This window comes from Siphateles boraxobius, unplaced genomic scaffold, assembly GCF_051911475.1.
Source record: "Siphateles boraxobius isolate OS27281-9 unplaced genomic scaffold, OSU_SipBor_1 130, whole genome shotgun sequence".
NCBI classification, from domain to species: Eukaryota; Metazoa; Chordata; class Actinopteri; order Cypriniformes; family Leuciscidae; genus Siphateles; species Siphateles boraxobius.
In genome coordinates, this window is record NW_027508734.1 from 23,375,527 (window position 1) to 23,519,705 (window position 144,179).

General features: G+C 39.4%; 3 protein-coding genes and 1 long non-coding RNA gene across 8 annotated transcripts; 2 read left to right on the top strand and 2 right to left on the bottom strand.

The window, feature by feature from the left end:
* Positions 1-9,387: 9,387 nt before the first annotated feature.
* Positions 9,388-10,278, bottom strand: LOC143736605 (uncharacterized). Its single transcript, XR_013203500.1, has 3 exons — positions 10,093-10,278; positions 9,732-9,831; positions 9,388-9,636 (listed from the first exon to the last, which is right to left on the bottom strand). It is a non-coding gene; the product is annotated as an uncharacterized LOC143736605 (long non-coding RNA).
* A 795-nt stretch (positions 10,279-11,073) lies between these two features.
* On the top strand, positions 11,074-97,908 carry glceb (glucuronic acid epimerase b). 3 transcript variants are annotated; one of them, XM_077228738.1, is made up of 6 exons: positions 11,078-11,231; positions 60,521-60,635; positions 72,441-72,594; positions 83,038-83,543; positions 91,210-91,449; positions 93,923-97,908. In XM_077228738.1, exons 4-6 carry the CDS (start codon positions 83,048-83,050, stop codon positions 94,945-94,947), a joined length of 1,761 nt encoding a protein of 586 aa, XP_077084853.1. In that variant the 5' UTR covers positions 11,078-11,231; positions 60,521-60,635; positions 72,441-72,594; positions 83,038-83,047; the 3' UTR covers positions 94,948-97,908. The 3 variants fall into 3 exon arrangements, with proteins under 3 accessions (XP_077084852.1, XP_077084853.1, XP_077084854.1); XM_077228739.1 differs by lacking the exon at positions 72,441-72,594 and adding an exon at positions 91,549-91,576 and having other exon boundaries at positions 93,923-94,000; XM_077228737.1 differs by lacking the exon at positions 72,441-72,594 and having other exon boundaries at positions 11,074-11,231.
* On the bottom strand, positions 28,378-29,859 carry LOC143736698 (zinc finger BED domain-containing protein 4). Its single transcript, XM_077227339.1, has one exon. The coding sequence runs from the start codon at positions 29,857-29,859 to the stop codon at positions 28,378-28,380; it is 1,482 nt and encodes a 493-aa protein (XP_077083454.1).
* A 12,795-nt stretch (positions 97,909-110,703) lies between the features above and the next one.
* On the top strand, positions 110,704-117,774 carry paqr5b (progestin and adipoQ receptor family member Vb). Of its 3 annotated transcripts, XM_077228707.1 has the most exons (8): positions 110,704-110,746; positions 110,830-110,900; positions 111,164-111,291; positions 112,947-113,152; positions 113,994-114,120; positions 115,448-115,544; positions 115,775-115,919; positions 116,775-117,774. In XM_077228707.1, exons 2-8 carry the CDS (start codon positions 110,847-110,849, stop codon positions 117,032-117,034), a joined length of 1,017 nt encoding a protein of 338 aa, XP_077084822.1. In that variant the 5' UTR covers positions 110,704-110,746; positions 110,830-110,846; the 3' UTR covers positions 117,035-117,774. The 3 variants fall into 3 exon arrangements, with proteins under 3 accessions (XP_077084822.1, XP_077084821.1, XP_077084824.1); XM_077228706.1 differs by lacking the exon at positions 110,704-110,746 and having other exon boundaries at positions 110,766-110,900; XM_077228709.1 differs by lacking the exon at positions 110,704-110,746 and having other exon boundaries at positions 110,828-110,904.
* The last annotated feature ends 26,405 nt before the right edge of the window (positions 117,775-144,179 follow it).

A 144,179-nucleotide genomic window follows, 5' to 3' on the forward strand; every position in this document is an offset into this window, starting at 1 on the left:
TTGTGGTCAGACTTTATAGTCTGCTGAATGCACTGTTTCCTTGGCCAGCCTGTTGTCAACTTCTTTGTCGCCATGACACACCTTACCAGCTGTAAAAACAGCTTTTTATATATACTCGCGCTGCGTGGCTGAGCAGCTGATACAAATGATTTCTCTTGAAGTAGATTGGCCTCTCTAGTGAGATTCCTATTCATCGGTCACGAGGTACGCCGAGAGTGACTGACTGATAGGGAACCCAATTAATTATATAATATGAATTAATTGATTGTGTTTTTATCTATAGCTTAGCTATTTTAAATATTCATGTGAAATAAGTATTGTATTGTTGTGGATTGTTTCATTAAGCTCTCCTATGTTTTCACCGCCAAGTTTTCTTTTAGAAATTGAAAACAGGCACTATAAGGCAGATTACTGGGCTATTAACATTCTATTAATAATTCACAGCTAATATTGTAAATAAACGTATTTTGTTTTTCTATCCGCAAAATAGTAAATTAACATTCTGAGGTTTCAGAGACATACACAGCTGTTTGTTCTGCCCACTTTAGAGGTTCTGTGACACTTTAGAAACAAACTAGAGTGCATTTGCATGTTGTGTATATGTGAGCAGAGAATTTGTTGCTCATCGTACCCTGCACTAGGAGTCAGTCTTTGAGACGTAGAAAGAAGAAAGAAGCAGAGATCTGGCAGACTCAGAAATATAATAGATGGATTTGTGCAAAGGCTTGGGAGAAGAGCTCATGATGAAAGTAAGAAAGTAGAATAGAAAGACAGCCTGGCTGTCAGACATATAGACACTGAGAAGAGGATTTAATGAGTATGTGCATGGAGGAGGAGAAATGAGAGAAAGATGGAGATTTGAGCGTTTCTGTTGCCTCCGTCTTCTCAAGCTCCCTTATCCCCAAACCTCTCTTTTTCTCTTTCTCTCGCAATCCTTCTGTGTGTCACCCAGGAGAGGAATGCACATCTGCTTAACATGCAACAGATATAAACAACCACATACACAGTGACTGGTGAGGATGCAGTTTGCTCCAGTGTGGCATATTGCAGACTGCCTGTTTTATAGAAAGGGGTCTGCATTGGTAAACTGTTTACATTCACTTTTAAAATTATCCTGTGAAATGTAGGCTATAGACAAAAATCTGAATTAATGAGAAAAAGGATTTTAATGATGAAATAGAATAGACTATTTTGTCAAGAAAATTGCCAAGGGCATAAGCTTTCTATCATTAGGCTCCTATAGCAACATTTTAGTTAAGGGCAGTCTGCTTCAGAAAGTCACATTTTGATAGGCACATTTGACACACGAACTCCCTGCACCACGAAGAATGCAGCTCTACTTTTTTCATGTTTAGAGGGCTAGATAATTTGTCGTCATTAGTTGATTATTTTACTGTATTGTGATTGTTTGTCATCAGTTGCGGTTCAGGCTGTTCTCACTTACCATCAAATTATGCATCTGTTAAACGGGTCGCAATGAGTGTACTTTAGTCAAGAGGTGTTTTATAAAGTAAAGCAGACAGTTAATTGCTTTTGGTGGTGGTGGTACCATGGCAATCATGGCAAAACTACTCAAATTGTGTATCTAAGAAGTATTTATATCTGGTGATCTAAAATGGATATTGATGGGTCAATTTTTGAATATGTCGGCCTATAGGCAATTTTCCTTTTTGTTTTATGAGGCCTAATATTATTTAATGCCCTGAAATATGTATTTTTTAATAAATATATGTAGCTTTCTTTTTCATAGTTGTAGTAGTGACAGGTTTGTTTACGGTCTGACAAATATCTGAATGGGCCACATATTTTTTTCTAGCTGGGGATACTTTGTGTCACGTCATCACCCCCTTTCATAACTTTAGATATCCACTCTTCAGTGCTCAGCTGGCCAGTGGGATGCCATTTATAAGGGATGCATGTATATTTTACAACTCATAAACTTATATTTCATTACATTTGGTGATATTATGTTATTATTATACCTATCTACTTGGACTTCCAAAACCTGCATCCTTTTAATTACACTTTTAAATAGCTTGGGAATCTAGGATACAAATTTTTGCACCGTTTGCACTGATGCACCCCCATACCATGACAGATGTTTGCTTTTGTATCTGTCGCTGATGAAAGTCTGGATGGTACTTTCGTCTTGAGGACTGAGAATTCGATGTCCGTTTTTCCCCAAAACAAGCTGAAACGTGGACTCATCTGACCACAGCACACATCTCCACTGTCTTTTAAACCATAAGATGAGTTTGAAGCCAGACAACTCGGTGGCATCTCTGTATAGAACTGATGTATAGCTTTCTCCTTGCGTACAGAGATTCAAGTTGCATTTCTTAATACAGCGTCAATCTGTGTTAAATGACATTGGTTTTCCAAAGTACTCCCACAGACTGAGATTTCTCTGGATTCTTTTCACAATAAAATGTATGGTAGATGGCAAAAGACCCTTTTCTGCAATCTTGCATTGAGAAATGTGTTTTTGAAAGGATTGACAATTCCTCGCCTATCACCAGTTCACCTACTTATTGTGGACTGTTTCAAAAGAGATTAACTTGTATATAATCTTTTCATTTTTATTTTGCCTCAGTCCCTTTTGAAGTGTGTTGCAGCCATCAAAATGTGTTTATATTTACAAAATAAAATTACGTTTTTCAGTGAAAACATTGGAATTTGTTTTGTACTCTTGTCAGTTAAATAAAGTTTAAAGAGTATTAACAAATCATTCTTGATTTTATTACATTTTACAAAATGTCCCAAATTTTCCTGGTTTAGGGTTGTACAATATCACTTTGCATTAATTAAAATGAATACATTTAATTGTTTATTGGTGGAAAATATATGAACTGTATTGTGCATTATTCTATAAGTTTGAATATCTGTCAACATCCACTAAATGGCATGCTTCAGTAACAGTAGTGCAATTGATGACAAAAAGCACATTGCCATGAGTGTTTGGTCTGTTATTGCTGGTGTCATGGTGATGTCAGTCTTTTTTAAGCAGATGTGACAGGTAGGTTGTCTATATAGAGTTCAGCAAGCATGTCTCATGCAGTCACCCGCAGCTGTCTACTCACTTTCCTTTAGGAGTTTTGTATACAGTGTGTGTTATTGCTTATTTATTTCTCATTGACAAATAAGCATGCTGGGTGTATGATCAAATCTCTAACCTTCTTATTATGAGAAATATCCAACAATTCCTAAAAATAAGCAGACATTCTTTCCATTCTGTCATTATTACATCCTTTCAGATTGCCAAGTTTTCAGCCAGTGTCACTTTGGCCTCTTCGTGGCAGCGTGATCTCAGAAAGAGTGTGACAGCAATAAGCAAGTACACACAGAGAAGAGGAAAGCAGAAGGAAGAAGAGGCCAGGCGTAGAAATATTTATGAAGGGGTGGCTGATGCTTTCTGGCTTGGTGGTGCGGTGCATTGAAGTACATTAACAAACACAGTAAGCATTCTGCATGAATCTTTTATGCTTTGGAGGTCAACGACAATACAAGACAGCAAAGGATTGCAGCAAGCACACACAGCAACCCTGAAATCAATCAGCTGTCAGCCCCCTTCACTCTCTGCAGACCAACAGGGATGTACCATCTGAAAAGATCTTATGTGAAAGAAAACAAAATAATGTGTAAGAGCTGGATTTGGCTAATTGTGTGGATTATTCTAGTAGTAAAATATATGTGCTAAAAATAAATTGAATGTGTTTACTTGACAAAAAATGTATCATTTTAATTGTGATAAAATCAAAACAGAATTTTTGTCATTTATTCTATGTGTTTTGAGGCATATCATAAGATAAAACTGACTAAATTTGATTTAGTTTTAGAACATATTTACAATTTTAATAAAAAGTATTTAAATCAGTCTTTCTCTTAGAAACAAATACATCAAAAAATATTTTTAAATCAGCCCTTTGCTATGTTTTGCCCAAATCTCCTGATTCAATAGGTGATTTGTCAACAGGAAATAAAGCTGTACTAAATATTGTATGTATTTTAAATCTGAGGGAAAAACACAAGGGATTTATCTTACCAAAAAAAAAAAAAAGCCAAACCATAGCTACAGGCTCACAGAACAAAGCACACATTAACTACAACATAATCAGTTATTAATATTTTGTTGGTTCTCTTTTGTTTGGATGCATTCATAATTTCAATGACAGCCTGGCCAAAGATTAGCTATGTCTGACTGCAAATATTATATATATATTTAGATGTGAATTTTTAGGTGTTAGGCTACATGCATCCAGATCCAAATGCAGCTGTGAATGTAATCCATAATCATAAGGTCAAAACCACAGAATAAACCATCCATAACAAAAGTCCAAGGCAAATACAAACGGGGAAATCCAGGGAGACAGGCAAAAGATCAAAACCATGCCACGGAAACCAGAAGCCAGCTGTCATGGCCACCACGCCAGAGCCTCTAAACATGACCGCCACGTCAGAGTCTTCAGCTGTCATTGCCGGCACGTCAGAGTCGATGCTCATTCCAAACGCTCCTGAGACAGTCAGATAAATTCAGCAGAATCAGAAGGTCTGGACTCCATCACAGCTTTCCTTGGCCATAATGGCCAAGGATCGCCCAAGAGGATGTTTGACTGACATGTAACGCAACCAACCACAGTTTGTTTTGTTCTGCGTCATGTTCAGGGTCGTGTAAAATGTAAAGTCTATGTCTCTACGTTAACAGACTGGCATGCATCAAATAAATTATTCATTCAAGAACGTTTTGCAAGTTTACTGCAACAATGGAGCCTGATAAGCACTCATTGTCACAGTTGTAAACACAACGGCTTTCTTCTTCCACAATAGTAGGGAGGTTAAGCCCAAAAAATAGGCCTTTGACTTCAAGTCATGATGCAAAGGTCTCCTTTGGTATGGAAGTACCTTAGGGTCATACAAATCAATTTATCCTAAGACACAAGTGAGATCACACTTGGAATCAGAAATAAACATGTTTTTTCAAAAATGGCCGCCAATGCGCCGAAAATACTCTAGAGCCCATATCTTTGCTTCTGTTATCGCTATAATGACAAATTTGGTGTCAAAGTGTAAATTTTTGGGGTCAAGGAATCCAATAAAATTGGTTTCAAGTTTAAAAAAATAATAATTTTCCCCATACCATGACAATTGGGGGTAAATATGCACATTTCACATAAAAATTGTCATCAGAGTGACTTTACTTATCTTTTCATTCAAAAACTTTCATTTTGTATTTAAGCAGTGCAGCTACTTCTGTACATTACATTTGTCCTAAGTAGCATGAGATTTCGACCAGTCAGGAGTAGCCTATAGCATATCAGTTCCTGCAACAACACATCCCATCTGCACCAGGAGCTGTGACAGCTGTTGAAGGTCAGAGGTAACAGGTTAACACTTTGAGGTTCGTATGACTTTCTCATTAAACAGAAAAATGTTTTTAATGTTAGATAACTAATAAATAGCTAGCTAGTTGACTATGGAAAAAAAAATTAGAGGGAAAACCTCTTTTCTCGAGAATACTGAAGCCAAATTTGTCCTTATAATTTTTATTAATTTAAAACACACTTGCTGCAGCTGCGACGCATTTCTGATTGACCCTGAGGCGAAACAGATCGGAGGCCCAAGCTCGAGACGGCACTCGTGCTTTCAGCCACCACTGCAGTGGGCGCATGCGAAGCAGACCCAGCTGGAGTACTGATGATGATGAGGCCATGAGGCCCAGCATTTTCTGAAATCTCTTGAGCGGGACTATAGTGCCGCAATGTTCAGTATGCGCTCTGGCGATAGTCGCGCTGTCATTGACAGCGAGTTCAGCACTGTGCCCAGAAAGGATATTTCCTGGCTGGGGGACAGCAAGCTCTTCGCCCAATCGACTGTGAGACCAAGATTCTCGAGGTGTTCGAGTAATATGGTCCTGTGTTCTATGAGCTCTGAATGAGATCGAGCATACTTATGGTCCACAGACTGTAGAGGTTCGAAAGGGCACCCTTCATGGCCTCCAGGACCAAGGAATGGTCCGAGGGGGGGCGAGGAGGGTTCATCCTTCTAGCTCCCCTGAGGAAGCGGACTACAAGGTCGTTCCTACCCATTGACTGGCCATGCGAATGTTTGACAAACGCAGCAATAGCCACCACATATACCTTGAGCATGGATGGGGATCTACCCTTATCCAAGAGCTCCTGTAGGAAGGAGAGAACCTCTGACACCCCACAATCTTGTGGATCCAGGTTGCGAGCTGAGCACCAACCTGAGAACACTGACCACTTGGAAGCACAACGCCGTCTAGTAGAGGGCGCTCTAGCTTGCGTAATCGTGTTTAACACTCCGTCTGGGAGACTGACGGGTACCCGTTGCTGGCCCACACATGCAGAGCCCAAAGCTCGGTCGTGGTTGCCAAATCGTACCCCCGGCCTATGAGAGGACATCTCTCCTCAACGGGACAGGCCATGGAGGCAAGCTCTGAAGCTGCATCAGCTCCGGAAACCAAACTTGGTTCGGCCAGAACGAAGCTACTAGAAGTACACAGGAACCGTTCTCCCTGATACGCTTGATTACCTTTGGTAACAGCATGATCGGAGCGAAAGCATAGAGAGGGCGGCTGGGCCAGTGATGGGCCAGCGCGTCCTTGTTCTTTGTGAAGCATATTGGACACTGAGCATTGTCTTGAGACGCAAAGAGGTCGACTTCTGCTGTGCCAAAGGTGTCCCACAACAGCTGAACTGTCTGAGGGTGGAGGGACCATTCCCCTGGGGGAACGTTGTCCCTGGACAGCCTGTCTGGATGCATATTAAGATGGCCTGGCACATGCGCCCGCTCTCAGCGAGAGTAAGTTGCGCTGAACCCATACAAGGAGGCGTTCTGCCAGTGCATGAAGGTTCCGTGATCTCAGACTGCCCTGGCGATTTATGTAGGAAACCACCGACATATTGTCCATGCGGACAAGGACATGGTGGCCCTTTAGAAGGGGAAGGAAGAACCGCAAGGCATTCTCGACCGCCTTCATCTCTAGACAGTTTATGTGCAAGCTCTTTTCTTGGCTTGACCACAGGCCAAAAGTCGGTCTGCCCTCATAGAGGGCGCCCCAGCCATAATTTGAGGCGTCTATCGAAACCACTATCAGTTTAGAGATTACTCCCAGGTTTACACCTGTCTGATACCAGTCGACCGCCTTCCAGGGCTCCAGAGCTGTGAGACAGTTCTGAGTTACCTTGAGACGTAAACGACCGGATGCCCATGCTCGACGCAGGACCCGCGTCTTCAGCCAGTGCTGTAAAGGGCACATGCGAAGCAGACCTAAACGAAGAAATTATTAAGTTGTGAATGGACTTTGTGTTTGGCATGCGTTTTTTAATAAAAAATTGCATACTTCACCTCCAATTGTCATGTTAAGGACAACATTATTGTTTTTTAGTCTCGGAACCTATTTTATTGGACTCCTTGACCACAAAAATGTACCCGTTGATACCAAATTTGTCATTATAGCTATAACAGAAGCAAAGATATGGGCCTCTCAAGTATGGTCGGCGGCCATTTTTAAAAAATGTGCGTATATAAGATACAAAATGTGATCTCACTTGTGTCTTAGGATAAATTTATGTCTATGGCCTTAAGGTACTTCCATACCAAAGGGGACCTTTGCATCATGACTTGAAGTCAAAAGTCACTTAACCTCCCTACTACAAGGGGGTTTGGCGTTACAATGGCTTTGTTTCCAAGCGGACCGTTAAAGAACACAACAAACCCGTCTCCCGGACGTCCTGTAGAATTTGTCCAATCAGAAGACTTTGAAAATGATGAAGGGTTACCAGTTAAAGTGTTCCATATCCAACGTTCAACCAACGGTTTGTGGTCGTATCTCGGCAGACAGGAAGATATAGACGGACAATCCATAATTGTAATCCGTAATTGTTATCCATAAAACAGGCATAAGGTCAAAACCACAGAGCAAACCATCCATATTTTAATAAAAGTCCAAGGCGCAGGCAAACAGGGAAATCCTGGTAGACAGGCAAGAGATCATGACCATGACACAAAAACCAGATGTAGCACTCAGAAATGCAGTTTAACACCAACAAGATTTTGCAATGAGCCAATGAACACACAGGGTTTAAATTGGCAAACATAAGCGAGATACTGACAAACAGGTGGCAGTCAGCGGTAAAAGAGATGGAAGGAGTGCCCTCTGGTGGTTATCATGGGCACTACAGCTTGCAAGTGTAACACTAGGCCGGACATCACTTTTGACCACTACTGTAATTATTATATTTAAAGGGATAGTTCACCCACAAATCAATCTCATAGTGCTCAAAACCTATATGACTTTATTTCTTCTGTGGAACATAAAAGAAGATTATTTGAGAAATGTCTTCATGTTTCTTGTCCATACAATGAAAGTCAATGTTAATTGTTTTTTTTCATGAGGGTGAGTAAATGATGACAAAATTTCATATTGGGTGGACTATCCCATTGAGAGAATTACAGATTCAAATATACAATATTCTGGAAATGTCTCGTATTCTCTGATGTGTTTGAGTGTTATTGGATTTATCGCCTTCAATCATTATTATCCACAACCCTCTCTTTTTCTAAGTTGAATGTTTTTCTTTTCCATTAGGGTGATAATCAAAAAAGGGCATCAAAAGAGAGCCTCACCATTCTCTGAGAGGAAATGAGAAGCTGAAGTGGACTATAAATATCCAGGTTCTACCTTATCTCTGTCATTCAGTCTTCTTTGTTGAATTACTGAAACTACAAATACCTCGAGAACAATGCACTATTTTCCTACACACACACGCGCACACACACACAGTAAGATAACATCAGCCATCTTTGTGTTGAGCATTTCCAAACAGCTTTTTTCCTCTCACTTGTAATTCTTCTGCAGCTGTGGAGGAGCAAAGAAACTGCAGTCCCCGAGGACTAAACTGACTGTGGTGACTCAAGAAGACTCTGAATGGACCATTTTCCAGACCCAAGACTGCCCTGTCTTCAAGATTGTTTTTGGCATTCAACAAATTGATAGAGGGAAACAGATTTCATATAATTATATTAAATCTCATACGGATTTTAATTTGCAGCTGCATGAGAGTCTAACAGGTAAAGAAGCCATATACCATAGTTCATAAAAAGTAAAAAAAATAAATATAAATAATGTTTTATAATTATAAAAGTTAATATTTTATTTCATAATAATAACATAATAACATGTAAAAACAAAACAAACAAAAAAACAAAAAAAACTAGTACAATAGCTCAGGCCATATATTTGTAGTAGCTAGGATGACGTGTCATGTCTAACTAATACAGCTGAACACAGATTCACATTAAAAAGACTAAAATGACTCCCACACTTCCCTGAGAGAGCTGTCAAGATAGAAGATTAGGCTTTTAAAGTTGTTCTAAAGGCGTTTATTTCTTAACTATAACATATTTTAAAAGGAGGTAGTTAATTCAACATCACAGAACTCTGTGCTGGAACATGTGTGTGGGTGCATAAACACAACATTTTGTGACTGATGGCGCAGCTTGACATCCTTTTGGTGGGGAACTCATAAGGGTCATGGGGCTGGTCACTAGGATTGCTTCCAGAAGGATCGTGGGTAGTGATGCAGTACAGTGATAGTGTGCCCTTCACTATGAAAACTAACACAATGAGTCAGTTTTCAGAGTCGCATATGGATAGATCATTTTTAAGATGCTTCTCAAACAGGACAAAATAAAGTTCTTCACATTCTTACCTTTCATTGTGACCACAGCAACTGTCTTTCCTGGACTGACCCCCAATGACTGGTGAACAACCACAGATTTTGTCAGGCATCTCCACAGGTACAAGCAGCACTGAAAAAGATCATACAGTACATGTGAATTATGATAATTTGTACTGACTGAGTGATATAAGATTGAAATGAATCCATGGTAATGATGCACATTGCTGAAAAAGTAAACAAGATATGCTCAAAAAGCTGACTGACAGAGTATTCACATAAATTCAAGATCAAACAATAAGAGGCAAAAGGGCATCATTTAAATAGTAAAGCTTATGAGCTTAACTATTCTGAGAATGAGATATATGTTGTACACACACAAAGAATAACTTACCACAATGGGAAAGAGCGTTATCCACCATGAAAGTTGTTGGAGGCAATGGCTGGAAGAATCCAGCAGTCATGGCATCTCTGTTGTGGATGCTGATGTCACATTCAGCACAGAAGAAGGGACGTGGTCGACAGTCACAACACCGGACAGCAGCTGGATTTCTCTGTTGGCAGATGTGTGTTGCCACATTTTCTCTCTGCCCTCCACATCTCTGAAAAGAGACTTTGTCGTGTGCTCCAGTTCGAGGAAGCCAGAAGAGGATCTTATGGGGTTCCAAGAGGTGATACCTCATCACCTGAGGATTCGCTCTGTGAGTGCTGGAGATCTTGTAGAAAACTCTGTAAAAATAGTGTGGAATATATGAAAAACAATAATTTCCTTCGTTGTATATTTTTAGAATATTAAAGTGTACCCCATTGAGGGACTTTGGCTCTGTGAAAGGTTCAGTATTCTAGCAAATTTTAAAATAGAAACATTTATTTACATCCTAACCCACTGGATACAGATACAAGCGCTAACGGAAACACAACGAAGTACACACAAACAGTCTCTGGAGCAAAGTCCACATCACAGGTAGTGTCAGGAGCATTGAAGGGAGGATTAGTGTTCGAATGTGATCAGCTGTAGAGGATAATAAGAGTTGGGCTTTTACAACAACACACTCTGCCCTGTCATACTACATGGTTGTAAAGTCTGCAAATTTGCTCATTTGTCGGCATTCCTGTGTTTGGTTTGACAAAACTCTTTGACATAGGCAATTACACACACACTGCAGTTCCTACTCAATCCTGTAAACAAATTAGAACAGAAAATTGAGCCATAAATTACTCTCGATGTCGAGGATGTCAATCATATTGAACTGACCAATAACGCCGAACATGTTTCGCCCTCCGCTTTCTTATAGGACGACGTTTCTTGAGTATGATTGGTCAGTTCAGCGCCGTCAGTAGTGTTGTGATATCGCGATATTTCGGGCATATGTTCTCTCGCTGCAGCGCTGTAGCTGGCTGAGTGTGGGTGCTTGACTGTCAGTGGAGCCACCGTCTCTCTCTCAAGCGAACTGCAACCTGAGACATTGGCTGTTTACATTGCCTTTCAACTTTTGAAGGGCCCGAAGAACAGTGTGCTTGAATTTTTCAAAGGTAAGTGAATACAGCTTCTCGGCGAATAGGAGTGTTCTTGCTCATTTAGTTGCAGTGCTAACATGTCGACAGTGCGGTGCCTTTCAGTTGAGCACCAGGACTGCTAGCAGCTAGTCTCAGTCTTTCTAGTTAGTTAAACTCTTAATTGCTGAAAATCAATAAACGACCAACTCTAGTTCCCATAGCAACATCACTGTACTCGTCCCTTTGACAGCATGTCCTTGCGACTCTCGGGGTATGTAAAGAAGTCACTGTACCCTTGCTAATCAGTGCTAGTGTGGAATAAACCGAGTTAAAGCTCACATTTGTGTGATGACAGCTTCGTAACAAGAGATTCTTACTTCGCCACAACAGGAATTAGCTCTTCTATCTCTACACGGTCTGTCAGTGTTTGTCTTGCGTGTACGTGGCTTGTGCTCTACTATCAGTGATCGGACAGTGCTCTCTCACTGATAATGAATCTTTGCCGGATTTCCTCGTTTTGGCATATGGTTTTGTTTTCAAGATAGTATAGATACCTTGATAAGCACGTTTTGTTTGACTGTCTGCTTTTCACCGAGATGACTAGTTATTTGTACTTTTATTAGCTGAAGTGGTCCTTGGCATAGTGCAGAGATTACATGTTGAATGAGCACATACCTGAAAATGAAATTACTATTAGTATTTGATTACTATATTGTATTATAAAGGTGTACAGGTACTGTTTTTATAATTTAAAAAAAGTTTAGTCAATGAATCTAATTAAACTCGCGTGTACATATAAGATAAAGACTTTAGACCTAGTCTCTAGATCAGTCTTTTAAAAAAACAAAAACAAAACACCTGTTTTATTCTACATGTCAACATGCATTCGCCATGAGGGGACATCACATGACCAGCTCCAGTCGCTCAGTCTATTAGACCACTCATCCAGGTAACTGAACCTGCTCAAGTGTTAAATTATTTTAGTATTATATATATATTTATGTTCTATGTTGCTATTTTAAACTAGCCTTTATTTGATAATTTTACTTTTAATTTTATATTTAATCTATTAGTAGCTATTTTTATGTCCTCATTTCTATTATTTTTTTTATATTTCTATTATTTACTATTTAACTATAAAAATAGATATTTTAGTACTTCAACTTGCACTTATTTCAGTTAGTTTCCTACATTTTCCTCCATCCTACAGGCAACATTTCAAATGTTCTTTAATTGTTTCCCATCTATATAATATTTATATTTTATTTTAATGAATTTTCACAAAAAATATATATTTTATAAACGTAACACGATACTTTGTGTTATATTACCATGGCATTAAATTACAAAAACACTCAACACTGCTGCCGTGAGGTTTGTAAAACAGCTGCTGAAGGAATGAGTGTAAATTTGGCATTCTCCTCTATTTTCACGGGTACAACCTATCTCCCTCTATATTATTTCCTTGCAAAGTAATGCGATGGCAACTTTTTTTTTTACTAGGCTATTTGCTATAGTCACCATTGTAAATCTATAGAATTTTAGACTTCTGTAGTTCTATACTTAAGCCTTTCAACCTGAAAATGTGAAAATGGTCCATAAAGTGCAAAACCATACTGGTGAAAGAAATCAGGTGTTGTAGCGAAGGACTTTTATAACAAGAATGTTATGAATAGTTCTGAGTATTGTTTCAGATTGCCACTATAATAGCAGCTAGCACCCAATTTGTGAGTATGCATGCTGGGCTAACACTATCATTTGTGCATGGCAGACACCTGGAGCTGTATCAAATTGGCTGCGGTATGGGCTTTACATTAGCTATCTGAAGTGCTATCTGAAATGGCTACATGAGTCGGTTATAGTTTTAGGGATCAGGTGTTCAAACTGGACAGAACCGAGTCATAATTTCTGAGCTGTGTGTAATTGGCAAATTGTCCATCTGATAGCCTCACTTGTAGAAACGAGTCCACTAAGGTAAGATTTGTGGAACTATTTTTTTAGTTCCAGGTTGCGCCAGCTCTGCTGTCTCCAGAAAGAAACAAATAGATATTTCTGTGTTGCTCTTCTTCAAGTAGAGAGTCTGGAGTCACCACTCGGGTGTCAATGGGGCAGTAAAAAGTAGGTTAAGTCTGTGATGTAAATGTTGGGGTGGTTAATTTCTGATGTTGTGTTTTTCAACGAACTTTGAAATGTTGCTCTAGAATAATTGCTGCATTTGTGTATTAGTAGTGTGTTAAAAACAAAATAAACGATTTAGTGATAAAAAATTATGAGGGAAGAAAAGCTCCAGGTTTGATGTGCTTGTTTGTAGGGCTGCACAATTTGGCCAAAGATGGTTGGCGCAAGTTGCGTTCCCAATGTTCCCAGTTGCGTTAATGCTCTTTAATCAACCCAAACTCAGAGCTGATGCAAAGATGGAGTTGCTCTGAGATGTTAAAAATACAGTACATATATTTATTTATTAATTCACAGCTTTTGTTATTTGATAATCACACTAAGCCATATCACGATTTGTTTTTTATTTCAATTAATTGTGCAACACTAATAGAGAGGGAGAGTGTCCCTGACTTTAATAATGTGTCTGTACTGTAACCTGTAACTGAGGCATACAATTCTCAATGGCTCTGTCACGTTCCACTGTCTCTGATCAGCTTCATCACATGCAGCACATTAGCACAATCTAAATCCATTTTCTCACATAAGCATAACAATTCGGTCTCCTCTGATAACAAAACAATGTTCCTGATCTCTTGCCTTACTTGTCTTTTTTTATCAACCTTTTATCACAACTTAACGAGATTACTTCAAACCCCCTATAGTTCAGTTTGATTAAGAGGCATATGATATTTTGTCATACTAATTATAGCGGAAGGTACATGGGAGAATTCTAGTTGATTTTGGCCAAGGGGGAAATTTGGAGCACAAAAGAGTGTAGTAAGAAAAGAGGACAAGCAAATTGGCAAGAGCTCGAACTCATTATGGCCTGGTTTTCGAAAGGCCGCTGAGAGTATGTTGGTGTTCAGCTTCTGTGGCCTCATTGTTATGTGGGTGGAGGAACAAGACCTTCAGCTGTTCTTAACAATAAAGCACTGTCATAGTCATCATGTGGGGAAGTGTCTACATAAAGTCACTGCAGAGAATACTTTCAGTCTACTAATCACTACTATTAGTAGTATTCAGGCTTCAACATGAAAAGGCACTATTCACCTGTTATAAAAAAGTAGTATGTTCTTTTGGAAGGTATTGTGCGTGCCATACTCAAGCTGACAGAGTCCGTTAATGTATGGTTCTCTGTGATACTGTTGTATTGCACATCAAGCACATGGCCAGGGCCTCCTGTGGGGACTAATAACAGTCAAATGTGGGAAGGTGGTCCCACTTGGCCCTTGGCTGGACACTTCCTGAGCCCTTGGACACAGGGGGCACTCGTAATTTGGATCACTTGGATGCCCTTGATGACTGGAAAGCTGGCCAAGGAGTAGTTCTGGTGCAGGCCCTCTGCCAGCATCGCTAATCCACCGCTGCCGCTACCCCCCGACACAGGAAGGTTTAAAGGAAACTCGAGCGAAAGCTTGCTCTACCGAGCTGGGACAGAAAACACGGAGTATGTAAAGGGCGCTAATGGATTTCAGGCATCCGAGATCAATAACACCAGGAGACTGAAAAGGTTTATGGCTTTCTTGTAACCAATATGCTAACTGTGTTGCTTGCTTTGAAATTGACATTTATCTCAATTGAGGAATAGAAGGTTGTACTTCAGCAGTGTGTATGTTCTTCTGTTTGTTTCCTATGAAAGATAATATCCATTATTTTTACAGGGTGTGTGTATTTTGAAGTAGGGGCCGCATTTAAAGGATGATTTCACTTTCTTAATAGCTGTTTCATTTGCTGTATGGAGTGTGTGTTTTGTGTAGTGAGATACTCAATTCTTTTCATTATTTTGTATCTCTTGCACCAATAAGTGCACTGTGTTCACAGATTCAAATGATATAAGGCTGGAATACAAGATTTATCCAGATTTTTGCTTCAGTCCAGACAAGCTGACACTAGTTATTTCTGAAAGTCAGAGCCAGTGCAGATTTAGAGCAGGACGATATCAAACATATAATAAATAAAGATATTAAATATTTCAATATGGTTTTAGAACACATTGTTTTCTTTTGCACGTCTCCTAGCAATGAGGCATATGTATCTTGAACGTTTTTACATCTTGAAAGTCTGGTAGTGTGTGATTCCCAGTCGTTTAGTGAATTATGACTATTTTTTTCTTCGTAACAATTTACAAAGTCTGCAAAGTGTATTATGCTTAGGCCCAGATTTACAAAACAGGGCAAACTAGTGTGAGAGCGCAATCCCATAAAAGCACAGTTGGGAGTGCAAAATTCTGCAAATGATCAACTGACGACGCGCAAATTAAACAACACAGACGCAGCCGAATAATTTCCATAATGACCAATGCAATCTACCAAGAGCAGCGCAAATTAGCCTCTGGTTTAAGACATGCTTTTTTTTGGGCGTTAAATAATGGAGCACATACCAGTAAATTGACTAGCGTGATTCATTTAAATACTCTTCTCCCATAAATTTTGCATCTGAAAGGGAATGTATTAAAAGTGCATACTGTCACTGGGGTAACTGCGTTTCATTTCTTCTCTTACTCTGGTCAGCAAGAACAATAAACTTTGTCTTGACTAGCCCTCACTTTCATATCCCCTTTTCAAATATGCATTGACAAGCCTTGATCTTAGTATTTCTCTTGGGCCGTCTTTCTTCCTTTTAGATCTATAGCCAGTGTTAGCAGTCAATGCTGGATAATTTCTCTCTGTTTGGTAAATTAAATTCATCTCATACCTTAAGGTCTGTTTTTAAAAGTCTTTTAAAAGTCTTTTAAGCTCTGTATGTCGGAGGCCTTTAATAAAGCCGTTTTAGTGCAATAATGCATTTTGTTTTCTTTCAGATCTGGTTTGCTTCTCTTTGAAATGCTGTCTTCTGTAGACCACAAATTGGTTGTTAGATTCCTGACTAAATTGCTGCTCAAGTGTAGAAAAAGTCCTTTTTTCTTTGTTTATTTTAAAATAAACATGCTCTGCAAGATTTTCTTTTGGTTTTCTGCTTTGTAGCCTAAATAAATAATAACAAAAACTTTGTGTTGTGAGCTAAACTCTCAGAGGGACTGTAGACATCTCATCTTTTGTGCTACATTACATACAGTATGTAAGTGTCATTCATGGTCCGTGGATCATCAGAGGGGGGTTTGTTTATCCTGGCAGTTGAGCCCCTTGCTGTGTCACCCGGGGCACCTTGCTCCGGCCCAGTTCGCATCACAAACGCACCCATTTAAATCCCACCAGCCATGCAACAGAATTTGGGCCCTGTCTACTCATCAAGAAAAACTGTATTTTAATAACAATACAGCTGGTGTTGTTCTTTCTCTTATCTATTGTTTTAGCTGCTGAACGAACAAAGCAAACGGAGGGGGTGTCGGGGGGTCCAGTCTAGCAATTTTTATTTGGCAAAGCAGCCGCCCGCCAGACTTTATAAGTGCGTGCCAGCTTTGTGACGTTGTCAGAGTTATGGAAGTGATCAGACTGCACACACTGGGTTTTGATTGAGGAGTTCTCATTGGGCTGATATGTTTCCTGCTGTCCAATAAGCTGTCAAGCTATTGACATGACTGTTGGACATGTCACACCCCACCTGCTCTGCTCCCCCACCCTGCTGAGATCAGATGCAAGGGCTTGGACCCTTCCCAAGCTTCTAGTTTTTCACTCTCTTTAGTGCTCCATATGGCTGGGCGATATGTAAAAAAAAAATGAGGACTGTCACGATTCCTTGAGTAAATTCTAATACTGCATTTTTAAAAATCCTCGATTGCAATCAGTTGACTAATCGCATGTTTATATTAATTTAATGACTTAAATATTGGAATATAGGCCTATGTCTTGCGCTCAAGCGCAATCATAAAGCTTGCCCTAAAGCACTGGCAAAAATGATTATGATTGTGTCTGGAAAAAAATAGCAAGGAGACATTAAAATAGTTTATTAATCTAGTGTTTTCTGAGTCAGCATTGGCTGCAAAGATGACGTTGACGATGCTGACTCGCCATCTCCGCAGTAGCCTGTGGACGTGCCTTTAGAGAGAAATTGAACTTTTATATAGTATACACAGCATTACATAATCATAACTGATGATTTTTATCATATCCGGGAGCCGCCATCATTGCGGAACATTAAGTACGACGAATCGACGCATTCCGTGTAAATCTACGCCATCGATTACGTTGACGCAATCTTTCTAGCCCTAAATTAATCTATATAATTTAGGCTATACAGACTAAGCAGTGCTATTTTACATTTGATTATTCATTTTCTCTACCTGAAAATTATTGTTAGACCTGAAAAACTGAAAATCAGTGTTTATTTTATTTGTATGTTTGTTCTATTGTATTTGTGCTATTGCTCATTTTTTTATGATTTGTTTTTATTTTATTACTGACAGTTTATTTTTCTTTAAAAATATTTGAGATTTTTATAAGTTAGGCTAGTTTTTGGTGTCACAACCTTATTAATTAAAGTTATAAGTCAAAAACAAATGAAGACAATTACTAGGCCTATTTTGCTTATTTATTACTTAATTTTATTTTGTGAGGAGAACTGTAGAAGAAAATTGAACCGAACCCAATGTTAAAGGGGTGGTAAAACACGATTTCACTTTACTAACTTTAGCTATTGTGTAATGTTGCTGTTTAAGCGTAAACAGCATCTGCACAGTTACAACGCTCAAAGTTCAAAGCAAACGGAGATATTTGCTTTTAAAGAAATCGATTTCTAAGGACTACTGCAAACGGCCGGTAGGGACTACACAACATTCCTCCAGGGTTGCTGACATCACTAACCCCTAAACCCCTCCTCCGAGAATACTAAAATAAGGGGTGCGAGGTCATTTTATATTGCTTTGGAGAAGAGTTGTTGTGGTATAGGCTGGAGTGTTGCCGCAATGCCCTCGAAACGCTGTTATTTTCATCCGGATTGCAGGTCCACTTTGTTCAGGCTTCCTAGGGTCAGGGGAGTTAGGGATCAATGGTTAAAATTTATTTTTAACTTGGTCCCTCATAATTATTACCCAAATCTCGCTCTCTGTGCTGCACATTTTACATAGGAAAGCTTCCACAATCTTCGCGAGTTTAATGCAGGATTCGCACATCGGCTTGTGCTGAAAGATGGAGCAGTTCCAACTTTAAGAACAGAAGCTGTTGTTTATGGGCCACAACCAGTAAGTATGATTTATTTTTCGTCAATGTGTTTTCCTGTAATAGTTCATATTGTTAATTGTACTTTGTAGCAAGGAAGTAAACAAATGACAAAGCTGTTTGGCTCTGCTGGTTTGTTAAACTTTTTTTATTTTTTTTATTTCAACAGCGAACTTGGAATTAGTGTAAATTATTTTTTGATTAGAGCTTTTATGTTTATCTACATGCTTGTTTATCTACAGGCATGCTAAACATTGTTCTGTGTTTGATTTGGCTACTGCAGTAAAGCCAATGTTTAGTGTTCGTTTTGCGTTAATAGTTCTGTCGACAGATATTTGGCTACAATCGTTCTAAAAATACAAAAGTAACCGTGCCATACAGTCAGTAACGATCACTATAGATCCGCAGTCTTTGCTCAAAAAAATCCCTTTGAGGACTGTAGTATAATTTGTTAGAACGATTATATGAAATTCTTATTTATGAAGCTTATTTTTTGTAATACTATAATAATTAGTACAATTAAATAACAGCGTATCTACAAAGTAATGAGAGAACAACAAAAAACAAACCTTTCTGAAACGTCGTTTAACAGCCGTTCTTGAACAGGTTTTGCTCGATCATCTTCACTAACATTCTCTGGGTCCGATTGGTTTTATTGACGCCATTGTTTATAATACACCAAAGCACAAACTACCGGTAAAGGCAAGGGCCGTTCAAGCACAAGAAGACTAAGTATTTGCACACTTTATGAGAGGCGGCTCTCTCTGTGCAATAAAGTGTACAGCATAGAAAACAGAGCGCGAGTACAGTGAGTTTTTTTCACATCTAATTGTGCTTAAAGGAAGTTACATTGAAATTTATACAGGAATCGAAAAGCAGAATCAAAATTTGTATTTAATAAGTATGCGATTCTTGACCTTACATATCCAGTACCAAATTTAGAATCGATTTTCGATTCCCATCTAGGGCTGGGTATAAAGTTTGATACTTTTTAGGCCCTGACCGAATTGCCTCAATACCACTGAGTATCAAAAAATCTTTTGTGGTTTACATTTAGCAGACACTTTTATCCAAAGCGACTTAGAAATGAGAACAATAGAAGCAGTTAAACTAGGACTACAGTTCAGTTGGTTCAGTACCAATTTTCAACACCTAAGAGGTTAATTTCGTCAGTGAGCCAGTAAGAATGCAGCATGATTGGCTGTGGCGAGGCATCAAGGAAAACACTAGTTTACGCCGGTTACGCCCAGAGACGTTGCTCACATGTGAGGCTGTAGTGTGTAAGCGTCCCAATCCCCCATAGATGTAGGCTAAAAGTTGTGAAAATATCAAAAGTGTGGCTACATTTCACCAGGCTTGATGCCAACAGCGCACAATGCAATATTTGCAACAAGATAATTGCTGCCAAGACTGGTGTTGTGCCGAATTCTGACTCCCCGCCAAATTATTACCCCCCTAGTATTGGTAGGTTTAGGATTAGTTGAGGGGGAGGGGTTAGGATTAGGGGTGGTGTTAAGATTAGGCAATCAGGTCCTGACGAGGGTGGTAATAATTTGGCAGGGAGTCGAAGTTCGGCACAACATCGGCAACACGACAAATCTGACGAAGTACTCGACAGTGCACGGAATAAACTTAAGAGCAGAAAGTTGCTCCGTCTTCGACTGCAGGAACAACTGGAGCACGTCACAAATTAACTGAAACTCTGCGTATAGGCGTCTTGCCTAACAGTCATGAGAAATAGGCATATAATAAGCTTGAAACGTCTACTTTTAAACAAACCAATTCGAATCGAAAACAAATTCTCTTTGATAATGTAATCCAAACGAAAAGTGCAGATATCTCTGTAGGCGCATGCGTGCGTTCATGCGTGCGGAGATGATGAGTCAGCAACGTCAACTTCATCTTTGCAGCCAAAACTGTCTCATAAAAAACTAGTTTATTAATAAACAATTAAAATTTCTCCGTGCTGTTTTTTCCAGACGCATTCATAATTATTAGGTTTCTTTTGCCAGTGCTTTGCGGCAAGCTTTTGCGTGGGCTTGAGCGCGAGGCATATATTCCGCCCCTCAGTGGCCTATATGAGTTTTTTTTTTGGGTAATATTTAATGTAATCTTGATAAAATGGATTTCATAAAATTGGTATAAAAATATATAAAATATAGTATCGTTCAGGAACCGGTATCAAAGTAAAGGTATCGGTATTGATATCGAAAATATTTGAACGTTACCTATCCCCAACCATACTAATACCATAAGATATTTATATTCATGCTCTTGCATGTGAATAGATGGTAACAATGGGGCTATGTAAAATATATTTTGCAACTTCCTAGTTTAATTTTTCATTTTATTCCGATATTGTCGATAATCGTCTGGTAAACTGTCTGTTATAATCAACATTGTGATACTATTGCCGTATTGCCCAGCCCTAGAGCTCCAGTCAGTTTTCAATAGCGTACGCCTGATCGAGCTTTTCGAGGCATCACTGACAGTTGAGTTGATCTATGAGTTGATGTCACACTCCTGCACAGCCGTTGCTGTTACAAAATTTGCTGTTTTGAAACCGAAATATATCACTCACAAGAGTCCTGAAGATTTGAAGAGGTTTTTTTCTTTAGAAAACATTATACTTTTTCATGTCATTTTCCAATTTTCAGCCAAGATATGTTGTCCTAGTAGACCTCCTACAAGGATCTACTATCATGCCTACTATCTACTATCATCATCTACTATCATGCTCGATTTGAGGGAACTAACATCCCCCTCGCGGAGAGAGTTCTCGCGGCTGAAGCTACAGAGGTTAGTACACTCTCCGTCTCTGTAGCGGATGTAACCCGATCTTTCCGTCGGGTGAACATCCGTAAAGCCGCGGGTCCAGACGGTATTCCGGGCCGCGTCATCAGAAAGTGCGCGAACCAACTAGCTGGTGTTTTTACGGACATTTTCAATTGGTCCCTCTCCTTGTCTGTAGTCCCCACATGCTTCAAAACGTCCATCATCGTACCTGTACCGAAGCAAACCAACATCACCTGCTTAAATGACTGGCGCCCTGTTGCTCTGACCCCCATCATCAGTAAATGCTTTGAGAGACTAGTCAGAGATTACATCTGCTCTGTTCTACCTTCCTCACTGGACCCACTGCAGTTTGCATACCGCAATAACCGCTCCACTGATGATGCTATTGCATCTACAATACACACTGCTCTCTCCCACCTGGAAAAGAGGAACACATATGTGAGAATGCTGTTTGTAGACTACAGCTCAGCATTCAATACCATAGTGCCCTCCTTGCTTGATGTGAAACTCCGGGCTCTGGGCTTAAACAGCTTGCTGTGCAGCTGGATCCTGGACTTCCTGTCAAACAGACGCCAGGTGGTTAGAATAGGCAGCAACATCTCCTCATCACTGACCCTCAACACTGGAGCCCCACAGGGCTGTGTTCTCAGCCCACTCTTGTACTCCTTGTACACATATGACTGCGTGGCAACTCACAGCTCTAATTCCATCATCAAGTTTGCTGATGATACTACGGTCGTAGGTCTGATCACCGACAACGATGAAACGGCCTACAGAGAGGAGGTGCTCACTCTGACGCACTGGTGTCAGAGGAACAACCTCTCCCTCAACATCAGCAAAACCAAGGAGCTAGTGGTCGACTTCAGGAAGAACGACAGAGAACACAGCCCCATCACCATCAATGGAGCACCGGTGGAGAGAGTCAGCAGCTTCAAGTTCCTCGGTGTCCACATCACAGAGGAACTCACATGGTCCGTCCACACTGAGGCCGTCGTGAAGAAGGCTCATCAGCGCCTCTTCTTCCTGAGACGGCTGAGGAAGTTTGGAATGAACCGCCACATCCTCACACAGTTCTACACCAGCACCGTCGAGAGCATCCTGACTGGCTGCATCACTGCCTGGTTTGGCAATACTACCAGCCGTAACCGCAAAGCCTTGCGAAGGGTGGTGCGCACTGCCAGCCGTATCATCGGAGGTGAGCTTCCCTCCCTCCAGGATATATATGCCAGGCGGTGTGTGAAGAAAGCTCGGAGGATCATCAGAGACTCTAGCCACCCGAGCCATGGGCTGCTCTCACTGCTACCCTCAGGCCGGCGGTACCGCAGCATCAGGACACACCCAGCCGACTCCATGACAGCTTCTTCCCACAAGCAATTAGATTTCTAAACTCTTGATCCCTCATGATCAATAACCATAAACATTCTAACTGTCAACACAGCACAACATAACCTACTGCATTTACATAATATATATATATATATATATATATATATTTGCACCTTACGAGTATCTATTCTATGTATAATTACCTCTTTTTGTATTTTTGTATACTGTTGTATATTGTAAATTGTTGTATATTGTATATTGTTGTATATTGTAAACTGTTGTATATTGTACATTGTATATTATTTATTGTTCTGTTAGTGTATATGGTACTGTGAGTAATTGTGCGCACATTAGATGTGTAATCTATGTAAATCTGATGTTTGCTGTAATTGTTTTCGTCACATCGTGTCATACTGCTATGTTGCTCGGAACTGCACCTAAGAATTTCACCCACTGTTGCACTTGTGTATATGGTTGTGTGACAATAAAAGGATTTGATTTGATTTGATTTGGTTTGATGCCATGTCGCCTCTAAATAGTTTGCAGGTATGAAGATAATAAGAATGTGAATGTCTATGAAAGACAAGGTGCAACTGTAGAGCTTTGCCTTAATCTTCAGCAAATATTGTGCTGGTGATTATCTTTAAGCTTCTTAAAATCCATCAAAGGCTTGTCACATGAGAGCTTCGGTGTCTATGACAAGCATGAATCCTTTGATTTCAGATAATACAAAGAAAGTTTCGCAAATCTGTAATGCAATTTTTTATGTGCTAGATTTGATGTTGGCCTGTTTTGACTGAAAAGACTGCATTTTTGAAAAGGACAGTTCTGTCCAGACACTGCTGGGCATTGTCAATTCAATTTTGTTATTGCACCTTTCACAATGCATGTTTTCTGAAAGCAAATATAGAAAGATCAATGCTTTAAACCCCCAGTGACAGTAGCAAGAAAACTCCATTCCTTCCTATATTATCTATCCTCTGGATGATACTTGTTTGTCCTATATAGTTCTAGACATATAATTAACAGACTACGGCAATAATTACTGTACTGTAATGAGTACTGGAGGAAAGCTTTGAAGTCTTCTAGTGTTATTGAAGGGATGCAGAAAGTAGATAAAGTAGCTCCACACACTGTTTAGGTCTCACAAACACCTCTTGAACCAGTTCATTTAGAGAGCCAGTTAAAGAGTTTAGTTTCTATAATAAAAAATAAAAAATCCTTTCCATTGTCCATTTTTAACAGGTAAACTATTCAACCACAACTATATTAAGCAATTCTGTTCATGGCAACTTAAAAAAAGGGACCTAAATGTTTTAAAGTCTACAAGAACTGATGACATAATCCTGACATTATCCAAGATATTAGTGCATTGAATAGACATAAGATCACATTTAGCAGATTTATATAAAGATATTGATCTCAAAAAACCTATCACATCAGTGTCTGCAATCAGACTCTCTTATGATAATTGATAATGCTTTCATATGGATTCAGGTGTCCTTGTTTCTAAACTTCTATTTATAAAGTTTGGCAGTTAAACACTTTTTCCACAGGGAGAAGTAATGCTTTTTTACAGTGCTTCACAGGGGCTTTTGGAAAAATCCCTTTATAGTGCACAGCTCAATCGTCTGCACTTATTTGCCCATCTCTCTGCATGCATAATAGCTCTTTTTTAAGTGTCCTTTGTGCTGCTTTGTCTTCTTTGGCTGATGGAGTGCTTTGAGGTCAAGAAAACCACTATTTATCAGGCAGCCTTTAGTGAAACCTATAGGAGACTTCTTGAAAAGCACATTTAGCCAGCATTTTGAAGCTATGCTTAAATGGATCCCAGAGCCTGCTGCCTGCCTAAAAGAAAGTCCTGTTTCATGAGGTCCATGTATTGGCCTGCTTGCAAGCCTTCGGTCTGTTGCAGAGAAGAGGAACAGTTAGCTGTAGGGGTCTAAAGGGCGTTGGGCAATGACCCAACGCCCTTTAGATATAAGTAATCATCATCACAGTTCACAAAAAAATATGAAAGGAAAATTAACTGAGTCCCTGTCACAGCAAGTGAACAAAAATGACATTTGAGGCAAGGTGTGGAACAGTGTAAGTGTAATAAACAACTTTTTCATTCTGTTCACTTTTTGGTTCATTTAAAGGACCTGAACTGAGTTTGATTATTTTAAGACTTTGTGGGACAACATCCTATATCACCTCTTTCTAAAAAAAACTACTTTCAATCAAGTTTGCAAAGTTACCAGCTGTGATAATGATCGGAAACGGAATTGTCTCTATTTGATGATTGCTTTCAAAATAAGCCTGTTGTCTTTTTCTTTGGCAAGAAACAGAGTTGTTGAGAAAACTGAGAGTTTTCACCAGGAAGTATTTTCCAAGCAGACAGCCTTGAAATAAACCCTGCTGTGCATCCTGTCTTCAGATATTTTGCAGAGAAACACTCATATACACGGGCATGGAAATCGTAAACCTTGCAAATACGTTTTTGTGCTCGCTTTGAAGAGCTGCTAATGTGGTGAGTGCCCTGAAAGCCCTCTGACTGAAACATGTCATTTCCATAGGAAGTTTAGATTCAGTTCCAGCAGTGTACATCAAAGAACGCTCTGAAATCTGAAAAAGCACTCTGTGGTCGCAGGATGATATGACTCAAATTGGTGGATGATAAGTGCCCTTAAAATACAGCTGAGATTTTTCAGGATTAGATTTCATCATATCAGAATTGGTTTAATAATCAATAGAGCGTTTTATTGGCCCTGTCTTTCTCATTTTCAGTTAGGTGCAGACAAGAGTGTGTTTTGCATTTTGTACCGTGCCAGTGTATTCCAGGTTCAGAGGGGTTAAAGCACTTTTTCACCTTAAAATGACCCACGGTATTTTAGTCATGCACTAAAATTCTTCACTTTGCTCCTCATATTGCTGTACTGCAGGCACACACACGCTCTCAGAAACACATTGCACCTAGTTAGTTGTCTCTCTCCCTGCAGGCCTGTGGAATATTTCAGACTGTTTGGAGAGTGGGGGCTGGGGAGCCCATGTGGGCTCTCTCACTAGGGAACAGAGTTGTTTACATGCTCAGTAAGAGGATTTTTCTCCCTGTTGACTGTCATGATACCAGGTTGGGAGCTTAGCAATGGGCGGTGGGGTGGTGTGGGGGACCTTTATCAGAAGGTTTAGAAGACGAGTATGGTTGAGAAGTCAATCTGCTTCCTTAGATCAAACATCTCATTGCCAGAGTCAAACAGAAAGAAGAAATGTGCATTCTGTTTTATGAATATTCATGAATGTTTTGTAGCATCTCCTTGTTAATATCAAAACTAGTAATATCAACTTTCATACCAGGGGCCAGTTTCAAAAACTACCAAGAATAGTCTTAAAAGTTAGTCATCAAATTTATTTTCTGTTAGACTGTTCATAAACTTTTTAACTAGTCATATAAAAATGTAGATTAGTCTAAATTGATACTTATATGACTGCTTGCCCCTTGTCTAATTTCTAGTTGATCAGACTAGTTCTTAGGACACCGTTTATGCAACTTCTCCCAGTTGACGGAGCTGTAGCTCAACTCACTGTACTTGCGTTCTTGTGTTACTGTGATTTTGTTAATCATTTACTGTGGTTTGTATTCCTTGATAACCAAGACACAAATCGTTTTGTTGTAAAACGTTAATTTATCTTCTAGACTGTCTTAGTTTTTGTTTTTGAGTATAAGAATGAGTTGTAGTCATGCAAGTATCAGAAATTTTCCATCATTGTAAATAAATAAATAAATAGGCAATTTTTGGCAGCACATTACGTAGTTTTCCATTTAAAGTATAGTTCATACATTTATAGCTGGCATGGAGTTTCATTTGAGTGTGAAATAGTTTGTTGTTATTGCAAATTACAAATAAATTATTGCATATATAAAATAGGCTATGTTTTAATAAATAATTTATATTTCACTTTTCTTTTATTTTTTAGGCCATTTGAAAAATGTTGGCATGGCAAGTATAAAAATCTGAAACACTAATCAAGCTTGCAGAAAGAAAACCTGAATAAAGTGAATATTTCATGTAGGGAGTGTTTTTGGGAGAGTTTGATGAGATGGAACTAAGTATAATGCAGATTAAGCCTCCATGCGTTGATGTTTTTGCATTTGTGCTCATGGTTTCTGTCACAGTCACTCATGTTCGTCCTGTGAGAACTTGCCATATGCTGCTGTCTGAACGCATACCAAAGACTTTATATAGACTCTGATGTGTCAGCACTGTTTAATTCTGTTTTGTTTGCTAGTTTGTCGTCTCTAATTAATGCCTCTGAGTGGTTCTGACCAGTCATAATGGTTGTTTGAGTAAGCTCTGAATAAACACTGGGAAAAGCTCTGAAACGTCTAGGCTATAGTGTTGCAAGTCCCTGCTTTGGGATTAAAGTTAATTCCTAAATGTGACCCTCTGTCACGCGCTTCATCTTATCCATCAGAAAGGACTTTCTTTGTTCAGTTGTTTTTCTTTTTGTCACTGTTAGATAAGCTTGGCTAATAAAGTCGTGGCGGTCCTGTGAACGTCTGTGTCTGAACTCTTTCCTGATTCTACATCGGTTAAAAAAAACTGAGTTGCCATTTAATTTTCCTCTGGTTTCTACTGGCTTTATGATGACAATTGGGGATGATTTTAGTGACACATTCATCTCACCTCTGGGATTAATTTAAGATGATTTAAATGTCCATAGAAGGAAGGAGAAAATTAATAAAACACAGTGAACCTATTATAAAATATTATACTTGACATTGTGCCTTTTTGTCTCTGAATGTGTGAATTCTTGCATACCTAACCTCATATTAATATGCAGTTGTAACCGCCTCCTGTTACAGGTCTCCTTTCCACCTTCTTTCATTGCCTTTTATTTGTGTTCTATATAGGAATTTACCAGTATATCCCTATAAATGTGACTTATTTTTTTATTGTTATCACTGTTGGTCTAATATGTAAAATAAGCCGCCTATATGTAATCAAATTTATTTACGCACATGATTGTAGGACCCTACATTTATTTCTATATGACCATCCTCTTTTTTGTTCTTTTATTTTACAGATATGTTATATTATTCTTTGTAGACTTAACAGAGACATATAATATAAACAAAGGCACTTACTAAAACCTAGGGATGCACCGATTGGGAAATTCTGGGCCGATACCGATGTTTAACATAACAACTTGGCCGATGGCCGATGCTGATGTTTTTTCTTTTTGTTATTTATTCCTTCTTTTGTGCCACGGAAACATACAAGTCTTTCGGCTCATGATCACACTATCCTAAAATCAGCACAAATTCAATCAGACCAATTTATGAAACAAAAACAACCTTTACTGTCACTTTCTGGTTGACATCAGTTATAACCTTATTTATGACAAGTTCTTTTCTGAAAAAAATAACATTCAAAAACCTTTGACTGCTAAGTAATCAATGAAAAGATTGTTTCAGTAAATTGGCCAACAAAATTATTTGAGTGGTTTTAGCCTGATAAACAAAAACTTACTCAATGAGATTATTTTCATGGCCCAATAAAAAATATTTTTCTGATAAATAAAAAAAATACATCAAGTGTAAATGCAAAAACAAGTGAAATAAATAATGTTATTAAAATAAATGAATCATGTTATTCATAAATACAAACATAAATAGGGCTATCTTTCACCTTGTGGATTTCTCATACAGAATAAAACATTACAGTGTTTCAGAACTCACAGGCTGGAACATGGGGCATCTTATAAAACAAAAACAGTACCTCCACTTCTGATCATTAATGACATAAGTCACCTGCTGTATCTCTGGCCTACTTCTTAATAAGATGCATGTTTTTCTTTACAAAGATAAGCATCTCTGCCTTGTCACAGCAAAGCCTATTTCTCTTTTCATCCAAGACATGAGACACAGAGCTGAATAACCGCTCACTCTCGGTGCTGGTGCATGGCGCACTAAGGTATTTGCGTGCCATTTGTGCGAGTTCTGGAAAACGCAGGTGGTTATTTCTCCAGTAGCAGAGTGCGCTCTCACCTCTGGGAAAAGTGGTCTCTGCCAGGAAAATACCCAGTTGTTGGGATACAGAGGTACTTGTCCTCTCTGGTCCATTTTCTTCCAGAATCTCCTCAAACCGTTGCCTCTTGCGCTCTGTATAATGTGCGCGCTCTACATCGCGCATCCCATCATCTGTACCGGCAGCAGGCAACAGGTGTGCCTCAAGTATTTCTCGAGCGCGTTGTTTAACATCCTCATCAAAGTAACGATCCTTGTATCTGGGATCCAAATAGGTGGCAATGCAGAACATGGGATCGTACTGGATTTGATCGAAGCGTCTATTTACAGCCTCTCTAAATGAGGTCTTTGTTGGTTTAACGCCGTGGTCTGTGTCAGCCTGCTTACTCAGAAGACGTCTCAGGGCTGTCACAGAGGGGATGACATCTGCAGCTGATGCTTCTGATGAGCTAACTTCTCTCGTCAATTGTTCAAATAGGGAGAGGAGTGTTATAAAGTTTTCAACTAAATGCCACTGGTGCGCACTGAGAGTGGCCGGGAGGTCGTAGTCTGCGGCATATGTAGCAAGTGCGCGCTTTTGTTCCAGCAAGCTCTCCATCATATAAAATGTACTATTCGAGCGAATGGAAACATCTTGCTTTAGCCTTTTTGGTTTCATTCCCAATTGGATCTGCACAGCCTGGAGACGTGAATAGGCGAGGGGTGAGTGTTTAAAGTGGCCGACGATTTTTGGGCAAATAGCCACAACATCCGTGAGGCTGCGCTGGCTAAAAACACCGTCATGAATTGCCAGTTGCAGTGTGTGCGCCATGCAGCCAAAACTAGCCAGACCACTGTCCATCATAGCTTTCGTCATATTCCTAGCATTATCTCTCACGACAGCATGCACTCTGGTTTTGTCGATTTTCCACGTCTGGAATTTTTTTTCAAATGCCTCCGAGATGGCAGATGCTGAATGGGTACCTGCGAACTCCCGGGAGTGCAACACTGCCTTCACCAGGTTGAAGTCCTTATCAATCCACTGTGCCGTGAGGCTAAGCATGCTCACAGGGCTTACATCTGAACAGCATATATCTGTGGTGAAACTGATTGCAGCGATGTCGGAAGCCAGTAGCTCATGAATGTGCATGGCCACAATGTTATGGATTTCGGGGAGACAGACCTCGGCAAAGTGACGCCGGCTCGGCAGCGTGTAGCGTGGCTCCATAAACTTCATCAGACTCCGAAAACCCACGTCCTCCACTACAGAGGAAGGTTGGTCATCTAAAGCGATGAACTCCATCACCTTGTTTGTTATGTTTCGCTTTCGCGCTGTCTGGAAGCAGCTGTTTGGCTTTCTCTAACGCCGTGGCAATTGAATACTGAGTCTTACCGGGGGTTTGCGCTTTTTTGGCGGCTTCATTTTTCCGTTTTTGGTCAGCTGGCAGATAATCGCCGTACACCGCCTCGTGCCTGCTTCTTAAATGTCCAATGAGATTTGTTGTGTTAAATGACTTTCAAACAGCCCCCCCTCTTGAAATTTCAATGGAACACGTATTGCAAACTGCAAAACGCTGATCTTTCTCTGAAACTGTAAAATATTGCCACACGACCGCCATCTTCTTTGTTTAATCTAAGTTACTGAGGAGAGTGCGCGGACGGCCTCTTCCGTCTCGGTATCTCTCCCCGCCCAAATAAAAAGAGGGAAAAAAGTTTCTCATGAGCACAGTGTTCATGACACATATAATCATCGGAGAATGTCATTTTTATTTCCCGATGGCAAATAACGAGGCAAATTTTAAATTGATCATAGTACTGGTACTAGTGATGTTGGTAGATTGTAAATAGTGGATTGTAGAGGTGTAATGGTATATTTGTCCCGAACTGTCACAGGATGGACTAGGGTGTAACGGTTCGCTGTTCTGCACTCACGTTTCGCATTTGCACCGCGGTTCATCTCAGATCTGATATTATAATATGGTTTGTTGAAAATAACAAAGCGTAAAACAGACTGTTCTGCTAATGCATGTTTCTTTCAAATTATGCACATGCTGGCTCCCCAATAATACATTACAACAGCAATAATCAAAAAAATGTGAGCAAAGCGGTCACTCTTTGTAAACTTTGCTCAATGAGAGTGCCGTATGCTCGAAGATGACCCCATCATTTACATCATCATCACCCCGGTGTTCATAGTGTGCGAACGCCGTTGAGACCTGAACAGCACACGTTTATATTTGTGTTTAAAGCCCGTGTTGCAGGGTTAATTTTTCAACGAATTTGTGCAATTTGCTTGTTGGTAATAAACATTTAAACTGTTATCCATTGTATTCTATGTTGTTGGGTATCACAAAAAGGAATATAATACGAAAAATTTGGCACTATCTTACAACCGTTTGCAACGATTCTCCTGTCCCCCACAATAAATTGCATTACGTCACCTTGGGGAGAGAATTTACCAAAGCCCGCCTTGAGAGCATTGAGAGTGACTAGAGAGACGAGTAGTAGACGAGAGTATATAGATAGCGCAGTTTATAGATATATCGATAGATAGACTAGATATATCGATAGATAGACTAGATATATCGATAAAGATAGATAGGCTAGTATATGCGGCAACTGCACATCCAATGGCGCGGGCGCCTCTGACGTGCGACCAACTCTACGTTGTTAATCTACCTACTATATATTTCTATCTATTTATCTATCTAGCTGCTAGCTATCTATGCTAACGTTATGCTATCTGGCTGTCTGCCTATCTCTCTCTATACCGCCCACACAAGCACCTGCCAAACACAGCGACAAACACGCGGCGGCTACGTTTGCAACAACATTTTCACCAGAGGAAGAGATAAACGCTTAGAAACGCCCATATAGCTAGCATGATGCCTTCTATTTCTAGATGACAGAGACAAAGTTTACCAGTACTATGACAATGTGACAAAGGTTACCGGTACTTATGTGAACTAACGTAATGATCACTGCCACTAGATATAAAGAAAACGTTGATTTTTCACTCGGTGCTATTCATTGACAGTAAAAAAAAAAAGTGGCGTTATTGTGCACTGCTGCTCGCAGACTAGCTCCAGTGCTCATTGCTGCGTTGCTAAATGATAGCAACTCACCAGGACACTTCACCAACTCTCCACTCATTCTCCTCGGACCATGCATTTAATTGCCTTTGACGGCCATCAGTTCTTGGTAATTCCTCATATCGCCTCTCAGTCTGCCAGGTTCGAAATTATACGGCTGCGGGCTATCATACATGTTGGCTCTTGCCACCTCTTCCTAATCCCAGTCAGTCGCCATAGTTCTAATACTAGGCTGAGGCTACCTTTCCTCCACTTCTCCCCAATGTGATGTCATCACCGAATTGCTTAAAAAAAAAAAACGTTAATACCAAAAACGTAAAAAACTGGTCTTTAAGACCATTTTTGAGACATTTTAAAAATGATATACATATCTTGAGTGATTTATGTACCCATTAATCGACAGTGGTGGTTAACCTGCAACATGGGCTTTAAACTAAACTCCTTTAAGCCCTGCCAATTTAAACATTCGAGCGCAAGACTTTAAGGAGAACTCGCGCGCACTGTGTTTGTGTGTGTGTGTGCGCGCACTCATCCGAAGCGTGCACACATTTCAGACAGTGCGCAAATATGTAGTCCTCTTTCAAGTCTTGTGCTAGAACAGACATATTCACAAAAAAATTATGTCAACATGCCCATCTCGATTATCCCAGCAGACATAGTCTGTTATGCCATAAGTGAATTTATACAGTTGAGAAAGACAACGCATATGTAATAGTATCAGTATTGTAGATGTGCTACGTTTAAAGGGACAGCAGCCTAAAATTCTGGCTGTCTGTATTTTTAATGGTAATCAAACAAAATACAAGGAAATCACTCACTGCTCTTGATTGAATAGCTTTTGTAACTTTAATAAGGATTAATCTTTAATTTATAGTCAAATATGTAACGTGATTTTACATTTGATTACTTTATTCAATTTATGTAGCCTACCTGAAAACTAATGTTAGACAAACCTGAAATGCACTGTTTCTTTTATTAGTATCTTTGCTCTATTTTATTTGTTTGTGCTGTTGCTTGTGGTTAGATTATTTGTTCTTATTTTCTTTATTTTTATTTGACAGTAGTCCTTTTTCCCATGATAGCACATACCGAACCGTTAGAGTTCTCAACGGGCCGGGTCGGCCCGACAAATCCGACGGGACCCGCGGGTTCGGGTCAAAAATATAAGCAAATGACTCGGGTCGGGTCGGACCTCAGGCTTAATATTTTCCGCTCAGTGAAAAAAAAAACATTTATTAATCATTGCTGCTGTTCACCGTAAAGAAAGTCTGGCTGCTGCGTGCAACGTGCATCTTGGGGGCAGACCTGGAGAAGAAGATGGAGGTCAGAGGTCAGGAATGTGTTTGGAGTGGTGCTGGATTCTGATGGAAATTCTACAGGTTAAGGTGCTGATGAAATATGACAGCAAAAAAAAAACAGGGTCGTCCAGAAGATTTTTATTTGAGGCATATTTAGTAGCCTATATAGCCTATTTATATATTTAAAGTTTGTTTCAGTTGTTTGTTTTGTTTGTAGGCTATTGTTAAAAGACGTGAACATTAAAGGTTGATTTGAATTCCCGTCTGCTGGTCATGATAATACGTGTATGAGAAAAAAAGAAGAAAAAATAGAAAATCGGCGTTGGGCTGCGGGCCGGGTTCGGGTAGATAATTCATGTTGATGTGTCGGGTTACATCGGGTCCGGGCTTTAAAATCCACGGGGCGGGTCGGTCGGGTTGTAATTTTCAGGCACGTTGAGAACTCTACGAACCGTACCGAAACCGTGAACCTAAACTCTGCAACATTTCTCATTCGAGCATGTGGATATTTTTGGTTTTTTTCATCATGAACGTGAATCTATATAAACACGATAATGCTGACACGAGTGCATGTACGTTCTGTTCGATAACTGCTCAGTCTGCTTTATTAGCTTTTTTTTTTCGTTCGCGCTGCTTGAGCTTAAATGCTTTTGTTCTTTCGATTTTTTTTGTTTATACATAGCCTATTGTTAAGTGTTTTCAACTAAAAGAAAACCTTAAGATATATTCATGGGTTTCAGTCACGTGACTTTTTTTGTTGTGGCCGCCATCTTTAGGACCTTTGCGTTAAATTGCGTAACCTCTCCTTGGTGATTGGAAAGATGTCGCAAACTAAAATAGCACATCTTACTACAGACGAAAAGCAACGGTATTTAAATAAAATAAATACTTTATGTATAGATCCGTATTTACTGTTAAACGAACTGCTGACTCCACTAAAGTCTAGTAAAAACTTGCCAAATTTTTAGTTTGCTGACATTTACATCTACCTCGTCCACAATCCCTCTCCATACACCTGCGAAGCTCTCAAGGCAGGGGCGTAATTTATCGGTAGTGCCTGTCCCCATCATTTTTTGCTAGGGTCGATATTGTCCCCACCACTTTTGAAACATATCGCGGCACGGGTGTACCAATACAAATAAATAAAACATCTCCAGTTAACTTGCAGAGCATTGATTTCGTTCGTTTCTTAAATAAGAGGTGATCTAGCAGGCTGTAATATGTTGTTTTTGAAATCAAGTGATCAAAGTGCTCGTTGATTCTGCGATCAGTGGTGCAGATACAGTGTTCTCTTGTGGCTCGCGCACAGTCGTTTTGTACTATTTAAATCGATTGCTGGACATCGTAATGTTATCTTACATAGACACATCTGATTTATGATTTAGCATTGTATTAAATGCCCCCATGAAGAAAATGTTCTTGATAACAGGAAGGGTAAGTGGCACTCTGTTAATCAAGCGATAATGTTACACCAGTAATTGCTGCATTGCTGAACATAAAATCCTCGCTGAACTGAATTGCTAATAATGTCGGTAAAGCACATATCTTGTATTATCAGAGACGTTTGGACACCTTTATTTTCAATTCTCATTTGTATAGCGCTTTTCACAATATCGTTTCAAAGCAGCTTCACAGAAAATGCATGTGTCTACATTACAATTTAGAGTGTCCAAGTTATGCATTTCAGAAATGTATACAAATCATGCAGTTAGCTAATAATCTATTAATTTAAACAATGCATTAATTTAAGGCAGAAACAGTGAGCAGTAGTTTAGCATACTGAAGCAGGAAACAATAACATAATTCACCCAAACATATAAATAAGGTTACTAATGTAGATAGCTGTCTGGAATGACATTATACGTGTTCCAATTGTAAACTACATGTTTTAATTTAGCTAGCTAACCTGTAATTTGCTGATTTTACTTTTATTTAAATTTCCAGGTCAACGTTAATTTCTCAACATTTCTTTGTGATTTGCTGTTATCACAGTTTACAGCACAGCAGATAGACAGCATGTTGCAATACGGTCCTACAAATGGCGGCCGCACCACTGTGTGACATCACATGAAATATAAGAATAGTAAGCTTGTTGCCTATATTGCCTAATGTAAGCTTGTTCAGAAATGGTGACAAAAACTTAAAAAAAAAACCCTTAAACTTAAAAAATAATGTCTCTCTCGTTGAACGACATTTAAATAAATGAATATTCGATTTTTGTGATCCTGAATGTTCGAATACAATATTTTTTAAAAATGTCCATCCCTAGTATGGACGTCACAATTTGGTGCACAGTCAGACAGAGTGCGAAATACCCCACCATAATTGGGGGGTACTGCCCCTTCACTTCTTATATGACCATCACGGTCCACTACCATATCAATCCCCACCGTGATCGCCAAGTGCAACATGTGTTGTGCAACACACATACAAGGTCTAAACATGCGACAAACTGATAATCAGTAGGCTACAGAATATCTCATTGTTATTATATATCCAGAAAATAACTGTTTTGATCAACTCCCATAAGTTAGAAGTTAAGTGCACTGAAATACCATTCTAATTACTAGTAAAAGTAATACCTTTTCAAGAAGCCTATTGCCTATTTCATGAAATATTGATTTGGTTTATTTTTAGATTTCATAAGACCTGGAGGTAAGACCCAAACCTCTTATATACTGTATAAACAGAAACCAATTTTCCATTGTAGTCTATGGTAGTCAGTGTCAAATCAACACAATCTTTAATGTGATTAAGGAGCATACTATGAAAAACCATACTACCACCTGGGGTGGCAAAGGGGATGGCATGAGGTTTCAGGAAGGGGGCCATGGACATTATTCATAATTTAAAATGCTACGGTTTTCATTGAATGTGTTTTGTTCTCTACACTACATTACACGGAGTGGGAGTCAAATCAGAGATGTAGCTGGGTTTTTGGATGGTGAGGGTCTTAATTGGTGAATTGTGGACCCTTCCTCTGTGTAATCACTATCAACAGTCTATGTAGTCTATAATTAAATTGTACTTTGTGAAAAAGCAATTCTTGGGGGTTTGCACCCCAGGACATTTAAAAAAAAAGACCCCTCAAATGATGTCTTCTAGTGAGTTTTGAGGAAATATGAACAGATTTAGTCATAGGACAAACACACACACAGTTCGATCGCGCCCGCGCCTCTCTCTCTCTCTCTCTCTCTCTCTCTCTCACACACACACACACACACACACACAGTTCGATCGCGCCCGCGCCTCTCTTTCTCTCTCTCTCTCTCTCTCTCTCTCTCTCTCTCGCTCACTCACTCACTCACTCACTCACTCACTCACTCACTCACTCACTCACTCACTCACTCACTCACTCACTCACTCACTCACTCACTCACTCACTCACTCACACACACACACACACACACACACACACACACACACACACACACACACACACACACACACACACACACACACACACACACACACACACACACACACACACACACACAGTTCGATCGCGCCCAAGCCTCTAATACACTAACAATGTTGTTTGTAGATCCGCCCCTGATTTTACCTCACCACAATGTAAAGCTTGATTTAAATTGAGAATTATCTTGCTACCTAACCTTGGTAACTAAGGCCCACTTAAATAGCCTCAATGGGTAAGTAGCAGGTAAGTAGCCGGTAATTCAATGTATGAAGACGTGACATGAGCAATGAAAGAACAAAGCACGTTAATAAATGAAGGTTATAAAATCAACAAGCTAGACGTCAGCTAGCAACTTACATTTATCCATGCACGTCAGCAGCAAACCGTTCTCTATCTCCGTTGCTTCTAGCCACGGTGGTTAAAAATGGTACGGTCCACAATAGGGGTGTCTGAAATCGCTTTACATTAAAATGTTCCTACAGTGAAAATAGGAGTTGACTTGTAGCCTATTGTAACTCGAATTATATTTTTTCACAATATCAGAAAAATTATCTGACCCCCCAAAACTGATATTTCTGTCCCTTTGGGAGGTACTTGGTCCTCATTGGGGGGTATAGTACCCCCCAGTACCCCCTGTAATTCGAACTATGCAGTCAGACAATGTATATCAGTCACAGGTGAAGGGGGTCCGCACGGTAATGGAGCGCTCTTTGCTAACTGCCACAACAGGAAAAAGAGCAGAAGAAGAAGAGAGAGTCAATGCACCAAACCAAAACAAGAGTTCAGATGGGAGGCAAGAGCTTGCTAGTAGCCTATACACTAGGGCTGGGTAAAAATATCGATTCATCAATGCATTGCAATTATTTGTTTCTCATTTCAATATCGATTCATCAAATTCTATGAATCGATTCAGCCCACCGTAGCGCGCACACGACAGAGGAAGAGTCCGTGCGTGTGTGTGTGCGAATGTGCGCGCGTGTGCCTCACAAAGCCCATTTCTTTTATAACTTGAATGTATAGGAAGAAAGAAATATACTTTATATTACAGTTACATGCACTTTAGAGGTGTTAATAAAGCACCTGTTTGTTACAGTTGTGGTTTGTATTCAACACATGTACAATATTATACAGTTTGTTCTGCTAAATAAACCATGACAGGAAACATGCTGGGGTCTATTTGTTCTTAAACATTGGTAATACTGCACACATTATTTAAAAATATACTCAGGTACTTAATTACTTGTGTATTTACTAATTATTGAATCGATATCGAAGCTAATAAATCAATATCGAATCGAAATCGAATCGAAGCCTCAAGAATCGAAATCGAATCGAATTGTGAAATTCCTAACAATACCAAGCCCTACTATACACTGAGTTAAGATTACTTTTTGCGATGCGCTCCACTAACTTTAAATAAAGGAATCCCGGTGACAGAAAACGGCATCCTGTTTGTTTTCTTTATTGCACAAAGACTCAAAGACCCTTTACCTTATCTGGATGACCATAAGGACAGAGCATTATAAATTGTTTCAGCTGTTGTAATGAAACAAAATTATTTGGCATTGTGCCATCAGGAATCAGAAATGTACCGAACTCGTATCTCACTGTGACCCCAAAACCGAGGTACGTACCAAACCATGACTTCTGTGTGTGCTGCCTTTTGCCTAGAAATAGCATTAAGAAACTGACAAACAGTACAGACATGCTAGAAGACTTCCAGCTGTCGTTTGCAACCTCGTCAATGTCAAGAATAGGAATTTCTTCGACAGTTCTTCTGTGCGTTTGGGGTTTTGTTTAAAGCATTTGATTTGTGCTGTGTCAGCCCCAGCCTTGGTAACATCCATTTGCTGCACTGAAAAGACCTCAGGAGAGACTGATGGGAAGACTTGATTCCAGATGCTCGCTGAAGATCATCATCTAGATCTATGAAACTGCTTCTTCCATCCCCTAGTCTCTCTCTCTCTCTCTCTCTCTCTCTCTCTCTCTCTCTCTCTCTCTCTCTCTCTCTCTCTCTCTCTCTCTCTCTCTCTCTCTCTCTCTCTCTCTCTCTCCCCCTTCTCTCTCTCTCTCTCTCTCTCTCTCTCTCTCTCCCCCTTCTCTCTCTCTCTCTCTCCCCCTTCTCTCTCTCTCTCTCTCCCCCTTCTCTCTCTCTCTCTCTCTCTCTCTCTCTCCCCCTTCTCTCTCGCTCTCTCTCTCTCTCTCTCTCTCTCTCTCTCTCTCTCTCTCTCTCTCTCTCTCTCTCTCTCTCTCTCTCTCTCTCTCTCTCTCGCCCTTCTCTCTCTGTGTGATTCCAACCCCCCACTGTGACAGTCTCTTCTCATGGAGTATGAATTATAAATCTTGATATGAATACCAAGCCTTTGATTAGTAAATAATGCCTGGCGCTTATGCAAAGTTCAGATATGGATGAATAATCCTCTCCCTCTTCCTGTCTACTCCTCAGAAGCTCTTTTTTGCTGCAGTGCATTTTGTCCTTGCCCTCATATCACCCTTACAGAGATGCTGTGATATGGCCCTGGCTTTTTGAAGCACTCTTCGGTCAAAGGCTTTTGATTTCACGCATCAGCTGATAAATATTCCATGAAAGTTCCTTTTCATAAGCAAACAAGGTGCAGAGAATGCGGCGCTTATCTCTTTGTTGACAGCAGGAAGACGTAGCCTACTTCCGCTCTCAGGACTGACACAAGGGTCGGAGGTCACGAGATACTCCTGTGCCTTTGTGTGTTTTCGGGTTTCGTATCTCTGTAATCGGCAGAAGGCTGCCATGAGTAACACTCTGCTCGGGCTGGTGGGTTGCGAGTGGGCCTGTTCGGTGCTGTCACTGAAGCATTAGCCCATCTGAACTCGTCATCAGTGAATAATCGCACACATATCCCGGCAGCCAGGCACAAGCCCACGGCCGTCTGACCGAACGTCTGTTTGTTTTATTTGTGCGATCCCACGTCTTTGGTTTATGAGGATGAAACAGCCTCCCTTTAAACCAGAACTTTGAAATCTCAGCCTCGGTGCAATTGTTTAAGGGATCGAGTCTGGACTTAAAAAGGTACTTATTTCTTTTTTAATTTGGCGGGCTTGGGGGCTGTGGTGACTCTGATATGAAAATTGCCGTATTTTATTTCAAATGTTTAATGAATCTGAATGAATTATTTAAAAAAAAAATTGGTTTGAATGATTCAATGTCTCACTCATAAATACTTCATTGTTCTCATTCAGCCGGTTCACTCAGTACAACACATGACTATCGGATATCACGCTCACTCGTGGGCCGATCTTTGACCACGCGACACTCTTACTAAATAGCACTGGGAGATCCAGTGAGAAAGCATTTGAATTCACTGCAGAATTAATGATATTGCTGTGAAATCTAGTGATAAGAATTCAAATTCAGTGCAGAATTTATGATATTGCTGTGAAATCTAGTGATAAGCATTCAAATTCAGTAGAGAAATTTATTTTATAAACCATATCAGATCAAGCAGCACTGACGTGGAAACCTGGATAAATGTTTTGCCATGAATGAACAAGTTATAGAATACTTTCCAGCCCACAAACAGAGAGAGACATGCTCAATACAACTATATACGGAAAACCCGTAACGCCAAAGATGGCGGTTGTATGCACATGTCCCGCCCCTCCCGCTGGAAAGCCTACCGTCTGCTTTTAACAGTCAAGCCGGGAAACATTTAAGCCTATCGTCTGGTTCCACTGACGCATGTGCACAGTTGAGATTTGCGACAGCGGAAAATACGTTACTATTTGAAAAGGTGGCAGATTTGATATGCAGTGTATGTGTGAGTTGTGTAAATATCAGACATCCTAAGTCTCCCGGAAGTTCCGGGAGTCTCCCCCATATTGATAGCGGCTCCCTGATGCCCGCAAATTAGTTCAAATCTCCTGGAATCTAGAGCGCGCGCACGACAGCGAAGGAGAGAACCCTTGCCCTATACTCTATAAAAGTATAACCTGTGGGGAAAAAGGCGTTTTCAACCTTATTTTGGGGCAAAGTCATCAAACTTTTTCAACGTTTTTTTTAATCATATTTTACTGCGGTTTCTATACATGCAGTTTTTATGTCCCGGTGAGCAGTGAAAGTGCAGTTCTGACTCTCTGCCCATTCATTTAGATAGGAGCCTGGTCTTGTTAGTCCGAAATAGCTGCCCGGAGGCGTTGCCAAGATGGCGGCCGAGTGGCATGACTTGCCTTAAAGGACTTTGCCACAAATCATCAACATTCATCATGGATTTAACGTAGTAAAATCTAACTGTAACCGTTGGTAATTACATTCAATTCAGGTTTTTTACAACCTTTTGAGAGTGAAATTCAAGCACTTTTCAAGTACTTTCAAATGCTACACACAACTTTTTCCAGCCCTTTAAAGCTCTAAATGTGAATAATTTTGTTGCAGGTTGATTTAAGGTGTGCCCCTACATTTTCAGTAAGGGGCTATAGTGCTCCTAGTGAAAAAAAAAAAAGTTAGCCTGGAGCCCTGGCACTCTGTGTAGCCCTGTGTAGATAGTGTTACTAATGAGTTGTCATTTATCAGCAATCTACGCTTGCTTTTGGTGTGAGTAGCATTTAAGCTTCCTTTTGAGACATGTCTGCACTTGAACACTCCAAGAGAGTTTCCTTCAATGGTTTTATTTTTCATGGCAAGAGTTTTCAGGAGAAGGCCTTGGGTCTTCAGTTCACAGTGGTGCTGCGCAAAAGGTCTCTTGTAATATGGAATTACTCTGCTTTGAATTGATATGTACTTCAGCTGAACTTGATTGTGACAGTGGGAGATGTCAAGAAACAAAAAGGAAAATGCATTTCCATTGCCTTATATGCCACACTTCTCACTTGAAGCTGCCTAATTTACCATGCCTAACTCTCGCAGAGCTCTGAGATTTGATGATGAATGGAAAGAGGGATCACAGTTATGAGAAACTAAGTTAAAACATCTACCACAATATCTGCAGAAGGCGAGAATGATGGATGAATGAGAGGGGGAGGTTGTGAGAGAGAGTTGCTGAAAATCATGATATATCTTTGAGACACTCGGCAAGGAAGCACTTATGTAGCAGCTGCTAATGTGTCGTAGGTCTTCGATCCAGAGTGAGGATCTCCCTTCTCCATTTATGGAGAGATGGCAAGAGAGTAAGACCAGAGTCCAAAATTAACACTCGCAAGCTCCAAATGCAAGTTTCAAGTTTAATTTATTTATAAAGCACATTTAAAACAACCTTGGTTGACCAAAGTGCTGTACAAATTTGCCTAGGTCTAACACCAAAATTAAAATAAACATTCACGAGACGTTAAAAGCACAAGTACAAATGGGTTATCAAAAGACTTTTAAACTCAGACACTGTGGTCGCTGTTCTGATAGAAAGTGTCAATTTGTTCCATAACTTGGGGCCAGCTACTGCAAAGGCTCTGTCATCCCTGCATTGTAGTCTGGATCTGGGTACCTGTAGCAGATGACTGGTCGCTGTGCAGTCTGACTGGATAGTGTTCAGTAAACAACTCTGAAAGGGACTGAGGAGCGAGATTGTTTAACGCTTTGTATACTAACAACAACATTTTGAATTCAACTCGATAATGAATAGGTAGCCAGTGCAATGAACGTAAAATAGGCGTAATATGGTCCCGTTTGGGACTGCCCGTGAGCAAACTCGCAGCAGCGTTTTGGACCAGTTGAAGTCTATGAATAGATGAGACAGGCAGCCCATGGTACAGCGAATTACAGTAATCAAGCCGTGATGAAATAAAAGCATGAATTACAATCTCAAAACTCTTAGGAAGGGTTTAACTTTCGCTAATCTTCTAAGGTGGTAAAAGCTGGAACTGACGAACGGCATTGATTTGTTTGTTCAGCTTTAGGCCACTGTCCAGAATAAAACCCAGATCATTTGCTACAAAAGAACGATATGGAGTGAGAGAACCCAAGTCAACAGTAGGGGTGCGAACCTACACTGGTCTCACGGTTCGGTTCGGTTCGATTACGATTATCATGTTGTCATCGATTCAGTTCAAGTCGATATCTCGATGCATTACGATGCAATGCATCCTCAATTTTCAATTTGAAAAAGTGATGTGTGCGTACGAGTGTGTGCGTGTTCGGGAAGTCGTAGTGACAGAAACAGTGACATTCCAGTTTAAGTTCCAGGGGTGTAAAGTCTGTTTATGCCATTAAGAAAATGAAATTGTCAAATAAATTTTGTTTTAAAGAAATGTTCATTTAAAAGCAGCGCTCATTTATCGGTGTATAATGTTACCCTAGAGATGCGTTCATCAACCGTCGCCGAGTCCGCTGTTGAAGGTGACGATCATCCATTTATAATCACGCGCAACAACACAGAATAATTTTAATTTGACCATCAGGTGCGTCTGCTTAAATCAGAGAAAAGTATTGGGGCGTGGATAGGGGTGGGGGAAAAAATCGATTCTTAGATGCATCGCGATGCGGACGTGGACGATTCTGAATCGATTCACAAATGTCAAAAATCGATTTTCAAAAAAAAAAATTTTTTTTTTTTAGATATGTAGCCTATTTATAATGACGGAACGCAAAAGACGGAACTCTGAAGCGCGGAAGTGCAGTACCCGGACCGTCTGTCTGTGGCGTGCGCACATAACAGAGACGCGATGGCTGAGCGCGAAATCCAAACACCCTCCTCGTTAAAAGCTGACGTGTGGAAATATTTTGGCTTCTATGAAGTTGAAGGGGGAAAGGAGCTGGACAAGAGCCACACTAGTTGTAAGCTTTGTAGAATAAAACTAAAATATTTCGGCAACACGACAAATATGAGAAGCCATATGACACGTTTCCACCCAGAGGAGGAAAAACACTCGGCTGTACCAGAGCCGTTTCTCTCTATGGCTCTGGGCTGTACCGGTGTTCAGACGATTTCTGCTGCCTTGTCGAAAAATGCTACCCAAACGCGAATCAATCATAGATAATGTTGATTCATTCTCTATTGTTTCCATAAAGGTGTAAATCTCACAATATTATAACATCGTTATTTCATTTTAATCAGGGTAAGTGTATGGGGAGCATATTTGGATATTTTAAATGAACTAGCAATTATCACATTTGATATAACAAGTAAAAATGATATTATTATATGAAATAAAATTATAATAAAATTCGAAGTTAAGAGTACAGTATAATGTACTGTTTTTATTTTTAAAACGGTGTGAAAAGTAAAAATTATCATCAAATATTCATCTTTGACCTGTCAAAGTTTCCTACAAGTATCCACAGCAAGGATGCATAGATTTATGGGCGTGGTAAGCAGAAGAAAAATGAGTCTGCAGAGTCTGCACATGCACCAGTAAGTAGCACATCTCGATGGGTAGCATGAATCGTCAGAACACCTGTTGTTGTTATATTATTAATTTACTACAAGTATGCTGCTAGTTCAGGCACACATTTATTTTCCTGTTGGTTCTTTGCAATGTTAATAAAATATATTGTACGTTAATTCTTTATGGGTCATTACTTTGTACTTTTAAAGCAAAGTATTTATATTCACACACACACACACACACACACAAAAGATTCAGATAATCGATAATCGCTTTTGAATCGAATCGCAGGCCTCTGAATCGTAATCGAATCGAATCGTGAGGTGCCTAGAGATTCCCACCCCTAGGCGTGGATGATTTGTTTTTGCGTATGCGGGTGTTGTTGGAGCTCATCCACGCATCTCTAAAGCAGTCAGACTCTGCCAGGCGTTAACAGCTCGGGGTGAAAACGGCTAACGTGGTTTATCAAGTTAGTCGTATTACTTACTGCATATTTTATTTGTGCGTGACATGAGCGCACACAGCGCGTCTCTTCTCCAGGTCGTGCTTACCAGGGTGTTCATAAAAGTCGAAATGTGCCCAGATGTAGGCTTTTAAAATAGTTGGAGCATTTTTAATTATTCGCACTCGCGTCTCGCCTCCCTCTGCCATTGTATGCTACCGCAACAAAACACATATGCGATAAATGACGTAAGAAAAGCGTCAGTACATTATAATCTGTTATGGTCTATTACTGAACCGATACCGAATCTTCCTCGTCTGCATCGTGATGCATCGTAGAAACGATAAATTTCGACACCCCTAGTCAACAGTGTATGAATTGACTTGAATTGTATTTCCTTATATCGTCCAGCCCAAAACTTGTATAGTTTTTGTCAGCGTTTATTTAAAAAACATCCAATTATGCAGAATAAAAACATATAACAATACAATCTATAGGGTTTCATTTTACCCCAATATTTAAGATATTGACACAAAATGATAACTGCAAATCCATGTTTCGCTGCCTGGAGTCCAGTTGTTTCTGCGAATTTCAACGATCTATGTACTCTCCCTAGCTTTCGGCAGTCTGTAAAAATATAGGCCTACCTCAGATTTCTTGTCAAATCAATTTGTAAAGTCAACCTCAAAGCTCTTTCCCATTTTAGATGTGTTTTGTGTGTTTTTCATGCCATTCACACTGAAAACCAATGCTGCCACTCAGTCATTTTGCCAATCAGTGGACGTAACCGCTGTCACTCCGTCACATGCATACCCTCTATAAGTGACTAATCAAACCGTCTAATTACAGGTCGCAACAATAACAATTGCCTATACTAGAAATAAGATCATTTCAGGCATGTTAACAAAACAGTCACTGTTTCAAGTCACTTGCTCTTTGCTGCACTGCCACTGAAAATTTGACATTCATTTGATATTGTACATCCCCTTTTATACATTTCAAACTTCAATATGTTTTTCTATGTTATTCTACATTATTATATGAATTACTCATTGATTTTTCAGTTTTTTTGTATACTACCAAAATTATAGAGTCAGTAATATTTTTCTTTATATTTTTGAAAGTCTCGTATGCTCACAAAAGCTGCATTTATTTGATCAAACATACAGCAATATTGTGAAATATTTTTTTAGATATAATAAATGTTTTTCTATTTAATTATATTTTAAAATCTAATTTATTCCTGTGATGGTAAAGCTATTTTCAGCATGACAGTGTCACATGACATGATCCTTCAGAGATCGTTCTAATATGCTGATTTAATGTTCGAGAAACATTTCCTATTATTACCCCAGTTGAAAATGATTGTGATGCTTATTATTTTTGTGGAAAAATCCTGCTTTTCAGGATTCTTTAAATAAAAAGTTCAAAAGAACAGTATTTATTTGAAATATAAATATTTTGTAACATTATACATTTCTTTACTGTCATTTTTGATCAATGTGATGCATCCTTGCTGAATAAATATTTTAATGTCTTTAAAAAATCTTATTGACACTGTTTTTTAAAGACATTCATTCTTGACCCCACACGTTTGAACAGTAGTGTGTAATGTTAATTAAATCAATGTAAACTACATTTTCATAGCTGATAAGATACCCGCTGTTAGCACGTGTGGCAAAAAGTTAATTTTGGACCCTGAGAAAGACGATGAGATGAGACTAAGAATCCCAGGAGGCAGTGCAGAGATAACGGGAGAATGTATGCAAAGCCTCTTCAAGAGCCATTGGAATTTTACAGATGAGTACCATATCCCTGAGAGACTATGACAGGCCCCACACATCTCCCCTACTGTGACACTCAAACTCCCAACTTCTCTTTGTTCCCATAATCCACTGTGACGGTGAGGGTCGCATTTCCACTGTGAGAGGGCCTGACTGGAGGAGGGGCTGTCGGATCACACAGGCCATTTATAGGGCCACAAAAAAGTGCTGGGGCTCTGGTATGTGTCCACAGGGTCAAACAAAGAGGTCTTTCTCTTTTTGAGACACTTGATGTTGCTTTTGTTGCTGTTTTGGCTCTCTTAATGTTTTTAATGTTGTCCGTGGTATACATGGGGCAAGACGAAGTAAAGGGATGCTGGGCAATCTTCAAGGAGGGTTTGAAAAACAAATGTTTTCAAAATGTTTTTGAAAGTGTTTATTCTCTTTTTTTCTATGTGAACAAAAGGCTGACCACTTCTAGGCTCCTACGAATCAGATATTAAGATGTTCTTGTCGAAACCATTCTGACAGGATCTGAATCTGCCAGCCTGCGGTACGTTAAGAATGGGGTGCTTTCATGTGCACATGTGATAACTGGCCATATTTAATCCTCCACTCCTCTTTCAGCTTCTTTCTACCGCACTCCCACCTTCCCCGCTTATATTCTTTCTATCATCTGAAGCTGAAACCTCCATTACTCTCGAACACAGTCTACGCAGACAGAGCTGGGGAGATGAAGTGTGAGATGATTTCCTCCGAATGTGGCCATGTGCTGACTCTCGTTACTCTCGCTCTTAATGAATTCCACACTTCTGCACATTGTGAACGTACTTGACAAGGACTCCTGGATATGTCCTTGTTCTCAAGAACATCATAGTTGCTTTTAGAGAATAGATGTGTGTAGGTGTTTTTTGTTTTCATTTTCAATGCATATCTACCTCTCTATGAGAGCCATTGATTGAGTCTCTATTGCTATATTTGGGAAATTTAGCATATTGCAGCTGGAAGTAGGGGTTATGGCTTTGCGATAGACCGGTAGACACGATTAACCGGTAGAAATTTGTCAACCGGTAAAGATTTTGGACTATTGTCTCTATCGTGGTTACGCTAACATGACCTTGCTGTGCTAAGCTGTCATGAAAGCTCATCTTTGCATCTTTGCTCATAAAGCGCGCGGAAACAGTTGAGAAATAAAGCGCACAAGTATCGGATCCGTGCAGTCGTTCTTAAAGTGGCAGCATCCAATTTACCTACTGTCATTATTAATGTTCATCAAACAACAAAGAAAATCTCTCTCTGCTCTTTTTACCGAATCACTTTTGTAACTTTAAAAATAATTGTATAATTTACACAGTGAATACTATGCAGTATTTTTTTTTCATTTAATTACATTATACAATTTATGTAGTGTTTCTTAAATTCTAGTGCTTGAGGTTTTTCAGGTAGGTCTATTTCATTTGTATTCTATTGTAGTTCTATTGTTTTATATGCTTGTAATTAGGCTCTTTGCTCTTTCTTTATCACTGTTTACTCGTTTTCAGTAAGATTAAGTTTTTTTTTTAACTTAGACTAGTATTAGTTTTTTGTGATATTGAAAGTGGTGACGCGGATTATGAAATTTCAATGGTATCAAAACCTTATTTAAAGCAAAAGTAGGCTAACTGTATCGTGATCTATATTGTGAAATACAATTTCTCATATCGTAATGTAAGATTTTGGTCATATCGCCCACCCCTAATGTCGATGATAGTTTTTCCTGTCTCTACAAAAGGAGAATTGAAGAAGCTTGTTGTGTATTCTTCAGAATAAACTCTTCACCCTCAAACACTTGTTTTCACCAGCCCCCAACATCTCAACTCTTCAAAATCTCCTCCTCTTTTATACTCCACTCTCTTCTATTGAGATTTCTTTCAGACTAATTTCAGTTAGCTTTTTAATTTCCTTTTGTTCATAAAAGTGTGTATCTGTGCGTGCAGACATGTGATGGTGGCTGGATTTAGAAGAACCTCAATTCATACACTCATTCTAGGGATAGATGTGACCTGAGGGAGCTGCCACGTAAATGAGTGCATCTTTTTCTCTCTCTCTCTTTTTTTCAAGCATATGGCATGTGCTCTGAACAGTTACTAACCCTCTAGGGCTTTTAACTAAAGTACGTCCTTATTTGGTGTATGAAAAACATTAAACGCACCACATGGACAGGGTTGACAACCTGTATTTAAATGCATCATTCATTCACTTTGGATATGTTTTTTTTTTCCTCTTCATATCTTGACAAACATTAATGAATAACAAGTTTGTGTGTGTAGATGAAACTGAAGAAATTTGACCTGTTAAAATGAATAGTTACCCCCCAAAAAATGTCTATACTGTGTGTACTGCGAACCTAAGTTTTGGTTGCTTGGACTTTCAGAGGAGGGACAAAAATTATGAGATTTTAAAAATAACTTAATTTGTGTTGCAAAGATGAACGACAGTCTTGCAGTTTTGAACAACTTGAGTGTGAATAATAACAGAATTTTCATCTTTAGGTGAACTAACCCTTTAAGGTCAGCATGAAATCGAAATTGACAATCTTCTTTTTATTGGAATATTGCAATTTATGACTTGTAGATTGGCGAGATGGCTGGTCATAACAGTTGTCCAATAGCTCGACAAATTTCAATCCCTCCCTTTTAACAACCTGTCTCTCACATGAAACGATCATAAAAATGAAAATATGACAATTCAATTGATTCCTGATGGACAAAATCCTACCCTACTTTGCTGACTTGAAAGGGTAGTTGAATCCTAGTATTGAGCTAATCAAATATGAGCTAAATAATTTTGTAATTTACCCACCCTTGTTTCATTCCAAACTCATATCATATCTGTTTTCCAAATCTTCTGAATTCATCTGATAGTTTTGTATGAGAAACAGGATGAAATTGAAGTTGTTATTCACTGAAGACTTATGATATTTGTACTAGCCTTTCCTTGGCATGTCTTTAAGTGATGTTTCATTCGTGAACTGATTTTTCAGACTGAATTTGTTAATGGGATAAACTGATTAATCATGCTCAAAAGAACGATCATTTCACATATTAGACAATGCATCATATTTCAGTAGCTAGAAGTGACCTGGCACATTGAGCTTAGCTCAAGGTTCTCATTGATACGTGATGTCACGCTTCTATTGTTTGTAGCCCTCCTCCTTCTAGTCCATCAGAGTATGACCTGAAGGAATTTCTAAATTGCTGGGATTTCATCTTGCAACTTCTGTGATTTTAGGTGAGAAAGCAAGCATGAAAGACAAGCCTTTTAATAGTAACCGTCGACAATGCCCAGCAGACAGCCGCACGTAAATGAGGTGTTAACTAGCACTGATACGCTGACATTTTTCTGCTGTGACTCCAAGACCGACCAACTGAAGATCAGCATCTGTGATGTGCAATGAGAAGCATTAAATACATTTTACCATGAAAATGTGTGTTGCTTGCTTATGTAGCCTTTTAAAACCCTACTTGGCTGAATCGTCATAAATTATCTACATCATGTATAATCATTCCTGGTATATCTATTTTTTTATATTCCATAACATTGTTACATTGTGACGGATGGAAGCCCTGACCATGCCTTGTATCCAACAGAATGTTATAAACTAGAAAATATCTGATTTAAGTGCTTTGTCAATATTCCCATTTTATTAAAAAAATGATCAATACCTTCTTTACGGTGTGATTTACTGCAGTTTTTTATTTAACAAGCCTCTACTCGGGTGCCGGAAAACTGTTATGGCGGAGATTAATTGTGGGGTGAAGAGTTACAGTCACTCTCCTCTCACTGTGGTTGATGGATCGTCACTACATTAATGACCAGGCTGTCGACAAGCCTGTAAATTCATCATGAATGCAATTACTAATATGTATTTGTTTCGTCTCCATCATTTATGGTCTATTTAAAGACTGTAACTCAGTGTTCCTTGACGTGAAAGTGTACTTAATGCCTAGGCCAAATGTGCTGTGCCAGTTTCATTTTCACTCACAACAGATTTAATTTATGGATAACTGGCCAATTAGCTTGGTGTTGGCCTCTTAACATTCTACAACAACATTAGCTTAGCCAATTTTTTTTTTTTTTATATATATATACACAGAACAGTCAACTGAAACAACCGCCAACACCATCAGATGATATTTGATAGTACATTTAATCTGTGGGTAGAATAACTTGTCCTGGAAGCAGTTAAAGCTGTTTGCAATCAGATGTTTATCCCAGGAAGTGGATATGCCAGCGAAAATAAATGGACAGGCTTAGCTGGTGTTAATAGATGATATCTGAAATTGGCCACCACCTCAGAAGAGATAAGCACACAGTGATAATTTAGACTTCAGGCTGCAGAAAATGTTTTAGTGAGCTCCTTCGTTAAGTTAGGTTAGGGTACTTTATTTGTACCCGCAGGTAAATTTGTTTTGCTATAAAATTATATGATCATAGCATCCATTCTTGACACAAATTTTCAACAACGCATACAAATCATAATAACAATTAAAGCTGCAAGCTGCGATGAAAAGGGCCCTCGCACCCGTGCCACCGCCACCCGGCGGCTTTAGGAAAGCAGAGCACTATTCGGTAAATATAGGAGGACTATGCTAAAGTAATTTGTATTTGCCACACTTCCTGCTACAAGCAGGTGGCGCTATTACTATAACCGAATATGAGCATGGGCATGTGTTCAGGACAGGACTCTTATCAAACATGTGAAGTTTGGGGCAGATCGGACATTGTATGCCTGAGTTACTGCAGGCTGTTTGTGGTTGCCTAGCAACATCGGAACTGCAAGAAAAATTGACAGAATTTCTCTGATGATGCATATTCCACCCAGAGTCTGAAATTGGGTTTGCACATCTACATTTGTCAGGCCGCCGAGGGGACATCCTTCGACGAAAACTCAAGATCTTCGCAATTTAACATTGCAAAGGTCTTAAGATTACACTCACCAAATTTAAAGAGGATCAGATCAAAACTGTAGGGGGAGTTTGTTAAAGTACAACGTCTGGAAATGGCAAAAACTGCACAAAAAGTTCAAAATAGCTATCTTCCAGTTGTGTTTAGTGCTACGCTCCAAGAGACTTTTTTGTAGGTATTGGGTCATTACATGTATGTACAGTAGGGGTGTAACGATATTCGAACCGAACCGAAAAACCGTGATACAGAACACATGATTCAAATCGCGATACTCTCATTGCGTACTGAATACGCCCCTCCCCGCCCCCTGCTACCCCGGCCCCGCCCAGCCCGGCTCAATGGACCTCATGTCTTATGTGTACAGTACACAACAAATTCAGTTTTGTAGCCTAACCACCATTAACACCAAATAACAAGCTCCGTGTTTTGTTACTTTCGATAATAAGTAGGGTGTAATCTTTCACAATCTTTCATTTGATCACGAAATTCAAACAATAAATGGCGTTTTGGCGCTCTTTGCTGTGGCGTGACAGATCGCTGTAGGCCTACTAAGCTCCTCATTTCAAGCGGCAGAGCTGGTAAACGCGACCATCTCTTCCTCAGTTACAGAATGGACACCTGAAGGTATGTTGACAGATGCAGTATACTTACTGAAAGGCATCATAACCTGTGTAATCGCTCAATCAGTGTTTCAGCAGCGGAAAGACGTCAACAAAACAGCATAGCTTGTCACTAGCATTATATTTACCTCAACAGGCAAGTGATTCAGTGTCCACAACTTTGGTTCCTATAAATGAACTCTTGCACTAAATAAATGCACCATGTTAGCCTATATATTATATTTTACTTAACCTGTTAATGATATCTTGATTATTTAATGTATGTTTAAAATATCTTTCATGAAAATGACAACTGTGTAAAGTATTATATTTCAATAACAAATTAGAGTAAAAACACAAGTTAATGCAAAAACTGCCTTATGTTCAGTTTACATGTTTCATACTGTAACGCAGTGGGGAGTTTGGGTAATGGTATGAGATGGCAGGCTTTGGAGAATCGGTCAACGATGGTGAGTATGGTAGTGTGTCCTTGCGATTTAGGTAGGTCTGTGATGAAGTCAATTGCAATATGGGACCAGGGGCGGCGTGGTGTGGGAAGTGGTGTCAACAGTCCAGCAGGTAATTGTCTGGGTGATTTGGACGTATTACAGCTGACACAGTTCCCTACATGTAGTGGTGTCGATCCGTAGCGTCGGCCACCAGAAGCGATTCTGCAAGAGGTGAATGGTAGCTGTGATTCCTGGATGCCCTGAACTGGGATTGGAGTGCACATGATCAAGGAGCCGGGGGCGGAGAGGTTCTGGAACAAACAATAAGTTATCTGGACATTCAGAAGGGGGTCTCACCTGACTGTTAGCCTGTTGAATTTCCGTGACCATATCCCACTGTACTGGAGCTACCAGTAGGTTTGTCTGAATTATGCTCTCGGGAGTGTGATTCTGAATTGTGCTTTCTGTTTGACGTGATAGAGCATCTGCTTTGATATTCTTGGTTCCTGGTCTATAGGTGACGGTGAATTGAAATCTAGTAAAGAATAATGCCCATCTGGCCTGTTGTGGATTTAGACGTTTAGCTGACCGTAGATATTCCATGTTCTTATGATCGATGAGGACGACAAAAGGTTGGCTTGCTCTTTCCAGCTAGTGTCGCCATTCTTCCAGTGCTAATTTCATCGCGAGCAGTTCTCTGTTTCCCACGTCGTAATTTTGTTCCATCCTCTCTTGAAGCGGGATGCGAGTCACAGGAGTCAGGCAGCGGTTCTGGCATAAAGAATCCCAATGTATGATTTGACCCTCCTTCCAGGAAATATGTGGATTACGAGTATATAATCAGGGATGCCCCAATATAATGGGATGATGGGGTGATTGAATGACATAAAAACTGATGATCTCTGTGTGCAATGGGCCAACGTGAAGTTTAATCTCTTCGGTGGTGTCCTGCATACTTCCCTCTCGGAGGGGTCGGCCGTCTAACGCCTCCACTGCCAAGGAGGAAAGACAAGGTGTTAGCTTGAGTCTGCATTGTTCAGCAAATGTACGGGATATAAAGTTCCCAGCAGCTCCGGAGTCAATGAGAGCTGTGGTTCTAAACTTCTTTCCTCTTATAGTGATAATTACTGACAATTTGAAACTAGATGGATTTATGGGAATTTTAATACGTGGACTCACCGAACGGGGACTGGCAGATGGACGGGTTGGGCATGCAAATTTCATGTGTCCTGCTTGACCACAATACATGCACAATCGGTGTCGTCTACGGCGCTCTCTTTCCTCTGGTGTGATGTGAGAAAAACCAATCTGCATGGGTTCATGTTCAGTGGGTGTATCGTGATGATATAGCTGCAGGGGGGGGGACTGATCGTCGTGAACGGATTAGATTATCCACCTGAATGGCTAGATCGATGTATTCCGTCATAGTTCTCCCTTCATCATGGCAGGCTAATTCAGACTGGAGTTCCATAGTGAGACCTTTGTGAAAGAGAGTTTTCAAAGTGCTTTCGACCCAGTCAGTTTGTGCTGCGAGCGTGCGGAAAGTTAGAGCATATTTGGCTGCAGTTTTACTCCCTTGAGTGAGAGATAATAGTTGTTCCCCGGCGTCTCCTCTCTCAGTAGAATGATCAAAAACATGACGGAATTGTTGCATAAATTCATTAAATGAAGCGAAGGAAGACCCATCAGTTCTCCAGACAGCCGTAGCCCATTCTAGCGCTCGCCCCGTGAGCAGTGGACATACGAACGCAATCCGGCTTGCGTTGGTGGTGTATAATGACGGTTGCTGTTCCACAAAGAGAGTACATTGAAGCAGAAATCCTTTGCATTTCGTGGGGTTTCCATCAAATTTCTCTGGGAAAGCCAGCCGTGGGTTTACTGAGGAAGTGGCGGCCGATGGAGGACTTCCTGAGGGAGGACTTGCAGGTGCAATGGGAGGATTAGTGCTTGCAGTTTGTAGGTCTTGCAGACCTTGAACCAGTTTCGAGGTGAGTGAAGTCAAATGACTAAGTTGTTGGTGATGTAGATCCAGACGAGATGCTTGAGAGGTGAGTTCGGTGGATATCTGCCGAACAGCTGCTGGATCCGTTGTCGACGAAGTATTCTGTAACGAGTCTGGAGACTGAGAAGAATCCATTTGCAACTTTATTGAAGAAACGTCAAACAGGCAGGGGTCAGGGAACAGCAAAACAGGGAATTCAGAGAGCAAGCACAGAGAGTAGTCAGGTAAGAGGCAGAAGATCAGGGCAGGCAGCAATAAACAATAATCCAGGGCAATCCAAGTCAAGACAGGCAGCAAACAGGCAGTAGTGAGAAAACGATCCGAGGTCAGCAAATAGATCAGCAAGATAGGGAAAAACGCTCAGTGATTATAGGCCGGGGCAATGCAATACTTCGCACTGAACTTCTGTTTGTGTGTGGCTTATATGGAGAGTCTGAATTAGGTGCAGGTGTGTGCGTAATTAGTCCCAGGTATGAAGCATTATGGGGATTTGAGTTCCAGAGTAAACTAGTATTCAGGTGAAGGCTCCCTCTGTTGGTGAAGAGGAGGCGGTGCGGAAGCCCACTCTGTAACGCATACAATGTGTTGTGTGTTGATTATTATATCTAAAAAATAAATTGCATCTGAATTTAGGTTAAAAGTCTAGGCTGCAACCTTTAATGTTATAGTAATGTGCGGCTCCCTATATAGTTTACAGATTTAGCAGATATTTTTTTAATCCTTGTGAAACGTTTAATTGTAATTGAATTAATTTAAAGACAAAGACAATTTTTTCATTAAACCACTGTTTAAAAGAAGAAAAAAAAGAAGCAATTTTAGCTTTCTAAACCGAACCGAATCGAACCGAACCGAGACGTCAAAACCGTGGGAAAACCGAACCGTCAATTTTGTGTATCGTTACACCCCTAATGTACAGAATTTCATACCTGTATGTGAAACCTAGAGCCGGGGCAATAATTTAGGGGGGGGCAATTAAGCCATATGAACTATGACATATTCATGCACAAATCACCAAAAGAATGAAATTGGGTGTACATTTGTCAGGCCGCCAAGGGCACACCCTTCGACGAAAACTCAAGATCTTTGCAATTTAAGTGTTGTGTTTAGGGTTATGCTCCAAGAGACTTTTTTGTAGGTATTGTGTCATTACATCAAACGTAGAGCCGGGGCAATAATGTAGGGAGCGCTATTGAGTCATTTTGCCCCACACATTTGTCTGGCCGCCGAGAGCACATCCTTCGTCGAAAACTCAAGATCTTCGCAATTTAACCTCGCAAAGGCCTTAAGATTACACTCACCAAATTTGAATAGGATCAGATCAAAACTGTAGGAGGAGTTCGTTAAACTACAACATCAGGAAATTACAAAAAATGCACAAAATCTAGGAAGTTCAAAATAGCTGACTTCCTGTTGTTTTTAGGGCTATGCTCCAAGAGACTTTTTTGTAGGTATTGGGTCATTACATGTATGTACGAAATTTCATACCTGTAGGTGAAACGTAGAGCCGGGGCAATAATTTACAGAATTTGCCCCACCCAATTTTGAAAACCATATCACACGTAAATTTTCACCACTTCTGAAGCGTGTGCAACGTTTCATGAGTGTTTAGGCCCTCTAAAAAGCGATTATTTTAAGAGAAGAAGAATGATAATAAACAGAGCAAAAACAATAGGGTCCTCTCACCATCGGTGCTCAGGCCCTAATAATAATAATAAACGGAGCAAAAACAATAGGTTCCTCTCACCATTGGTGCTCGGGCTATATAACATGATACATGTGCTCCACCACTCAAGACTCCACCACTCAAGACTTATCAATAAATATAGTTACGCTATATTCATGCCCATATGCATGTATACATATACAATGCACATATATACAGCATTTTAAAACGAGTTCCCACTGCTTATAGCTACGCAATACGAAGTGAACGTTCTCGAAAGGGAATGTACACTGTTACTAACATAACCTCGGTTCCCTGAGAGTAGGGAACGAGTATTGCGTAGCCTGTCGTGCTATTACGCTTGGCTCAGGTGCTGTCGCTTCAGTCGATTTAACCTGATTCTATGGCGAAATTGTCTGCTTATATAGGCATAACCTACCCCCATTCTGGCGGGTTCTGACGCCCTGGGTGCGAAGCTACCCGATTGGTTCGCGCCATAGGTTTGTGCTGTGTAGCTGCACTGCGTTTTAAAATAATGGCTTCAATGTTCTCGAGAAAAGGGAGTTTTCCCACTGCGTATAGTTACGCAATACTCGTTCCCTACTCTCAGCCTTTTGAACATGATTTAAGTCAGCGGCCACAGATATTATCAGGACCTGGGGCCTCATTTATAAATGTTGCGTACGCACAAAAGAAGGCGTACACCGCTCTCTACGCAATAATTGGTATTTATAAAAAGCAAACTTGAGCGGGAAAATGTGCGGTCCTTCACGCAAGCTCTGACCCAGGCGTACGCACAAAAACGGGTGAAATGAGAAATGGCGACACCGTCGGCAGATGGAAGAAACACGTGAAAGTGTGTGAAACTGTAGACCGTTGTGTAAAATAAATGGCAATACTGCCTCTCATAAATAACACGAAGACTTCACAAAGCAAGTCTTACAATCAACAGCCTACACGAATACCCGTTTGATTGATCTGAAACAGAAATGCAAATTAATATTTCCAAAAAGAAAAGTCAAATATGTTCTGCAATAATATTGGCATGTTATACAATTCATCCTCATAAATAAGATGGTAAACAGAACGAAATAATGTACAAAACTGATATTCTCGCCAATGTGTCCGTCTGGCGGAGCAGATATAGATGCAATTAGATAGTCAGTCAGATAGATATATAATTAGGGAGATATATAGCATAGATAGATTTATAGACCGATAGATAAATAGTTGTATTATTTGTCCTCTGGGGAAAGTTGTTTTCATACTAAAAATGTCTTCATCAGCTACGGAATCATGGTATTCATGCATATGCCTTTAGTTTGTTTTATTTTTGATAAAATAACGTATGACGTAGACTATGTCTCAACCATTCAGAAAGCTGCAAGAAATTACATTTGCGCTGAACTAATTCCCATTTCCAAGTAGATTATAACCAACATCTGTAGCTTGTCAGATGCAATTAAATGGATGGAAATAAAATGCCCCATCACAATGCGTAATGACGCACAATGGCTGATCTTGCGCTCTTAGAAGATGTGGCAAATGGAAGGATTCGGAGTGAACGCATCTTCAGACAGCAAGAAGATTTGCTGGCAAATGAGGACGAGTGGCTCATGAGCCGGTTCCGGCTTCCTCGAGCTGTCCTGTTGGACCTCTGCGGTCTTTTGGCCCCCGCGTTACAGAGGAGCACTCGGAGGAACCATGCCGTGCCAGTCCCACTTCAAGTCCTAACAACACTAGGATTCCTGGCGACTGGCACTTTTCAGAGGGAATTGGCTGACAGGTCAGGCATATCTCAGCCGACCCTTAGCCGGATAATGCCAGACGTTTTAAAAGGCATAATAGCTTTGTCCCATGAGTGCATAAAGTTTCCATACACGGCGGGTGAACAGGCAAACAAGAAAGCTCAATTTGCAGCTATGTACGGTTTCCCAAACGTTATCGGTGCTATTGACTGCACTCATGTTGCCATAAGGGCACCGAATGTGAATGAAAATGCTTTCATTAATCGAAAGCATTTCCATTCGATCAATGTCCAAATTATTTGTGATGCAGACATGTTGCTCACTAACGTAGTAGCTCGGTGGCCTGGGTCAACCCATGACTCGTTCATTTTAAGACACAGCAGTGTTGGGCGCAGACTCGAGGCTGGTGCTGTGCGTGATGGCTGGCTTCTAGGTAGGCTACGTTTGATTACTAGACATTTTACTGTACTTCAAAGTCTTAACCCTTTCACTATCCTTGCAGGGGACAGTGGATATCCCCTCAAACAGTGGCTGCTTACACCTTTCCTCAATCCACATAATGCAGAGGAAAGGCACTACAACATGTGCCACAGCCGAGCTCGCGCTATAGTGGAGCGCACCATCGGCCTGTTTAAGGGCAGATGGCGCTGCCTCGACTGCACTGGAGGGAGGTTATTGTACACTCCTGAAAAGGTGTCCAAAATCGTGCTGGCATGTGCTGTGCTACACAATGTGGCACAGCTTAAAAACGTGCCTCTACCCCCTGACGCCGATTGCTGTGTTGCCCCCGACCCTGACCCCCATCCCCAGGCATTTGAGCCAAATGCTGCTGCTGTGCGCCAGCGTTTGGAAGTGATGCGTCGCTTGTAAAGAACAACAAAAGGTGTGGAAAAAATATATTATTTATTCAAGAATTCCCTCATTGTGCTGTTTATTTCAGTTAGGACAGTCTTGATTTCACCCAACTCCTTTGCCACCTCTCTGACTGAGTTAATGACTTCCCTCTGCATTTCAAGGACTGCATCGGTGAGGACACGCCCGCTGCTGGAGGGTTGAGAGCCGCGTGCCGTGGAGACGCTGGGCACAGACGGCTGCTCAGCTGCAGCCTCTGAACTAGACGCTTTTTTGCCTCGACTTTGATGTCTGACCATTTCTTTTTTATTTCGGCCACAGTCCGAGGTTGTGAGGCTACAGCATTTACAGCGTCTGCAACCTTTTGCCACTCAAGTGCCTTTTTGGCATTAGTAATGCCCACACTGCCCTCCAAACAACATTTTTCTTCTCTTTTCCACCTCGCCAACGATAACTTCTACTTCACATTGAGTGAAGTTACGTTTTTTTGATTTCCTCTCTATGTTTGCCATAATTTCACAATCTATGAATATTAACTTGTGGGCGTTTCACGGACTATTTATGGGCAACTATGGGCGTGACATGAAGCAAAAGCTGCGCTACATTTAGAATTGATTGGGATTTATTAAGGAAAAAATGCGTAGGATGTGCGTGCGCACGGTTTTATAAATCCGAATATTTCTGTGTGTACGCACGTCCTATGTTTCATCCGTACGCCACTTCTGACGCAAAACCTACGCAAAGTTTTATAAATGAGGCCCCAGGGCTTTTCTTCACATTTACTGAATTAAAAGCATTGAGCCTGAAGATCAATGCTGAAATGCTGATTATCCATAAGTTAAGACTCAATTCCTGGATTTCTTTGCTAAAATCCCAAATTATCAAAATAACAATAAAAAAATTTGAGAGCATTTGCAAATGCAATATCAGAGTTAAAACCATCTAACATAACAGTGAACAGTGCTGCTGTTTAAATTGTGAAGGCCTGCTATCATTTTCGTACTCGCCCAAGCTGAACCAGAATTTTCTTTTTCTCCAATTCTACTTTGTAGTTTTTTTATATTTTTTAATCTTCAACTCTCTTGTAATTCGTTACATTTCATATAGCGCTTTTCTAGGTACTCAAAGTGCTTTACATAAGGAAGTTGAATCTCCATCTGCCAATGGACAAATTTAGCTAGGATGCCGTGGTTAAACCCCTACTCTTTTTCCGAAGGACATCCTGGGATTTTTAATGACCACAGAGAGTCAGGATCCCGGTTTAACCACTCATCCAAAGTACGGTGCACTTTGACAGTTTTAGGGGCTTTTGCACCTGATAGTTCTAGGAACTAGTCCCAGAGAACAGTCGACTCGGTACCAATGTGTTATTACACCCCAGGTTCATTTTAAGCCGGAGTTCTCCTTTAAGAGGCCCATCTATCACTGTTTTCCATGTTCGTTGAGTTAGTTTGTGGTGTAAATATATAGGTTATAATCTGTGTGTTTACACAGCCTTTTTAAAAATGGCGAGTTCTGGTGTTTCGCGTGTGTTCGGGCTATCAGCGTACACTAACGTCACGGATAGTTCCTATAGTGCTGGTTTAGACCTTACTCTGAAGCAGGAGCTAAATTAGTTCCTTTAAATGAGTTCCTATAACTAAAATAGTTCCCAATCCCTGCTGTGCGAATGCGCCAAAATCCGGGTACTTTTGCCAATAGTTCTAGGAACTATGAAAAGGCTCCTCCGGTGCGAAAGCCCCTATAATATCCACATCACTTTACTTGGGTGTTAGGACCCACACAGACCACAGGGTGAGCGTCCCCTGCTGGCCTCACTAACACCTCTTCCAGCTGCAACCTGGTTTTCCCAGGTGGTCTCCCATATAGATACTGACCAGGCTCAATCCTGTTTAGCTTCAGTGGGCAACCAGTCTTGGGCTACAGGGTGACATGGCTGCTGGCAACTATTTTGTTGCCATTTGCAATCAGAGGTTGCTCCCCGTTTAGAGTTTTTTTTATAAGCAAGATTTAAAAGATTTAGTAACCCATGGTTTATTATTAGAATGTTAATTTATTATTATTTATTTTCATGTCCCTGCAAAAAGCAACATATGAGCATGTTACATCCACCAGTGAATCCAAATCATCACCACAGGACTGTGTAAAAATGTCCCAATCAGTATACAGCTGTAACATTCCTGCAAGCAGGACACAGTTTCTTCTGACCATACTCTTATGTCCTTGATCTTTGATCCTTGATCAACAGTATGATTAGAAGAAACTGTGTCCTTCTTGCAGGAATGTTCGTGGATTAGGCAATGAGTTTCTTGAGTAAAAGGTCAAATTATTCTGTAAGGATTTTCTTATTTTTTGATTTCCACAGCTCAAATTATTTCTGTTTCTATTTCATCTGTTTCAGGTATGACAAACTGTTCTGTGAAGCAGATCCCTAAATGAACCGGAGCAGAGTATCCTAGCTGTGGCATAGAGCACAATGACGGCACAGTCAGATGTTCACTGATGATTGGAGCTGGGTAAGAAACAGTATTGCCATTTACAAACCTGAAGTTAGCAACTGGCTAAATAACTATTGTGTTATCCACTCACTTTTGTTAGACACTGCTTATGATCAGTTATTAACTCTAGTGTTGTGCCATATGAAATGGTTGAAATCACTAAATAGTTTCAGTACACTATTGTATTGTACACTATTGTACAGTAAATGTAAAGCATTTTTCTGTTTTGTTTCAAGCAAAGCTCAGCAAGGCTCCATTTATTTGATCAAATGTATGTGATTCCTTTGATAAACTGTGATACTTTTTTTTTCATTCTAACATTATACATTTATTTAATGCATTTAAAAAAAATTGTACTGACTCCAGACTTTAGAATAGTAGTGTACTTGTAATGTACACTACTTTGTTGTAAATATTGACAAAGCCCACATTTAATTTACATATTATAGATCTAAGCTACATAACAATGGTACTTTGCACAAATGAAGCAGAAGTGGATTTAGCAAGGAGTCAGTGTAGAAAAGGACTTTTATACCTCCTCAGTCAGTCAGTACAACACACAATTAAGTGTGTGTAAATGTGGGGTGGTCTGATGTAAATTTAAGCCTCTCTACCCATAAAGTCTGGTTTACACCAACAGTAATTTAAATCACTGGAGTTTGCAGTCTCTGTACTAATAGATGTAAGCAGTCTATATCTGCCTGTGTCCAGTCTGCAATCTTGGTAGTCGTTTATTGTGAGATGCTGCAAAAGACACAAGATGTGAGTACAACGGTTAATGACGCCCGTCTAACGCTTTTACATTGAAAAAAAATGGAAAAGTAGTGCAGTGGAATGGAAAAACACATTCTGTGTGAACAGCCCCTAAAAGTGACTGCAGTCTGTTTGCTAGTGATGTTTGTGTATGGGGTCAGAATGACTCTGTCAGATGGTTTGCTTCTCCTGTCTTCATTTTATGAGAAGTGTTTAATCCCTCCGTTGGCCGTAAGATCGTAAGCTTTTTGGTAATATAATGGATCTAATCCCCTGACTGCTGATGAATTTGATCAGGGGCATTGCCTTCAAAGCAATTTCTCTGCTCTCCCACTAGGCTTGGGTATCGAGTATCGATTTGAACCGGGACTAGCTTTGCGATTTTCCCGGTATCGTTCAAAAGTTTAAATTTCGATTGCTCTCTCCTCGCCAGATGACGAAGGTTTTACAAGTTGTTTCTTATTGTTTATTTGCTATTCTGCACTAGGTTAGCCCATCAGTGGGAGCACGGTAACATGTTTAAGTACCTGCAGCATCATACACTCATGTGTAAATGTGTTTTCATGAGGTTTTCAAAAATAAAGCCCTCTTGAGGAAAGTGTACCCCTGTGAAAATATATTCATCATTTATAATATTTATATTCAAGTTCATAGATTTGATATTTATATTGTAGTTGAAAACAACCCTGTGAGAAATTCATAGTAAAGTTCATAAAAAGTAAAAAGTTAATATCCTAAACTTTTTTGACCCTGCCTCTTAAAAGAATTGGAATCGAGAATCGTTAGGAACCGGAATCGAAACAAGAAATCGAAATCGGAATTGGAATCGTTCAAATTCAAACTATACCCAACCCTATCACCCACTGCAAGAAGAGGTATGCCTTGAAACACTGGTTTATCACACAGACTAGTTTAAAGACCTTTGACTAGTGCATTTGATTTGCTGAGGGTATGCGTTTAATTTTAAAAAAATGTAAAAAAATTTTTTTAAAGATACCAAATAATGTGCTGTCATAATATACAAAAATGCTGTCATCCTGGAAATGTCCTTTATAACCCAGTTTTTTTTTGTTACCTCAAACAAGAAAAGATGGATTTTGGGATGTACAGAACTTTCTTCCCATAAAGTGATGTATAGACCAACACTATTGTCAAATACTTAGGCCCTGTTCACACCTTGCATTACGATGCGTTTTGGACGATCGGATCACAAGTGGATGACCTACTCTCCGCCTACTGATCTAATGTGTAAACATTATGAGAAGCGCACTAGCCAGACAGGATTTAAACTTTGTCGGCTGAAGACGCAAGTTTGATTTGAAGATAAAAAAATGTAACAAACACTTTATCTTACCATTCCTGATTTCTAACGCACTGAAGGCCCTGATATACTTCAAGCAAAACCGTAGAATGAACTGCTGTGATGTAATATAGAGAGTTCGAAACCACGAAAAATAATTTGGCCGTGACTACATCAGGGTGTTCACCGTGTTCGGTGTGGTCTTGCAGCTATCAGAGCAGAAACGAAAACTGCTTGTAACCGAGTTTAGTTGTCCAGGGGAAGAAGGATGAGGGAAACGGCGAACATTTAAAGACTTAAATTATAAAATAAACAAACACAAAACGAAAGTAAAAGCGGCAGCCCCTTACGGACGACTGCCGCACACACATAAACAAAACATAACATAAAATAGTTTTACTTTCTCGTCCTTTACTGTCGTCACTCCTCCTTTTATGCTTTCAAAGCTCCTCCGTGAGAGATACGAGACCGGTGTAGCGCGCAGGTGGCACTTATCATCAATCAGGATACCAGCCTACCAGCCTCGCACCACTCTCTCACCCTGCTTGCCACACTGCTGCTCTGAGTGTCTTTCTGTCAGATCAGGTCATGTTCATATGTAAATTGGTTGAGCTTATTTCTACCATTAGAAAGATCTGAAAAAACCCATACATTTACCCGCCCATAGACCCCTACCCTCAAAGAAATCACGACAGAATTGGTTGAAAGTGGACAAAAGAGAACGATTAAAACACAGGTGTAAACGAGGATGTGTCTCCCTCGTCTACATATGATCCGATGAACACATCTTAATACCAGGTGTAAACAGGGCCTTACTTAAACCCCCATATATAGTAAGACATACCCTCCAGTTTTTCTGCAATAATTATGACAAAGCTGCTTGTTTTAAATCGTTTTTTTTAAATGGCAACTGGAAATTAAATGGAAATAATAGTTATTTTGGGGAAAAGCCTGGTCATTAATTGAGATTCATTAGCACACACTAGCAAAAAATACCAGTGGTTTTAAGGTGCTCAGAGACACTGCAACAAGCAGTTTTCCTCCAGGGATGATATAGTCCTTGAAGTGTTCTTTTTCACAACAATCGCCTACATTTCACAGTATGTGGAGCACAAGAGAAGCTGCATATTTTAAGTTTGAATATTAAGCTCAATAACCACAAAAAGCTCACAGATCTTTTTTTTTTTACATTTTTTTTTATTTTTTTAAATTCGGCATACTTAAGATGTGATTCATAAAAATTGTCCATGACCCCATCTGCATTTCTGGTGAAAAAAACCCACTAAACAAGGAGAATAATAGTTTGAGTCATCTCTCTTGTCAGTCAGGTATCTTCATGAATTGCACACCTCAGCTCTTTCAAGCTGTCTTTAGTGTTGCTCTTAATTGCATTCATGTAGAAACCAGTGTTAATCGACTACATGTACTAGTCAAAGTTGTTTTTCTCAGGGCCTTCATGGTGCTTATGAACAGGTGTGTTGATTAGATCATGAATCACAGCCAGAAGGAGATCTTTGCAACATCTGCTCTTTGATCCTCTTGCATTTCCAGCTATTAACTCTGGATTTGCACCATAGCAGGAGAGTAAATTGCACTGTACCTTTGTCTAATATCAGATCAAACCTGCCTTGAGGTTCAGTCCTAGTGCATCTGATTGGCTGCGCTTCAGCCTTACTCTCCTGATATTACACCAATATGAAGGTGTAATTTTAAGACTTGACCCCAGATGCCGTGTGTGTGTACGTTTATGTGTGCATATTCTCTATAACTGCCGGGAGTTCTTCTATGCTTCCTTTCTAATGAGAATTAGACTAAATTACATCCAGTGCATTATTATTAGCTTGTCAACTGTGCTTATTATGGGCTGCATCTGTTACACAGGGGGGAATCCCTGTGATGTCCCTCTGGCAGTATTTTTTTCTCTAATGAGCCTAATAATGTAGCTGCTTCGCACCGGAACAAAGGGGATCGGTGTGTTTTTCGTTTCATTGGTTTACTTTTTTCATTTATTTTCACCCATCCTTTAGCTGGCAGGTCTGGTATCAGTAATAAGCTCCTTTTGAAGCTGCTAATTGCCCTTGGTTCGTCCCCAGGCTGATCAGCCGTTCAGAGTAGTTGAAATGTCCAGAGTTTAGTTAGATCTGACACACCTGAGCTCAAACACATGACTCACTTCTCAGTGCTGGCCAGAGGGCAACACATTTCCTTGGCATTGGACTTGTACTATTTCTGCTGTTGTTGGAAGATCAGACTATGTCCTCGACTATGAGCACGCCGACACTTGACCCTGACCATTGTGCCATGAAGTAAGTATTGCAAGAATTATTCAAGAACATTGCAGAATATTCTTATTTTACGCTAAGAAAATTTTGCTACGCTTTTTCAAATTTCCTTAAAGACAAAATGAACATTGATCTTATTGACTTTAACCATTATTGTGTACAATTCCTCATTGCGTATTATTCTGAAATGTTTTTATAATTTTTTCATCAAAATGTGTTAACGTCGTTAACCACCTCTAAATCGACACGTGGATGGGGAAAAAACTAATCAACAAAAATATTAAATCAAATCCTGATGGATAAAATATGTCTGTTTTACCAAAATGAATTACTCAAAAGCATTAAATCTTTTTAGTGCTAAATGCATTAAATAAATATGTAGATTTATGTTGTCTTAAAGGGAATAATGATGGTTTGTGTATACTGAAAAAAAACATCAGCTAACATTTTTCTAGTTCTCAGTTGTAAAGATTGAAGAAAGAAAGTCGGTCATTAAGCGGTCACCGCTAGTTTGGTTGCCATGATCCAGGGCTGGATTCTGACTGCCAATTTAGCCAGGGATTTCTGTTATGCTAACAATTTTGTGCAGCTGTTTGCAGACAGTTGGCAAATTGTAGTCTACAGCTCCAACCAACCAATGAGTGACAAAAGACTTCAACATGGGTGTAACAGCCCCTCTGAGTCTTGCTCTTCTTTTCCAGAAGCCATATTGTGTATGATCAAAATCTTACCTCAGGGGAGTTGAGGTAATTTCTTTCCTGTGTTTGGTTTGAGATGTACGAGCTAGCGCAATGGCTCATATTTGAGGTATTCTGTGATTAATATGTTGTGTAATAGAGCAGGAAATCCTATTCCCTGTGGCATTTCAAAATGCGGTTGGATACCGTTTAACCCTTATTACTTTTCCTTAAATAGGTCTTAGATTCGCTATTTGTTTCTTTCACTGCCAAACCCTTGTCACAAAACCTTTCAGGTTTGAAAGAAGTTTCATAGTGGATTAAACATGCATATTAGTAAATACCCTGTGGTTAGATTTGTCACTGTTTCCCTTTCTAAGATTTTCTAATTCTAAAGCCAACATTTAAAGTTTTCATTCTCTTTAGTACAATCGATTGTGATAAACATAACTTACTCATTGTAACATGTAGTATAAAAAAATAAAAAAATAAAAAATAAATAAAATTTCATCAGTGGGGCTCCAGCTCCTCTCTGCATTGTCTGGTATTGCATGAAGAGCCTGTGGCAGGCCGGAGTAAGGAGGACAGGCGTGCAGTCTCAGGAGCAGGTCTGTGTGGGTTGTGGTGACAAATGAGCTGAAAGCTTGGTATTCATTGCACCCAGCTCTCCTGTGCCAGCCCTGTCCCCCCTTCACTGACGGCCTTTCATGTGTCAACAATACCTCCCACTGTTCCCTGAGCTCAAGGTGCCAGCAGAGGACAGCACCCTGGGATGGTGCGACCTAAGACTGGGCGGTAAGACTGTATATACCGTGCGATCATAGACATGTCAACCAGTAGAGATTCACTGTCTTTCACACCGTGGTAGATATATTATTAGTGGGCTAGACTGCTACATAGACTGCTTTCTTTCCTGTGGCGATTCCTTGCGGTGGCGACTTGGGGAACAGCAGTAGCCACGTGTGTGCGAATTTGTTTGTGTTTTTGTATCTCGTCTATGATGTTTGAACTAGCTGCGGGAATTTAGGAGTATCCGAATATCTAGGAATTAACATGGATTTGTTCAACACGTTGCTTATGAGCATGCTTACTCTTGGGACTGTTGTGAACCATCGTCAAACCAACTCGTCTCATTGACTGCAATACAGTCGGGACTTCCTCATCCAATGCAATAGTTCAGCACTGTGGACCTTTTGCGATGAAATTCCACCAGAGATTCGCAGGTGCGGGGCAGGTGCAGTGGACGAGGCCGTTGTGACAGCAACGGGTCGGGTGAGAAAGCGTGGCTGGAGGGAGGAGTGCGATGGAGGCTACACAATTTGGATTGAGCCGCCTGCCACTTCCCTCGCTCATCCTTGAAAACGTGCCATCATTAAGGAACAAAGTGGACGAACTGCAGGCAAATGTTAAATGCATACCGAGAACATGACTTGGGCCAGGATCTTGAAATTGATGGCTTTGGCCAGCCTATTCGGTTACACAGAGATTCACAGTTGACTGGCAAAATACAAGGAGGGGCAATATACAACTCCTGCTGGTGCAAAACTATCGTAGTTCGGGAATCTATCTGTAGCCCACATATCAAACTTTAATCTATCTCACTGCGTCAGTTTTATTTGCCAAAAGAAATTCCCCACCTTTTCATTACACTGGTCTATATCCACCCAAGAGCCAATCCGGCAGATGCTGTAGCTGAAATCACCAAACTTGTTCACCGTTTACAAAATATTTCCCCCAATGCTCCGCATTTTATACTTGGTGATTTTAATACGTGTAGTCTTAAGAAACACCTCAGGCACTTTCATCAATATGTAAGCTGTCCTACTAGACATGGACAAATTCTAGATCTGTGCTACGGTAAAGTTAGAGATGCCTATAAATCTCATGCAATGTCACCCCTGGGGTCTTCTGACCATAGCTGTCTTTCTGGCCCCGATCTATCAATCAGCCCTTAAGAGAGGCAAAGTTGAGCGTAAAGAGGTCTCTGTATGGACAGATGGCGCTATTAAAGAATTGTATGGCTGCTTTCATAGTACCAATTGAGATGTCTTTAAGGACTCGTTCACTGATCTAGAGGAACTAACTTTCACTGTATCAAGTTACCTCAGATTTTGTGAGCAAATGATTATTCCCACAAAGATCTTTACATTATACCCCAATAATAAACCCTGGGTGAGTAGATCACTTAAGCACATTCCTAATAAGAAAAAAAAAAGCTTTTCAACAGAATGACATGCATAAAAAAGAGACTCAAAGGTTGGTGAAGAATGAAATAAAATTGGCCAAAATCCAGTTTAAGGACAAGGTGGAAGATCAGCTGAAGAATGGCAATGCTTACTGTGCTTTGAGAGGGATTAAGGCTATGGTGGGAATGAGTGATAAGAAAAAAGGGGTAGCTACATCTGACAAACCTGACTCTGATTTGGTGGAGGAGTTGAATCAGTTTTATCTAAGATTTGACTCCCATGAATTTAATGATGATCTTGCTGAATTGAGTCGAGGAAAGTCTGATTTTGATTGATGAGACAGATGTCTGGAAGACTTTCGAGCTGATGAGACAGATGTCTGGAAGACTCTTGAGCAGACGGGCATAAGGAAGAGCCAGGGGCCTGACCGCATTAGCGGCCGATTGCTTAAAATGTGTGCTCTGTTCCTGGGCAGTATTTTTAAATTTATTTTGCAACCCTTGCTATCACAAAGTAGAATCCCAGGGATATGGAAAGAATCAGTAGTGGTTCTAGTGGCAAAAGTTCCCTCTCCAAAGGTGATGAATGATTATCGTCCCGTGGCTCTGACCTCTCCGGTGATGAAGGGTTTTGAGCGTATTGTAACGAGGAGTTTACTTTGCATGACTCAGGGCATGATTGATCCACTACAATTTGCATATCTACCAAGTAAGGGGGCTGAGGATGCAACAGCAACACTGCTGGATTTTGTTACTGGACATTTAGAGGGCAAGAAGTAGTGGTCGACCGATATGGGTTTTTTGATGGCCGATGCCGCTATCTTAGAGAGCAGGGTATAAATATAAATATACGATATAAAGCCGATTTATATATATATATATACATACACACACACATACACACACACATACACACACACACACACACACACACACACACACACACACACACACACACACACACACATACATACATACTATATATACAGTATATATATATATATATATATATATATATATATATATATATATATATACACATACATAATACACCCTTCACCATACCTAGAGATTGGCATGGGGTACTTTCCATAAGATCATCTTTCAATGCAAATCAAACCAGCTATTAGGGTAACTGAAATAAAACCATGCCAATCTCTAGGTATGGTGAATGGTGTGTGATGAGGTTGGTCTATTTTAATTCCAAAGGCTAAGGGAACTTTATCAGGATGCATATTATCCTGGATCCATGAAATAACTGGCCTTTAAAAATAAAAATCTGCCTGTCTCTATGGGAGTTTAACATAGGGGTGTCCTGACTTATGCACCCTGTATTTTAAGGAAGAACATTTATTTATTTATGATACATTATTCAATCACAAAGAAAATTGGTGTCCTTAAAGGTTGGATTTTTCCTCATTTTTTAAATTAAGGCATTAAGATCAATTTCCAAAAGATGATTTTTTTATTCCTCTTTTTAGGCAACTTTAGCATGGGTGTCCTAACTTATTCACATCACTGTATAAATACACACACACTTTATATTTATATAAATCAATATTTAAAATTATTTAAAATAAACATGCTTAGGCCCTATACTTTAGATGGCAACTTCTTGAATCTGCAATCCTATTACAGAATTTTTCACAAATAAAGTAATTGTTTAAAAATATATGGATATGTGAATAAAAAGGAAGTAAACACTGTAACAGGGCACTCAGTATTCTGGTAATCTGGTAATTAATCAGTAATCACTGATAATCATATTTTTTCAAATAAAGACTTTTTTTTTTTACTTTGACTTTTGACAAGGTAACGCTAATTTTACATACAGCACACAGTGAAAACGACATGAATATGACACAGTGGGCCACTGGATATAGCACAGCATATTTTAAAATGAAGGATTTAAAGTTTTTCAATCGACTCTCCTGTGAAGTTGATCTTCTTTTCGCATTCACTCACTTCACACGACCGTCATTCGCAGTAACACGTTTATGCAGGCTACAAATGCATACTTCACAAGATATCACAGCTGGATTCGATTAAATCTGCAAGGTTTGTGAGATTAAATGTTTATTGGATATTCAGAGATTTGTTTAAATTATGTAGATGCGCATTTGCTGAATGTTGATGGTAAATGAGAAAGTATTTTAGCCTGATTGTTTGCCTTTTCGGTTACAAATAATATAAAAGCAAACGTATTACTTTTTCGCAAACCATCTACTTTCTTTGACCACTTCTGTAGCCACCGGTTCTGTCCTAACAAAGTATTAGATCTGATTGACAGAGATCGTAAACTAATGAAGACTGAGAATGTGAGTGAGCGCTGTGTGATCAGGCGCTGCCATTCTCTTCTCAGGTGCTTGTGTTCTCAGCGCCGCCCGTCAAAATAAAAGGGTGCAACGCTGTCAAAATAAAAGTCCCGCTTCCAACACATCGGCCTATCAGAAAAACTTATCGGCCAATGCCGATATTTTATAAAAGCCAAATATCGGCCGATATATCGGCCGTGGCGATATATCGGTCGACCACTAGCAAGAAGACACACCCACGCTTGTGTTTTGTTGACTTTTCATCAATGTTCAACTGTATGCAGTCCCATATTTTTGCTCACAGACTATTGCAATTTCCTGATATTGACTTTGGTACAATATGCTGGCTGGTTGATTTCCTAACTATGAGGTCACAGAGGACCCGGGTAAATAAAACTTTATCTAAGGCGGCGGCCCTCATGTGTTCAACGGTCACCTCAAAGGTGTGTTTTCTCACCACTTTTATTTGTGCTCTACTCCAATGTCTGTCAGAGTATTTTTGAATCAAGGCATATTATCAAGTATGCTGATGATTCTGTGATAATTAATCTTCTGCAGGATCACTAGGTGGGCCATGGACCAGTTTTGGACAATTTTATCAATTCTAGGAAACATGTTATTTTCCTGGCCAAGAAAGAATAACCTTTTCCAGCTAAAGTAAATCAAGTACTAGCAGGGTAATAGCATAGGTAGCTAGATCAAGATGTTTAAGTGACTTTGATATTTTTGTGAGTGGCAAACACATAGACAATAAAGTGTGAATATAATGGTTTAATAAACGAAACTAAGGTAGGCTACACAAACAACTAAACTTAGCAAAGATTGTTTACATAATCAAGAAAGTAAAGAAAAGTGAAGAAAGAGAGAAAGAAGAAAAGAGAATGGCAAGATTACAATCAGTTAACCACAACCTATGAGAAACATCAAAGAATCAGGATCACCTTAAAGGGGCACAATAACTTAGTTAGAACGCATCTAAAGGCTGCAAATGGGTACTTGCATTGACTTTGGTTGCTGAACAAATCCAGATGCAGGAGATTCTTGATGATTTTGTCAGGAGTGCGTTGAAGCGTTCGTTTGGGTTCTTGGGGTGGTCCACGTTGAGTCCAAAGAAATTAACTTGGACCACGTTGAATCCAAAGAAGTTAACTTGAAGATGAAGTTAACGGAAGAAGACAGGAGGATGGTGTCTCAAAGAGATTGAGCCAAGATCTGAACTAATCAGACACTACAAAGGTCCTCTCAGTTCACTTCTATTTGGTGAGATGACCAATCAAAGATGACTGGGAGAAAGTCTTTGTTCCATCTTATCTCCATTTGCATGTTAATGCTGGCATGGAGAATTTGTGCAGTCTTTACACAAAACTATGGTAAAAATATATATATATATATCATGATGCAATTTATCTTTAAAGGATCATGACATGGTTTTGTTTTTTGTTTTATGTTCCCTTAGGTACAATTATAGTATTACTATAGTTTTTTGGACAAAAAACTTTTAAAATTTAAGGATTTATGACCTTTTCCCACCCTGTTTCCCATCCTCTGATTCAAACAGTCTGTTTTGGGGGTGTTTCCCCTTTAAGAGTTCAGTGTTAACGCCCAGTGTTATGATTGGCTAACGTTAGTGCTTACACATAAATTATTAATGCCCCCTAAAAAGAACATGTGCGGATTCTGCCGAACTGTTTACATTAGTAGTGGGTGCTGCCGATTGATGCTTGCAAGGCGATGGCTCTTGCAATGATACAACCCTATATGTTTGATCCAGAATCCGATGAGGAATCAGAAGAAAATTAAGCATCACCACAACAACTAAGAATGGATCAGCCCGTGTCCACATGGAAAGTGTGAAACTATTTTAAATTAATATGTCATTTGTAACCCGAGACACTTGAAAACGGGTTATTGTTGTGTTATCATCCTATAATTTGCTAACAGTTGAACATTATTTGTCTAAGTGGGTCGGTCAGTTTGACATCCTACATCTTTGAATACGGGGCCTGCCCTGAACATGACAGACTCTGAAAACAATATGCAAGTAAACTAAGTAAAAACACTGTGATTATTCATAATGAATGAAACTGCAATTAACGTTTTAAAAAGTAGTTTTAAGATGAAATGCATTACTTACAGTTTGCAACGTCGTTGTTTGCCCCAGAATAGTCGGTATGGTCTGATCTTTAAGCAAAAGTTTTCTGGCAAAGCCAGCATCATAGGCCTACTGCGATTTTGTTCTCAAAACAGTCTTCCTTGAAAGGTAGAGAAGACAGCTTAAATTAATGTATTCAAACATTTTGTTTGTCCACAGCCAGGAACAGCACATCTGCGTGGCGTCGCGATTTTCTTGTAAACAGACCCACTCGCTGCACTTCGACTGAACACCTGTGGGCGCGACAACGATGCATTGACGTGAAATGAGGCGTAGTCGTCTTGCTCTTGAGGCAGTCATATGCAAACGACTGGTAAGTCACTTTGTACCGTGATGTCACTTCGTACCATGGATCCCCAACGAGCTGTATTTAGAGCTTGATTAAATAAATTGTTCGTTTATAATGGGGAGGACGTCTTAAGCCAGTGGTCTCAAACTCACGGCCCGCCGGCCATTTGAGGGGTGAAATTTTGTGGCCCCCATACTTGACATTAAAGTTTAATGTTAGTGCGGCCCGTCATTCCGTGTGCCACGTGTTTTTTTTATTTTATTTTATTTTATTTATTTATTTATTTTTTTTATCCCTTATGGGCTACCATAGATAGTCTCGTGACAGCTTACGTTGGGTTTGTTGTCAATAGTTGTCATAGACAACCGCAAAGTACAAACATACTGCGCCTGGAAAAACTGACCGCGCTTGCCGCACGCCTACATTTAAATAAGGAACTTGAGCACGCAAAATATGTGAGCGCGATATGTGTACCACCAATCAGGCCACAAGCTACTGGTAGCTCGCGAGCGACGTGTTGGAGACCCCTGCTCTAAAACAATGTGAGAATAATCATTTTGAGCTTGTAATATGTGTCCAACAGGTTGATAAGAAGGTTTCCTTTGATTTGTGCAAAGTCAGTAATTTGCCTGAGACACTATACATGCTTAGAAAGAATTCAATAAGACAGGCAGACATGACTGCAAATATTTGTATTTCAAAAGCAATAATTGTTTTTCTAAGTATAATAAAAGGAAATGTGCCTTCCAAAAAAACATTCAATATCATTAATGTGTTGTATAAAGAAAATAAAAAAGGACATGAGCAAATATAAGTATCACAAAGATGTGTTAAAAAAAACATTCTAAGTATCTAAGTATACTAAGTATCACATACTAAGTATCACAAAGATGTGTTATAAGGAAAAAACAAAGAAAGTTTGTAAAATGAACTTCAACTGTCAGAAGGACAGCTCATGGAGAACCAATCATGAACAGAAAGGAATGTTCAAATTCAGAGGAACAGTTCAGAAGAAACTTTATTAATAAAGATTGAGAATATTGGATCAGTTGTGCTCCTTTTTTTGGAATACTTGAATACTATTTTTGTGGAGTACTTGATGCGGCCCAGCCTGACCCAGACTCTACCTCCAGCGGCCCCCTGTTAATTTGAGTTTGAGACCCCTGTCTTAAGCTATGAAACTTGCAGGAAGTTTTAATAGTACAAAGACCTCTTATATACAAAAAGATCAAGGCAAATTTGGTTTCTCATGTAATGACCCCTTTAACATATTGTACACCATTGATTATAAAATCAAAAGAGGATTATTATGATACCAAGAAATAGGGGATTCGAAGACATTAAAGCAGTGATACATACAACATCTTTGGGTATCAACATTGGAAGCTACTCTAACATAACTAAAGAATCATAACTAGTTATAACTAATAAAACATAGGAGCATGCCTAAGACACAGGAGAAATACTATAAACATTTGGGAAAGTTTGTGTGTATGAATGGAGTAAGTGTCCTTGTGTATTGGAAGTTTATCTCTATAGTCTTTGACCAAATGGTTAGTGTTGTCTGGTCTCCTGTGCTGTCTTTGAGGGTTGCAGACACAGTCTCTTGGTGAGATCGTTCAGTGGAGCCGAGGTGATGACGGCCTTTGAAGAGAACTGATTTTAGGGCTGATGACAACAGGGGAGAGGGGGAAGGTTTTCTGATTACTAGGGCATTTGATCAAGGCCATTCGTTACATATGATCAAGAAACAAAGTAATGTAGAAACAGATCAAGACGAGGAAGACTTTGTTATTAAAGGTCCTTGCACAGGTCTGTTATTTTCTTATGCTTTTTTTCTTATTCTTGATCCTAAAAATGTCTCGCACAGAATCCTTGCACACTGAGCCAAATGCATATTAATTAATCTGTTGCAGAAAAAAATCGCGAAACAGTGCAAAATGGAGTCTTCAAGCATTGAGGATGATTTTATTGTCCTCTCTCTTCTTGAAATGAGAATACCATGAAATTAATACAATTATATTGATTAATTAGAAGATTACAGTTATACTTCTGTTTTTGGATTGACCAGGGCAGCTGTATGTGTCAAGGTCCTGATCCAGGTAGCAGGAAACAACTAAAGATGCGGAGAATCGATAGCAGCCTGCATTAGATGAAAGAGCAGCTCATGAATCAACATGATGAAGATTCAGAGGGGGCGTGACCAGCGTCAGGGCGTCGCTGTGACTGAGACAGCGCTAAGCGCATTCTAATGGGGACCGCTCTGCTGAGATGCTGTTTTTGAAAGCACTGCGTTTAATAAGTCAGCTCAGCTCTGTTTTCCTCAAAGGAGCCAATCGGCCACAGCTGTGGCTATGGGGACGGCACAATGTTAAACCCCATTCCTCCCTGACTCCTATTACCAGCTGTAAGCCCCTCTTAAAAAAAACATTTTCTTAAATCTAGCATGGTATGATGCTCTCTAGGACCTGGTGTACTCTTCCTTTAAGTCCGCTATGCCACTTGTTCAGAGAAGGGATTACAACCATGTTCCTCCTGTTTTTAGTTTGATCTCTGGATTATACAGAGCTCAGCCATATCTCCTGCATATTAGTGGATTTGAATGCAAATTATCCTTGTACACAGATGCACCCTGCACTGCGTTGGGCCCCCTGATCCAGATGCTCCATGCAGGCTTGATCAGATGCTTTGCAGTAGGATTCAGACAGCACTTTCTGAGTATGTCCCTGAATCTCAGAGAAACGGCATGTGAACTCTGCCTGTGAAAGCCAAAAAGATCAAATTATTTATAGCCTCAGCAAACAAGATGAGCTTCTTATCTTTCACGATGCAGTCAGACGCTGCTCTGCATGCTCTGAACAGAGGGTGCGGAGTCGACGTGGGGAAGACGAAGTAAAGGGGAAAGAGATTAGAAAGAGATGGAGCGCAGGTCTGTGAAACAAGTGCAAACTCTGCAAAGAGGATTAAACGGGAAGATTGGAAGAAAGAATGATTCAGTTGCTCTGATCTTCCATAGCAATGAATATTTCAGAAACTATATGAAATCAGGTTTCCACATAATACACATGTAGGCCAGGATGAAGGCGTGCATGTATGGCTACCATTCATCATGTCTGGGTCCTTTTGCTCAGTTCGTTAAATATGGAGTGTGTAGCAACATTTGGCACTTTGTTTGGGTTGATGGACTGACGTTTTCGTTCTCTGTTGACCTTAGTCTTCGCTGTAGTTTGGCAGTGGTGTGGACTGCTAATGATGGCATTGGCGTGTTGTCCATGCTAAACCCAGCACAGTAATTAGCTGTAGTGAGAGGCAGCGCTGTTCTGTGTATTGATTTTTATTCTTTGCAAAGATAAAATGCCAAAGAGAGAAGAGATGATATGAGTGAGAGGCTGCTGATTTGCGTTATGAGCTACGTTTACAAAGTAATGTGATTTCTTTCCCTAGTACAGAAACCACAGAAGCACAATATGGTTTGTGAAAGAGGAAAGATGTGTAGAGAATATTGAATTCTTTCTTTCCTGTTATACTTGTCACTATTGCAAGAACAGTAGTCACAATAAACTACCTTTTGGCTTTGCATCCTTATATTTTTATGCAGATTTTTAGATATTACATAACAAATGATGGATGTAAAAACCAAAATGTGAAAACTATCTAAAAAGAAAAAAACTTCTATGCTTTCTTGAGATGGATATCTTTTTTTATTTTGTAAGAAGACCACATAAAACTAAAGTGGAAACACAATGACCATATAAGTTACTAGATTTGCAGTTTTTAAAAAGGCATGTGACTTTTCCTCAACAGGTTATACGAATGAATAATTTATTCTTAAATGAAAATATTATCAGACCAGTATTATTATACATCATCTCATAAGCTTTCTTCAGATTATTTTTGTGATATTATGATTTTCTTGAAAGGGAATGTTATTGTTAAACCTTCGGAGTCTTGGGCTATTTTGGCCGTTTTTGAGTACTTTTTTCATTTTTTTATTTTTTTTATTTTGCGACATAAACAAATGTTTACCATACCAATGTTTGGTATCATTTTTTTTCAGCACAACATCACCTATATGACCAGACAATTAGTTTCTCACTTTGATGTACTGTATTAACATACTGGACCCAAAATCACAGCAAAAACACAAAATCCGAATAGAAAAATTATAGCTTTTCTACTACAAAAAACACAAACATGCTCAATGAAGCATTTTAAAAGGTTTAAAATGTAAACACAAGTTGTAAATGTCAAAATATACAGGTACAATTCAGATATACTCAAGCTATATACAAAAAAATATGATTTACAAAAAAAGCGGGTGTAGCCATAGGCTTTTCTTTTTCTTTTTAGCTTTACAAGTTTTTTTTAAAATTGTGCGCACAATTATTACTGGGCGATATGGCTGAAAACTGTATCACGATATAAGTGTTTCATATCGGTCGAAATCGATAATTATTGATATTTTTTATGACCTATTTAAAGGACCAGGAAATAAATATATTAGACTACATTTAAACATTTTTTTATTTTAAACTTAACCTTCCTCTGATTATAATATATTAGCAGAAATGTCAACACAACCATGGAAAACATCAAATAATTAAAATGTAAACATAAGTCTAAAATCACAATGAACAGTTAATTATCTCTTAAAATTAAGGTGCAAAATTAAAGAATACATAAGAAATGCTTAAAAAAAAGAGTAATAAAATAGTGCAAAGTGTTAAATAAACATAGAGAAACCGACGACGGTCTTGCATTATATGGAGACGACATTGGTCAGACTTATAAAATCCAAAAAACTGCCATACTGGCGAGCTGACTTTTCCCTTTTAATCAACAATTGCTGCGGCACTCATTTTCCACATCACTCCACGCCGGCTCTGTTACTGAAGAATCCAACACGAGACAACGATATGGCGCAACCATACTGTAAAGGCCTCCTTATGCTTCTGCGTCAACTCCACGGCGTAGCTACGCCATCACTCCTACGGCGTCGTGGCCGTTTTATGGTTCTGCGTCAGGTTGAGTTGCATCGCGGTGCATCTGACCAATCACAGCCCTTGTGGTCTGCGTCGCCTCGACGCGTAGTTACAATTTTTTGGAGGTGCAAAAAGAGGGGTCTGCGGGGGTATGTCGTCGATTCGACGCAGAAGCATAAAACAGGTTTTAAGGGGTTCGCACACCGGACGAGAAGTGCCGCGTCGCGTCAAGAACAACTAGAGGTATCGCACACCGGCCGCACACTTTCTCAGTTTATGGCCAGCAATATTGTTAGGCTATGTTTAAGGACATTATGAAATTAAGATAAGGTCTGTACTATGTTATGATTGTACTGTACAATTAAATACAATCGTTGCTACACTTTACCTAAGAGCGTCCGTTAACTGCATGAATTGAGAATCTCACCTATAAATCCGATAATTTTCATTCAGTCAGCTCATTTTTAAGAATGAGTGTGTGTACACTCATAGAGAATAATGTGTTCGAATTTTAAAGACATGGCGCTATAAACTGAGAAAGTGGGTCCGCGTCCGGTGTGCGATACCTGTCCTAGACGCGATGCGGCGCGCTGCTGCGCTTCTTGTCCGGTGTATAACGTGTGCAAGTGCAACCCCCTTTACATGACCGGTTACCAGAGGCTAGGTTACCAGAGAGTAAGTACATTTGTTCATGCAACCAAACTTGCAACAAAACTTTCTTCCGACGAAAAATTAAATAAAAAATTATCGAACGTTTTATCGAACGCATTTTTTATTGATATTGATTACTTGTCTATTGCGATACATATCGTTATCGTTTTATCGCCCAGCTCTAACAATTATACAGAGAGCTATATTTAAGGATTTGCATTCCCAGAGTATGAGGGTTCCCAAATAGTGCAAATATAACATAAAAAAGGTAAAATTGAGATTAAATCAAACAAAAAGCAGGTGTGGCAATAGGCGTTTCTTTTCTTTTTTGCTTAGAAACTCTACAAAACACTTCATGTACAATTACACAGATAGCTACATTACAGGGCTTTCATTCCTTGAGTAACGGGGGTTCCTCAATAGTGCAAATATACCACACAAAAGGTAAAATGAACACAGAATCAAACTATATAACTATTTACAACAAATATCAGGTGTTTTCTTTTTTTTGTTTTTTTATCTGTGCCACTCCTCAAAACAGTTCGTCTAAATCTAGTCCTAAACTACTCCTAAACTATCTACACTACTCCTAAACTACTCTCAAAATCTACTCAAACTTTTAATAACTCAATAATATCCAATAATATCTCTATCTACAGTATATATAACGTATATATTTCTCTCTTTGTCTACTCCGTAAATCTCTTGCCTTTCAATTTCGCTTCTTTGCTCAGTTGGCTCCTCCTTCATTCCTTAAAATGTGCAGCGTGAAGAGCAGAGTCAGCAGATTCACACATTTTTCTGTTTTGTTTTATGACAAAAACCGACAAAGTTATTAGAATAAATGCAGCGCTTGTCGCATCCCATCTTGCGTTCATTTTACGAACGCGTCAATATTTTTTTATATAAAATTTAAATGATCATATCTCCATTTTTACTTGGTCTATCAACACACACACACAAAAAAAGTACAATAGAATTTCAAGCCAGCACTTTCGACAGAAGTGGACGGCAGCACTCAACGTGACTTTGTTTTTATGCTTCGACATCTTAAACTGGTCATGTGACTTGATCACCCCGGCGTGATCGGTGACCCCGAAGAGTTAACCAAACTTAAAATAATTTGTTCATTTAAATGAAGGCTAAAATAAAATATAAATATTACGTTAACGTTTTAAATAACGTTGAATATAACGTTAACTTACAATACTTATATTTTTTTTGCCTAGGTAACTAACTGAAATTTAAATGTTTTTTTTAATTTACTAAAAAAAACTAAAACTGAAATAAAATAGAAACCTAAATAGAAAAAAAACGAATCAAAAACAGAATTAATACCTAAACTAAAATTAAAACAGAATAAAAAGATAAAAGCTAATGCAAATTATTGATAAATATTATAATAGTATATAAATAGTTCTTAAAATAACACTGCTGCCAACATTGTCAACAGAAGAGAATTTGCCTCTGACACACAATAAATCCAGAAACAGTCTCCATTGTGCATGTTTTTTTGATGAAGGCTACACATTATACCCATAACGATAAACAAACATAGAACAAAAAACAAATCCTTTTCCCCTGCTGCTATGAATTCTAAAAGCAATATGCCAAACCGTGTACACAGTTATCCAGACAGATATTGAATTTCTCTAATGCTGCATTTGATTATTCATGCAGAGGGAAAATATTGATTGGACCTTTTAAACTCTGATTAATTCCATGTAGGTATGCATAAAATTTCCTGTGACTGGATTACTGATTACTTGATAGCTTAAATCTAAAATGTCACGTGTGTGTGTGTGGTGTGTGGTGTGTGTGGGGGGGTGGGGGGGATGGGGTGTGATGGTGTGTATGCCGTGGTCGAATACCACTGTCATCGGTCTCATCCAAAACGGTGACGAGTCTGCTTACAGACTGGAGGTTGAACAGCTGGCTGTCTGGTGCAGTTATAACAACCTTGAGCTGAACACGCTCAAAACAGTGGAGATGATCGTGGACTTCAGGAGGAACAGCCCAGCACTCCCCCCACTCACCATCATGAACAGCACTGTGGAAGCAGTGGAGTCATTCAGGTTCCTGAGCACTACCATCTCTGAGGACCTGAAGTGGGATAATCACATTGACTCCACTGTGAAAAAGGCCCAGCAGAGACTTTATTTCCTTTGCCAGCTGAGGAAGTTCAACCTGCCACAGGAGCTGCTGATTCAGTTCTACTCAGCCGTCAGTGAGTCTGTCTTACGCACATCCATCACTGTCTGGTTTGGTTCAGCTACTAAATCAGACATCAGGAGACTACAACAGAGACTCCGGAGAGGATCATTGGTGCCCCCCTGCCATCCCTCCAGGACCTGTACTCTTCCAGAGTGAGAAAGAGAGCAGGTTAAATCATCACAGTCTCTACTCACCCTGGACACCTCCTGTTTGAACTGTTACCGTCAAGACGGCGACTCAGATCACTGGCCACAAGAACATCTCAGCACAGGAAAAGTTTCTTCCCACAGGCCATTTCCCTTCTGAACAGTTAACACACCTCCCAAGGCATATGCCTTTAAGTGCAATACTCCCACTGTTTAGTGCAATATCCTACAACTCAGGTGATACTTGTATGTAGATTTATTTATTTATAATATTCAAAACACTGTAAATATGTTCATAATCTGTAAATCTGTAAATGTCTATTCTGACTAAACCCAACTGTGATACTTTTATTCTCATATATTTTTATTTTTATTTTTTATTCTTATAATTTGTAGTATTATGTTTCTTGTTGTATTTGTATTTGTATATGTCCACTGGAAGCCTCAGTACCAAAACAAATTCCTTGTGTGTGCAAGCACACTTGGCAATAAAGCTCTTTCTGATTCTGATTCTGATTCTGATTCTGATTCTGATTCTGAAGTGTCATTTCAGATACTTAGAGAGAGTTGGTGTTCTTATCAAAGAATTGTTAAAGCTGAAAAGACCAGGCATGTTTCTAAAATTATTTCTTCTAATGGTCACAATCCTCGTTCTTTTTAATACCCTCAAAACTGTTCTTAATGTCCCACAACTCCAGTTCTTGGAGAACCCATCAAAAATGTGTGAGGAGTTCCTTCACTTTTTTATCCATAAGGTGGAGAGCATTAGGGCCCTCATTGGTCCACCTTTGAATGACTCTGGCATTTCTGTAACCTGTTCTGCTGTTTTGAACCAGTTTGAGCCTGTTAGCTTGCCTTTTTTAGAAAAAAATATTGGTCAAATGAAGATCACTGGCTCCCCCAATGATGTGTTTCCCCCTCGTCTTTTTAAAGAGGTTTTTCCTACACTGGCGCCCTACATACTTGATATTGTTAATGTCAGTTTAATTACTGGAGTCGTACCTACGAGTTTTAAACATGCAGTTGTTCAACTCTTGTTAAAGAAACCTGGTCTGGACCGACTTGAGCTCTCTAACTATCGGCCTATCTCTAAGCTCCCTTTGCTTTCCAAAATTATGGAGAAAATTGTTTATTTGCAGCTGAACACATTTTTGAATGACAATGGTATAACTGAAATTTTCCAGTCTGGGTTTAAGTCAGCCCACAGCACTGAGAGAGCTCTGCTGAGGGTGTTCAATGATATTCTTTTGGCTTCAGACTCTGGTGATACTGTTGCTCTGCTGCTATTGGATCTTACGGCTGCGTTCAATACAGTCGACCACCAAATTTTACTGTCACGGTTGGAGAACAGTGTGGGCATAAAGGGGTTGGCCCTAACCTGGATTAAGACCTACTTGGACTTAGTTTTTCAGTTCAAGTCAGTGATGCTGTGTCCTCTTCCGCTCCTCTGTTGTGCGGGGTTGCTCAAGGGTCTGTGCTTGGACCGCTACTTTTTTCAATTTACCTGCTTCCTCTTGGGTTAATCCTTAGACGTTACAATGTTTCGTTCCATTTTTATGCTGACAACTGCCAAATATATGTGCCGCTAAGTCAGTCAAAAACCCTTTTAGAGTGTTTGAATGAAGTGAAAGCATGGATGGCCATACATTTTTTGTATCTAAAGCCCCTTGCACACAGCGCGTTGATCCCAGGAAATTGCCAGGAAATTGCCAGAACACCTTCTGTGTGAACGCAAACACGACCTGGGATTGATGCCGGGATCGATGCCGGGTTGGGGACCTAGTAACATTGCCGGGATCAGTTCCGGAACGTGCGCTGTGTGAACAAAAGCCGTAATCAATGCCGTATCGTAATGATGACGCTGAAGTGAAGTGAGGTGATATCTCACCCATCCTCCAATTACTCCACTGGCTGCCTGTGCATTTAAAATTATTTTATTTGTTTTTAAATGTCTGCATGGCCTGGCACCCAAGTATCTGTCTGATCTGCTCGTGCCCTACACCCCCTTTCGTTCGCTCCGGTCGGCTGATCAGGCACTGCTGGTCGTCCCAAAGACCAAACGTAAATTTAGAGCTGACCGTGCATTTGCTGTGGCAGCTCCAAGACTCTGGAATGATCTGCCTTTGCACATCAGATTGATTGAGTCTCTTTTTGTTTTTAAATCCCGTCTTAAAACTCATTTATTTTCTTTGGCTTTTAACTCAGTTTGAGGGTTGACTTTTCAGTTTTGTATTATTGTTGTATGTATTTTTTATTGTTTTATTATTTCTTTTGTTGTGCTTCTTTTGTATGTTATTGTTTATTTCTTGACTGTGTTCAGCACTTTGGTCAACAGTGTTGTTTTTAAAGTGCTTTATAAATAAAGGTGGATTGGATTGGATAAGTATATTATTGCATGTTTGCCTGTCATTGCAGTTCAGGCAATAGGTGTTTCATAGAATGTGTGTTAATGTACGTTTGTGTTTACATTGTAGGTAAGCAGTGATGATGCGTTGTCTGGCAGCCCGTGTTCACTACAAGACCCTGATAGTGATCTGCGCTCTCCTCTCTCTGCTCACGGTTGTTCTGTGGAACAAGTGTACGAGTGAGAAAGCGCTGCGCTTTCTACCCCGGCATCCCCAGCCCCCTCCCAGCCCGAAAGTAGACAGCCATCCGCAGCAGGCCCAGCCCCCCGAACCTCCACCTGTGGTCGGCGGAGTACGCTATGAAGAGATTGACTGCCTGATCAACGACGATGTCACCATCAAGGGCCGTCGAGAAGGTAGTGAGGTATACCTGCCCTTCAACTGGATGGAGAAGTACTTTGAGGTTTACGGGAAAGTGGTGCAGTACGATGGCTACGATCGATTCGAGTTTTCGCACAGTTACTCCAAAGTATACACCCAGAGAGAGCAGTACCACCCCAACGGAGTCTTCATGTCCTTTGAGGGGTATAACGTGGAGGTGCGTGACAGAGTCAAGTGCATTAGTGGAGTTGAAGGTGAGTTTTGTTTTAAAGGGGTGGTTTACTGCTTTTTTTCTTTGCATGATTGTGTTTATGGGGTCTAATATAACATGTCTTCGTGTGTTTGTTTTTTTTAAAGCCTTATTTTTCATAAATTTCACCTTTATTGTAAGCCGCTTTCTCCTCTGTCATTTGAACGACCGGTTGACTTCCTAATTCTATGAAACCACTCCCTCAGAAACAGGCAATGGGCTCAGACTGGTTAGTTGGGCCGGTGTGTTGTAATTGGCTAAACTGTGTAGTGCACGTTGTCCGGAAACTTCACGCCCATTACCTTTACCGGCAAAAGTTGCATGTGCTCCGGTCAAATGTAAATAATGTTTGAGCCAGAATCAGACCCAAAAAGTGGCAATGAAGAGAGTCAAGCAGAACCTCCCCACGACTCTTACAAAACGTTTCTGAATGATAAACTTTTTTATTATTATTATTCTATTCTATTCTACTATTAGTATATAAGAATTTCGATACGCTGTTACTTGAAAATGCTACTGCTGCTTGTTTGCGTTTGAGATACGGTTTTCTCCTGATTTAACATTTAATTTAATATAATTGACCTAATCTTCGCTTGTCTGGTTTATGCTCAAATGTAAGTCGCTTTGGATAAAAGCGTCTGCTAAATGACTAAATGTAAAATGTAAATGTAAATGAATAAATGACAGAGTAATACCGTTTTTTAAAGTTATTGTTTTATAGATATAATGAACAACCGTTTATCTATTCACAAAACTTAGTTTACTCAGTGTATCGTTTACTTTAGGTGTACATGTTTGTCTTATACACAAAAAATAGCATCGAACTAACTGGCTAAACAAACAGCGTTGGCATTGGTTTACGCTCTTGATCAAATTGAAAAATTATGTCATAAAGTATACATGGAAAATACATTTACAAAATTAGTACATAATTACAAATTCAGGTCCAAAATATTTGTTCGCGTTTGTCATAGACACACGTAATTGCATAACTAAGTGGCTACTAAAGTCAGCGCTGGCATTTGTTTACGTCCTTGATAAAAACTAAAAGACTACGTCTGATATAAAACATGCAAATACATTTAAAATGATTAAGTCTTACTTACAGGTTGTGGCCCAACAACTGCTGCCTCTGGTTTTAAAGTTGGAACTGCTTCATGCTTTAGTAACACTTTGTTGTTGAATCCGGCATTGAATTGTGGAGATTCTGGAAGCTGTCTTCCATAAAATGCGCAGCACAGAGAGCTAAATTACGATTGTAATTTTCAGGAACATAATCAAACATAAATTTGAGCCATTGTTGACGAACTACAGCGTCCGTAGGAAGCCCGAACACAGAAGACCTGACAGCTGGGTGAAAATAACACACTTTCGATGGCATGGCTACTGCTCTCCACTATAACTCTTCCTCTTCGACAAAGCCGCAGAAATATGGCCATGCCCCCTTTTTTGCATATTCCAGAGGGAGGGTTGATGTAAATTTATGGGTTAGTTACGTATAAAACCGGGGAAGTATCTCGTTGTAGTCGTATTCGAGTCGTTTTTGTAGTCAATAAACTTCCTGATTTTTAAAAGACGATATCACTGCTTACGTTGAACTTTCAGTGCAGCAACTTTGCAGATACTGTTCATGCACCAACAGCAACATTACACACTATTTAAAATGAAAAAAGTGAAATCACAATCAACCACCCCTTTAATAGTGATACCGTTTCACATTTGATCGGTCTTATCTGATAATGGTTGCTTAGAATTGCTTTGCTGAGGTGTCTAATTTAACATTTGTCAAATGTGGCCCTATGCATGAACTAGGCACTGTTTATAACTGTATTTAATAGTGATGGATCAATTTTGGCAGCTGAAAATATTTTACTAAAACAGCAGAAACATAAATATTCGGTTTCGGATTAAAGTTTTGGAGTACCAAAATCATATAATTAATTGATGTTTAATTCGCACTTCTGTTATGATGAATGTTGACTGTTTTATTGTCTATTTCATGCATACAAGTTAAGCGACAACAAGAAGTAAACATGTCAGCAGTAGGGGTGTCACGATTCTCCAAATCCTCGATTCGATTACATTTTCGATTCTAAGGTCACGGTTCGTTTCGATTCTCGATTTTGAAGCACAGGTTGCTGTTGCTCCTAAAAAGCTGACATCAGTTCATCGCAATCTCACACATCTGTTATTATCAATGAAGCTGACTGCACAATGAATCTTTCATAATATATAGCCTACACTTTGTTTGTTATAATTAGAGGATTTGCCAGCTTACAGAATTCAGCTCTGAGGAGCTGATAGCGGTGAGGAGAGTCTATCTTAAATGCTTCTGATTGGCCATTGCGTTCAAGAAATCAACACACATGTCTGTGATTGGCTAAATCGCTCAATGCTGCAAACATGTTTTAAATAGAAACTCTGGCCTGCAAATCATTTCTATTTTGTTTTAGTTGTTCTTGTTGCTTTTCTGCAACAGATAAATAAAAATGTATTAGTTTTATATGTTTTATTCATAGCTATTTCTAGTTTGTGGGAGTCCCGCAGATCGTTTTATTCTCCCGCACACACAGAGTGAGTGCATTACCGCCCGCGCTCGCACTCGGCCATCAAATCTAGTCCCGCGCTACACTCTATTGCGTTGGGAGTTCACGTCTATAGATCAAGAGGCCGACCCGAGGATAGTGACGAGAAATACCAAGTTCGGCCTTGGGTATAGAATCTAAGTTAGAGGACTCGCAGCCTTTCAACACGTGTATTTTTTTTCCGCGCCGTTCATGAATGATCCGTTCATTGCCTCTGTCACGCGACAAATGAACAAAAGACTCCGAAGGTCAAGTAATTATTAATGTTCCCTGTAAATTATTTTTGACTGCATTATAATGATTTCTTAATTCAGAATATGATCAAGATTGCGTTGGTGGATGTGTTCGGGGAATTTGCCTGTTAAAAGTATGACATTTAAAGCCCCAGAAATGACTAGAAAAAAGATTAGTTAATTTTGATGAACGAGATTGAACAATAGAGTCAGTAAAACGATCCGAACTTTCCATCATGGGCGCGACATGGGGGCGTGGCAGCATCGATGATTCCATTTTTAATTTCGATTTTTGAGATTGTGAATTAATTTCGATCGATTTCGATTTAAAATCGAAATCGTGACACCCTTAGTCAGCAGTGTGAACGCACTTCACCAAAAATTATGGTAGAGTAGCAATTTAAAAATACAATTTGTAAAAATTTGTTTGGATGAAAAATCAAGAGTTCCTTAAGAACTTCACTATGACCGGTTTAATTTATCACGTTAGAAAACAAAAATCCCGAACAGCATACTGGGTTCAATTACCCAAATGTAATTACCAAAACTTTATTTTTTGATTTTGGTAAAATCTTTTTATTATTTTGGTGCATTATTAGTATTCAAGAATGCTCCCATGTGATCTCACCTGACTCACCACCTGAGATGGATGTTAAAGGAGTAGTTCACTTTCAAATAAAAATTTCCTGATAATTTATTCACCCCCATGTCATCCAAAATGTACATGTCTTTCTTTCTTCAGTCGATTTTTAAGGAAAACATTCCAGGATTTTTCTCCATATAATGGACTTCAATGGCAACCAACGGTTTGAAGGTCCAAATGTCAGTCTCAATGCATCTTCAAAGGCTCGATACGATCCCAGCCGAGAAATAAGGGTCTTATCTAGCGAAATGATCGGTCATTTTATATAAAAAAAAAAAAGATATACTTTTTAACCGCAAATGCCCGTCTTGTACTATCTCTGAGATGCGCCTCGCATTACATCATCATGTTGGATGTCATGTTTGGTTTTTGGGCTATAGGTGATGATACACGGGGCAACTTTTTGGGCAATGTTGCCGTCAACGGGCAACCAGGTGAGACACAGGGCCAACGACCGATCTAAAGTATCCCAATGGGAAAGTGACGAGCAACATTGGCCGGCAACATTGCTCAAAAAAGTTGCCCTGTGTATCATCACCTTATACATCCGATCATCAGTATGTATTCAGCTACCAATAAAAGTATAGTATTCTCAGCATACCTGTTTTACCATGTTTAAATCTGTTCTGCTGGTTTTACCCCTCATAATTAGAGCAGAAAATGTGAGAAAAGTCAGCATATTTTGCCTGGGCCTACTCATAACTGGCTCTCCTAATGTGTCTCAGTAAAATCACAGTTACTTTCTCCCTCATCATCAAGATTCACCTAAATGCATGTCACATTAAAGCAGCACTTAATTGTGGCACACTGGGAGAAGTGAGAGGCAAAGCGACCTGCCTCAGTTCTAACACAACTTGTTAGTGGCCATTAATAGTCATTTAGTGCAGTCCAAGAGGAGTTTCCTGGAAGCCAGGCTTGAATGATCTACGTCTGGTTCTTAGTGAGTAATGCACCCTCAATGGACTTTACATTAAGCAAATGAAAGTGGGATTGATTCAGCCAAGAACTGAATCACAAGAGCTGATTTGATGACCTTAGACGTAATGGAGAATAATTTTGCACTCAGTCTCCCATGTGTCTTCTTGTGAATCTCAATGAGAAAAAGCAAAATCAAATTAAAGCAGAACATTTTTTATTTTTTGTTAAAGAACCTAAATGACAAGCATTTCAAAATTAACTGAGTTGACACTCCTTGATGAGAAAAAGCTGATTATTGGGCTCTGGGTTTTGTCCTTCAGAGGCGTTTTACTGCCCAGGAACCACATTTGTCTCTCCGGTGTGTCAGTGATCTATCACTGTTTCTCTGCCCTGACAGATTGCTTTCAACCATTTCCTGCTGGCTCACTCTTCTCTCCATCTCTCTATCTCTTCGTAAGGACTGTCCTTCAGCAGACAGGGTTAAGTCCCCCGTTCAAGGCATCACAGTGATAGAGCTAATCTCAGTCTCACTTCATTTCTTGGATCACCTGGAATTGAACCTACAGGCTTTGTGTTAAGAGCTCAGATCTCTGACCATCAGACTACCACCACCACCATCATATTAAAGCTATTAACACAACGGTTGTAATGCTCTCTGAAGAGAATAGAGATTCATTCGGTGCCTTTCACTCTTCTGTGTTCCTTTATGAGACTGGGTAATGAAGTAATCACTTCTTAAGGAAGTATTGAAAATGAGGTTGGTCTGATCAATACTGGAGTATAAAGAATGCCTTCCAAACCACAACATTACTATTCACTAAAGACGGTGAAGTCTCTCGCAGTGCTTCACAGGATGGCAAGCAAAGCGGAAGAATTTTCTAAGAAATGATAATGAATCAAATGCAAAGCAGACTGAGTCTGATTGTTTGCATATGCGAGTGTACTTCGGTGTAACCAATGATAAGCTTGTCGACAAACCACTGCACACCTGCTTAAAAAAAAAAAAACTTAAAGCATTCTACAGATTTTTTTTAAAATGCTGAAATGCAGTACATCCATGCATGCTGCTCTGTAAAGCTTTCACTTTTTGCAAAGTTATTGATTATTGATTCATACCATATACCTGTGTGTCAGGTGGAACATTTGGGTTGTCTGTAAGTAGAGATGAAATCTTCAATGTCTCTGGAAGTTCAAAAATGATGAAGTTTGTACCTGTCCCCTTTTGTTTTCTTTCTAGGCTCCTCTCCCCCATAACCAAGAGCCTGTCCATTACTCAGAGGCTGTTTACATGGAACCGCTCTCTGTTCTGCATGCTAAAAAGAAGATCTGTAGCAGTAATGACTGTTTTGGAATGAAGGTGCCTGTAGGGAATCATCTGAGGTTTAAAGCATTGCCTCTGAATCTCCTCTGGTATCCATGGAAAATTAAAGCGAGAGCAGCCTCAAAGTGCAAGTGTAGCATTTAAGCTCAGGTTTGAGTCCAGTGTATAAGGAATGTTATGGTGCCGGTGTGAAGGTTGTGCGACCTGCTCTGTCTGTCTTTTCTTCTTTTTTTTTATCTCACTAAGGTAATCTGATAGCATGTATTTTTAACAGAGTCCGGCACCAAATTATTACGGCAACAGAAAGAGGTATTAATCTCCTCAGCAGATTTAATCCACTGTAGTATGAAATATGTTCATTTTTGAAAGGTGTTGCAAGTGCAAAAAACAAGGATTAATTAGAGGTTCTGTTCCCCTCTTTCTCATGCTCCGAGGTAATAACCCACATGAGCCTGCGGCAGTGTGTTAGAGCAGAGCCTATTATCAGAGACAGCGGACAGACTCATCAGTCTCTTCTGAGAGAGAGAGAGAGAGAGAGAGAGAGAGAGAGAGAGAGAGAGAGAAGAGAGAGAGAGAGAGAGAGAGAGAGAGAGAGAGAGAGAGAGAGAGAGAGAGGAGAGAGAGAGAGAGAGAGAGAGAGAGAGAGAGAGAGAGAGAGAGAGAGAGAGAGAGAGAGAGAGAGAGAGAGAGAGAGAGAGAGAGAGAGAGAGAGAGAGAGAGAGAGAGAGAGAGAGAGAGAGAGAGAGAGAAAATAAAAGGAATAAAAAGGAGATGAGTACGGATGGTGACAGTGAAAGAGAGATCCTTTTTCCTCCTCCTTCAGTTTGAGGGATGGCATCTCCTCTAGCAGAGGATCAGAGTGCTTTGAATAGTATCTAGGCCAGAGAGCGCCTCCAGAGTGCCCATATGCCTCCTGATACAGGTCCCACTTAGAGCCTGTGTGTGTGCGTCCTGGAAAGCGGGAGGCAGTCTCATTGGTGTGTTTGTCATCTATATTGCCTTGTTATTTCTGTGTTTAACCCTGCATGGGGTTTTTTATGTGTATGTTTGTGAATAGGCGCTTTAAGGCCAGCAATGAACCAGCAGCGTGGTTGCAGTGTTTTGCCTGTGGCTTGATTATTGTCATGCCAGGCTCTAGAATAGATGAACTGTGGTTAAATTGAAAAAAAGGATAGAGAGAGAGAGTTAATGAAAGCCTGCTGACCTATAACTCTGACAGCACAAATTCATGCTTGAGATCAAGGTAACTGGCACTATCTGAAGACCGTTTGCTTCAGTGGCTTTGTCATCCAAGTGTTCAACGCTCTTTTGCACATCTCTGCCTAATTGAAAGTTTGTTTTCACTTGTTAGTACTTGCCAGTAAAATTATTTAGAAGTCATGAAACCAGAAACAAGATTATTTATAATAAAAGAAGTTGGCATCAGTACAGAACCACTGCTTCACGTTATCAGACTTGAATTAAAAACAAAAGACTCAACTGTAAAATTATAAAACGGTTAACATCTTAAGACACATATTAAGCTTAAAACGGTCAAGCCTCACAGTTGGTATATATACACTTGTGAATGTTGAATTTTGTGTTAAGGCAAGTTGCTAATGTTGCTTGCCAACCGAAAAGGAAGTCTAAAGGCTAATAACCTATATTACTCAGAGAAATAATTATTTATTGTTGGTTTTTGTTGGTCCAATGCTGTATTTGGGTCTATATTGCAGTTGTCACTTTCCAAAAGTTTTGTTTAAGGGGGCTTTTAGGCACTTTGCTTTATTATGTGCATCACATTATACTTCTGAGTCTGATACTCTGTTGGTTGGCAATATTAATGTGAGTACCACTGTGATTACTAGCAGCAGATGTTTACAACTGTAACCCTTGTAAAAAGGTTTTGAATGGTGGTGTATATAAATTTGCTTATTTTCTCAGTTTAACACCCAGTCTCTCATATCTCTACTTCTGTTTCTTCCCTATAGGAGTACCTTTATCCACCCAATGGGGCCCTCAAGGGTATTTCTATGCTATCCAGATAGCTCAGTATGGCCTGAGTCATTACAGTAAAAACCTGACTGAGCGGCCGCCCCACATGGAGGTGTATGACACAGTGGAGGAGAGAGACAGCAGGTCTAGCACATGGACAGTCCCTAAAGGCTGCTCTCTCATCAGAGTCTACGACAAGACCAGAGCCACATCAGTACGACAGTTCAGCGCTCCAGGTAAAGAAACAAATATTGAACTACGTGCTTGCAATTTATTTCATTGATCTAGTATTCTTATGTTCTTCATACACTGCATTCTGTTTTTTATTTCTGTAGGATTCTCTGTCCTCCAGCTTCACACTTAGTATGTTAAAATTCAATTTCAGTATCTTTTTAAAATGTCATGCAAATACTTTAGTCTGACTAAATCAAACCAGTAGTTTTTTTTTTTTGCATCCCTACCTGTTTCCTTATCTCTTCTGTATTCTTCTATCAGCGTCTTTGCATTGCCTCTTACAGTCCTGCAAAAAAATCATTTATTTATTTATTTAAACTTTTATTCAGAAAGGAGGTATTCAGTTGATCAGAAGTGACCATCTATGCATTTATGTAATCCAAAAATGACCTGTTATGCAACTATTTCTTTTTCAAATAAATGCTGTTTCGAATTTTCTATTCATCAAGGAATGGATCATTAGAATTTCTCAAGGATCATAATGAAAATTCAGCTTTGTCATCACAGGAATAAATTACACTTTAAAATATATTCAAGCGCCACTGTCATATTTTAAAACTAACAAAGAGGCTATTTAAAGACTACAATGCTTGTAAAATGTGTATCATAAAATTTGTACATTTTACAGACATCTGTAAAATGTCTGTAAAAATAGAATCATATGCTGAAAAAAAAACTTCTTTCATCAGAAAACATATTTCTTTCGACATTTGTTTGCCAAATTGCACACACATGATTATAGGGTATCGCAGGTAGTGAAGGAGACATCTATGCTGCCTTCAGAAATCGGCCAGATGGAGGCATCACAGTAGACAGTACATTCTGTTCCTCCCTCAGGATACTGCATGATAAGGCAGCATTTCTGAGGTCTTGGACACACCGTGCTGCTTTTTAGCATTGAGCTAATCAATAGCCATTAGAATTAGCAGGGCTGTCGTGCTGGCAGGCAGTAATTGGTGTCATCACCCAGAGCATTGATTAGAGCGGAGCCAACTAGGACACACTAGGTCCAGAGCTCCAGCAGGGCGCTGCCTCCCTCCCGCTCTCTCCTTCCTCCACATCACTGCTATTGATGCGAGGGTAATCAGAGCAGGACGGTACAAATCCACTTAGTCTCTGCAATGCCTTAAGTAATGGATTTATGAGTGCATTAAATAGTGATAGGGGCTGTTTGAGCCAAAATGCCCTCTACTGCCTTTTTTCTTTTCCTTTGATTGGCTTTTGTCCTTTATCCCTCTCCTGTCCCATTATCTTTCTTGCTTTAATGTTGTTGATATTCTTGGGTGTTTACTCTTGCTTAAGTCTTAAACCTTATTCTTTTTCTCTTGCTCTTTCATGCCCCCTTTTCTCCTCTCAGTAGAGGGTATGAATAGGTTTCCTTTTTTGTTCTGCATAACCTTGTCAGAAGGCAACACAGACAGAGGCAGCGAGAGGGATTTGACAAAGGAGAGATAAAGTAAAAAGAGAGATAAAGTACTTTGATTGAGAGTTGGGTAACTGATCTGCTCGCTTTGCAGTGAGTTGCACTGCAGTGTGTACCAAACAGTCTTCTGGAGGAGAAATGAGTTTTAGCACTGTCCAATGTCAGATAGATTTTTTTTAAAGTTATTTCACGGTTATTTCACTTTCTGCCTCTCTGACACCAATGTGTCTGTTTAATTAACCCCAAGAGAAAGTGACAAATGAAACCTTGTGGTTTCAAGACACCTGTACCTTCACTATTCCAAAGTACTATCTCTTAGTGTGTGTGAATCTGTACAAACAAGTATGTCTATGCATATGATACTGTAAAGAAACAGGAGAAAGTTTTTGTAGGCGTTACCGATAATAAAACTGTGATGCAAAAATTTTAAATGATGTGATGTGATATCAACATTGCACAAATTTTGTTACCAGACAACAGTTTGTTAGTTTACATGGTGTGAAGTGCAGCACATGGTGATAATGTGAAATTTTTGTGTACAGACAAAACTAAAATGGTGAACCAAATGCCAGCATGTCATGCCAATGTGCTGCTATTCACAGGTTGACATTCATCAACAAATTAACACTTCCCTAATAATTTCAGAAAACTTTTTTAGTTTGAGCTGCATGTTTTTATAATAATTAATCTAAAAATGAAAATTCTGTCAACAATTAATCACCCATGTGGCATTTTATAATCAATTTAATAAAAAAAAATTTTTTGTCTAATAAAAATCAACAACGGAAAACAAAGTTTAAGGGTTAATGAAATTAAATTGCTTGGAAAAACATGCTACAAACCTGTGTACTTACAATGGTTTATACTGTGTGGTTAATTAAATAATTTTATTATCATTAATGTTGATTATTTGCTGTTTATGGCATCGATTTAGTATCCGTACAATGAGCTTTTTGTTGTACCAAAGCCAAAATTTTGCTATGGATCCAAGCCTAGTAGATATCCTGTTAAATGTGTTGTAACATTTCCTTTTTCTATTCCTTGTGTTTTAGAAAACTCAGAGGGTGTCTCACTTCCTCTTGGCAACACTAAAGATTTCATCATCTCTTTTGACCTGAAGTTCACAACTAATGGTAGCGTCTCTGTCATCTTGGAGTCCACAGAGAAAGGGCCTCCGTTTGTTATCCACTATGTCACCACTACCCAGCTCATTTCTTTCAAGGACCGTGACATCACCTATGGGATCGGCCCTCGGACAGCATGGACCACGGTCACCCGTGATCTTCTCACTGACCTCCGCAAAGGCATTGGCCTCTCCAACACCAAAGCGGTCAAAGCCACCAAGACAATGCCCCGACGTGTTGTAAAGTTATTGTTGCACGGCCACGGGACGATAGACAATATCACAATCTCCACCACTTCACATATGGCGGCTTTTTTTGCTGCTAGCAACTGGTTGGTGCGCAACCAGGATGAGCGTGGTGGTTGGCCAATCATGGTGACTCGTAAACTTGGGGAAGGTTTCCGTGCGCTGGAGCCGGGTTGGTATTCGGCCATGGCGCAGGGGCAGGCCATGTCCACTCTAGTGCGTGCCTATCTGATGACAAAAGATGACACGTACTTAAAGGCTGCCCTGCGTGCCACCGGACCTTTCAAACTGCCATCTGAGCAGCACGGCGTCAAAGCCGTGTTTATGAATAAGTATGACTGGTATGAGGAGTATCCAACAATCCCTAGCTCCTTCGTTCTGAACGGGTTCATCTATTCCCTCATAGGCCTGTATGACCTGGCGCAAACCGCAGGTGAGAAACTCGGTCGGGATGCAGGTCAGCTGTACAGCAAGGGAATGGAGTCTCTGAAAGTTATGCTGCCCCTATATGACACTGGGTCGGGGACCATCTATGACCTGCGCCACTTTATACTGGGCATGGCGCCCAACCTGGCCCGTTGGGACTATCATACAACGCACATCAACCAGCTCCAGCTGCTGGGTACTATTGACAACTCGCCCATCTTCAGGGACTTCGTCAAGCGCTGGAAAAGCTACCTGAAAGGAGGGAAGGCAAAGCACAACTAGAGCAGAGCACACCTGTAAGATCTCTTTAAACCCTCACGTCCTCTTCCTGACTGCCTCTGTTAGGGCCACTGTGTCTAGCATGGAGGAAAAAATGGCTGAACACTTTGGTAGTCCTCTGATTTTTCTGTTTGAGACAGTAATAGCAGTGCTTCTGGTGTCTGTGCTGAGGTTTTAATTAGGAACAAAAGCAGCTGCTTGCAGCATGTGTCTGGATGAGGAAGAGGGAGGGCTTAGGTATTTAATATTCAAAGCTCCAGATCTGCAGGTTTTTTGAGTGAGAAACACGTCTGCTGAGATTTGCCACATTTGGGCATACTTCAGTCAAGATGTGGGATCGAAAAGCAGCTTTCAGAACCTTCTTCCAAAGTAAAGCTCAGAAAATAGTCAGTCACCAGACAGGCAAAAACATTGAAAATAAATTGTAGAGAACAAATTAAGTTTGCTGCAATAGTCATTTAAGTTTCTAGCTTGTGAGCTTAACTCTAATGCATACAAGCTATGGAGAAAAATGCTGAAAATGTCCTCAAGTGTAGCATCATTATTTTTCAGTGAAGGTTTACTTAATTGGTTTGACATTAGAATGAAACACAACGCCTTTTGTTCAACCTACTGTCCAGCCTTCAATCTGCATTTCATGATCCTTTGCTCTGTCAAAACCTCGCCACAATCAGATTGAGCTGTCACTAATGCGGCTCAGTCCTGCCCATAATGCACTTAAAGCTTTAGAGAGTAGGTCGTAGGTCCCTTGCTACATGTTTACAACAGATTTCAGGAAACATTGCTATAGGTATTAAGACACCACTATCCAAGATTATCAAACGCAAAGTCTAGAACATAACACTCTAGAACATTCTGTTATGTCTAGAACATAACAGAAACCAGAGGGAGTCAAACGGTCGTGTAGCCTGTGTTCATCCCAGTAAGAAGTCAAACCTCAGTTGAACTGTGCTTCATGTAGACTGGTCATGCACTTTACTTGTGTGGCATGCGTGTGTGGTGAGAATGCCTTTATACAACCATGTGATGAATTGTGACTTAATTTCTGACATCAATCATGTTATTTTCTCTCTCAAGCCTTGATGGCAGTGAATCATTTTATAAGGGAATTTCCACCTTTTGATTGCCGACGGCAAGGTTATTGTAGCTGTATCCATTTCCTCAATTATTATTATTATTTTTTTTTAATAGACAAATTGTTTTTGGACAACTGTATTAGGTCTTGTAATATTATTTTTTTTTAGGTAACATCTAATTCCCTTTGTTTTGAGTGTCAAAAACACAGTTGCCATTATGTAGAGCAAAAGCATGTTTCTTTCACATCCAGTTCAATATTTAGCATCTTAGCCGAGCAAAAGATGCAGTTTCTTGTATTAAAATGAACACATTAAGTACTTCCTCATTAAAATAGTGAAATGATTTGCATGTAAGACTATAGCATCTGTTTTTTTTGTTTGTTTGTTTTTTATCCGAAAGCGTCTCCTCACATCAATATAATACTACACAGCCCTCTGACTAGTGCAGCCAAGTGTTTGAGACTGGAGATGGGAATATCTTCTCGAGTTCAAGAGTTTTGGCCGTGTCACTTCCTAATGTTTCTCAGAGCGTTCAACCTCTTGACCTCAGCAGTAAAACCTGGCTGAATCCTGTCGATCTTAATCTCACATAACTACAGCCGTTAAGATGGCGAGATATCCCATTATCTGACAACCTGCTGTTCAGAACCATCTCAAACAGATGTCCACATTCCAGTGTGGGCTTTTGGCATCAGATTTTCAGAAATTAAATGTCAGAAAAGAAATATGTGACATTTTCTAAATGTTTTATTTCAAAGTGTTGACTTATTCGGTTTAAAAATCAGTTTTTCCCATTAAAATCTGGTTGCCTTTAGTTTCACCGACACAGATCTCACATATAATACTATGCACATTTCATACTTGTCGCTTAATCGGTAGACATATGTATGTTTAAAGGCAGAGAGCTATTTCATTTATACTGTACCAAAGTCTCTAAAGTTTGCGTTATTTTTACCTTAAACTAGTTTTTGTATTGTGGTATATGGAAGGCCATGGAGCATTTGTTTTTTTTTCTTCTTGTGTTTTAGTTTGGAAAGATGGTGTGATTAATGTAACATTTTGAGGTGGCATATACAGTACATGCCTTCCTCGTCTGAAGAAATGCCTTTTGATACAGTTTTTTTTTTCTTTTTTTCTCCAGTATAGATTTTTATAATAAAGAGTAAATATAGAAGGGAACTGAGAATTGAATTAATCATTGCTATCTATGGGCACGTGTGCAAATCTTGATGTAGAGCTAACGATCAGCGCTACATATTTCAAAAGGGAAAAGAGAGACTTGGAACAGCATGTCTGATCTTGAAAGCCTGGTTTCAAAGCAGCCTCCTTTTTGAGTTGTGTTTACCAAACCTTGTTTGCATTTGAGTGAACTCCTTTGAGTAAGCAATGTTAAAGCACAACTATAGTTTCTTGAATTAATTTATTCTCATCTAGCTCTCTCTCTCTCTCTCTCTCTCTCTCTCTCTCTCTCTCTCTCTCTCTCTCTCTCTCTCTCTCGCTCTCTCGCTCTCTCTCTCTCGCTCTCTCTCTCTCGCTCTCGCTCTCGCTCTCTTTTAATATATATTTCCAGTCTGGACAATGTGCAAAGCCTTCTGCAAGCTGCTGCATTTTAGAATTGTAAAACGGTAGAAATGTGGTTGATCTTTTTCCCTCTTATTTTTTGACACTTATTTTTCATTCTTGAGTTATTAATTGACGTGTATTTCATGTGTATGCAATAAATGGTTGAACTGGATCGCAATAGCTGCACACCCAGAGGTTGTACAGACTTTTCAAAGGAAGCACAATATGCGATCATTTTTATGCAGGACAAATGTTTATTAAAGTCTTTGTGCTTTAAATTGCTTTTTTAAAGTTGTATAAATAAAGGCATTTCGTTTTATACATATATTTGTCTACTGTATTTATTTTAATAAAGCAGCATTTTTGACTTTAGCTCATTTATTTAGAAAGGATGCGGTTTATAATCAACTATAAGTGTATTTAGTCCCGTATCTCATTTTTAAGTCCTATCCGGTCACTCATACTCCCTCTCTAGCTGAGCAGAAATGACCAGTGTTGAACATTGCCTTAGGTGTCTACCGCATCACCCTCCAAAAACATTTATCTCGGATGTCCCTGTTCACTATAATCCCTGTGACATTCTCTCTATCTCAGTCACACATATGGTCACTGTGGTTTAATTACTAGCTGCAGCCTGGGGTCTGATCCGGCACATTAAACTCCATTCTCATTCTTCGGTCCTGTCTTTGCCTCTCTCCCTCTCTCTCTCTCTCTCTCTCTCTCTCTCTCTCTCTCTCTCTCTCTCTCTCTCTCTCTCTCTCTCTCTCTCTCTCTCTCTCTGTCTCTCTCTCTGTCTCTCTGTCTCTCTCTCTGTCTCTCTCTCTCTCTGTCTCTCTCTCTCTCTGTCTCTCTCTCTCTCTCGCTCTCTCTCTCTCTCTCGCTCGCTCGTTTTAGCCAGCGTTAGCTGAGCTCATAGCACTGCGGGTGAAGGCGCCCCATGGAGCTCATCTTTTAATGACTGTCTGATCAGATTATCACTGTTTTTACCCAGACTCAGCCAGCTGACGCTTGTGGTCTATGGTTTATACAAGATTTTTTCTTCTCCTCTTTAATGCTGGGTAATGATACAGGTTTCAGTTTGATTCATTTTGGCATCTGGATTTTTAGAATCAAATTCATAGGTAAATAATTATCTTTAACCCCAACCCTGGACTTTAGTCTTTTAAGGCAAGACACTACAGGCAAAACCATAGGTTTAATCTAATATTGGCATGTTTTTTTTTCTATTTGCATTTGTAGATTCCCTAGTGAAAAACATACCAAAATGTATTTAAAATACATTTATTTCATAAGTATACTACAAATCCATTAACATAGTTACTGACATATCGCTTGACGCTGACATAAATATTATAATTAAACTTAATTTGGAGTACTACTTTATTGCTCATTGCTTAATATTAAGCCTAAAATGTGTTTTAATTTCACTATTAGTAAGGATATGATCTCTCTGTATAATATCAGTCTTTAAATGCAAGATATTTAAAGTGTACCAAAGTATACTTGCAATAGATCCACTTTAGCACGATCAAATATACTTAAGTATATCTTTAGCTGGACCTCAGCACTACTTCCGGATAACTAAAGTGAATACTTTAGCAAACTTTAAGTACAGTATATCAATTTAGTAACAGTACAAGTGGAGGGTATTTATATTAAGTACATAAATATGTAATTATATTAGTATACTTTGCATAAAATAAATGTATTTCAAATACTTTTTGGTATATTTATTTTTCAATAGGGTTTCAATTACAATATGAGCTGTTTTATTAAAATTATTTTTTTCTCATGCACTGAGCCAGAATTCTCCACTTCAGTAGCACTTGCACCAGACTTTCCAGTTTTATTATCATCTATATTCTGAAGGTTTTTACAGAGTGATTTTTTTTTCATATATCATTCGCCTGTGTATGGTGTGGTGTTGGCAAAGGAAGAAGATGAGGCAAACGGTGGCAGAGAAGGCCCTTCCGGTGGCCGTGGTGGAGACGACCCTTCAGGTGGCCGTGGTGGAGATGACCCTTCAGGTGGCCATGGTGGAGATGGCCCTTCAGGCGGTCGTGGAGGAGACGACCCTTCAGGTGGCCATGGTGGAGATGGCCCTTCAGGCGGTCGTGGAGGAGACGACCCTTCAGGTGGCCTTGGTGGAGATGACCCTTCAGGTGGCCATGGTGGAGATGACCCTTCAGGTGGCCATGGTGGAGATGACCCTTCAGGTGGCCATGGTGGATACGACCCTTCAGGCGGTCGTGGAGGAGATGACCCTTCAGGTGGCCATGGTGGAGATGACATGCGCGTGCGGTTTGTGTTTGTGTTTGGAGCTCCGTCGAATTGATTCATTAATCCTTGATTTTCTTCTTTTCAACTCATTTATAAACAAGCACTTTCTATTTTTATATCATGGGAACTTATCCTCGCTACTATTCCTTATCAGAATCAGAATCAGAAAGAGCTTTATTGCCAAGTGTGCTTGCAAACACAAGGAATTTGTTTTGGTATTGAGGCTTCCAGTGGACATATACAAATACAAATACAACATGAAACATAATACTACAAATTATAAGAATAAAAAATAAAAATATAAATATATATGAGAATAAAACTATCACAGTTGGGTTTAGTCAGAATAGACATTTTCAGATTTACAGATAATGAACCTATTTACAGTGTTTTGCATATTATAAATAAATCTACATATAAGTATCACCTGAGTTGTAGGATATTGCACTAAACAGTGGGAGTACTGCACTTACAGGCATATGCCTTGGGAGGAGTGTTAACTGTTCAGGAGGGAAATGGCCTGTGGGAAGAAACTGTTCCTGTGCCGAGATGTTCTTGTGGCCAGTGATCTGAGTCTTGTTTATAAAAAACAATCGGATTACTTTGATATCGCTACTTAGATCCAACTTTGCGAATCTCGGCTACTAGCCTTTAGTCCGCTAGCATTTCACGCGTGGCCTCGCGCCTACCGACCGCCTTATTTTACACCAGTTTCACTGAAAGGATACAGGTTATAGCCAGCATTTCAGTCCTAAATTAGTAGTGATATTGGTAGTATCACAACTAATTTACTGTTCATCTGTTATAATGGCGAACATATCGGATGTGTGTCTAACGTTACCTCTGAGTGCAGGTGAGGACACATTCGAGCTGATTTCGGTACGATTGGAGCTGGAATCGGTGGAGAAACAGATCCGTGATCTGCTGGAGAAACAAGCCGAGCTGCGGGATCGGCGATCAGCGCTTGAAACGTCACGCGCCGATGCTCATAAGTCAGTGGTTAGTAACTTTTTGACTCCGACTTCGTCTACTTCGTGCGTTTCTCTGCCCAGGAGGACGCGATCATCTCTGGCATCATTCACTCCGGCACCGACACAACACCATGGACCCTGGGTGATCCCACAGCGAAAGACACGAGCCAGGACCAGAGCAAGAACCTCACCGCCCCTCCCGGTCTTCGAGATCTCCACCCGGAACCGCTTCTCCCCCCTTCGCGCGTCGGAACGACGACGCCGTGATCATCGGCAGTTCCATGGTCCGTCATGTCCGCGCTACCTCAGGTAAGGGTACGGTGCGCACTCACTGCTTTCCTGGTGCTTGTGTTCTTGATGTCGCCGCACAGGTTCCCGAGATCCTGAACGGTGACGAGCGCGTCGGAGCTGTAGTGCTGCACACGGGAGTAAATGACATCAGGCTGCGGCAGACGGAGGTTCTGAAGAAGGACTACAAGAGCCTGATCGAGACGGTACGCAGCACAGCGCCTGAGGCAACGATCATCGTGTCTGGACCGCTTCCCACGTACCGACAAGGACAGGAAAGGTTCAGTAGATTATTTGCACTAAATGAATGGTTAATGTCATGGTGTAATGAACAGAAACTGCTCTTTGTAAATAATTGGAATCTGTTCTTGGAGCGACCTAGGCTCTACCGTGCTGATGGCCTGCACCCCAGCAGAATCGGAGCGGCTGTTCTGTCGGACAACATCTCCAAGACGTTACACACCATATGACTAGAAAATCAAAGTCCAAATCACAGTCTTTGCTGTGCCAAATTAATTGATATAATTAGTGTAGAACATTACATAGAAACTGTGTCTATTCCTCGTTTAGTGAGGCCATATAATAAATCTACTGTAGGATCTAGGAAAAATCTTATTGTAATTAAACCTGAAAATCTAAATATCAGTGAACAAAAACAATTTCTAAAACTAGGTCTTTTAAACATTAGATCGCTCACACCCAAGGCGGTTATTGTAAATGAAATGGTCACAGATAATAGTTTCGATGTACTTTGCCTTACTGAAACCTGGCTTAAACCAAATGAGTATTTCGGTGTAAATGAGTCTAGTCCACCAGGATACTGTTATAAGCATGAGCCCCGTCTGATCGGTCGTGGCGGCGGTGTTGCAAAAATCTATAGAGATATTCTTAATTTTACTCAGGAAACAGGTCACAGGTTTAATTAATTTGAAGTACTTGTACTAAATATTACGCTCTTAGATGTAAGAAAGAAATCCCTATTATCTCTAGCCTTGGCTACTGTATATAGACCTCCAGGGCCCTATGCTGATTTCCTAAAAGAGTTTGCAGAGTTTCTCTCAGATCTATTGGTCAATACCGATAAAGCAATAATTGTTGGAGATTTTAACATACACGTAGATAACACAAATGATGCGTTAGGGACTGCGTTTACAGATTTATTAAACTCTTTTGGGGTCAAGCAAAACGTCAGTGCTCCCACTCATCGTCTAAATCATACACTAGACTTAATTATATCATGTGGAACCAATCCAACTGATATAGTTATTATAACCGCAAAGTGACGATCTCACTGATCATCACATGGTAACTTGTATAATACGTACTGCTGAAATTTGTCATGTTGCGCCACGTTATAGACCAGGCAGAACAATCGTTCCAACCACTATAGATAGATTCTCAAATGGCTTACCTGATCTATCTCAGCTGCTCAGTGAACCCAAACAAACAGATGAACTAGAGGAAATGACTAGCAGTTTGAGCACCATTTTCTCTAGTACATTAGATATTGTTGCACCAATTAGATCAAAAAAGGTTAGAGAGAAAACTAAAGCACCTTGGTACAACAGTGCTACGCATGTTATCAAGAGAGAAACTCGTAACTTAGAACCAACAACATGTTTATTAGATCCAATACCCACTAAACTACTGAAAGAAGTGTTACCTGTAGTGGAAGAGCCTCTTCTCAATATTATTAACTCGTCTTTATTTTTAGGTCATGTTCCAAGAATATTCAAGCTGGCAGTAATACAACCTCTCATTAAGAAACCGCAATTAGACCCAAATAACTGGCAAATTACAGCAAATTTAATTACAAATTAAAGCAAATTACAGACCCATTTCAAATCTTCCATTTATGTCTAAAATACTAGAAAAAATTGTGTCCGCTCAATTGTGCTCTTTCTTGCAAGAAAATGAGATATATGAAAAATTCCAGTCAGGATTCAGACCGCATCATAGCACAGAAACTGCGCTAGTTAAAATTACAAATGATTTACTTTTAGCTTCTGACCAAGGCTGTATCTCAATACTAGTTCTACTCGATCTTAGCGCTGCGTTCGACACTATCGATCATAAAATACTCCTGGATCGACTACAAAACTACACTGGTGTTCAGGGACAGGCATTAAGCTGGTTTAGATCGTACTTATCAGACAGTTATCATTTTGTCTGTTTAAATGGGGAAAAATCAAAGATAACGTCAGTAGACTATGGAGTGCCGCAAGGATCGGTGTTAGGCCCTCTGCTATTCTCAATATATATGCTCCCACTTGGTAATATTATAAGAAAACATGGAATTAATTTTCACTGTTATGCTGATGACACTCAATTATATATTTCATCACGGCCAGATGAAAACACTAACTTATCAAATTTGACAGAGTGTCTCAAAGATATAAAATGCTGGATGACACTTAATTTCCTGCTACTAAATTCAGATAAAATGGAGGTATTACTTATTGGTCCAAAAAACTACCCACAAACTCACTTACAATACAACTTTAATATAAAAGGATGTCCTGTTACTTTATCCACTACAGTAAAAGACCTGGGTGTTATACTAGACCGAAACTTGTCTTTCGAAAATTATATTTCATATGTTACAAGAACAGCCTTTTTCCACCTTAGAAACATTACAAAGCTACGTAACATGCTATCTGTTTCTGATGCAGAAAAGTTAGTTCATGCATTCATGACCTCGAGACTAGATTATTGTAATGCTATATTAGCTGGCTGTCCTGCATCCTCAATAAACAAGCTACAGTTAGTGCAAAATGCAGCTGCTAGAGTTCTTACTAGGTCAAGAAAATATGATCATATAACACCAATTTTATCATCTCTACACTGGTTACCTATCAAATTCCGTATCAATTACAAAGTACTATTACTGACCTAGAAAGCCCTAAATGGTTTAGCTCCTGTGTATTTAATGGACCTTCTATCGCCCTACAATCTATCGCGTTCCTTAAGATCACTAAATTCGAGGCTTCTGGTCATTCCTAGGATATCTAAGTCCACTAAAGGAGGGAGGGCGTTCTCACATTTAGCTCCAAAACTCTGGAATAGCCTTTCTGATATTGTTCGAGGCTCTGACTCGCTGTCCCAGTTTAAAACTAGATTAAAGACGCATCTCTTTAGCCAAGCATTTACATAATGCTTACCTTTTATACCACTGCTGAATCAGATCAAATGCATTTAATATTATAAAACTTGAAGAGTCTGTAGGTTATTTGTATAGGTTGCATAGTATTTACAGTCATTACATTCCTGTGTATATTGCGTGAATGACGGGTGGTTGGGTAGATATTGTGTTTTGCGGTAGGTGGTATGCCATACGGAACCGTTGCCACTGAACCTGCTTTAACGATGACAGTGGGGCTCGACAGCCTTAGTCAAACGGGTCGGCGCGTATGGTTGGGCTGCGGAGAGATTGTGAGATTGTGGTTGGGTCTCAGCAGCAGGAGGGATGTAGAGGTCAGTAAGCAGGGCTGAGTTGAGTGGGGGACGGAGGGGGGTGACTGTGGGACGCAAGAATCACTGTATTCATGTTTTTTATCATTTACGCCCGTGTTATGGAAATCATTATGAACAGCAGCTACGCTAATTATTTTCCCTTTTTGCTTTTCTGCTGTTATCTCGGGACGCGATTCCCGAGAAAAACGGCGTTCGTCAGCTCCAGTTTGTATCCAGCCTTTCACGGAGACTTGAGATACCCCAATCACAAAGCCTGTGAAGAGACGACTCAACACCGGCGATATGGACCCTCTATGGTGGACGGCACTGATCCTCAACAACTCGTCTCAACACCGGCGTGATTACTTGGACTTCCAAAAGATGGAAATGGATAAATATTCTAAATGTTCCGATCCAATCTGCCTTGTAATTCTGCCCGAATCATAAATCATGCACTGTTCCTTCGTTGGCCAGAGGAGAACTGGCCCTCCGACTGAGTCTGGTTTCTCCCAAGGTTTTTTTCTCCATTCTGTCACCTGATGGAGTTTTGGTTCCTTGCCACTGTTGCCTTGGCTTTTGGCTTGCTTAGTTGGGGACATTTAATATTCAATAATATTATTGATCTGCCTTGCTTATGGTGGACGTTGACTCAATTTTCTTTTAGAAACAAACTCTGTTATATTATTTTCATGTTATCACTGTGAAGCTGCTTTGATACAATCTGTATTGTAAAAAGCGCTATATAAATAAAGGTGACTTGACTTGACTTGACCCTTCAGGTGGCCATGGTGGAGATGACCCTTCAGGCGGTCGTGGAGGAGACGACCCTTCAGGGGCCATTGGGAAACGACCCTTCAGGCGGTCGTGGAGGAGACGACCCTTCAGGTGGCCATGGTGGAGATGACCCTTCAGGCGGTCGTGGAGGAGACGACCCTTCAGGTGGCCATGGTGGAGATGACCCTTCTGGCGGTCGTGGTGGAGATGACCCTTCAGGTGGCCATGGTGGAGATGACCCTTCAGGCGGTCGTGGAGGAGACGACCCTTCAGGTGGCCATGGTGGATACGACCCTTCAGGTGGCCATGGTGGAGATGACCCTTCAGGTGGCCATGGTGGATACGACCCTTCAGGTGGCCATGGTGGAGATGACCCTTCAGTTGGCCATGGTGGAGATGACCCTTCAGGTGACCCTTCAGGTGGCCATGGTGGAGATGACCCTTCAGGTGGCCATGGTGGAGATGACCCTTCAGGCGGCCATGGTGGAGGAGATTTTTTAGGCGGCCGTGGGCCTTTGGGCGGCCACGGCGAGGAAGTATAGCCCCCCCCAAAATTCTCTTGGGGGGAGTGATAGACTCAGGAATAGCCTCTGGGGCAGGCTCTAGGGTAGGCTCTGGGGTAGGCTCTGGGGTAGGGTCTGGGGTCGGGACAGGCTCTGGAACAGTCTCTGGCTCGGCGGGCATGACATGAACAAACTCTGGCTCGGCGGGCACGACGTGAACAGTCTCTGGCTGGGCTGAGGTGGAGCACAGGCTCGGCAGGGCTGACGCGGAGTGCAGGCTCAGTGAGGCTGACCTGAATAACCACAGGCTCGGCGGGACTGACGTGAAGAAGCACAGGCTCGGCGGGGCTGGCGTGAAGAAGCACAGGTTCGGCGGGGCTGGCGTGAAGAAGCACAGGCTCTGCAGGGCGGGCGTGAAGAAACTCTGGCTCAGTGGGATTGACGTGAAGACTCACAGGCTCTGTGTCAAAAGCTATAAGCCAGTCTTCCACTTGATCTTGAAGGAGGAGAGGAATAAAGGATTCTGGTGGGACGATCTCGGCGGGATGAGATTCAGGAAGGGCGGTCTCGGTGGGACGAGACTCGGGAAGGGCGGTCTCGGTCAGACGAGACTCAGGAAGGGTGATCTCCTCTTTGTGGCTGTCGCAGAGCCCAATGGTGAATGGCAACCCATTATGCCACAGCACCCACTCAGCAAAAGCTTCAAAGTTTTCTCGAGGTCCCACACCGGGCAGGCGTGCCTTCGTCTCCGCATAGAGGCCAGTGTGGAAGAAAACACTCAATGAGAGGAGGAGGAAGAAGGAATCGGGGAAGGAGGATAGGCACGCCAGGTCGAGATAAGCCGCGGTGTGGGCCTCGAGACATAGCTGGCCTTGTTCCAGCAAGATTAGCTGCACCGCGTCTATCGTCGTTTTTTGGTCCGTTCTTCTGTCATGGTGGGGTGTTGGCAAAGGAAGAGAATGAGGCAAACGGTTCCAATACAAATACTTTTACTTACAATAAAGTGCAGGTAAATACAAACAGGCTTGATATGTACACACACACATTAAATAAGACTAAGAACGGGAAAAAGACGGGCTGAACAGAAAGGAACCAGATACAGACACAACTGAACAATGATGAGGTGAACACAGGTGACACGGATGATGATGATGATGATGACAGGCAGGTGCGGGTAAATGAGAGAGTGAGTGCAGGTGTGAAGACAAGAGGGATGCTGGGAAGTGTAGTGCAGATGATGACTGAAGTGCAGACAATGACTGTGACAGCCTGATTTATTTATTAATAACAACATGGTGTTTTTTTCTGGCTTTTTCATTCCAATGTATGGGGTGATAAAAAAGAGAAATCTAAAATCCTCTCTGTAAAAACCTTTAACTCTCATATGTTAACAAAATGAAAAAAAAGATTTTGAAGAAAGTGGCTTAATCCAATGTTCATATTTTATATAACTTCTGGAAAGTTATGCACATTAGTGCATATGACTCATTTGCTTTTTTAACCATAATATTTCAATAACATTCAAATGTCTAATACAAAACAATTATCTTAATGTTCTGTGGTGGTTAATCGACTGTCTATTAGTTTTTGTTGTTTTTTTACCTGTGGTGTCTTGCCTTGAAGTATCTTTTTAAAACTCCACTTGTTCAGAGAAACACTCGCTCAACCAAACCTGCAATGCACAGGGAAAACAATTTCCAGACTAACACGAGCTGTCAAATATCAGTTTATTCTTGAGTGTTTCATTACATTCAACTCATGTCTGCCTCCCCGATGTCTGCTTGGTTTGCTATTGTTACAGGACACAGTGAGTGATGTGTGCTTTTGTGTCTGTGAGAGATTCCTACACACGCTTGTGTCATTTCCCATTTATGACCTAATACCTCACAGCTATGCAGAGTTCAGACTCTTCTCATCTGAGATGTTCAAATATATTTTACCCTTGGTACAATCAACTTGTCCGAGACGACAAAAATATCCTTGCTGCAGAGCGAGACAGACAGATGTGGAGGCAGGAGTTGACGCTTGCATATTGTGCCAGTCCGGGGGGTCGTATAGGCCATGCCCTCTGCAGCACTGTTTGATTCGGTCTGTCTGCATCTGGCCTCGACACCGCTGCTGCTGATGTTTAATTATGCAGCAAGTAAGGCCACACACACACACACACACACACACACACACACACACACACACACACACACACACACACACACACACACACACACACACACACACACACACACACACACACACACACACACACACACACACAGAGCCCTGCTTACTCCCACAAACATCTCATGTTTGCCCTCCAGATGATACAAACAAACACACAGACGCACTTAATGAAGCAGAAGAAAAGTGTTTGAGCTGAATAGAGAGAGAGAGAGAGAGAGAGAGAGAGAGAGAGAGAGAGAGAGAGAGAGGAGGGGGGGATAATGAGAGAGCTGCCGCAGTGATAAAGCTAATGTCCTTCTCTGCTAATCTAGGAAGACTGGACAAGTGCCAGTGTTATGGCGGATATGTTTCTTAAATAGCCTTTTGCATCTCGATTCATTTGCAACCCACTTCTTAAAAGATAAACTCCTGATAGGTTCAATCTAGACTGGTTGCACTTTATTTTACAGTACTCTACATGCACTTTCAATGTACTTAGTGTTTTACCTACAGAAGTACTGAGTAGTGTAAAGTAACTATATGGGTTAAGTCAAGGTTTAGGTTCAGGGTTACTCAGTACCCAGTTAGTACGACAGTCTTATAACATTATAGTGCAACATTCCTAAAAAACTAAATATCATTTTAGCACACTTAGGTCATATAAGTAAACATTCAGTTCTGCTCTACTACGCTATATTCTTCATTGGAGAATAGAAAGAGACTGATTTAATTACTTATGATGCTGTTCACTTCACTTAAACTATTCAGTTTAGCTGCAGTTTAGTTTAGCATATTTTTGTATTTAATTTTTTGATTGAGGGCTAATGGAGCTTAAAAAAATAGCTCATATCAGTGGTGTAACAGGGAGCAATAAATGTTACCGCTTTCCACACGTTACCCTATTATATCTGTCCCTTTTAAGGGGTTTAGACCTTGTGTTTATTTTATTTTGTATTACTTTATTTAATTTGTATTTACAGCAAAGCCTACTATATCAACGTTTCTGACTTAGTTGTTTTGTGTTACATATCTTTCATGCAGAGCAAGGTTGAGGAAAGTTCAGGGAGATATTCAGAGAGGATTTAAGAAACATAAATCGAACAAAGCCTAACACAAAACTTGACAACTAGGAATACGAATTGTCACAATTTTGACGCTTTATTTTCAGAGAGATGTGTTAAATAATTATATATGAGAAAATGCTGCCATCACGGGGTGACATTTGGCATTACCGTTTAACTGTTGCATAACCACTAAACTTCACCCACACCTTCACTTACTGTAATATGTAAACACTTTCTGTTGTAATATTCAAACATATTGAGCAATGTCTGCTTTACAGTCATCCATCATTTAATTTCTGCAATCCGCACACCAAAATCACAACATGCCCACGTTGATACGTTTTTAAATGGAAACACATTCCATACTCGTTTGACAGGATGATAGTATGTATCACATTTATCCAAATATCACACTTGATTTGCTGTAATTGTGTTATTGTTCTTGGGAGGTAGCAAATAAAAAAGCAGACAACAAAAAATAGAAATACATATTGGATGTTAATGATTCTGACCGACCCACAACCCCCACACCTCTTTCTTTATCCACCTTTGCTTTCTAAGCCAAGTTCCTCTTAGTTTACCACACTAACATTTTCTTACTTTTCACTTCTGCCAAGGTCAGAGGGTAAACAATTCTTTACCAATAATTACAGTTTGCTTAAAATACATGTTCTTGAATGGAAATAACGTTTTTGCATTGTCATTGGATTAGTACAGACAGAATAATGATATTGCCTCTGTTTTAGCAGGTTATAATTTGCTTTGTAAATATGAGTTAATTCACACCCTCCATTCATTACAAACCTTCACATGCAATGACTGAGACTGCTTAAAACACCCCACCCTGAATGAGCTAGTACGGTCTATCCCAGAACAGCACAACAAGCTCCTTTTCCCATGTATAGGTAAACTGGGGCAATCCAGTGACCTTGTTTGAAATATAATAATGCAAATCTTTGTTATTTTGTGTCAATTATGCATGATTAGCTTGAGTTCAAAAGTCACTGAGAAACCTGTTTAACCTGCTGAGAAAAGGGGCGAATAAGGTTTTTGTTGACATAATTCTTAAATATTTGTATTTGTCCTTAAATTGATCTTATATATACTGCATTTATTGAGAAATATTATTACAATTTAAAATAACTGTTTACTATTTTAATATACTAATTTATTCCTGTAATCAGTGTATTCAGTGTCACATGATCCTTCAGAAATCATTCTAATATACTGATTTGCTGCTCCAGACACTTAATATCAGTCTTATTAATATCATTGTTGAAAACCGTTGTGTTGCTTTATATTTTTGTGAAAACCGTAACACATTTTTTTTTCCAGGATTCTTTGATGAACAGTTGATTTAAAATGGATTACTTTGTTATAGAACTTTTAATTTATTTAATGTGTCCTAAATACAAGTATTTCTTTCAAAACATCTTGCTGATCCCAAACATTTGAACAAACTTCTATGCGAGACTGTTGTGTACGTCATGTGTATGTTTGGAATTAAACTCTCTGATTCTAAAACAATGTGCTTCTGAATAGTTCTTGTGAGCGTTCTCACCCAGCCGGTGTGTCAGGTATGTGTGTGTGTTTGTGCGTTTATTTTAAAGGTTGATGTCTGTAGGTGTGATGGCAAGGGCAGGGCTAACCAGGCCAGTCACTGGTAAGGTGGAGTGGAAGAGTGTCTGTACAATATGTGCATGTGTCTCTGTACCTGCTGGTGTGTTTATGTATCTGTGTCTCTCTCCTGAGTCAGGCATTCATCTGAGGAACATGTTCAGCTTGATCAAACTGCCGCGTGTCTTCACCGTCCACCAGGTGCCCAAAGTAAGTTCATTCATTTAACAAAACTGATATTGTGAGATTTTAACTAGTTTAAGGTATTCTTTAATAAACAGAAGGAAAGAATCACCGGATTTGTATTTTCTTTTATTACTGTGCAACCTGATGTGCAACAGTTTGAAGGTCTGTAGCCAAACCTATCATCATATTCATATTAATACTTTGCAATATTTTGTTGGCTTGACATTTTACCTGTAGAAAGAGCTGGCTTGTCTTTATCTTACTAAATGAGGATTTTTCCATGGTAGGCATTTCATGAGGACAGTATCATCTCTGGATATCGACATCCTCGTAGTTCGGCCACAGACTGTGTGTTGAGTCTTTTTCAGCTGACCAATGAGACCCTCAATGTCTGGACACACTTTCTACCAACATGGTATGCTATCTCTTGTGCTTGCTTTCTCTCTATATATGCATATCGTCCTCTGTTTACCACTTTCTCAGTACGGCTTTTACAATAAAACTTATCTTATAACACAGACAGACAATAGTATAAACTTACACAACTACAGTGACATTACCCTGGGTTCCATAGCAACTGTTTGCGGTGTGCTGAGACTTACAGTAGTTTGAATTGAGAACCTCCTCATGTCACCTTTGATTCTTTAACCTGTGTCAGTCTATGTGTCTTTGTTGTAAACATTTTTGGAATGGTAAATTTTTTTAGATAATGCCTGCTTGTTGTCATTGCATTGCTTATACAGACAACTTCCCTCCAGGTCTGTGAACGGAACTGAGATCATTCAAAACCTTATTCACTGAGATCATTCAGTTATTACAAAAAATGTCTCAATCCTGCCTCATATTAACCAATGCTCTACAAAAAGTCACAGACATGCAAATGCTAACTTTTTCTTGGGCATGTAATAATTGGAACACGTTTAATAATGAATATTATATTATTTATATATAATAAAAATGATATATCTTATACAATAAGATCTTAGATCGTTTAATTATTATTTTTAAATAACTACTCTGTATTGGCAAATTCCTGCATGATAAACTGCTTTTAATCTTCTTCTTCTTTGAATAAAAACATCTGCTAAATTATTAAATGTACTATTAATGTAGTTCATAGCAAAAACACATTGCCATTACTCGTCTATTTAACGTTTGCCTCATCTCAAAGCTAACACATCCTCTGATCCCACACAACAATGGTTAAATACACAGCCAACCAACAGTAAATCAATAGGACAAAACATGGAATCTGTAACTTGACTCCGTGTTAATGTTTGGTTATATTAAACTCTCTGATCCCTCTAAAGCAAACAGGAGTAAATCAGACCTGTAAAATTCATCACTTAAGAATCCTGAGATTTAAAGAAAAAATTGATTTAGGACGACACCTTGTAAGTAATATCAAATATTTTAGGGCAGGGCTGACATTGCTAAAGCTCTGATGCTCAAGGAAATGTTATGTTCACGTGGATATAGCAACCCATAAAATTTGAATGTTTTTTCTTTCATAAAAAAATCCTCTTTGTGACTGCAATCAATATTTATTCATTTTTAATCCCTAATGACTGCAAGACAAAAGTTCACTGTATAGGAACACTGAATGTAAGGAGTCTGTGCCATCTGTATTAATTATTATCTTTACTGTACATACTGTATAGCTTAGAAACAAGCTTTACCTGTGCTCTTTAGATTGACTTATAGAAACTGATAAGACTGTTTGTTTCTGCATCCACCTGTCAGACACATCCCTAGTAACAAACTCTGCGAGCAAGTCAGGGCAAGTTAAACATTTCAATACAATCTTCTAACTTCTTCAATACAATCTTCAAACTGGCCTTTGTCATCCTAACCTTTTGTTCACTTGCTAAGATATAGGTTCTGTAGTTTCAATATCAGCTATCTGGTGTGGAAACCATGCAAGGAATTTCCAACCAGTCTTTGGGGGGGGACGGGGACTTAATGGAATTATTGCTCCACTGTATAACTTTTTTGTTGTCAGTTGCAGCATTTCAGAGCTGTCAACATCATTGTCTGCCATCATCCGATTTTTCTCTTTTTCTCCGTCAGGTATTTTCTTTGGAAGTTGATGACAGTGTTGTTGGTGGAGGATGTGTGGTATAATGAATACACATGGCCTCTGCTGGTCTTCTTGTTCTCCTGCTGTGTGTATCCACTGGCCTCCAGCTGTGCCCACACCTTCAGTACCATGTCTACCCGCTCTCGCCATATCTGTTACTTCTTTGACTATGGAGCACTCAGCCTGTACAGTCTCGGTAAGAGAGGAACACACAGACACATTCACTTAAACACTATTAGTTCCTTGGCTTGTTACGGGAAATATTGCCATAAAGACGAAGTTCAAACTTCAAGGTTGTGCACTGCATATATTTAAAAGACACAATGGATTTCTGACACAATTAACGGAAATACAATTTTCATTACACTACCATATACAAAGTATATTCATTCTGTACACTATCTCCAGGAATGACCTGATAATAAAAATCCATCCAACACAGATAAACTAATAATTATTTACATTTTTGGCCAATAACTAAAAAATGTCAGAAATCTAAATTCTATGTTTTGTGAAAAAAAAAAAAATGCTAGAAACTAAAATCAACCATTTTAAATCACAACGTTATAAAGTACAGCATGGAAAAATAGATAGTTATCATCTAAAGCTCACTTAAATTTAAACTTTAAAGTTTACATTAAAGTGAGCTTTAGATGATGGCAAAAATGATAAATGATAAAATGAGAATACACAAATGAAATATAGAGATCAATTTAGAAATCTCTAATATCAGCCAATAACTGGTATGGTACTGATATACTGTATTTTTTGCATATCTAATCATTTTTAACAGAGTAATCTTAATGTCTATGAATAAATTTAATAGTTAAGTAAAGTGCATACAGTAAGTAAAATACAGACAACTTGTGGCTGTACTATTTGGAAGTTATTAACTAATAAGTAGTATTTATGTGTATTAATAAACAAGAAAAGTCTTACAGAATCACACTACAAATGAACAAATTTTCACACATCCTTACCAAATCATCCCCAACACACTGAGATGTATTTATGTGACTGAATGTATGTTGACGCAGGTTCAGCGATCAGTTACTCTGCATATGTTTTTCCTGACTCATGGGTGAACAGCACATTTCATTCCTACTACATTCCTGTAGCTGCACTAAACACCGTCATCTCAACCAGCCTGGCCTGCTACTCCAGGTAAGGCTCCTCATTGCTCACAAACACGCCACAAGTCACACTGATCACAGACTGGCAGTTTGCTTAATTGCGGGTTACGTATAGTTGTGGAACAAGCTCTTTTAGGGTCAATTAGGGTGACATTATCAAATTTCAACAGGTAGGCATACTAAATACTACAAAAAAAACCTGATTTGTATAACACAATTTACATATATAATTCAAAAACTTAGTGTATAGTGCAGGGACTAGGAATATAATTGGTGAATCATTTTTGTCAATCTATTTATTTAACTGAGTTGTTTGTACTAACCGATTCACTAGAAAGATTCACTTCCAAGCGCAATGACTGCGTCCAGAATAGTGTTCACTCTCTGAGCAGGTACTTTTCGTAAGTACGCTGTCATTATCATGTATGTGACCTACCAGCATCAGTTGCATCTCTTCATTGCTTTTCACAACTCCTCTCCCGTGGCCTCATGGGATAGTAAAAAAGTCCACTGGATGCGCACTTCAAAATCTTGGGTACTGCTTGTTTACTGTTTAATGAATTTGAATTTGGACATACTACTCTTTCCACATATTTTCACCTACTGCAGTATGCAGTACTGTATGCATATCCGCATGCAGCCTATATATTAGAGAGGAGTGTTTCCCTAAAATGAATCGACTTGAGACAGAGGACCGTTTAGATTAATGTTTTACTGTTTCCTCAGATCAGATATTAGCAATGTAACGTTTGATCATACATAGGTACTCGTTGGATCAAGTTGTAAATGGAAAAAGTTAAACTATTATGAAAATAGCTTAATCATGCTATTGAAAAATGTAAAGTTACTTTTTAGTAACTCCCCAACACTGACGCAAACAGCACCATGAAAGAAAATGTTCTACATTTTTTAAATAACGACATATTATGTCTGTGCTAAGGTAGTGTGTGAATACAAGGCTTGTTATGAACATGATACAGCATGGCAGCTTCATAGATTAATAGTATTTTAATTTCCGCTTTTTTGCTAAGGCTTGGCCTACCATTCTTATGCTATATTATGACATCAATGAAAGATAACATAATGTGTCAGAATTCTCTGATGCTCGCTAATGCATTTTCTTAATCTGGCTATTTCTTTAAATTCCTTCTAACCCAATAAATAAATACTCTATAAAATTATCAATGGAAAACACTTCCACCACATTGTGTTAATAATGTGGTTATGTGTTATTCTGATATGAACAATCATCCACTTCTGTCTGCTACTAACAATTACATAACACCTCACCTCTGACACTGAAACTGACGTTAGCATTAGTGAACATAAAAATATGTCTTTCACTTCCTACCTTTCAGATTCTTTGAAAAACCGAGCCTAAGGCTGAGTAAGGTGTTTCGAATTCTTGCCTTTGCCTACCCTTACCTGTTTGACAACATTCCCCTCTTCTACAGGGTAAGTTTCAGCATACTGCACAGTACAAGTGAAAACTGTAAGTTTCAGCATACTGAAACTTTTTTTATAGGTTAAAGTACAGAATTCTGCCTATCATTTTTCATATATATTTTTTAAACATACTACAGTTGCAAGTGATGGTTATGCATGTTACATATTTATAGTTTAAAGTGAATATGTATACACTTCATGGTGTGACATGTAATTATTTTTGCGTTTCCTCTTTCCAGTTGTTTCTGTGTGTAGGTGAGGGTTGCACTGATAATGAAGCAAACTCCATTCATGTTCCCCATATATTGTTTGCATTTCTAACCGCCTTCCTGTTTGCAACCCACTTACCTGAGAGACTGGCACCTGGACGCTTTGACTACATAGGTAAGTGATGACAAATAAATATTTTGTACAGCTTATATCTGTGCTGTGTATTTGTGTATATTTCATACATGATCTCTTTTAGGAATACCCTATGGGTGTGAACTAGTTGATTACCAAGGGTTTTTAGAATACAGACAGTATCTGAATTATAGTGAATTTTAAATTATGAAGTTTAAGTTTCAAAGTTTACAAAGAAAATTCAGAAACCATCCTTAAAGCTGCAGTAGCCTATATGGAACTTTTACTTCTCTATCGCCATCTCTGTTTGAAACATCAAATTGCAAGTTGTCGGAATGATCAGTCCTGATTGTCGCAATCCAGTCAAAAACCATGCCAATATTTACTCTCATTCTAGCACGGGTTCTGTCGCTTTCCCTTTTTGACTGTTGGCTCTCTGCAGTGTTCAGTTTCTTGGTTTTGACAACAGAGGATTAACCAAATGTCAACAATGATTATTGTTTAGACCTTTCTATTAAAAGCTTATAGTTTATGTCTGAAACAACTGCATCCTCAGCAGACACCATTTAGTACTCAGGTCTTTTTTTGACGTAACCACACAAAGGCAAATTACCTCAAACTGACATTTTCTGATAAATCAGACCTGACAGCTTAAATTATAAATCATTTTTATAAACTCACCGCTGTGAATCCGGGGAAAGCTAAGGAGACAGTTTTAAACACTTAGGTGTGTGTACTTGCTCAATAACTGATTTGAGTTATTTGTTAACCAAAAAAAGTTAAATATTGCAGCTTTATTTCAAGAAAATTACTCTTTAACACAGGTCCACAGGTATTTCTTCAGTATATCTTCATTCAGTGTTTCTCATGTGAATGGCTCTCTTCTGACCCCTACAGGCCACAGCCATCAGCTGTTCCACATATGTGGAATAATTGGAACACACTTCCAGATGAAGGCCCTTGAAACTGACATGGTGCTTAGACAGTCACAGCTGCTGGTCACTGCTCCACCTATCACCTTTAACAACACAATAGGAACAGCTCTGGTCTGTGTGTGCATCAATCTGGGGATCATATGTCTTAATATTCTACTTCTAGTGTACAGCCACCCAGATACACACCCAACAAATAATGAAGGAAAGAAATGCAAGCACTAAAAAGCTCCTTAAATCAAAGAGTCTCTGAAAGATTCATTGCAGTTTTGCACAAGTTAGCAAAGTTATTATAAAAGATATCTAGGACACTCTTACTAGATATTACATTATTAAAATCCTCAAGAGGGGTTTGTATGTTTACTGAAACTATGCAACCTCAGACCGGAAAGAATAATGAATGTACAAAGTGCATGAACACTACTTCTCAGGGGAGATCGCAAAAAAGGCACTGAATCTCGGGGACAATATAAGTCATGGGAAGATACTAAGCTGATTATGAAAAAAAGGATCGGTTGAGATGACCTGATTGGTGGAATGTTTTTTTTTTTTTTTAGATATTAAAAAACAGTGATGTAGTTTTAGGTCGTAATCTCTGGACGTGCAGTATATTAGGTCAATGGGAGGCTGTGTTCAACCTGGTCCCATTTCTTTTATGATGTACAGACAAACACACTCGTATACCCAGATCACAGACCTTAACAAATGAACTAACACTGTTGTAAGAAAAAAAAAAAAAAAAAAGTAGCAATGTGCAGAGTCTGCCAAAGTCCACCACAGTGACAACCATGATTTATCATACTTATTTCTTTTTTGTAAACCTGCACAATACTTGCAGGCAAACCACACTAATAGTGTGGGGTGTATTCGTTTTTTTAATAGCATCAGGTCAGTCCTTGTGTACCCAAATCAAAACTATTTATTGTTTCCAGGATTCTTTATAATAAAATATTTATTTCTTATCAGCCTTGTCTTGTTTTTATTCCTAATTGAGACCTAGCTATTTTTATAAAGGCGATGCAAAGAGAAGTAAATTTTACACACACTGCCCTCTACAGCCTGCAAGCAGCAATAAACATGTTCTGAGTTGAAAAGGGAAATACAGGTCCTTCTAAAAAAATTAGCATATTGTGATAAAGTTCATTATTTTCCATAATGTAATGATAAAAATTAAACTTTCATATATTTTAGATTCATTGCACACCAACTGAAATATTTCAGGTCTTTTATTGTTTTAATACTGATGATTTTGGCATACAGCTCATGAAAACCCAAAATTCCTATCTCAAAAAATTAGCATATCATGAAAAGGGTCTCTAAACAAGCTATTAACCTAATCATCTGAATCAACTAATTAACTCTAAACACCTGCAAAAGATTCTTGAGGCTTTTAAAAACTCCCAGCCTGTTTCATTACTCAAAACCGCAATCATGGGTAAGACTGGCGACCTTACTGCTGTCCAGAAGGCCATCATTGACACCCTCAAGCAAGAGGGTAAGACAGAAAGAAATTTCTGAACAAATAAGCTGTTCCCAGAGTGCTGTATCAAGGCACCTCAGTGGGAAGTCTGTGGGAAGGAAAAAGTGTGGCAAAAAAACGCTGCACAACGAGAAGAGGTGACCGGACCCTGAGGAAGATTGTGGAGAAGGACCGATTCCAGACCTTGGGGGACCTGCGGAAGCAGTGGACTGAGTCTGGAGTAGAAACATCCAGAGCCACCGTGCACAGGTGTGTGCAGGAAATGGGCTACAGGTGCCACATTCCCCAGGTCAAGCCACGTTTGAACCAGAAACAGCGGCAGAAGCGCCTGACCTGGGCTACAGAGAAGCAGCACTGGACTGTTGCTCAGTTTTGCATGTCATTCGGAAATCAAGGTGCCAGAGTCTGGAGGAAGACTGGGGAGAAGGAAATGCCAAAATGCCTGAAGTCCAGTGCATCCATGGGCCTCCATAACACCTCAGCAGTGCCACAGGCTGATTGCCTCCATGCCACGCCGCATTGAAGCAGTCATTTCTGCAAAAGGATTCCCGACCAAGTATTGACTATTGAGTGCATAACTGAACATAATTATTTGAAGGTTGACTTTTTTTTTTTGTATTAAAAACACTTCTTTTATTGGTCGGATGAAATATGCTAATTTTTTGAGACAGGTATTTTGGGTTTTCATGAGCTGTATTCCAAAATCATCAGTATTAAAACAATAAAATACCTGAAATATTTCAGTTGGTGTGCAATGAATCTAAAATATATGAAAGTTTAATTTTTATCATTACATTATGGAAAATAATGAACTTTATCACAATATGCTAATTTTTTGAGAAGGACCTGTATATGACAAAAAGTGTGACAGGCTTGTCAGGGTAAGTTTCTGTATCTACTCAAAGCCCGAAATACCCACATGTTTGACGGAGGAAAGGTGGCAGTAAAGTATTTGTATTGGGATTAACAAAGGCCATTTGTTTATCATGTCATACTGTATTTGCTTATCGATGGGGACACATTTGATAATGAACTTCTCAGTATATATCCGAAATTTCCTAGGTTAAAGTACACAATTTAGTCCATTTTGCCATTTTTTTCACTTTACACAATAGAACAGACAGATAAAAATACAAAGCATACATTACAAACAGGAATATAAAAAGGTTAAAACAATCAAGTAAAAGGTACCCTGAAAATGTGTTTTTAGATAAGATTTAAAAATGCATAAATTCTGTGCATCTCTAATATTAGAAGGAAGTGTGTTCCAGAGTATAGGAGCATTTGAGAAAGCTCACGCAGAGTCAAATGACGTCCAGCTCCTCCTCTCTGGACGTCTAAGGGGGTGGAGGGATAGAGTTGTGGGCAGGTTTAGGGTGTGGTTAGATATTCTAGCTCCACCCATCAGGCCCAAATTACATACGCTCATCCTCACTGGACGTCTATCAAGGGGGAGCTAGACATTAGCTCCACCCATTTTCTCTGCAGACCTAACTACAGCATATCTGTGGGACAAAAGACCAGCCGCAAATGATATTTGGAAGTGTAGAAAATGAAAAGGGCAGACAGAGACACAGGGGCTAGACTATGCAATGCCTTATATGCAAGCATAAGAATTTTAAAATCAACATGGAACCTGACCAGGGTCCAGTGCAAAGAATTAAAAATTGGTGTGATATGCGCATTTGTCCTGATTCCAGCCAGGATCATAGCAATTTGTTAAGTGTTGTTTTAGGGACCTCTGCAAGAAGTGCGTTGTAGTAATCCATGCTAGAAAAATAAAAATGTATTGATAAGCCTTTCAGCCACAGTAAAGGATGGAATTGAGTGAAGTCTAGCAATATTTCTGAGATGAAAAAAAATTCTTAATTTTGCACATGTGGATCAAAAGACAAACTCGAGACAAGTATCATTCCTATTTTTTTTAAAATTTACTTTGAAACTCCAAAACAGAGCAATCCACGTTTAATATTACTGAACCAGCATTACAAAGCTGAGGAGGAGGAGAGACAATGAGCATAACCTCAGTCTTAAGATACAGAAAATGTAGGGTCTTAAATCTTTTTTTATTTTAGAAATGCAGTGTGAGAGAAAACAAACTTTTTGACGAGGCTTTGAGTGTACATAAATCTGAGTATAATCAGTGTAAGTGATATTTAAGCCTGGGTGATCTGACGAGCAACCAAAGAGTAAATATATACATGCTAAAAAGTAAGGGGCCTAAAATTTAACCCTGGGGGACACCAATAGGGACAGCACTAATTCAGAATCATTAAAACAAACTGGCGGCAAATAGAGATATAAGATCTAAACCGGGTTAAAACAGTCTCAGAAACAACAAAGACAAAATTCAAGACAGTTAAAAGGTTGTGATTGACAGTATCGAAAGTGACACTAAGATCAAGAAGGTTAAAGATGGAGAAAGAACCAAAATCTTAAGCTTTTTTTGTTATGCTTTAACATTATGCTTTTTTGGAACTGGGTTAACAGCAGCAGTTTTCAGTGCTACTGGCACAACACAAACATTTATAATGCTGAAAACAGCCAAAGATGTAAAACGATTTAAATAAGCTTGTAGGGAGGGGATCAAGTGTTTATGTACTACCTCCCTACTAAGCATATCAATTTGAGAAAAATTAAAGAAGGATGTGCCAGAGTAACAAGGCAAGCAGAGTTTTGTTTGTTTGTTTCGATGCTTAAAAAGGTCTTGCTAATCCATGCTAGAATTAATCAAAAATCCCAAACGGCAAAAATCTGAGTTGGCCTAAACATCCTTGCATCTATAACGAGGACACACAATATGTGATTAAATTGTTGTAATAATCGCGAGTAGTGGCATAACAAGTATTCTTCACATCTTTGTGGAGATGAGCTGATGATTTCGAATCTTTTTATTCACTGAGGATTTGTTCAGTCGCCATTCTTTATTTTACCATACCAGTAGGTGGTGACAGTGCGTATCTTTTTGCAGAATTTAGTAACTGAAAAAATTAATTCAAGTCCTTCATGATTTAAACAATTCTGTTTGTCTTTTTGTATGTCCAAGTATATGTACAACTAAGATGCTTACAAAGTTTGCTAGGTGTTAGTATATTTATTATTTGGTTTATTAAGTTCTCAGTTTGGCTTCACGCTTTGAGTACTTGATTTGAGATGTGTGTATAATTTGACAGATTGCTTTTGAATATTTAGCATATGATTAAGGGCAATCTACCTGCCCTTTTGGTGTATGTGTGCGTGTATGTATGTGTGCATTACATGTATGTATGTATGTATGTATGGCGTGTGGGCTATGCATGTATGTGTGCGTGTAATGGCGTGTATGTATGTGTGCCCAATTTGTCACATGCTTTACTGTGCACACACACTGACTGATGCTGTTTGCTCAGCATTCTGCTGTGTTGGCAGAAGATGAAAAATGACTAAATAAATTGTGAATCGCAAACACACATGCTGACAAAAGCACACATAAACACATTTGACAGTATATTTTAGTGCCCCACTAACGGCTTGTTGGTGGAGATTTAACTGCTGTTCTCACTCTCACGCATTCAAAGAGGCTTGATGAAATGACAGCTTGAGATCTTTTCATTGCAGTATTTGTATGTGTTTGTTTTGTTCAAGTGCAAAATGGTGTAAATGTTTGCTGATGATACTGTAGGAAATCCCCCAAAATTAACGATTAAAATTCAAATATAAAAACTTTCCTTGACGGAGAATATTGATAGTTTATAAACTAACCAAGACAATTTCCTCAAGGATTCAGGATTAATCCGACTTCAAAGGCTTTGTAATTAGGAATCCCAGCAGCAGGGGGCAGCATAGGACAGTGTTTGTTCTCTTGTAGACACCAAAAATCAGTTTGGTAAATTACTGTAATTATTTTAGCATTAATAATGCTAAAATTATTTTGCAAATTCTCTAGCATTAAAAGCAAATAAAGTTAGACATTTTCAATGATATAAGATACTCCAGTTTTAATAGGTGCTAATTTATCTTCAAAGTCCTTATTCATGACATGTAGGAACTGACATTCTGTCATGTTTGATCAGGGAACAGGGAAACAGCTGTCAGTTCTTCCTCTGCTCCATAGTCCCACTGTTCCAAGACCTCCTTGTAATAATATTGACCTTCCCTGGACTGTTTGCTCAGGCTGCCTTTAAACACAGCACCAGCATATATCACACAGGGCTGCCGCTGTCTGCTGCACCATTTCACTCGCACACTCGCTAATTACTGCCTAAATAGCCTCTTATCTCTCTGTGCTGCCTGTTTTTGTTAGCACACAGCACACACATTTGGCCACTTAAATATCTACTGAGGCATTGTGATAAATATGACTGATTGACTCTTCTGTGTCTGCCAGCTGGGTGTTTAATTTCTCATGTATTTGAGGGGTTTAGGAACTGAATTCAGAGACAACAGATAAATAATGTGGCGGATGACATTTCAAAACAACAACGGTTATAATTAAACTGCTTATAATAGGCCTACATCATGCCCTGCCTCACCAATTGTAAAATGCTAAAGAGATGAGTTAGCATATTTTATTGCTTACTTTATGGATTCATTTGCGTTTAATTATTCCAAGTGACCCATTTGATCAGTATCACTCAGGTCATTTGCATTCCAGTAGACTATTATGCTGGATTTGCTCCAAAAAGCCACACTGCTGGTCCTGGTGCTCTGTGTTTGTGCACGTTGATAGATTCAGTTTGGCTGTGTTTGTTTAGCCCTTAGCTCACTACTCATATAAAAGCCTAGGACTCAGCGGTGATAGAAAATATATCCCCCTCCCTTCCCTCCCCTCTTTCTGTTTTTCCTAATTACACAGTGTATGTTTGTACAGCCAGCATGGTGTTTCGAAAGTACACAAGCAGGTTTTGAAGCTTTTGTTGGACTTGTTTCCTGTCTTCTCATTCAGAGGCTGCTTTCACCTGTTAAATGGAAAACATCCCATGAGTGATTGGTGCAATGTTTCACTCTCAGGCTCCGTCAGGATAACTGTCACAGCTGTGGGCCAGCGCGACAAAGAGAACAGGTGTGTGTAAGTGTGGAACAACAGTTATGAAAATTACTGCAGAGTAGCTTATTAATTCAGTGTAGATCAGTGGGGTTTTTTTACTCCCATTGTCCACAACAATATTCAAAAGCCCCCCATGACTTTTCAAGTTATTTGTGATTTACTGAACAAGTAAGGATAAGATAAAAAAAAAAAATCTTGATTTATTATTATTTTTTATTTTTTTAAAATTTTTTACTCATTCATACATTAGTTCTTTCAGCCTATTTTAATGGTTGCTTTGTCATCTTGAGGCCCGGGAAGTGTAGTTCCTTTAGCTTAAACAGTAGGTGTTTGCACCAGAAAGGGTTTGATTCCCATGGAATGAAGGTGCATGAAAAGGTGCTTGGATAAAAAATGTCTGGCAAATGCATACACATAATGCAAATGTAAATGCAAAATAAACAGGGTCTGAGAAATGCACTCTAAATGCAATACGCAAGTTGAAATGCACAATATATTTACTGATTACAGATATTAGAGATTTTTTATTAATCAGTTTTATATATCGGAAATATAATTGTGCATGGTAATTTCCACAGTTTTTACATTTAGATTACCTCTGCCATCATCTAGTGCTCACTTAAAGTTAATCAAAAAAATCAAAAAAAAACAAAAAAGCAAAAATAGCAAATAACTGTGTACATGAATTATGTGTTTGTTAGTGCCAGGCAGGCTCTGTATGTGCGTCTATGTATTGAGCATATTAACTTGGCAGTATTAACACATATCATAATGAATTTTGAGTAAACCCAAGAACTCTTTCTAATCTCTGGGCTACAGATATCTGACTGGCTGCCTGTTCTGAACTCCACTGCGTATCTTTACCCCAATCACAGGCAGCTGTGACTATTTAGTGGGCAGGAAACCACCAAAAGCAGATAATTCTCAATTTATAACTTTTGGTTCACTCTGTTTATTTTCTTGTTGAGTGAGCCAATGATGGCTGTTCCGTTAGCTGACATGTGCTGACCAAGAGCCGTTGTGTTCTGTCCTCTGTGTTGATTGCTGGATATTGAATATCCTTGAGCTAATATCAGGCAGGCCTAGCTTGCTTTCCATAGTCATTTGTCTAGTGAGGCAAACCACAAGTCTTATTTTAACCACCTCTGAAAGGTTTTTGCTTTAAGTGGCTTGTTAAAAGGAAAAGGAAAAGCAAAAGCATAAAAACTTTGGGGTTTTCGAGGCAAACCATAATAGGGCAAACCACCAAGTATACCAATTAGCCAGCAACGCTAACTGTCAGAGTGACATGGGGACAGAGCTGTGAGAGAGAACGACAGAAACCAGACACCGACCACACAGAGCAGCAAAGCACTGTGGGATATTCACAGGAAAGCCCAAATTAGATGAAAAACATTAATCTAAATTATGTTTGAAACATAAAGCACATATCCAAGCCGCATAGCATGACAGTTCAAAAGACAAATGAACATGAGTGGTAAATATAGCAGGAAACAATACTGTGAGACTGCACACGGTCAATCAAGACGACACCTTAGAAATGTTTAAGTGTCGCCTCAGTGACAGAAGAATAATTGTTTGCCAAAATTGGAACCACTGAACAGAACACACATGAGGTGATTGGCATTTTTAATGTGCAGTCCCTGTAGCAGAACCTGAATTCACCAAGTACATCATGTTCCTGGATAGACATCTTTGTTGATCCTGAAACAACATCACAATCAACCAATAAGATTTGAGGGACAAGTTTACAATGTATGTAAAGTTTAGGCATACAATCAGGGTTTGGTGCTTCAACATCAGTGTTATTCACCTATCATTTCCCCCTGATTTTAGGGATAAATTAGGGGTAGAGTTATGTTTAGTGATAGGGATGGGGTTAGGCTAATGTTGTTTCTGGATCAAAAAAAAAAAAGTTGACCCAGGAACCTGTGTAACTCTGCAAAATCAGGTCACTGTAGTATTCTCTTATGAAGTGAAAGGACCCTATATATGCAGTGAACAAAGAGGTTCCCTTCTCTGTGGAGAATATTAAAGAGTTATTAAATTAATCTTTGATTAGTGGCGCATGTTATTGTGGAGGACAGATTTGCGGTGAATGAAGCTGTTAGGCTGTCGCTAAGCCGATTTATTAAGGTCACCTAGAGTCTCAAAATAAACCTTACAAGCTGTTTTTATTTTACATAATTAAAGTGAAATGTACTTTCCATGAAATCTGTTTCTATATGACTCCTTTATGTTTTCTTTTTTTTTTAACAAAGTCCATGGCAGTGTAAACTATTAATGAAGTCTTTATCCAACTGACAGTGAAAGCTAACCTAACCTTGAGTAAAGTAATTAACATATTTTTAATTTCAAAGTAATTGCAAATTGCAAAGCACATTGCAAATTCGAAAAAGTAGATTAATACCACAGAGTATGAAGTTTATTTCAATTAACTGTAAAAGTGAAGACTGCATGACAACACTTAACAATAACGTTACATTTCTTAACATTTGTCTAAACATATAAACTCTAAACTAATAATGAACAATATTTTACAGCATTTATTAATCTATAGGTTAATGTTAATTTTTTACATGTGCAACCATTGTTCAAATTTCAAATCACAGTATATCTTAAATAATTAATGACAAGCTGTGGTTTACTGTAAAATAAACATTTAAATAATGCTGATACACAAGTAAGATGGTTAGATAAAATACTGTGTCTGACCCTCAGAACTCAGCTAACAATTTTTGGTTCCATGAATGTTAATAGTTTTCTTAACGAAAAAAGAACCTTAGTTTTTGGTTCGTACAACGTTATTGCAACATTCCCCTAATGTTATCCTCTAAACTTTCCCTAATGTTATATTCAAGCGTTCCCCTAACGTTATATTTTGAAGTTCCCCATATGTTATATTCCAACGTTTTCCTAACGTTATCTTGTAACGTTCCCCTAATGTTATAATCTAACATTCCCCTAACGTTCTCCTCTAACTTTACCCTAGCATTATAATCTAACGTTCCCCTAACGTTCTCCTCTAACGTTCCCCTAATGTTATCTTCTAACATTCCCCTAACATTATAGTCTAATGTTCCCCTAATGTTATCTTCCAGTGTTCCCCTAACCTTAAGTATTCACTGAATTCAACGTTAAGTAATGTAGTTTGTTGACCGTACGAACTCTGTATTTCATAAACTATTAACATATGAACATATAGATTGTGCATGCAGATACATTTTCACATACAACCGAACCACATGCTTTCACACAGTAAGATGCGCACACTCACGTTGTCAGGGTGTAAGGGAAATGTGTTTTTATGAATTATAGATTATATCCTAAATGTTGATGGAACCTGGCAAATTGAAGACTGTAATATGTATACTAGGCATGCAGAGTGAGAAGGGGGTATCCAAATTTAGCGGGTGGACTCAAATGATCCTGCACTGGGCCTGAAGCCCGAGTCAGGACGGATGGTGCTGCTGGAAAGAGGGCATCTGTGTTGTGGGAGCCCACAGTGACACAATCACTGGGGACAGAACTCACTGATCCAGGGCTGGAATTCAGCCTCATTTAGCCAACAGTATAAACACTTAATCCAGCGTGAGATTTCCAGGCCCCGATGGGTCAACAGTTTAGCTCTTTATTTCTCCCTCACCATCTTGTTATAAACAAAGTCGGCTTTCAGTTACTGCTGTGAAATTGTTTTATAGGGTACATGCATGATTGAATATTCATTATGTTAAACTAGGCACTTTCTTTGTATATAAATCCATATTAGTTTTCGCTGGCAGGCTGCCTAAACCACATGAGATGGATTCTTTTTGTAAAAAGGCCCAAACTCCTTAGCAGCTCTTTTCTTCACGGTTTATTGGTTTTTGTACTGATGTAAATGACGACTTGTTGATATTTTCCTGCCCAACCTCTCGGCCTCCCCCCGTTTTCTTCCTCCTCTCTCTCTATTTCTTGGCCTAGGAACACATGGATCCTTTCAGACAGGGGAAATGTTGGAATTTGTGGTAGGCATGGGAAAAATAAACAATCATGTCGGTCTGTTCGGCAGCAGAGGACCGGTGCTTCATGTCTGGCGGTGGTGTGGGGGAAACAAGAGCCAACATTTCTTTTCAACCAGGGGCCAGCTTCCTTGAAAATATTTATACATTATTTTTCCTTGTCGGCAAGCAAAATTTACCTCTGGATTGAGGAGCTCACCTCTAATACCGCAGTGAAAATAAACCCCCTCCTCCTGAGGTGCACTTTATTTGACGAGAAACAGCCGTGTATTCAGGCCTGTTTTACCTCAATAGACAATTTTAAAAAGCGTGTTAAAAAAATCATAGATTGTACAGTTTACAGATTGTAAGGCCGCCTAACTCAATCCAATGGCGGTATTCGAATTAGCGGTAAAGGTCTTTGCGCGTTACTGTCTTTTCTCGCGGCAAAGTATTTTTGGTTAAATGCAGACCCGTCGCCAGACCTCAGTCTTAAGGGGGGCATATGAAATGTATGGGGGGGCACAATTATTATTAGCCAACAGTATGTATATTTATAATAATCAACTCTAGTCCCACAGCACGTAGGCTAATCATCACGTTAAACATTTAACCAACAGCAATATGACCAGGTAGCCTAGCCTACACCACATTACACAGAAGCAATGTTATGACTATCCATAAAACACTTGACTACAACATATTAGATTTAACACCAGAAACATCTCTCAAACATTGCATTTTAAAGCAGTCAACAGAGGGATATGCATTGCCATGACACACACACACACACATACACACGCACGCAAATACACTCGTCTCGCACAGATACTTTGAGTGGAGGCAGCGCTGTCCTCTCTCCAGTCCCAGTACAACTCTCGCTGCGTTTCATTATATACCCAGACCTCATTTCAAATCTAAACATCATCCACAGTGGAAATTTACCTGTAAGTCACCATTTGCTAGCAAATGGTCAGAAGGTGTTAACTCAAAGACACACCCTCCAGTGTGGAAGATGTTTCTAAACTTCCTAAGAACTTTATTACCTTTTGGTTTACTTCTTTGGGAATGAGACATTTGTACCAGTCGCACCGAGACATTTCAAATAATACCAAACATGTATAAAACTCGATGATAATCATTCACATTAAACCATTTAGATTCTTGTGTGAGTTTGGGAGTTGTCTGCCAGGATGAATGTTGGGGGAGAGAAATGTAGATTAGGATGAGGGAGGTGAGACCTTCGTCTCAATAGTGCATGAGGGGGAGTTCAGATGTTAATTTCCTTTGTTTTCTTCGAGAGTGGCCCTCTCTTAAAGTTCTTCCAGTTTTTCCAGTCTTACACAGATGCGTTTCCTAAAGCAGGTGGATATCACATCTTACAGTCAAAACCACAACAACCTTGTTATACTGGCAGGTTCAAAACTTCTACATCTGTTTTTCATTTAAAAAAGGCTGCAAACAGGTTCGTCAGTGTGGCGTTCCAGCACTGCGTCCTAACATCTGTGTCTTGGCAGAACTGCAAGGCCAGACTGATTTAAACCTGCACACCGGATTCCTCTCTGGACAAAACGTATCAGAGAAGTAACACTTTCAGAGCGGAAAAACTGAATGAGAGCTCTTCAGTACCCCTGCAGAACTCATTTAAAGCACTGCTGTTGTATGGTTTCTTTGTTTTATGCCCCCGATAGTTTACCGATAGGCCTACTGAAAAAATTAATCTAAAAAGATGAGAGATAATATTTTACAATCTCTGAGTAAAGTTGAAGTTCTCAAGCAGGTCATTGTAAAGTCCTCCTCAGAATCCAGTAATTCACATTACTGGTTTTGAGATGCATGGCATTTAAGAAGACCACACACTACGAGAGAGAGAGAGAGAGAGAGAGAGAGAGAGAGAGAGAGAGAGAGAGAGAGAGAGAGAGAGAGAGAGAGAGAGAGAGAGGAGAGAGAGAGAGAGAGAGAGAGAGAGAGAGAGAGAGAGAGAGAGAGAGAGAGAGAGAGAGAGAGAGGGGGAGAGGGGGAGAGGGGGAGAGGGGGAGAGGGGGAGAGGGGGAGAGGGGAGAGGGGGAGAGGGGAGAGGGGGAGAGGGGGAGAGGGGGAGAGGGGGAGAGAGGGGAGAGGGGGAGAGGGGGAGAGGAGAGAGAGAGAGAGAGAGAGAGAGAGAGAGGGGGAGAGGGGGAGAGGGGGAGAGGGGGAGAGGGGGAGAGGGGGAGAGGGGGAGAGGGGAGAGGGGGAGAGGGGGAGAGGGGGAGAGGGGGAGAGGGGGAGAGGGGGAGAGGGGGAGAGGGGAGAGGGGGAGAGGGGAGAGGGGGGAGAGGGGGGAGAGGGGGGAGAGGGGGGAGAGGGGGGAGAGGGGGGAGGGGGGAGAGGGGGGAGAGGGGGATCACATGACCCAGGGAAGGAATAAAGGCCAGTCATAAAAAAACACGTTATTGTTTTTTTTTTTTCTCTTTTCGTATGTAAAATATTGAATTCATCACCATTCATGAATGTTATGCAGAATCAATACTTTGAGCCATTTGGACACATGAAGTAAAACAAAAGATTTGTTTGAAATCTTTCACATTTTTTTGTTTCAGTATTTTAAAATGCTCTTTCCTGGTGAATGTGAAGAAAAGAAAATCAAAATAGCAGTTACTTTGCCTTTATTTGTCCTTGACCCCAGTCCGCAGAAAACCGGACAGAATAAAATCAATTTGACAGAAAAAAAAATAATATACAAAATGGAACTTCAATCAGTGAATGTGTTAAGTACTGATCAGCATGTTTTCTCTCTCTTTATGCATGTGCTCTAAAACCTTTGAAGACTAATATTATGGTCATAAATGTAAAGTATGAAGTCAGGGACTTGGAGACTAATTTGATATTTCTACACTAATAACTTTTAGTTTTACTCTTCAAAACATTTTCATTGACCCAAATAATAACACCTATCATTCAATAATTGGATGTTTCAAAAAATGTTCTCTAGTTACCAAATTCAAATGAAACACTATCAAGTCCTCTCTCTGTCTCTGTTTGCCTTTATGCTTTTATAGTTGCATTTATTCCTCAGTGATCTCCATTTAGATGTGTTAGTGTGTGGGTGCCTACGTGGGCATGTGACTGTGGGTAAAATTCATTTGGCTCATTAAGTTTTCCTTTCTCAGTTCACTGAGCACAAATCTGTAGAACAAGGTCACAAGACTGTAGGTAGTTTATTGCAACCATGTTCTCCACTGTAAAAAAAAAAAAAAGTCCTTAAAAATAAGACACAATGTACTGTATAAATATGTAGGAAATTTTCCGGAAGGTTTTTTTTTTTTTTTTTTTTTTTTTTTACAGGTGTTTTACCTGTATTTTGAATTATGCATTGCATTGTGTTGTGTTTTAGAGTTAATGGAAATTTCCGTAAAAGTACTGGATAATGTCCCGGCAGAAAATTTGCAGTACATTTTCCATTTTTATACAATATAGTACAATGAAATCATCTGGTAATTAATCTCAATCAATCAATGCTTTGAATTTGTTAGGTGGCGTTTCGTTTCCATATGTAGTAGACATTGGGTACAGCACACTATTGTGGTTGGATGTGAATAAGGAGGTCTAGTATTTTAGAAAGGTATTATATGCTGTGATTTATGTTTGGCAAACATTTGGTTTTGTCAGAATAAACAGTGACTTGTGAAAAGTCCTCAATGGAAAAGTCCTCAATGGTACAATATGCAAAATAGACGTTTGCCTGGAAAATAGAATTATGGCATCCACCAGAAGGGGTTTTGTGCTCAAACTTTATCCTGGGGTCTGACACAGTTTAGGTCCCTTGAATGTGACAAATGCAGACATTTTGACAATTTGCAGTAAGCAATCATCACATTAGATAATCAGCATAATTAGCCTTGGGAGCAAAAGCTATTCAAGCTTATTAAGTGATTAAATGAACTCCGGTAAAGCTCAACTTGTTTCCTCAGAACTAAATACTAAAGCACATGTCTTTGAGTATAGGAGACAAATTCTGGCAATTATTAGAGTTAAACCACGTTTCATTTGAAGCCATTAAATTACAGTGTGCGCAACACAATTAAACTCGCTGGCGAAACATCACCTTTCCGCTTGAATTCACAATGTTAATTAGCTAGTTCTTGGATTTTTAAAAAATGAATTATTGCTCTGCTTTATCTAAGATGTGGGTGAGTGAGGATTATGGGATGCTTCGCACAATAAGAGGGGACTGGATTTGGCTCGAGAAAAATTGACACTAGAGTTTCTAATAAAATTGTGGACAATATCCATCTGTTATGTGATATCAAGTGATATCAACATGTCTGCTATTGTGAACGTTTAAAATCCTGTCTGTCTTTCTCTGTGCTAATGTTTAAACTGGCAACTTCTGGAAAAAATATGGGAAAATGTTCAATATGGAAAACTATTATTTACTGATTTTTCTCAGATTGATTGAGCAAAGGATTGATTGACTGTTAGTGTCCAATGACTTGATATCTTATTTTAAACTTACGGTAGACTATTCACAGGGTAAGAGTATGGCATTTGGACAGACCTCTGTGCAGATATGTGGGTGTACTTCTGAGGTTGCGTGAGAGCATGTGGGTTCACGTGCATCAGGGAGGTTCACAGCAGGTCACCCGCTGTCAGGTCTGACCTTATGAGCGGCCTATCATCTATCGGGATCTTAACTTTCACTGTGGACTCAAACACTCACAGGAGAGCAGTCACTGACATTAAAACTCAATTAGGGTCCCACACACTAAATAATGCAACAGGAAAGTGCATTACCCACACGCTCAATGCCCACAGCCCTACATCTCAATATGTCAAAAGTTCTCCCAAAGCCAGTGTATTTGCATATGTGTGAGTGAGTATATGAGCATGTGTAAAGAAAAAACAAAGAGGATGTAGGGGCCAGTGAGCTCTCTCAGTTAGATGAATGTCATTTAGCAAAACTCATCTATTCACGGTAAATGTAATCTTGCTGTATACTTTGTTTTTGGCCTTGTAATCTTATACAGAATGACATGCATCACTAGAATAACATTAACAAGTTTTAATTTACATTGCCTATGTTAGCCTAAGCATGTATGGGGTTTCTATCAACTATTTGCACATTTTACACACATGAATATACTGATATATAAAGTTACACTGGTTCTCAAGAAACACTTATCAATGTTGAAAATAGTTGTGCCGCTTACAATTTTTTGTGGAAATTGTGATACATATTTTTGTTCAGTATTGTTTGATGAATAGAAAACTCATTTTTGTTCAGTATTGTTTGATGAATAGAAAACTCAAAATAGCACACACACACACGGACACACGCACGCACGCACACGCACACACGCACACGCACGCATGCACGCACGCACGCACACACACACACACACAACAATGACTTTCCCAGGTTTCAATGAGGCCTCATATAATTTTCAAACTATTCTACAAAATTAAAACCCAGTAAACAACTCCCTGCCGTATTTGACAACACTGAATAAAATGCTCTGCTGATTTTAATAACGCAGGATGTATTTTGCCTGTTGGCTTGTCAGAGCTCTATCTCCACAATTACTTCTATTAATGTAACTTTCATTACAGATTAATGTAATATCACACAACCCAGGCATTTAACATCATTATGCGGAATGTTCTGTTAAAATAAACAGCAGCCAATGAAACATCTAATAAAATATTTAACTGCACTGGGTAACATTTTATTGTGACTACCAATTGTAAATTAAAAGTCTACTGAATTTTGACTCTAAAATATATAATTATTAGGGCTTTCAAAAGGTGTTAATTTTGAGATTTTTTGAAGAGTAAAATTAGTAATTGCGTAGCGTATTTAAGGCAGCGTCAATTTTTCCTGTCATCCTTTGGCTGAGCTACACTATATGATCACGCCATCATTCATTGAAGTGCTATTAAACCTTTCCAGCGTGATAAGATGCAAAAAGAAAAAGAAAAGAAAAAGAAAAAAAAAGAACGCAAAGCTGTACTGGCATGCTGTCTGTGAAGCGGCTCTCTGTGAATAAACAGGAAATGTGTGCATGGAATGCCACTTCAGACAGTGTCTTTCGTGCTTGAATGGACAAAAACATAAAATTGTCAAAATTCCTGTTTCGTCGAGTATCCCCGTAAGCACAATATTAAATGAGTTAAAAAGTGTTAAATGAACAAAGAGTTTTGAGAAAATAGGATGCATGTCAGATCTGTGTCATGCACGTACGATTTTAAAATGACAGCAGCCAAATAAACTCAAAGAACAAAAGACAAAGAGAAAATCACTCACTGGTCTTGACTGAATAACTTTTGTAGCTTTAAGAAGGATTAATCTATATTCAATTTAAAATTTATGCAGAAGACTGAACAGTGTTTGACTACTTAATTTCTGTATATTTACCAGTTAGCACTGCAAATCTTAAATCACTGTTTACAAGGTTTCATGGGTCACAACCAAAACAAAAACTTTGTGCATTTTAGCAAGGCAGATAAAAATCTGAATGCTAAAAAAACCTTTGCGTTGAGCCCTGATATATTAAAGGCAGCTAAATGTGACATTTATTACAATGACATTACAACAAGATTAAAAGTAATATATTTTTAAAATCTATTAAAAGTAAAAATTGATAGCTTTCAATTATACTGTAATTTTGAATGGTTATAACTAAAGGCTAAAATTGAGAAGAAATCCATTTAATAGATATCAGTATCAGTAATGTCCGTGATACTGGCCTTCATTCATAGTGCTTAGAAAAAAATGACATATTTAAAATATATTGTCTTTATGTTGTTTCTACATTATTTTAGTAATTCAGTGTGAAGGTATTACAATATCAAAATAATTTATAAAAATGTCAATGTCTAGATGCGATTAATTACAGAAAAAATTTGCGATATTCTATTTATTCTATTTTATAATATAATCAAATTGATAATTAATAAAATTAACATACCAATATACCAAACTTTATTGTCTGTTAAGATGGACAGCCTCAGCACAGAACATTGTGAACACTCTAACATTTCCTTATTTAACATCCTCTCAGATTGTTCTATGGGAATTAACGTCCCATGTAATAAACAAACTACGGTTTAAATGTTAAACGTCCTGGCACCTTTTCCGTTTGGAAAAAGCACTAAGTGAATATAACAGCATATCCTAATGAATATCACTGTGCTTTATGAAGTAAAACATTCATTTGAATACAATCTCACATGGTAATTTTATGTCACCTTCTGCTGAATTTACACACCCAATGAACTCTCTCTCTGCATGTGTTTGGAGAAATGGAAAACTTCAACTGAAATATCTCCTGGCATCTAACAGATGACTTCAGAACTTGAGGCCTGGATACTGGCTAATGTCTTATAAAAAATAAAAAAAAACATAGCTTAAAGTTGTCTATGCACATTGAATTAGGAGGAAAAAGTATTTTTTTAAACACAAAAACGACAATGTTAAAACCTGAGTTTCTTTTTAATTTCCATTAAAAGGCGCTCATGCAAAAAGAGTCATTTCAGAAGAAAAGAAAACAAAGCATCTTGAGTCAGTGTTTTGAAAAATGGTGCTAAAGTGTTTGCATACATGATTTGTGAATAACAGTCTATGGTTCGTTTAGCAGACGTTCATGTCAGTGGTGGTACCTGTTTTTTTGCCAGCATTAGATGTTTGGTGTGGTAGTCCTGGCAATCGCATTAACCTGTTTTCAGCGGCAGACAGAGCACAACAATTCACAGCAAATAGATTAGAGCTGCTATCCGTCTTTCGCACAAAGCGCTGGCCATGTACAGCTTCAAAATGTGTTAATCTGTCTTTGTTTGCTAAGCTGTCCCGTCGTGCACCCCGCTCCATGCCAAAGAGTGTTCGGCTTACTTTAATACCCGCACAGCCATGAAACAAACGATTGTGTTTTTTTCTGGCATCAGGACTTAGCTGATTTCAGTGGATAAACAATCCTACAGTCGAGGGCTTGTAGTAATGCCCTGCACTTCAGATGAATGACGTCAGACTTATTGACACAAAGAGCGATGCCACTCCATTGTGGTAATGAATTGTGAAAGATAAAGACATTTTATGCTGTGTATATGTATGCGATTTCCCTTTTGTTGAGGACAGCAGAGCTGCCAAAAACAATACAAATGAAGGGTAGTTTTCACCACACATTGCTGGGAGGATAATCATTACAGCCCTCTCTCTCTGTCTATTATTTTCTCTTTCACATTTGTCATACACTGTAAAAGTGATTTCTCCCTCTTTTTCCCTGCAGGTTCTCTTCATATCTCTCCACTGAATTGCATCACAAACACTGGAAGGATAAAAGAAAGCCCAGAAAACACACAAACAAGTTGGACATGGTTTCCCCCCCAAATGTCTCATTTAATTTGTTGTGGAATCTAGTTTAGCATCTAATTCACTATATGCATGGAACATTCTTATGAACTTCTGCAATAATATAAGTCAGCTGGAAAACTCCCAGGGAAAAGTCACTTGTTGGTGACTCTTTAATTTTCCAAGGTAGCTTTAACAGCATCAATAGTGTAATACTTAGTTTATAATCAGAATGTAGTCAGTTAAACAATCAGGAATCTGTACTGTTGTTGTTAAAATGTAAAACGAGCAGAGCTCTGTTGTCCCTTTAATGTTCCTGCTCAGCAAAAATCAATTCCACCATCAGTTTTCACCCTTTCCCCACTGATCAGAAATAAAATGGACCATCTGTTTCTACACAAGATATGTTGGTCTTTCTGTTTAAAAGTTGTCCACTCATAAGTCTGTATTGTTATATGACTTTGGTTTATTATAAAATGTGATTGCCTATCCCAGTATCTCTTGTTGTTTCTTTATTGCTGCCCAGCTTGAAAGGCAGCTTACAGCTTTAATGATCATCAGATGCAGAAGTAAAGTTCAGCCTTTTTTCAGCCCTCTGATTGAGCGATTACATGAGACACGATACTCAGTACGTCGTTCTATATCTTTCAACATACCTTCTGATGTTCATTCATGGAAGGGGAAGAGATGATCAGTTCACGTGCGCTCTGCATTGCCGCTTCGCTTGAATGACAGCGATTTGTCACACCTCAATCATCAAAATTTGAATTGATTAAAATGTTGACCCGAGGCAGATCTTGAAGGCAGCGAGTATAGAATGACATCTTGACAACTGACAGTTGACTGGAAATGCCCGAGCTGGCTTATCAAAAACCAGGAAATATCTGTGCATATAGTGAATTGACCTTTAAGATATAGTTAAACCAAAAATTCTGCAATTATTTGTTTTGAACACCACTGACTTTCACTGTATACAGACAAAAACGTTCTTCAAAACTTCTTTTATGTTCCTCCAAAGAGGGAAAAACTGTTTTGGAATGAGAGGGTTAATAAATGATGGCAAAATGATAATTTATGGTGAACTATCCCTTTGCAACTGTGCAATGCTAAACTTAATTTGTCAAATCCTGTTACTGGCTCTTCTAGCATTTCACAAATAACTATTATAGCCTACCACAAAATTTGGGCAGTGAAACTCAAGTGGTCCTGAAGTATTTGGGGAATGTGTTTGGCTCAAGCACCTGCGCTGGGAGCTCACAGTGGAGCCTGTGCAGTGGATTAGAGTGTTCCTAGAAATCCCCTGCTGATTGCGTTTGGAATTTAATAACTGAATAGGTGACTCGTTTATCTGTGAAAAAGAGCAAATCATCATATGTCCTTAGTTGTTGAGGTATGAGAGGAAGATAAAAAAGCTTTTGCAAACAAAGAAACTTAAGGCAGCTTAAAAATTACTGATTTTACAGCTGCTGTACAACTGGACTGATTGAGTGCGTAAGCGAGATAAGAATGTGTGCATGACTGGGAAGAAGAGATATAGTGAACATGCACACGACAACTAACAGTTCAAGTGAGCTTTAGTGTCTGCATGGTAAACTTTCCTCTCAAATGATAAATTTAATAGTTGATACAGAGCATGTACAAGAAATGTTTATTGCTTGTCATACAATAAATTTTTATTGGCCTATTGTGCGATTAAAAAAAGCTGTTAAAATGCATAGCTTGTATTCTCCTTACATTAGTTTATGTCTTGTATATTTTGAACAAAGATGTTTGCAAATAACTTAAAAATAACAACCTGATCATGAAAACTTATTGGACCTTCTTGCAACAGTGACGTTTATAATACATAATATCAAGTATAGACTGCATCAAAACCAGATGAAAAAAAAAATCAAAATATCAAAAAAAAAAAAAAAAGTAATTATAGTAATTCCGTAGCATTACTGTAATAAAATCATGCCCCATACATAGTGCTAAACAGATGAGGTGTGTGTGTGTGTGTGTGTGTGTGTGTGTGTGTGTGTATTTGAGGAGGGGGTGAGTTTGGCAGAGGGAGCTCAGGGTCTGTTTGATCACCAGCAGTAGAGCCAGCTGCTGTTTCCAGTAGAGAAGTGAAGACCCTCGCGCTGGCTCGCTGGTGCCCCTCAGAGTCTCTCTCTCTCTCTCGTTCTCCCATATTCTACTACCTGCCTCACCTCAATCGATACCTACATCAAAGGGCCAGGAGGAGGTGGCCACATTCTTTGAAGTTGTTTGCACAGAGCTAGGTTTGCAGAGCTAACACCGGGCTGAGAAGACTCCTCCAATAACCCTGTTTGCACAGAGCTCCTCGTGTTTGCCAAAACACCTAGTGGATTCTAATGGAGAGCAGACTTCACTTTTAGCTCTCTGTTTTACTCTCCGTCATTTTTTCCCCAAGAATCCATAAACCAATCAATGAGGCCTCTTATTGTGCCAACCTGATGTGTTCTGTGTTTGCTGCATAGTGCCAACTCTAATATTTATTCAGCATTTTATTGGCAGAAGCTGGTTGGAAACACTGAAAAGACATGCTGACTTTTTCAATAAGGACACAATGAAGACCAACTGCAAATGATTCTGATATATAATAACACTTTTGAAATAACAATGTGATATGAAGTAAATGAATTGTGATAGCAGATTTTTGTTGTACAATCAGTTAAGATAAAGGGCATTACATTCACTCTCTCCAGGAGATGGCACTACTGTCTATCAGAGTTGAGTCTCTCTCTCTCTCTCTCTCTCTCTCTCTCTCTCTCTCTCTCTCTCTCTCTCTCTCTCACTCACACACACACACACACACACACAAAATATCTACTGGTCTCAATCCTAGTATTTATCCTGACCAGATAAAGTGGTTATAGCTTTATTAACATTAAGAAACATCTCAGCTAGAACACACTATCCTGGTCATTGCTCTGCAGTCTAGCTGATAAGAGACTGATTATAGTGTTTGCGCAAATTTATGGCAGTTTCAATAAAGAACGATACTGGGCTGTACTGTTCCTCTTGTTAAGCATTAAAGGCCATAAACTGTTATCAAGTCTGTGGAAAATCATATCCAAACACTCACAAGGTTATTGTTACCCATCCTTCTTTGAGAAATTCACAAGGTAAAAACATAACCAGAGACTTTCAATGTCATTTACACAATAATATTAGTTCAGATAGCAGTCATAAAGACAGGTAACTGAAAATTTCACAAAAACACAGTTTCAGAAACAGTTAACGTTCAAATGCTAGCATCATACAACAACACCTGCACACTGTGACATCACTTCCTGTTCTGATCAGCCCCAGGCAGGGCTGTTATTCCACTGTATCTCTAATGCTCTTCAAATAGTATTTTAAACGGCCAAACTCAATAGTGGCAGTGTTTGGCAGCAGAGTAAATATTGGCTGAGCACACAGACAGAGGGGAGTTGCTATGTGTGTTACTGTGTGTTAAGTGTACGCTCCTCGCAAACCTGGCAACAACAACAAAGACGGGTAAAAAAGGGAAGGAACTCAAACATTCTGCTTGCTTCTTCATGATGTGATTCTTTGTTTGAAAAAGAACAAAGAAAGACATTCCCTCTTTTCTACAAATATAAGTTGTGTGCACGCATTGGAAATTGTTAGTTTACATTCCTGCCATCTTTGTTGTGTCAACATGTCCCAGCTCATGTTCAGACAAACTTCAATAGAGATTCCAGGATTTTTGGATCTTTGGCTTTGTGTGAATGTGTTTTATTTATACACAAACACATTTGGAAAAGTCAGTGAACAACTAAGGGCATGTCATTGTGCATCCTTTTCATACCTAAAATTCTAGGCAAGAATCGTCTTTTCATTGTAACTGTTTGATAAGAAAGACAACAAGAGCCATGAAGACACTGGAAAAAAAATATCTGGACTAAACTGGACTTTGGTCCAGTCTGAGTAAATAAGAGAACAAGCATAAGAAAAGACAGCAGTTGTGAAATGTTTGTGGAGATCTTAATCACTTCTTGTCTATAGGCGCAAAAAAACAAAGAGAAGACAGACAGTGTGTTTAACCCTTTGCTTAACTAACTCTTCTTGGACAATGTTGATCTAAGCCTGCAGCTGTTGTGAATTTGTTCAGCTTTTTAGGAAAAGGCGGAGACAGTGAGAGAGATAAAGAGAGAGAGAGAAAGAGGGAAACGATGTATTTCAATAATAATGTGAAGAATGTGTGTGTTTGGCAAGCAGAGAGACAGAGTTATGGCTGAGAGTTTTTAACTTGCTGTGAACTGACAGCACATAAACAAACACACCACAATAGACGCATTGTGTTCTAAATGCTGTTTGGCATTTTTAAACTGGATAAATTGGATTCATCCAATCTTAATTTAATGATACGATGATATCCATCACTAAATACTAAATGAACAATTAGGGTAGGCAATTTCAGAGAGGCTAGCAATAGCAAGCTAGATTTGAAAGCATAAGATTAAAGCCACTTGAAGGCAAGCCTGCAACACGGAAAAAGCATAACGCATGCTAACGCTACAGTAAGCAGTAAAGGAGGCCATTTTTTTTATGGATGTCAATGGAGCTTCACTACTCTGAATATACCACTTTTGGGAAGAAATAGTTTATTTAATAAATCGACGGCTAATCTTTAACATGTTTGCTCTTAAACATTTGTTTCGGGTTGATATATTTTTAGAGTTTACAGCGGAAGAAATGCTGTTTTATAAGAGAAATCACTGACAATTACGTGACAGGTATGATTCAGTTTACGGCACTTATTCATTTCTATGGTATCCGCAAATAGTGACTGTCTGTCGTACAACTTTGAATGAAATTCAATGACGTCAAGGCTGTAATGCGAATGATTATCAAGGCTCACATGATACAAGTTAGCGGTTACGTGTTTTCAATGGTAGAGCCACGGACCCTCGTATCTCCCAATAATAAGACCATTTCTTATAAGATCCAACCCTCCATTCAGAGCGTCTCCAAATTGAGGCCTCCTCCAAAAGACATGAACACGCACAGCCAGAGCAGAGTCTGCACAGCGTCATGAGAGATGGCATTAAATTATTTCATGTCTAAGCACATTACAATAATAATAATAATAATTATGAACGTAAACAGCTTAAAGGGATATTTCACCCAAAAATGAAAACTAGCCCATGATTTACTCAGCCTGAAGTCATCCTAAGTGAATATGAAATTCTTCTTTCAGACGAATACAATTGGAGTTATATTAAAAAATGTCCTGGCTCTTCCAAACTTTATAATGGCAGTGAATGGTTGTTTATGTTTTGTCCATGAGTCCATAAAAGTGCATCTATCCATCACAAAAGTGCTCCACACGGCTCCAAGGGGTTAATAAAGGCCTTCTGAAGGGAAGCGGTGATTTTGTGTAAGACAAGTATTCATATTTAACGCAAAGTTAAATTCTAGCTTCCGGCCAAACGTAGTCGACTTATGACTGTGGCGTTGGAAGTAGCGTAGTAAGTCATGGCGTAGCATAAATATCAGCAGTACGTTGGATTACTCGCATTGTAAGTTGTGATTTAGACTTAAGTGGAATTCATATGTTCGTTTGGCCGGAAGCTAGTTATTTTACTTTATAAAGTTTTAAATATGGAACGCATCGCTTCACTTCAGAAGGCCTTTATTAAACCCCCGGAGCCGTGTGGAGCACTTTTATGATGAATAGATGCACTTTTATGGACAAAAACAGAAAACAGAAACAGCAGTGCACTGCCATTTTTTAAAATATAACTCTGATTGTATTCATCTGAAAGAAGAATGACATTACACATAGGATGACTTGAGGGTGAGTAAATCATGAGCTAATTTTCATTTTTGGGTAACTATCCCTTTAAAGAGCACTGACTTGTACCACCTGACTGCTGCAGATTCATTTTGCCGTTGATAGTGTTGTCATAGAAATGCATAAATCTGATAACAGCTCAGAGAAGAACATCATGGGTTGCCATCTTTGACTGTAATTATGACTCGGCATTGACTTGCTGTTTTGGTTCATGAGGAACTGTAAAAGGTGGATGCTGTTTCTTTCCGGCGCACAGTGTCTGTCTACAAATCTGCATAGCCTTACGGAAGGCGCCTTGAATGTGGGATGTATACGTGAACAGGGAGTGCGGAGGAACATTCTATTATTCCATTCGGGTCGAATGCAATGATTGGATGAACATTTTTTGGTCCTGATATTCCACAGAAGATATATGTACTTTTTTTTTATATTTAAATAAATTCTCAAGATTCTTCTTGTGAAGCCAAGTGGTAGCTTTTTGTGAGGTACAGGTGCTAAACAAAATGTATGTCCTTATTCACTGAAGTTCAACAGAATAATTCTTTTAAATCAGATCTGTTCAGTAAATCAATTTACAAAATTAGATTTAAGTTCAAATCACTGACTCGATTTGTTCAGTGGTCAAAAAGTGGTCACAAAAATAAATTTCTGTCTTTTCGTCACACAAAGCTGTTATATAACTAACTTCAAAAGATCTGGAATAAGGAGCCGTATGGACCACTAATATGATGATTAATTTAACATTGTGTTTGCATAATTTTTAATGTTTGAAAGCTACAGTCCCCAGTTATCAGTGGAAACATAGGCTTCCCATGCACAGCGGAAATTTTTTTGTGTGTGAGTGGCACCTTTCAGCACAGTTAAATGCCTCTGTTTTTGTTGGCCTCATTCAGGATCGCTCTGTTTAATTTAAACACTAGCTATCCACATTTCCTCTCCCAGTGAGAAGAAGTAGTCATGAAAATGTCAGTGGTTTTGCATGATTAATGAAGACCAACCAAATTTTTGACTTGGCATTGACAGCATCAGCGGCCAAGCGAAGATCTCTTCATCAGACCATATAATAACACTCTAAACTTCTAGCTGCCATTGGCCCGCTTGTTTAATTCCCGTTTGGAACGTTTCAACCCATTCTTGCATTTTTCATGCCACCAAGATTGCCTAATAGTAATGCTCAAAGTCAGGTGAGAGGAAAACCTGTCAGCTTGGTAAGAGTTGGCTAGCACTGATCAGTTCTGATGATGAAGCAAAGGGGAAATTATAGAATTTGAGGGGGAAATTGAAGCTCTGAGCGTGAAATTACCCCTCATTAATACGGCTTTTTAAGGAAGAAAATTGTAAATGAACTCTCATTCCCCCTAATAACTCTCAGTCCACAGACACAAACTGCCAAAAGAAACAGCTCTGTAAATTTTCCATGTTCTCTTTGGTCATTTTTAAAGGGATTGTTCTCCCAAAAAATTTAATTTGGTCATCTTTGACTGACCCTGATTTTCCAAACCTGTATGACGTTCTTTCTTCTATGGAACACAAAAGAAGATATTTTAAAGAATGCTGCTAACCAAACAGTTTTGACCATTTTCCTTTTTGGGCGAACTATGTTTTTAATACAGGTGTTGTCCAACCAGTCAGACTTTTAGGAATAACTCCAGCAGTTTTACCCTAAGAGCTCATTTTGGCCGAAATAGTCACACCTAGTTTATTGATGTTGAAAATAATTATGTAATAATAGAAACTTTACTCAGTTCATTTAATTATCTGGGAAATAACAAATGTGTATTCAGTATAGGAACTTATGTTGGTTGTAGGGTGTTGTAAAGTGTTACTTCCTGATACATGCGTTGTGGGCGATAAAAAGTTCTGTTTCGGGTTTCTGTTTTGTGTGTGCATTTGCCAACACATTGTTAAACACACGCCGTTCAAAGGTTTGGGGTCAGTATTTTTTAATTTTATTTTATTTGAAAGTAAGTAATACTTTTATTCAGCAAGGATACAATAAATTGATCAAAAGAAAAAGCCTGTCAAGACTTCTACATATTACAAAATGAATCTATTTCAAATAAACGCTATTCTTTTCCATCTTGAAAAAAAGGCTCTAAAAATGTGATAATATTACAAAAACAATATTAAATAAATATGAGAAAATCAAATCAGCGAATGAATGAATCCAGAAGTATCATGAGACACTGAAGACTGGTGTAATGATGCTGAAAAATCAGCTTTGTCATCACAGTAATAAATTACATATTAAAATATATTAAAATAGAAAACGTCTACGGTTACGTATGTAACCCTCGTTCCCTGAGTAGGGAACGGAGACGTTACGTCGGATGACGACGAATGGGGTTTCGCTTAGAAAGCCTATCAACTTCGAGTATTACAAAACGAGCCAATGGCAAAGAAATGCCATGGGTCTGCGGAATTTGCATGGCGTAACTCCGCCCCACCTCGTGGGTATAAAAGGAGGAAGCCGGCAGCAAGCAGATATGTTTCTTCGCTGAGGAGCCAAGACTGAGCTCAGGCGATCCCCGCGGTACAGCGGAAAGTGGCAGGCAGACGTAACGTCTCCGTTCCCTACTCAGGGAACGAGGGTTACATACGTAACCGTAGACGTTCCCTTTCGTTGTCACTCCGAGTTACGTCGGATGACGACGAATGGGGTTACCAGTCTAATCACGCCACCTTCTCAGCTGTCTTCCAGTGCCCTGCGTAAATCGAGATCCCTGTCAGCCTGGACAAAGGACTCCAT

What these genes read in the sequence shown, in the direction of transcription:
- glceb (XM_077228737.1), top strand. Translation starts at nt 83,048, where the DNA reads ATGATGCGTTGTCTGGCAGCCCGTGTTCACTACAAGACCCTGATAGTG. An exon ending in GTGCATTAGTGGAGTTGAAG is followed by an intron (nt 83,544 to 91,209) that starts GTGAGTTTTGTT and finishes TCTTCCCTATAG; the next exon opens with GAGTACCTTTATCCACCCAA. An exon ending in ACGACAGTTCAGCGCTCCAG is followed by an intron (nt 91,450 to 93,922) that starts GTAAAGAAACAA and finishes CTTGTGTTTTAG; the next exon opens with AAAACTCAGAGGGTGTCTCA.
- LOC143736698 (XM_077227339.1), bottom strand. Translation starts at nt 29,859, where the DNA reads ATGGAGTTCATCGCTTTAGATGACCAACCTTCCTCTGTAGTGGAGGAC.
- paqr5b (XM_077228706.1), top strand. Translation starts at nt 110,802, where the DNA reads ATGTATCTGTGTCTCTCTCCTGAGTCAGGCATTCATCTGAGGAACATG. An exon ending in CCGTCCACCAGGTGCCCAAA is followed by an intron (nt 110,901 to 111,163) that starts GTAAGTTCATTC and finishes TTTCCATGGTAG; the next exon opens with GCATTTCATGAGGACAGTAT. An exon ending in ACACACTTTCTACCAACATG is followed by an intron (nt 111,292 to 112,946) that starts GTATGCTATCTC and finishes TTTCTCCGTCAG; the next exon opens with GTATTTTCTTTGGAAGTTGA.